Source organism: Sinohyriopsis cumingii, chromosome 5 (assembly GCF_028554795.1).
Source record: "Sinohyriopsis cumingii isolate HCF-2022 chromosome 5, ASM2855479v2, whole genome shotgun sequence".
In the NCBI taxonomy this organism is placed as follows: Eukaryota; Metazoa; Mollusca; class Bivalvia; order Unionida; family Unionidae; genus Sinohyriopsis; species Sinohyriopsis cumingii.
In genome coordinates, this window is record NC_142965.1 from 47,393,027 (window position 1) to 47,537,205 (window position 144,179).

General features: G+C 36.6%; 2 protein-coding genes across 4 annotated transcripts; both read right to left on the bottom strand.

The window, feature by feature from the left end:
- Window positions 1-8,482: 8,482 nt before the first annotated feature.
- LOC149799099 (rab-3A-interacting protein-like) lies at window positions 8,483-110,791 on the bottom strand. 3 transcript variants are annotated; one of them, XM_089958085.1, is made up of 11 exons: window positions 110,728-110,791; window positions 95,613-95,868; window positions 39,633-39,801; window positions 36,979-37,074; window positions 32,232-32,309; window positions 30,598-30,855; window positions 29,561-29,689; window positions 27,888-27,967; window positions 25,478-25,577; window positions 24,642-24,708; window positions 8,483-15,778 (listed from the first exon to the last, which is right to left on the bottom strand). In XM_089958085.1, the coding sequence occupies exons 2-11, from the start codon at window positions 95,822-95,824 to the stop codon at window positions 15,708-15,710; spliced, it is 1,260 nt and encodes a 419-aa protein (XP_089814211.1). In that variant the 5' UTR covers window positions 95,825-95,868; window positions 110,728-110,791; the 3' UTR covers window positions 8,483-15,707. The 3 variants fall into 3 exon arrangements, with proteins under 3 accessions (XP_089814211.1, XP_089814212.1, XP_089814213.1); XM_089958086.1 differs by lacking the exons at window positions 95,613-95,868; window positions 110,728-110,791 and adding an exon at window positions 60,057-60,424; XM_089958087.1 differs by lacking the exons at window positions 95,613-95,868; window positions 110,728-110,791 and adding an exon at window positions 48,732-48,833.
- Window positions 110,792-135,775: 24,984 nt separating this feature from the next.
- LOC149799100 (uncharacterized) lies at window positions 135,776-136,351 on the bottom strand. Its single transcript, XM_089958133.1, has one exon. The coding sequence runs from the start codon at window positions 136,349-136,351 to the stop codon at window positions 135,776-135,778; it is 576 nt and encodes a 191-aa protein (XP_089814259.1).
- Between the last annotated feature and the right edge of the window lie 7,828 nt (window positions 136,352-144,179).

The window sequence follows — 144,179 nt, forward strand, 5'->3', positions numbered from 1 at the left end:
TCTAGAAAAGAATTAACAATTGATTTGCCAGTGTGTGTATGTAGAGTAGTGTGAATATAAACACTGACTCTTTTTTATAGTGTAAGCGTATGTGTTTATGTATATGATTGTGTGTTTGTAAGTGCTCACGTAAGTTTGTGTGGATAGTAGATTATGATCATGTTTTTTTTTTGCTGTTTGACGTGTGGGGAGAGTAGATTTGGGGTTTGATTGCTTTGCGTATGTGGATAGTATATTGAATTGATTAATGAAAATTTTTAAATTAGTAATGGGTAGTATAAAAAAGTGAGTGAGTGTTTCTTTTAGGTCCGCGCGTTGTTTGGTCATGATCTAGGTAATATCAATTTTGTTTTAGGGGGATGTTTTCCTTCACGTCCGCGCTTTTAGTATAAATTGAAAATCGCTGGGCAGTCTAGCTACCCTGTTCATTCGTTAACAAGACAATGAATACCAGAATTGTAAAGCTTCTAGAACTCCAGATGCACATGGAATATGCCAGGCGCATACTAAATGAACTGGCCGCGGAGGCCATTGTCGAAGAAGGAAGGATGAAAGAGGAGGAGGAAAGAAGAAAAAAGAAGAGGATGAAAAGGAGAGAGGAAATTTCAGAATCCCAGGGACAGAAAATTGGGATTCTGAAGCCACTTATCCCGCCTCTGCTCTCCCCCCAGAAAAGAGTGAAAAGAGACTGAGGAAGAAGATGTGTGTGTGGTGCCAGGCCTGGAAGGTGTCATCATTAACCAGGTGCCATGGAGTTCAAAAACAAACAGCCCTTTTCAGGGCTACCCAAACCTTTAGAAAAGAAATAGTAATCGATTTGCCAATGTGTGTGTATGTAGAGTAGTGTGAATATAAACACTGACTCTTTTTTATGTGTGTGTGTGTGTGTGTGTTTGGTTGTAAGCGATCACGTACGTTTGTGTGGATAGTAGATTATTGGGTTATGTAAGAGCTTAAGTTGGTTTGTGTGATAGTAGATTAGGATTTCATTTTAATGCTTTGCGTGTGTGGATAGTAGATTTGGGGTTAGTTTATTGCTGCTTCACGTATGTGGATAGTAGATCATTTGAAATGAGAAAAGTAGGGGATGTTTTCCTTCACGTCCGCGCGTTTTAAGTAATGATCTAGGTAATATCAATTTTATGTCTTAGGGTGATGTTTTCCTTCACGTCGGCACTTTAACTATAAGAACCCACAAAGTTTGATGTTCCAACCATTCTAAGGAATAATCAAAACGAAGATGGAGGTGACAAAATTATTCAACAATTTGAGAGATAGCTACTTTTGGATCATGGATTGGACTTATGTATTAGAAAGATTGAATAAGGAAGGAAGATTTGAAGGTAGCCTGAACAATGTGAAGAGTCTTGGTGTAGCAAAAGATCAAATAGGGGGAATGATTGAGGAAGAAGTAGGAAGAATCAGAGGATTCATTGACCCACCTTACGTGAGAGTAGGTACTTTAACGGAAGCCTTGGATCATGTCATAGAAGTTAGGAGCTTCCTAGAAAATAGCTTTCATTGGACTGACTGGTGGTACGTAAAGTGGGGTTCTAACCAGTTGATAAAAGCAGAAGGACTAATTAGAGATGTAATGAAAGTAGAAGTGATGAAGATAAAAGAAAAATGGAGCAAAGAGAGAAAGGAAGAAGAGAATAAGAAGAAGAAATTAGAGTTTGAAAGATTGAATAACAACTGGATGAAGATCCAACAGAAATTCAGAGAGATGGGCCATCCTGACTGGATAACAGAGGAGGAGAAGAAGAAGAAGAAAGGAATAATGGAAAAAGTGAGGACTTGGTGGAAGAAGTGGAGGAGTTAGAAGAAGAAGAAACCCAAAGGCCCTTTTCAGGGCCACCCACATCTCTCGAAAAGAGACAGACTTTCAATTGCCTACCCCTTTTTTTATTTTTATTTTATTTTATTTATTTATTTTTATTTTTTTTAAAACAAAAAATAGAGACCCTCCCTGTTTCAATTTTACATAGACCTATACAGTCCCAGGGGTTTTTGTCCATGTTAAATTTACATAGACCCTGTACAGGCCCAGGGGGTGTTAATGTTAAATTTACATAGACCCTATAGTGCCGGTCCTGTATTCCCCATGTTAAATTACATAGACCCTATAGTGCCGGGCTAGTTTTCCCCATGTTAAATTTACATAGACCCTATAGTGCCGGGACCCTGTTTTTAATGGTAAGTCCCATAGACCCTGAATCGCCCCCATTCACTACTTACATCATCATTCTATGTTTGTGGGTTTTGTTGCATAACGAACAGTATGTACTACTGGAGATAATCCCCGAATAGAGTTGTCACAATCTTTCGTTCTGATTTTTGCAGACGACGACAGTTGATTTTATCTGCGGTCATTGGTCTAATGTAGCTTTTTTGCCCAAGTATCCAGACAGGGTGCAAAGGTGCAAAATGTTTTTAAATTCACTAAACAAGGACTCCTTTTTTATCTAATGTCCTGTGATACGTATTGATACTATGGAAGCACTTCTCCCCTAGTCGTAGATGCATGGTGCAGGAAATTTTCTCACGGCTTTTCCACGTATTTAAAAAAGTCCAAGCCTTGAAAGTTTCTACCCATGCATATGCATCCTCGGGGTAGTCCAGATATTATTTCCAGCACAGCTGTTGTTACGATTCTATAGTCATAAACTAATTAACCGAAAGAAGCAAATTACAAACGTTTTGTGAAGCTTAACAAAGAATTTAATATAACAAACAAAAAATTTAAGAGTAACTTGCAGTATTATGAATTGAATCCAAAATCATTATCCTAAAAAGTTATATTAAATTCCAAAAAAATCGAATGTTCCGAATGAGTTTTCAATATTCGAATGTACAGGTTTGCCAAAGGTCCTGATGTATCAAAATGGCATTGTCCACAACTCTATTGAATAATTCATAATTGTCCCAGAATAGTATTTTAGTCCAATGAACACTTTGTAATTCCAATAAATATTCCAAACAAATGTTTTCTCTCAAATAATATCTAAACACAACATTAAACACTAATTCAGACTGAGATTACAACAAGAATATCAGAAATATGACTGATGAAAATTGTCCAGCTCCACGAACTTACACACAAGCTTCAGGGGTGAAAAGGTATTTTGCTACTACTAGCTACGTGGCATTTTACAAATATCCCACCTCGTTAAAGAACCCACCTGAACTAACCCATCCAATGGGAAATAACTTAATTCTTCTAAGAACCGACTTGACCCATCAACCAATGAGAAATTACCCCAAAGTATACAACAGGTTTTCTTACTATTATTATTAATGACTGTAAACACCTACGTCAACTACTATTTATGGATCCTACACAACCTACACTTTTAATATCTTAATTATAATATCTTAAAATAGAACTGTATACCCGTGTACAAAAATTAACTAATATCTTGATAATAGATGATCATTTTAATTTACAGTCTTGAACAGAAATTATACATAATATAGATACAATCATGTACCAAGAGTTCCCAAAAATTATAGATATACATACAACTTGGTACCATGATTTTTTTACTGCAGTATTTTTTTTACACACCGCGATACGTACCACAATATATTATTAAGGCCCAACGATTTAATTCTCCTGTGTATGTTATTATTTTGTTTTGCATATCTCGCTCTGATCTAGATGGAAAGAATATCTTTGCTCTATTTGAAAGCAAGAAAACGCCATATTATATCCATTTCATTATTTGAAGAAATTATCTCGAGATAAAAGAAAATAAACATTCTCGAAATTTGCCCCTAATATCTTTCACAACTTCACATTGGGCATCCACATCGGCGTATTTGATACGTGTCAAACATTATTAAAGGTTCATAAATATAATTATATTTCTAATATTCTAAATTAAGTTGTGACAAATACAATTGTTTTGTGAAGAAATAAGGAACAATGTTTTTAATTACTTTATCAAGAAAAATGAAAACATGCTTTTATTATCATTCAATTTGCAACAAGATTACTTGGGAAATTCCCTCCATTCCTTACTAACGGAAACTGTACCGGTTGTGAAAAAGTACCATAATATGTACCATCCGAAATAATGACCGTGGTAAACCGTACTACTGTGCACCTTTTTCCAGAGATATTCTTGACGTAGTTTCGGATTCGATGTTAGAAATTTCCAACTAAAGGGCAGGTAGAACAGCACTACGGGTGTTTCCTAACTGAATGTGTTGCCTCACATCCCAAATAATTGTTCCAATTTAATAAGTTTTTAATTGAAACTCTCTTCATTCAGTTGTTGTGCCAAGGCTAAAGGCATGGAGATGACGGCGGCTGCTCAGTAATAACGCTTTTGTCCCTCAACTCTTTTGTGTCCGATAAAGAAATTATTAAACCATGCTGAAACTCGAGTTGTCCACCACGTATTACGTAATCATTGATCCATCGCAGGATACGTACTCCTTGCTAGGATTTTACGTAAGCGTTGGGTTGGCAATTAGTCAAGAACAGATAAACTCAGTTTTAGTGGTTAATCAAGGTAATTGCTGATGCACAAATTGTGCTTCTAATAGTGGCTGAGATAGCTTCTTTCTGTAATGATCAATATTTATTTGCCATATTCATATGTGTATGAATAAAACCATGGCACATGTCTTAAAAATGTAGAAGTAATGGTTGTATTTATGAATGTCTATGGTTTATATTCAAGGGAGAATGCACCAGTTCCATACTTCACGCTTCAATGACATTTATTACATGTTACAGTTTTAAGTTATTTTTTCTTAGGCTCGCTTCGTGATAGAATCAGCAAACTATTTTTAGTTATTTCTGTTACACACCCTTACCAACAAGGATGGTTACTATCACCTATAGTTCATATTTCACTGACTTTGGTTAACTGTATGTTTGAAGTTTATTTCTCAAGCTCTGTTTATGCTATAATCATCAACCTACATGATATTATACATCTCTAAAACCATACACATACCACAAAAGAACGGCACTATCAATGTGGCCTACATAACACATTTTATTTACAAAGATTAAGGATCTGGGTCTTCAGCTCAAACCTAATTAAGCCCCACCCACCCACCCACTCAGCATAAAATTTGGTGAGAGAACGTGTCCTTACAAGCACTACGCCCTCATCACAAAATTACGTCACTGTGACCCATATTTCATTCTTCACTGCTTTGGTTGTGGTCTCATGTACTATTTATGCCCGAATTATTAAATTATGTGATTACATGCATTCATATTAACATCACTCTTACAACAAAAGGTCACTGTTACCTACATTTTACTGGCTTGTATTTTTATATTTAGCTCCTGACCACATTGGTGTTTTGTCTATTGCGTAATACCCCTATACCTGAAATCATGAAACCTGACAAGAGTGTACATCTTGATAAGTACTGCAGCCTCATTCAAAAGTGGATTCATTTGATGCATATTTCACATATCAGTGACTTGGTTCAATCTGGCAGTTGGCTGTTATTACTGTGCTACTTAAACTAGGTAATTTAATGTGTTTCTCATAGTACCAAGCCCATAACAGAAAAGGCAACTGTGACCTATATTTCACATTTTAATGGCTTATGTCAAGTTACTGCATTTAGCTTATGATTATACATACTGTAGGCATGTTCTCTACATACTGTCCTATGTACAATCATAAAACTTGGATATGCATCTTTATTAACCTAAATCCCCAATTTCAGCAATAAGTCAATACTGACCATCTTTTATACTTCACCGACTTCGGTTGTAATTTGTTTTGATGTTCATTTGCAGATACGTGGAGTGTTCTGAAACTGGTCTGATGCCAGTTTTCATATACAAGAATATTTTGGAACTGGTACCAATACAGACATTGAGCGTTTTGAAACTAGTTTAAAACAGTCTCAAGTGTTCTGAACGTATTTGTAACACAATTTACTTCCTATTAAACTGTATTTATATGCATATCAGAATGTATAGACATGTACATATGCAGGTGTGTTGTAAATGATGTGTTACCTTTTATCTGCATCTAGTATAATACCTTAGAGAGGGCGAGTTAAGTGTGAGTGTGTGCTGAAATGTGGTTTGTGTTTTTACCTAAGTGTACATTCTTAGTGACATGCATTTATGTTCACCCTTTTTCTTCCATGAGACATATGGAGGATTAGATTCAGCTAAAGATGTAACCCTCCTTAAAGTTAATGTAATAATAATATTATTAATAATAATAATAATAATAATAGGGGTAACAACAACTATTATTATTATTATCATTATTAACGGTGGCAAAATACAAGTTACATCCTGTCCTGCAAACAAAAAGCTGCCAAGATTGGGACAGGTCAGTGTGTGTGTCTTGGGCATGTTCCTGGATAAGGCAATATACTCCAATTCAAAAACTGTCTCAGCACTATATAACCTATCATGTGTTGATGTACTATTAGAATCAATCAATTTACCTCACCTCCTGTCATAGTGATGTCTAGCACTGGGGCATCATGCCACAGACATGTAGTATGATGTCCCACCCAGTTACATTATTCTGACACCAAGCCAATCAGTCCTAACACTAACCTCTTAATGCTGAGCACCAAGCGAGGCAGCTGTTAGTACCATTTTTGTAACTCTTTGGTATGACTTGGTCGGGGATCGAACCCATGACCTCCCGGGGAAGATTGGTAGACACAAAACTGTTCACATTGATGCAAATGATTTGAGAGCATTTTCTAATTACAATCAATTTTATTAATATTCACTGCTTTTTCTGATAATAAAACTCACTGAATATGTTCATGATTTATGTCTATTTCCAAATTTACTCAAAAACAGAATACAAATACAAACCAAGAGGGGGGTAACAAGTTGAGGCAATTAGATAAAAGATCACACCATTAATGTGTGGATCTCATTCATTGTTAAGCTCATGCTTGAACTTAATCATATAAGCCATATTTCAGGTTTGATCATAACTGGAGCAAAATATCGCCCCTAGTGTGGTAAGAAGCTCAGTCAAACAGATGCAATTTCATCTCATTAATATCATCCAAGAGATTCATGATACAAGCCCATATTCCAAGTCTGCTAAAAATTGGATAAAGAAAATATTGCTTCAAGAAAGGTCACTAGCTCAGCCAATCAGATGAAAAATCAGCTCATTAACAGGGGTTTATCTCACACATTAATGAACCTGTCCAAAATCTTGGCGAGCATATATACCCCAGGTTTCATCAAAATCATATCAGAATTTGGCCTCTAGAGTGGTAAACAGCTTGGAAAGCAAATCAGGAGTGGTAACAAGCTCTGACAGCCAATCAGAAGTGGCATTAAGCTCTGACAGCCAATCAGAAGCCAGATCACCTCCTTAGTATGAGAAGATTTTCTTCATATTCAAGCTCTTTTCAGATATTAATGATATATGCCTGTATTTCAAGTTTGATCAAAGTCAGGTAAAACAAAATGGCCTCCCAAATGGTGACAAGCAAATATTTACAGTCCCAGGTCTGTGCAGTTTGCTAGGGGTAATCAGCAGGAGAAACAACACATACTGATTTGCAGGTGCATTATGCTACAGCAGATAGGATCTTTGTTGAGTGCAGTTTGACTTTACTTTTGAGTATATTAAGTCATTCATGCATCTTTTTATTCATTCATCGTTCTTCTTCTTCCATATTAATGAAACACCCCCTTATCTCAATTCCATCTTTACAGTTTCTATCACATCCACTGCAGTTCAAATTCCAGCTGTGACCTATTTTCCTCTTCCATTCAACCAATTATTTTCGCAATTAATATGTTCATACCTTTTAGTTTAGATGATGTAAATCTAATATTCTAATGATGGTTTTCAGTATCACGCAGCTGCAGAATATATTTTGAAAATTATTTTACAATGACATACTTTTTAGCCTAGAATGAAAATTTCATGAAGATTATATTAAATATAAAGTTCAAACTTTAAAGCATAAGTGCTTTGGAAGTTTGCCATCAGTTAAAAATATGTGTCAGCAGTGCATGTCAAGCTACCTGCCTCACATATAACCTTGTGCAAAATCTAGCAAATAACCAGCTCTGTGGTCTTTTAACAAAATGCACAATAAAGAACTCTTGAGTAACAGTGTCTGGAGTTGGGGATACTGTTATGTTCTTTAAAATGTTGCAGATTAACATGGGATTATATGTCAAAATCAAAGATGGTAAAGTGAATGAGACCCCCCCCCCTTGTAATACATACTCACCTATAACAATTTTCCAACTGTGAACTGGACAGATCCAGATCTGCCATCACATAAAGCACTTGCAGATCTGGTTCTGTGCAGTTTGTTAGGAGTAATCAGAAGAGCAAACAACACAGACCCTAATCTGTGGGTACATTATGATATAGCAGATCAGGATCTTTCCAATTTGACTAGACTTGTGAGTACATACAATACCTGCAATGTTGAAAACTACCAAATAAAGGTAATATAAGTATGCAAAGAGTAGTGAAAATGAAGTATATACAACTGTATTAATTTATTCAAAACTGCATAAGTACTGGGCTTGGCATATATAAACAGATGCCCAATAGTTCATATCTGTACATTAACTTGTTTCTGTAAAATAGTAAGAACCAGTTTCCAACAGAAAGATTCTATGAAGACCATTTCAGAAAGCTAAGTGCAGAAATAGCAAATGATCGAAGTTTAGTTACAATTCATGAAAAATATATATCTTCCAGTTTGAGTATTTTATTAGATATAAACTTTTAAAATACAAACTACAGGGAACTATAACACTGATATTTTATCATAATATACAAACACTAGTCAAACAAATTCTTTTTGATCAGTGCATATATTCATATTGTGCCATCAATGATATCAGGTCCAAGAGGTTTACTTTTGATTCTCTTCACTAACATTAATTTGATTTATACTCCCCAAAAGACCCAAAACCAAGGAAATACACACAGAACCAATTAAGGGTGGTTCTAAACCTAATGTCTGCTTTATCTGAATTAAATTCATTGTTCACATGAATAATAGGATCATAAAGATCTGAAAAGTTCAATTTTTTTCTGGAGAATGTGGGATAAGTTTGCGAAAAATATACATACATTATTATATAATGAATCACCAAACTGAACCATTCACTATAAATAAATAAAGGAATGGGAAAAATCTGCCATTTTACAAATGCACACGCATACATGTTAGCATGGTGCAAAGTTTAGGGTGGTCGAGTGGTCAAAGCATCTGCCTTTACAGATAACTTGCATCTCGCCTCTGTCTATGTGGGATCGAGTCTCTGCTCTGCCAAAGTGGTATGTGAGAAAACTTGCCAGTAGCTTCCAGTGGGTCAGTAGTTCTTCCTGGATTCTTCCTCCACTAAACATAATGGTGCCATGTATAGTCTATCATGTGACTGAAAAAGTGGTGTTAAACACATGCCACCCCACCCTTAAAAATGACGTGTGACTAAGATGAATAAGTGTATGAGAAATAATAACTGTATTTAGCATGTGATTAGCATTTACTTCACTAACTCATATGTCAAACCAACCAGAACCAGAAAGATCAGGTAAGAAAAAATATTCTTGCAAAATCCAGCCTATTCAAGATAGTTTAGGCACACATGATTGACTAAGTAAAGGGAAATAATCCATCGTAAGAGGGAAAAGCTGAATTTCAAAGTCAATGCAACTTCTAGTCATACCCTAAAAACAGGATAAAAAAATTATATTCAATTCATGGAATGTGCATACATAATGACAGTCATAATATATCCTCACAACTGAATCAATTCATTAAATAACACATGAACAATGCTCTATTAAATTCATAACAACCGATATTCTAATAGTTGAATAACTATAAATGTTTAAAAGAATACAAATGCCTTATAACAGTGCTTGAAAACTGACCATAAACACCAAACTAAACTGGATGGATGGATAGGTGGATAGAGAAGGTTAACATGAAATGCTCCTACTGCAGCCATTAAAAATTGTCAAAGAATTGTGCTTTACGTAATACAGGGAGCATGAAAGAATGTCTTGTAGCAGACTTATGCTGTATGGTTACAGTGCAACAAAACACTGTATCTCTTAAAACTAGTTTAAATGAAGCTAAAGGTAATTTTATTGCCAATGTTTTGAATTCCAAAACATCACCATAAATACTTACTTTTAAGTTAAGTCTGACTGCAAACTGCACAGACCCTGATATGCTGTCGCCTATTACACTATCAGGTCAGAGTCTATGCAATTTGTTATAAGTATTCAGTGGAACAAAAAACTGATCTGCTGGTGCATTATGTGACAGCAGATCTGGGTTGATGTTTGTAGCTGGACAAAACTTATAACTGAGAACATGTGGTAAACTTTGGTCAATACCTGGCCTGGTGGTCATAATACTCCAATGTCAAGTTGGAGGTTGCCAGTATCGTGTCGCCTAATAGTAATGGACTTGTCAACCACAAAAAAAAGGGTATAAAATCTAAAACTGAAAACTGAAGCTTTAAAATCAGATTATATCTCAGCTTGTACTATAAACCTGTATGATGTAAGACAAGAAATACATCCTTAACGCACTATTTTAATAAAATCACTGATTTCTGGACACACAGTACTCTAACTGTGATGACACAAAAAATTATTTAATTTCACTTAAAATTTACAATGTATCAACAAAACATCTCTCTCTTTTAACAACCACATCAACAGAAGAATACATTCAGAAGTATATATTTAAACTTCATCTTTTTGTTCATATTCACAATAAAATGAAAATAAAGAAATTTACATGTGTTAAGTCCTTTTGGTGTTAATTGGACTGGAGTAGTAAAAAGGAAACACTTTTTAAATAATGTTTACAAAGTGGCTCAAAGTACCAATGAAGAATTACTGATTGCAAAATACAATTAAAAACCAAACAAATTGGAATTATATTGTAGAATAAAAAAGTATGCAAAAGTTAGCCCAATTCCAATGAATCACAACTCTGATTTGCCTCTGAACTTTCATCAAGAATCCCAATCAAGCCTGATATTGCTCACCTGTCTTGCACAGATTGTTGACCAAATCAGTAAGCGGTCTTGTGCTGTACTGTAAGAACATGATCAATGAAAACTATATCGCATACTTCAGATCATATGAGTTTTACTCTAGGCTGCTGAACATTTTTTCCAAAGACAGTAACATAATTAATAATGCACTCTTTTGCTCTTAATCCAAGAACCTGATGACATAAACCTATTCACCAAGTTTTATCAAATAAGAAAAAAAGCTTCTGGATCATCTCATTAATATGCACTGATCTCTTTTTCAATATAGAACCTGTCCAAGTCAATGGCAATTTAAACTCTTTTTACGAAGCTGGAGATATATCCAAATGAAATTTTGTCTTTCGAGTGGTAATTTGTTCAGCCAATCAGAAAAAGATTTTACCATAAATATCATCTTGCTCATAATCAAGCTTGTAAAAATTCCTGATGATACAAGACCAGTGTTGCATCCAGGGCTTTACAAAAGATGGAGACCTTGCCTTTACTCTCTCTAAATTTGGGGTGGGTGGGGGAGCTGTAAACATTTAAGATCATGTACAATTGCTTATTTTTCCTCCGAATGTATAACACTGTCTACTTGACTTTAGTGCTGATTCAATGATACACAATGACACAGTATGGCTCATAGCTTCTCATATCAACTACATGAAGACTGCAACTCAAGAACCCATCTAGGTAAAGCTACAGCATGCATACACAGAACTGCTATAGCATTCCTTATCTTTTCACAAAACAAAAATACTCTTAACTGAAATAACCAATTATTTTACTTTCACATTTTAAAAAATGTGTGCAGACAATTAAAATGTGTGGAAGCATACTTATTTCGGCACTATTTCTTACACCAATTTACAAAAATGCATAAATCATGAAGTTCTGTCAATCAGATGCAACCCAGTAAGACTATTTAACAAATCTGATCAAAATCTGATAACAAATATAATTACTAGCCTACTGGCAAGCCTAGCCATTCAAATACAAGGTCACTATTACAAGAAGATCTTGATCATAATCATACTCAACCAAGATCTTGATGATTTATCCTTTTTAACAAGTTTGATAAAATCTTAGCAAAAATAAAATCTTTTCTGTGATAAAAAATGCCCAATCTGATGCAAGATCACTTTATAAATATGCCTACCCAACATATTGATAATGGTCAATTTACTTAACCTGATTAAATACAATCTCTTGAGTGATAAGCTTAGCCAATCAGATGCAAGATACATCCGTTAATATGTGCTGATTTCATTCATTATACAAGTCACTAGATACCAGGAAAATTATCATAAAAAAGCTATTAGAGAGTTTTTAAGCTCTGCCAATCTAATATAAGATCACATCATTAATATGCATGGATCTTACTCATAACTGACCATAGCAGAGATAAGCCAACTTGTTAGCATACCACAACATACACAATCAAATTTGTTTCCTCTGGCAATTGGATAAATATGAAGTACAATAAACACCATGCAAATGACAAAATTATTCCCATTCAGAATTTGGATATGTTATATACCGGTAGTACCAGTCTGCTAAGTGAAACATATTACACCAGCATCTCCCTCAAGTTCACCATTGTACCTGTGCTAACGGACTATCAAATTTTAAGTGATAGTACTGGTAAGCAGCCAACAGCTATCGACAGATGTTTGACTTGCATTTGGTGATTAGTTAATTGGACTTGTCGTGTCTCTTGATGATATAAGACTATTACTAAACTTAATGAAAACTGGATAAAAAATGACGTCTCAAAAGTGATAACAATCTCAGCCAATCTGATGCAAGATCACTGATCTACCTGATTATCCATCTTCGGTAGCCAAAGTTTCAATATGATAACCCATCTAGCCACCACAAAGTTTCAATATGATAACCCATCTAGCCACCGCAAAGTTTCAATATGATAACCCATCTAGCCACCGCAAAGTTTCAATATGATAACCCATCTAGCCACCGCAAAGTTTCAATATGATAACCCATCTAGCCACTGCAAAGTTTCAATATGATAACCCAATCTACACCTTGGTGTATCCAGCAGATATTTCTGTGCTTTTGGTCTGCGACTTTCATTGGATGCAGTGGCAAGCCACCGCATCCAATCAAAATTGTTAAAATTTGAACACTGCTCCTACATGATCCAGACAAGGGGAGCACACGTCTTGAATGGATGGATAAATAAGCAATTTTCCACTGCCGGTCATGTTTGTACAAATACCTTTCAATCAAATACACATGTAATGGCTTCCCTCTAATATGTAGTCATACTTTAAAAGATGTTAATCTTTGAAGAATGGTAACAAGCAGAGCCAATCCGATGCAAGATAACCTCATTACTATTATGAATGCGTTTTACTACTGAAAATGTCTGAGATCTTGATGACATATGCACATAATCCCAAGTTTTATCAAAATCTTTTTTTGAATATGGTCTCTGGAATGATAACAAGCTCAGCTGATCAGATAAGAGATCATCTTATTAACAAAACTTAATTAAGATCATAATGATGAAAGAACGTGTTCCAATTCTGATCAAAATAGGTTCACAAACGTATCTACCAGACTGGTCACAAGATTAGGACTGTTCCAGTAAAATGTACCTGGGACCCAGGGAAGGCACTTTTAATGAGGGGTACTCACCATTAGATGCAATTTTGAATTTTCTTATCATTTTAATATGAACTCTGTGAAATTAAAGTACCCTGGCATGTATTTTAATGTATCTGCCTTCCCTGCATACCATGTACGTTTAAATGGAACAGCCCTTAGCCAACCAGATGCTAAGTGACCTCATTATTATCCATGGCGCTTGCTCATTATCAAACTCATTTGAGAGACCTTGATATCGACCCAAATTCCAAGTCTGATCTCGACCAGAAATATGGATTCCAAAGCAATAACAAACATCTGTTGACAAAAAGATGTTAGAGGATGCATGAGGGATGCTGGGTTATACTTTAATCTCACTGTGCCTTATCAGCAGGTTAGATTTAAAAAATGTCTGAAATAGATTCAATCTAAGTGCCAAAAGTTTCAATGCAGACCAATCATAAATCTCAGTATATTCTTTGTTGATGTTTATAACTATCCTTAACAGTGCAAGCAACAAATTCAGTGATTCTTTGTGAATATCCATAAGGTTCAATGATCATTTGGCTTCCTCTGTTGTGAAATTTTAAGATATGCCATGGATTGAGCTTACAGGACAAGTTAGGCACTGACAACTTTAGACCAAATGCTTTTAATTAAATAGTTCTGCATAATTTGAAATTTCTTGATGCAGTTTATCAATTTCTTTATGCAGTTTATTAATTTCATTATTAATTTGAAATTTCTTTATGTATAATCAACCTCTTTTTGTAAAATATGCAAATATGATGCTTAACTAGAACTCTGATATACAATATAGGACAACACTTTTAGAGGCCTTGCATTAAAAAAAATATATATATATAATAAAGCAAACAATGAACATAACTATCTTCCACAATCTAAATTTCATTACACAATCTTGTACAAAATCATTGTCTTGATACATGTAATGAAAATGTATCACAGAATAAAACCTACGTAGGAATGCCCTGGGTTCAGTTTACATCTTGTCTTGAATTTAACACAAATTGTATTTCTTACCAATTACACAGACTGACAAATTATAACAAATGTCTCAACAGGTACCACATGATATACTAAAAAAAATTTTGGTCATAAATGTATTTGTTCTCTTTAATAATTATTTCTTTGAAACAATGGATCATATAAAGTTAAAGTTTTCATGACGTTTATTTCTTGACAAGTAAATATTCTGATGCTTAATTCTGCGGTGAAAAACATTATTAAACTTCACTGTAGTGGTTTGGGCTATATCCAACACAATTCACTTGTACTAATTCATCCACTGCTTTCTATTTCATTTACAATTCCTCTTTAAAATCAATTACACATTGCAAAGTGGGTGCTGAATAACGAGTCAGTCAATGTGATAATTGTGTTTAAAATTCGATAACTTCATTTTTAATTAAGTAAACTGAATGTCATTAAAAAAGGTTTACAGATCCACTTCATATGGCAGCAAATATAGCCTGAATATTAAGGAGCCGGAGGTCCTCAAAGCACAGCTACAAACTGTACCCATATCTACACTTTGCAGATCAATGCACTATTTCTGACATCTACTGAATTCAAGGCATGACAAAGCATCCAAAGCCACAATTCACTGGTAAATGGCAGAGTCCATTGCTGTTTTCTTTGCCATGAGAAACACTGGTGTGATTTTGAAAGGCTGCTGCATCCAATAAAATTGACTAATGCCACGGCCCAAATAGCTCATTGATCTTCCATGGTGAAAATATGGGAGTAAATCAGAGCCTTGTCAGCCAAAGATAAAGAAGAGGAAGTTTTTATCGATACGATATAGGACAGTGGGGACTGTTTTCTTGGAAGTTGTTCTCAGCAGGATGAAGGGGACAAACTCATGAATATAAAATGAACTGAAGGCAACAACAAATTCTCCCATCAAGAAGAATCTGCAAACTCTCACCTGCTACATGGTAGCAGAAGACAAGAGTCTCAAGAGCCACAGCCCAGCTGAAGTCCAGGCAAAAACTGGATCACAACCGCCCATGTGCACATAATTTGTATTTTTCACAATCTTCACAGCATTGTTCAGGTATGTTCAGATATAACCTAATCTAGCCAGGGACATCTGTTTCCTTAACCTGCTGATCTCATAAAACACCTCCTTATCTGAAATGATAATAAGCAATAATACATTTTAACTACGGGTTTAGAGAATATGTACTTTCTTTTTCTATTCATTATACTTTAGGAAAACATGTACAGTATATCAGGATTCAAACATGAAATAACTGATTGGTCAATTTATTTCTGTGCACGAAGTATGCACTACTACAAAAGGAAATAAATATTTATGTAAAAACCCTGTACAGCAACAAAAAGTTAGTTTGACTAAAAATGCATATCATCTACCTCATCAACAAGCATTATAATGTGATGACAACATATATGCCTCTGAAAATAACTTATTTTAAACAATACCATTGATAGAGACGGCATGCCATGTAACAAGGTTTCTATGGAACACTGTTTCTCACCTATGAACAGAATTTCAGGATCTATTTTAAGATAGCAGATGATTCAGGATTCAAGTTAATTTTGAAAACATCATGTTGAAGAATCAACTGAATGTGTGAAATTCATTATTTTTGCAAACCCTACTCTGTTTACCCTTCTAAATCACCCACATACTTAGAAGAGTTCCACCACTTTCTTCAAGTTCACTCATGATGGGAGATTCCCTCTTTAAAATTTTAACTCTATCATTGGCCCTGAGTTTTTATGACCTAGTTTTCTGTTTACACTGCTGAGACAAGAATTTGAGCACAGACATCACGCAAACAGTAATATTATAACAATATTACTTTAGTAAATTAGTGTTTTCATAATGGGCTTGATATAGGTCCATGGTTACCATGTATACTCACTTAAGTCAACACTGCTTCTACTCAAAATTCAATTTATGCAGAGTAGGGGTCATCATATAAGTGCAACATGCAAATATTTTTGACAAATCTAGGTGAACTCTATTTGCAGTACACAAAAATACTGTAAATTCAAATATTGTTACATTTTCATGCTACTATTCTCATTAATCCTTTACTGCATGATGACGCCTCATGATGTCAACCCCTTTATTGCATGATGATGCCTTATGATGCCAATCCCTTTACTGCATGATGATACCTTATGATGTCAAACGCTTTACTGCATAATGATGCCTTATGATGTCAACCCCTTTACTGCATGATGACGCCTTATGATGTCAATCCTTTTATTGCATGATGGCGCCTAATGATGTCAACCCATTTACTGCATGATGATTCCTTATGATGCCAAACCCTTTACTGCATGATGATACCTTATGATGTCAAACGCTTTACTGCATAATGATGCCTTATGATGTCAACCCCTTTACTGCATGATGACGCCTTATGATGTCAACCCCTTTACTGCATGATGATGCCTAATGATGTCAACCCATTTACTGCATGATGATTCCTTATGATGCCAAACCCTTTACTGCATGATGATGCCTTAAGATGCCAACCCCTTTACTGCATGATGAAACCTTTTTAAGCCTTTCATGACAAATTCTGTTAAGATACCCAATACTATCAAAATGAAGCTTATATACACATAATTATCACTTATACCATGTTGATAATGAAACTAGAAAATAATTATGAACCAAATCATTAGTTTCTTCACAAGATTAAAGCAGTTGCACAGTTAAATCTACACTCAACAGTTGTATGCAACAGCGTGTCCACCATTTGTAAATATTTACTCTGCATTCCGTATGTTGTGATGTGATGGTGTTTGAAATTTTGATTAGTACAGTTTCTCTCTCTCTCTCTGGGGCCCCAAGTGGCCGAGTGGTCTAAAGCGCTCACCGTTATGGATCACTGCCATCTCATCTCTGTCTGCGTGGGTTCGAGTCTCGGATTCAGCCAATGTGGATATGTGAGAAAGCTTGCCAGTAGCTTCTCGAGGGTCGGTGGTTCTTTCCGGGGATTTCCCGGTTTCTTCCTCCACCATTAATACTGGCTGCCATGTATAGCCTATTGCGTGCTGAAAAATGGCGTTAAACCCTACAACAACAACAACAACAACTCTCTCTCTCTCTCACACACACACACACACACACACACAGAGAGACACACACAGAGGGTATACTGAAGCTAATATCAACTTTGAAATGCATATATTTATTAAAGCAACTGAAGCATGTCAAGTTCTCTTTCTTTCTTTCGACAACTGTCTCTTTTGGGGGGCTTATTTTTATCCAAAAGTCAAAAAGAGTACCCATTTTTTAATTATGATCATCGAAACACGAATATAAAAAAGCACTGCTTCCAAACAAACTACAGATTATATTTCCTATGATATTCTATGCACCAGACAGAATTATTAATACCTAATTCACAGCTGAGTCTCATTCCAAAAGTACTGTATTTTTGGCCCCGAGTGGCTGAGTGGTCTAAAGCATTCTCCGTTACGGACGACTGCCATCTCACCTCTGTCTTTGCTGGTTCGAGTCTCGGATTCAGCCAAAATAGGTATGTGAGAAAGCATGCCAGTAGCTTCTCGTGGGTTGCTGGTTCTTTCTGGGGTTTTCCCGGGTTCTTCCTCCACCATTAATACTGGCTGCCATATATAGCATATTGTGTGCTGAAAAATGGCGTTAAACTCCATAACAACAACAACAACAACTGTATTTTTGACAAGTTAGTTTATACTCAAAACATTCTTTTTATTCTGATCTTTGAATTCACATTACTTTAAATCTGCCAGTTTATACACCTCTGTGCTCTGTTAATCACTAGTACTGATGATATGATTGTAAAACTTGGTTTGAACTGCTTTCTGACATCTTGAGTACATATGCATTTACATGGTTTATACATAACAAATTTTGTTACTATACAGCAGCTTCTTAAATACTGTATACAAAACAGAAAGATCTAATGGAATGGCATACTTAAAGTTGTTGTTGTTGTTGTTGTTGTGGGGTTTAACGCCATTTTTTAGCACACGATAGGCTATACATGGCGGCCAGTATTAATGGTGGAGGAAGAACCCGGGAAAACCCCGGAAAGAACCAGCAACCCACAAGAAGCTACTGGCAAGCTTTCTCACATACGTTTGCTGAATCCAAGACTTGAACCCACGCAGACAGAGGTGAGATGGCAGTGATCCATAACGGAGAGCACTTTAGACCACTTGGACACTTGGGGCCCCTGCATACTTAAAGAGTGCTGGGTTAAGAAGCAATATTAGTTGTAAGAGTTTTTATGAATAAACAACAGATTTAAAAGCCTAGCACAGTTGGATTTTGAGGATTGTCCAATAAATTTAAGTTTGTTTATTTTTAAGTAAACTTAAGGCTTTCATCATAAATTGTGCTAGTTTCCATGATGCAAAGTAAATGCATGATATACAAAGTAATTCCCACTTATCTAAGAGGATAATCTTAACACATCTGAAAGCTGATCTTCTCTATTTTTCTTAACAAAATTCTTAGAGTGCAAGAGCTTGGTTCATCATCAGTGGTCATGATGGTATATTCCATGTGTTTGGATCAAAATAATGCAGTACCCAAGTACATAATATGTATGTCAATAAATATGCATACAAATTATCATATTACTTTTACCTTCATGCTTTATGAATCATTTGTCATTCTTCAGTTTTCATTCAAGCATTCTGAACTTGAACATAGGCATTGCTGTTTGGGAGATTTGGTTTGAAATCTCTAATAATGTATTATTATCACTGCATTTTTTGTTTTGTACCATAGTAACCAAGTTTTTTGGTATAAATTCAACAAATTAAATGTTAGACCAAAATACTTTTCAATATTTGAAATGTTTACGAAGACCATGCGAGTGCATCCAAGAAAAATATAAGCACTAAATATACTGTATAAACTTTATTGATTTTAAGTTTTCAATCTTAACACTTCACTGAAAACAAAACACCTATTGTTGCTATATTTGATAGAACTTGGACAATCCAGGTAAGTCATTAGAAAATGTCATTTTTCTCAATCATAACTTAAAAAAATTCAAAGTATGGCTGATTGAGCAAGAAAGAAGAAAGCTTAATATGATTAATACTAAATATATGTACTTTTGTCATGATTTCACACATTCTATACTGGATTTGGTTGCCATGGCAACCAATCATAACATCCCCTGCATGCTGAAATAAAGTACACCCAATACCCATCCAGTGGCCACAACAAATGTTCCACTATAAAGAAAATTATTATTGCAAAAGAAGTAAACTCAAAAGGGATGACAAATTGCTGAATTAATGGATAAATCCTGCACAAATCAGAATGTTAAACCTCCAGACTGATGTGCCGGAAAGGGTTAAGAAATGCATATATGGTAAGCATTGTGTTTATCGGTTTCATGATGTATTCCTTACACAATACTTTTATCTACAGTTATTTGGATTTTAAAAATGTGACAATATTATGGGTAAATTAATTATTATCCACTGCAACGTGAAGTGCCTGTCAATGTTGTTCACCATGGGTGTTTGCTAGCAAGTATACTGATTCCATTTTTGTGCAAGTCCAAATAACCTGTATTTGTATTAATATTTGCTTTAAAACACTGTGTTTGATGAAATAATAATTTTGATTTAAATTGCATTTTCCATTTCCATAAGTTAGATTTAATTCCCAAGTGATATTTCCCAAGTTTTCTGCCAGTGCACTTGGCCCAATAAGCCCTTGGTTTGTAAAGGCAACACTCACTTTGTTTTCATGTTGATAATCCTTTTGTTCGAGTAGTGAATTTAATACATGTATTTGTTCAGTGCCAAGTAAAGTTCTACAACGTCATGTGCATGGTTGACCTGAATCCCTTAGCTTATAAAAGCAGTACCCTGATTGTTTTCCCATGTGACAACCTTGTTCAGTACCAATTAACAGGGGGGTGGTTATCTGAAATCCCTGTGATCATGCTGCACAAGTGGCATGTGTTCAAGCCTTTAATAGATTTCACAGACTGTATAATCAAGGTGTTACTTACAAAGCCCTATTTTTGTAATAGTATGTTACCTTAAATTGAATTAATCATATAAATCAATTTAAAATGTCCAGCATTATGGATTTTATTAGACTTAATTAAGACAAATTTTAAGTTTTCAATTTATTTCTGACATATTCAACTCAATAATGTAATTTGTATTTTACATTTTTTTAATAAATTTTCCTCTCTTATTAAGTTTGGCTTGTTTACTTTTCCAAAGTGCAGCTCTGAATTAGATGGATATGATTCGCAAAATACACATCGATTTATAGCACGGTGAAAGAGAAATTAGCTTTTTGTAGTCCTAAAGAAAGAAAAAAAAAAAGGGGGGGTAGACTTATATTCCAGTAAATATAATAGTCATCTTGGTTCAGGATGGGTTTTGAGAAGCCCTGGGTGGCCGAGTCATCTAAGGCACTTTTCAGATCAATGACATCTCACCTCTGTCTGTGTGGGTTTGAGTTCTAGGCTCAGCCAATGTGCATACTGAGAAAGCTTGCCAGTAGTTTCCCCATTGGTCAATGGTTCTTCCAGGGGTCTTCTCTAAACAGCTGTACTGACTGCCACTGGTTTCACTGGGCCCATTCCATGCTGAGGATCTATGCAACCAGATGTTAACCAAAACATCTGACCAAGGTCATATTACAGTATAACCTGTCTTGAAAGACCACCCCTTCTGCCAAAAAATAATGGTGTCTCAAAATAGATGGTCTCTCATAACAAGTCACAACATTATATAATCAATAAGTGCATGGTAATCCAGGTCTCTCAACACAGTTGGTCTCTCAAGACAGGTTTTACTGTACAAAGTAAAAGAAAAAAATACCCATTTAATTACATTTTGATTCAGAGTAATATTACATCCTTATTTCATGTAATTATAAATACACAAAGCCTTATAAAGAATCCGTATAACTCTATCTACTTTCTTTTAAGATACATCTATTCTGGCCCTCTTTGCCAAGGCACAGTAAAGGCTATTTCAGTGTATTACACTGAACTGATTAATACTATACCGACCATGACATGGATAATTTTACCAGTGAAATGAAAATGGAATGCAGAATGAACACAAACAAAAAGCAAAATGAATGTAAATGAAATACAGAATGACTGCAAACAAATTCAAATGGAGAATAAATTTGAATGAAAGAAAGATTCACTGCAATGCAATGAATGATAAATGAAACACAAGTTTATTTCATGAACGGATATAAAAACTGAAAGCCATTTCGCATAATAATCCAGATCTAATTCTTCATAATGACATATTATTTACCATTTACAAGATGTGTTACATTGTTCTTGTTGTGACAAGCATAAACAAAAGCCCATTAAAGGGACTGATGCTCCGCTGGCTAAAAAGAATTTCTAAGAAATCAATATTAGACTATCTCTCCTTTCAACTCCTCAGTGTTTAAACAGAGCTGCCAACCTTCCAGACTCGCAATTAGTGAAAAGAGGGATACAAATTAGTGAATTTTGAAGACAATTAGTGAAAAATTATACCCTGACACTAGCTCCATCCACTTTGATGGTCAATACTGAATTATTTGAAAATCCAAAAATAAGACTAAAACATATTATTTTATGATTACAAGTACAAATTTATTTGCAGCCAAATTTACTGATATACATAAACTCTATTTGTCATGATATGATGCTGTGGCAGCCTTGAACTTCAATCAGATAATGGTAAATTTGTTTCAAAACAGTTCAGGCTTCTTGCCTTCTTTTTAATCTTGGTGACTAAAATTGTTACAAATTTTCAGCACCTAAGGAGGCACTAAAGTTTGTTTTATTTTTCCTTACAAAGGGAAATACTGTTTCACTGTCACTGTTGCTGATCTCCAACTGAGAAAGGTAGGTTATGTTCAACAAGAAAACTCATAATGCTTCAGCATTGGTAGCTTGCAGATCTTGAGTACGTGGCTTAAAGTACTTCAGTGATGAAATCTGCTGGGTGTTATTCAGTTTGCAAATATCTATGTGCTTTTTGCAAGCTGTGTGCTTTTCACATTGTTCTGCCACATGCCCACGGGGGTTCGTATTGTTACTTAAAATTGAACTGTCATACATGTACTATATAACAATATTATTATATAGTAAGTATATGTATGACTAGTAAATTGTAAGCAACAATATGAACCTCAGTGCACATTCCCAATTTGACAATTCATGGCATACTACTTTACAAAAAGCATAATGTACATTGATATTTGATGGCTGAATGTAAGGTCAATTTTGGTGTGCTCCAATCTATATTTCACCTTTTGTGGAATACATATCTTTTTCCATGGAGGTGAAAACATGTTAACTGTTGTGTAGCTTAACTATGAAATGGTATTAATCCGCAAGATGAAACATCAAACAATTAACGATTAGTGGTGTTGGTGCATGCACAGAAAAATATGAACTCAAGCAAATTACAATACATGCTAATATTTCAATATCTGAAAAAATCCTACACTCGAAAAAGCTGTCTTTATTTGGTGTTTGCTTTAAAAAAAAATTAGTTCCTACAAGTATATAAATGTCATAAAAAAAATCAGTTGGGCCCCAGTCTTCTTCACGAGTATTTGTAAAATTTCTGTTCTAAATATAGATTATATACTTTACAAAGCTTGCTACATGGCAAACTGAAACAACAGAATCTAGTTTTACTAACACTGCAACTAGCAGTACAGGACCGTTATGGGTATGAGTGACCACTGCTGCTATTTTGACTTGCACTTAATGAATATAACTTATTTTTATTAATGATTTAAGCCAATTGTGAATTTAGGAATTCATGATTTTTGTGTGTGTGGCATGAATTCATGAATCGCTATATTGAGTTGTGAAATTCATGCGAAAATCGTGAGGGTTGGCAGGTCTGTTTAAACCACATCTGATATTCTTCAGCTATAATAATGTCAAATTTGCCACTGCTGCAGCCATACTGGATGTAAGATCTGCACCCTTTTCATTTAGGATTAACAAGTACTAAGAACAAAAGTTTCAAAATAGCTGCTGTATTGGATATCAGATCAGCACCATTTTCATTTAGAGTGAAGTAGACATCACAAGAAGTCTTTAGTGAAAACCAATGTTATTATGACCATCCTTTCAGGAGAAGAGATAACAAGAGTTTCAAGATGGCCATGGTGGTGGTCAGAACCATTTTAATTCAGGACCAACTAGACCTTGCAATGAATGTAAAGTTTCATGGCAGACCTTACAGTAGTTTTGGAGTAGCAGGAACAATCTCATGCTAATGGGTATATGGACAGCATCCCATAAATTCTGCAGGTCTATAAGCAGTAGAACTAAAATTAATCACCGTTGATCATTTTATCAATACCATTCATCATATCTGTACAATCTTTATTTTAAGAAACAAGCTAAGAAATAATATTTGCTGTCAAATACTCTAAAATTTAACATACACACTTAGTGCAGTTTAATTTTAATTTATTGCAAATTCAATGCTCTCGTTGCAGTTTATACATTTACTTTTAAATTAAAGTACACTTGCAATAAAACAAAATAAAAAAGCTGTTCTTTCACTTTACAGTAACAATCTCACTGACAGAACATCTAACTTATTAAATGTATTCCCATTTTATTTTAAATGAGGGAAAATGAAAGGAAATAAGAGATGAAAGTAATAAATGCAAAAATATCTGAGGCCTTAAACAAAAAATGATGAGATTACAAGTGAAATGAAAACAGAATGAAAATGCAATATAAATGAAATGCAGATTTGGTAAAATTACCCATTTAGAGCCTGTAATAGAAAATCCATTTCCTTTAAAGTAATAAACTGTGTGTAGAATTCCCACTGAAAAAAAAGCCATGATGTATAATCTGGTCAGATCAATCTGATGATGATATTGTAATGAATGGCTGTGAACAATGACAGAGATAATGTCAAGCACTGTCATTTAATATTGATTTCTGGAGTATCTTAAAATGAAATAAAACTTTAGAAATTAACTTACCCTCTGCTTTGACCAATCCCTGGTGTATGTATCGTATGTAAGTGTAAAAATCACATACTGCTGCAATCTGAAATGAGTTACTTGGTAAAATTATTCTGCTTATAACACACTTTAAAAAGACGATATCTTATTACGATATCTTATTACACAGCATGAAGCTAAGACTACAAATCATTTACATGCTAAAGAAGCAAAGATGATCTTACATTCACCATTGCTGATCACATATAAAAATATTAAACAGGTTATTTTACACCATAAATTCTATGTAGCCTCCCAGTTTAATCTGAACAAAATCACACCATACGTACAAGATTTGTAGTTACAAAAATGCTGTGCTTGCAGTATTTTAATGTTCTGATTACAACCTGCTCTAATTATCACCCTAGTTCTTTCATACTGAGGTTTGCTCACCCAATTCTACAGTGCTTGATGTACTTACCCTTTTTCTACACTCCTGTGATACACTTACTATATTTCTACAGTGCTATAATATACTTGCTCTATGCCTGCAATACTGAGATATATACCTACCCTATTACTAAAGTGCTGTGATACAGTTACCCTGTTTCTTCAGTGCCATGATATACAAACCCAATTTTTCTACAGTACTGTGATATACTTACCCTAATTCTTCAGTGCTGTTATACACCTACCCTATTTCTACAGTGCTGTGATACACATACCCTATTTCTACAGTGCTGTGATACACATACCCTATTTCTACAGTGCTGTGATACACCTACCCTATTTCTACATTACCATTATACAAATACCTTGTTTCATTAGCGCTCTGATACACCTACCCTATTTCTACAGTGCTGTAATATACTTACCCTATTTCTACAGTGTTGTGATATAGAATACCATTCAGAGTCATCTCCCAGTCGGATTTTGTAATTGCACAGATGATGTGTTTCTGTTAAACTACATTTCCTACAAATAGAATTAAGACACATTTAAACATGTCAATTTTTATACTACTAAAACCATTCTCAAAATAGAGCTATGTAGTGTCAATAAATTAACTTTAAGACTTCCTTGGCACAATAGGTTCTTTCTAGAATTTCAGGGTTGAAAATGTACTAAGATGCCAATTCAGACATTTTTTAAAAACTTTGTTCTTACATGATAAGGCCAGATTACTTGAATTTGACATGTGCAATATTTCAATATCAGCCAAACTCAGACATCAAACTGCATGTGTTTGGTTATGTGATTAGTCTTTGGTGATGTAATTGGTCACTGATCATATAAAAACAATGATCATATGTGATTTGCTCAGTGTAAATATATGCAGAAGCACTTGGGAAAGGCTTTAAACCCCTTGGACTCAAATGTAACATCTGATCCAACAAATTTTTACACAGAGTATGATCCCTAAATGCTTCTGATCCAGCAAATATTTACACACTTTGTATGATCCTAATAAACTATAATGTTCCAATTACCAGACAAAACAGGAAGACAGAACAATTTCACTTTTTTTTCTCACTACAGAACATTGTTTCAAGTGATAATTTCAGGAGGCCTCTGTAGCCGTGGTGGCCAAGTGGTTATGGAAATGGGCTCTAGACAAGAAGGGTGTGAGATCAATTCTCACAATTTGATCATCTCATATTGGCTTCTGTGGTGTGTCTGCAGGAAAGGCACTTTACTTGCCACAGTTCAATAGAACAATCAAGTAATGATGTGCCATAAAGCTCTAACCCAACCCAATCCTTACCCTGTAATATAAAATAACAATGATAATGGGAATTAACTCCTGACAGTTTTTCCATTGTAACTCTAATGCAAGAAACAGCCATCTAAATCACGAATTCCTGTTTGCTATCCTCCCAACCCAACCCCCATTCCATATTCAGACTAGGTCCAAGATACAAATATCAATATACTCTGCCTCTAAGGTATAGCTAAACGTTAAGCTTATGTATTAAAATAGACAATGAACATACATATGAAAAGACAATGAGTAAACATATGTATCAAACTAGACACTGAGCATACCTATGGAAACAGACATTGCATGTACTTAATGGTACACCAGTTTTAAATTGAAACATATAATATCCTTGAGGAAAGACCCTCTAAAGCATTTAGTGAACAACAGTTATGTTAATTACTCTACTGACCAATGTATAATATGCACATGACTGTAAAAAGTGAAGACCCATACCCATCATCAATCTGCTGACAGATATGGGTCAATTATGTGAGTGTGTGGAGTGTTTGTACACAAATCCAGTATACTGATCCCACTATGGCTTCCTGATTGGTGAAAAAGTAATACCCATATCTGACTGTTATCTCCCCGTGCAGGTCTGGGAATGAAGAGTAGTCCCAATATGCCCTACTCCATGTCATAAGTTGCTGCTGTTGTTGTAGGGTTTGACACCATTTTTCAGCACAAGATAGGCTATACATAGGGGCCAGTATAAATGGTGGAGGAAGAACCTGGAAAAACCCGGGAGAGAACCACCGACCTGCGAGAAGCTATTGGCAAGGTTTCTCACATACCTACATTGGCCAAACCCGAGACTCAAAAACCCAGACAGAGAAAGGTGAGATGGCAATGATCCATAACGGTGAGCGCTTCAGACCACTAAGCCACTTGGGGTCCCCCCCCCCACCATGTCATAAGAGGCAACCAACGGAGGTAACGTGTTTGCTGTAAGATTTGTCCTTTGATGGTGTTTTTGGAATTTTTAAAGGACTGCAGTTTAATGAGAAATACTGATCTCAAGTTAAAAGATTTTTCCCTTTCTTTGCCAGAACAATTTTTTTCATACCTTTTCTGGAGGTTTTTGCAATATGACTGCCTTGTATATTTTGTCCCATGATTGATATTTACTTTTGGTTGGTGGGGTTTGTCTTCCTGGGAATTTTTGCAATGTATTTCATGTACCATTTTTGTCAATTGGTTTCTGCTCAGAACAATATAGCTAGGAATGTGCTGACATGCCATTAAACCCTATACATACTGACTGCTCTCACAGCAACTATGCGAATTATAGCCAATGGTGCATAAAAAGTAGGTCAGAGTGATCTTTAATACATACTGAAAGATAAACTATGTCACAGAATGTATATATCTATTGAAAGTCTTTCAACAAGTGCAAAAAATACTGGCCTACATGGAAAAACTTGACAATTTTAATGACGATGACAACACAATGATGATAACACCAAGTTATGGTATAAGACCACCAGTATGTTTGTGAGTGCAAACTAAAAACTAAAACAAACCTTGGATATGAGTTGTCTCCTGGTATAGGCTCAATAGCTATATTATTGTCTTCAACACAACACTGTACACGTTCTGCCAACTGAAATAAATCAAGTATGTTTATTTAGTCATAACTATTTTACCCAAACAGAGATTTCATCTAACATCAGTTGCTTCTGATGGAAATGATTCTTCAATTGAATCTGACCACTAATGCAAATCTGACACCACTAGTTAACACCAGTGACAATAAAGGCTTGAATGTTCCACTTATAATACTATTAAGAAAATGGCTTTATTGTACTTAAATTTAGCTGACTAATGACATTAGTTATTAAATCATTTTATAAATTCTACTAAGGACCAAGGCTTCTGTGGCATATTGAGCTTTAGATGTCACACTATAAATTTCATTCCAGACCAAGGCTTTTTGTGGCACAATATTCATTAAATGTCACACCATAAATTTCATTTAGGACCAAGGTTTCTGTGGCACAATGAGCATTAGATGCCTCATTGTATAAATTCAAACTCAGGACCAAGGTTTCTGTCGCATAATGTGAACGGATGTTATATTGTATAAATTTCACTCAGTAACAAGGTTTTTGTGGCACAATGAACATTAGATCTCACTGTATAAATTTCACTCTGGACCAAGGTTTCTGTGGCACAATGTACATTAAATATCATACTGTATACATTTCACTCAGGATGAAGGTTTCTGTGGCATAGATGTCACACTGCATACATTCCATTTCAGACCAAGGTTTCTGTGGTTTTATTTAATGATGGTAATTCAGGCTTCTATACATGGTGCAGTGTAATGCCAGGTGTTAACTTATGTTAGTTTCTTCAGTGAGAATGGAGATGATGTTCTACTTGTTGAGAAAACTACACAGCATTTAAAGTCATCATTCTTAGGATTGAAATTATTTATTGACACTTTTATTGTTGTGGTTTACTTTTCATTTTTAGTGTTTCTGTAGAGATAAAAAAAGAAATGAATATACAAGTATAATGTTTATACTTAACATTCTATTTAATGAAAAATAGTTTTTTTTAGTGTGACTGCTAACAATTCAATTCTGATATTATTAAAATAATGAGCATGTACTTTTTATTTTCGTCTATGTTCTTTTGAAATTGAGATTATACAAGGAACTCTCAGAAATAGGCTGGGGAGCCCCAAGTTCCATGAGTGACAAGTCCAGGACACTTCATCCTGAAATTCTCTTGACATTCCTGGTATTTACTGCAGACCAAAAAGTACCAATAGTTAGAAAATGTACAAAAATATAAAAATTTGCTACAGTGGTATGAAACATACAAAATACTTTAATTTGTCAGCAAATATGGGTCTAAACAGTTTGTTAGAAGTAATCAATAGAACAAACAACATAAACCCTGATCTGCTGGTGCATTATGTTATGGCATATCAAGTGAAATACTGTTTGCAGTTGGACTTAATTTATGAGTGAGTAAATATACCATGTAAATATGCTATCCAACTTTCATTTGTCTATATAAGAAAGATTATCAGCAATCTACCGACATGCTTCATCGAATGTATGGATGTACATACAGACATATGGAAGGACAAAGGACAAAGGTATGGAAATATAGATAGAACTAAATCAAGACTATGAATTATACCATTCCATACCAAACATGAAACATTCCCTGCATGACTTACCTTTGAGTTAGAGAAATTCAAACAAGGCCAAATATCCTCTACAATTATTCTGGACAAGAAATGTGAGCTTCTTCCTAAGTCAGACTGTAGTCTCCAACATTTGAATTCTTCCATACATACTGGGTCAATCTGAAAGTGAAGCAATACAAGTTCATGACAAACTTCCTATGCAATGCATAAAGCTGTCAGAAAGAATGTTAAACAGTCAAATAGTCATTAAAAATGATAAATTATAAAAAATTAAGTGCATCCTTAGTATTTATAAATGACAGCTGAAACAACATCAAACAAAGTATTACTGGAGAACACAGCAGTAATGAAACTCAATGCATTTTCCTTCTCAAATATTTCTTAGGCTTCTCGACCTGTTTCTAACCAGAAATGGTGGGTCTGCTGTACGTGAGATCTTCTAATTCAGAGAAAAAATCCATGGTTACCTAAAAGACTAAGCCTTGATTCATATCAATGTTTAGTCAGAGGATGAGAATCTACTTGAAACTTGAAGATAAAATCTCCCAGAAGTTATTAACGATACCTGCATGAAATTTAAAGTGTTGACCCATTTTATCCCCTTAATAAAATAATATTGCAACATATCAAAGTTCTCATTTGAAAGGCACTATCATTTTTAACGTTCCAGTTTTCTGAAAACAAAAACAACTTGCTTTCTCTTGTGATCCTTACACAATCTTGAATTTTTCCCTTATTTGATCTCAATGACACGTAATGATTTTTTGTAAACTTAACAATCAAAGCTGGATGGTAATCCAACTATGCACAAGCATTAGATTTAGCTATTAGACAAAAAATGTCAGGTCAGTGAAAACCCTATGACATATAGATAAAGATTTGTGACTATGCAACTATCATTTCATGTCCTATGTGAGAGGCTGCTCAAAAATAAAACAAGGATTCTGGGAAAAACCATGTCTTATATGAAAGTACAACCTTCAAAACTAAACATATAATAATGACAATGTAACATTTTCTTGCTTTTATTATGGCAGGCAAGACAAACATGTAGAGGGTTGACTTACCTCTTTGCATCTGTCATTCTTTGCCTCCTGTTGGGCCTCTGCCTCTTGCCGAGCCTCTTTTGTGAACTCGTGGTGGCTTGTGGAGCGGCGGTGAGTTTTCCAGAATGGTTTACCTCCCTTTTCCTTATCTTTATCCTTTTTCTTCTCTGTGCTGTTATTGATGCAGATCTGAGGGTGGAGGTGCTTGTTGGGGGAGCTGGGGGTTGAAGTCAGAACCAGCTGCTTCAGAGCTAATACTTCAGCCTCAAGAATCTCAACCTGAATGCAAAGGCAAAGAAGAAACTACCTATAATGGTCCAATGATCACTGCATGCAAAAAGTGTATGAAATGACAGTCACAAAACCTTTAACACAAGAATTCTGCAGAATGTCAGGTTCCACTTGCTTCATTAAGAAATATTCCAAACTCCAGCAATGTCACTTGAACATGAAAACTAGGTCACCAAGACCTCCCTTTACCAATGATGAACAGCACACTCCAAAATGACTACATCCATCAAGTTTCACAACTGACCAGGCAACATGATCAGAAAAGTAAGACAAAATGCAAACACTTAACACTGATGCCAATACCAACCATAACATCATAAAAGTGACACCTAAATCTCCAATACTTCACATACGAGACAAAACTCCTAACAATATTGGTGATGATTCAACTGTCTCTACTACTATCATTTCTATCCCTCTACACATCCCCTTGCATACTTAATGATGTTGGGACTTTAGACTACAGTCCCAACATACACTCAGTTGCAAGGCATTTGAAGAGCTAAAGATACCTCAGATAACAGCTTCCACTGTCACTACAAACTGATAACGTTGATCTATCAGCTCATGCAGGTGAAAACAAAACAAAACGAGACCCTTGAATGGACTGAGACCCTTCAATGGACTGATGCTATACTGGGTGAAAAGAATTTCCAGGAATTTGAGACAAGACCAGTTTCATTTAGGACCAACTAGAACCCATAAAAACTCTTTTAGTGAAAACCTTGTGTTGATATGACCATCCATAAAGAGGAGTGCTGATAACAAGAACAAGATTTTCAAGAGACTGATGTGGTAGACATATCAGATCTCCGATCCGTACTTTCTTCATTGAGGACCAACTACTCACCATAAGAAATCTTTCAGTGAAAGCCTCATGCTGATACAACCATCCATTATTCCTAAGAAGTAATAACAAGATTTTCAAAGAACCCCTTATGTGGCAGCCATAGTATATGCCAGATCACCATTATTTTCATTTAGGACCAACTGGACATAACAAGTCTTTTGGTGAAAAACCTAGTCTTTCTGTTCAAACAAGATTTTTTAATTGGCTGCCAATGAACTGTGGTAATCCTAAAAGTAGTTTAGAAGGGGTAATGATAACAAACTTGTGCTAACAGACAAATGTTGGACAAAGGTACATCCCATAAGCTCTTTTATGACCAGTGGTGCCAACAAAAAACAATCTGCACACATAATTCATTTAACAAATACACACACATGTAAAAAAAAAAGCAACAAAATATTATAATAAATTGATTCAAAGAATTTTCAATGCTAGCAAAATTAAAGAAAAATTAAAACTTTAGTTAAATTATAAATGATCTGAAAATATAAATTTCAACAGCTGACAGACACACCTTCTGATTTGCTTCCTGCAGATGTTTCTCAGTATTTATCCTCTTTATATTGGCTTCCTGAACCATGTTGTTGGCCTCCTATATGCAAACAAAATATAGCAAAGTTATCAGACAAGTTGATAAACATTTTATACTAGAAAGTCAAATTTAATAAAGTAATGACAGGAACAATATACTATACATCTGAACAATTGCAACACATGGAGACAATCATGAACACAGAGTATGAAATTTGGCATGTAAGGTAAGTCGAAAATTTACTTTCTTTTATTGACAGCATAAGCATTTCAACACATAAAATGACAAAATACAATGTCTCACTAACAAAATCATCCTAGATGTCAATAATATATATGTGAGTGTGTGATTTGGAATTTTAACATGGCTTTAACAATTTTTCAGTCAAATCGCTATGATTTCTGTAGTGTGGCAGTCTACAGTAGTCCCCCTCTTGAACGGCCCCCCTGACCAGCGGCCACCCGCTCCTTACGGCCAGAATCCGTTGGCACCGACGAGTTTGTGTTCAAAAGTACCCCTCGCGAAAGGCCACCCACCTAACGCGACCAGCGGCCAGCATATTAGTGCAAAATCATAAAATTTACCCCTCACAAGCGGCCGCATTTTATTTGAATATGTATCCAGAACCAGTATTGTATTCATAACGTGTGTTAAGTAATCCGATTTCTGTTTCCCGATGTCAGGTTTTCGTTACTGAAAGAAGTGTTGAGTGAAGTACATTTACCACTAAGGTTAATATTATATCATTTACGCCTCACGAGAAGCCAAATTTATTCCATAAAAACCGAGAAAGACTCAAATTTTAATGCATGGTACATGTAATCCAATTAGCCTTACTGCTGTGTTATCATAAGATGTCCAGTTTAGTCACTCTGATAATTGTTAAGAATACAATTATCGAACAGTAGTAACAGCTGAGAAGTGGCATTATCGATGTACAATACCCAAGTCAGTAGGAAAATGGTTTAATAGCCTTTATGGCTTCCCTTAATAAGATGTTGAGCTTGTTCACTTTGGTAATCAGTGGCTATTACTACTGACAATAATTGTCAAAATTACGAATCCTAGCGGCCGCGAGGTCAAATCTGCGTGATGTTAATGGTACATAACGAAGCCGTTTTGGCTTCTCTCACCTAGTTTCAAGAAATGTATAAAAACAATAGGATACCAGACTGCGACTAACGAATCATGTGACAAGATCACTTCCTTTAAAAACACGGCAATTTGTTTAGATGCATACAAAATTGTTTTATCAGTATTGTAGTTGGCAACATGAATAACTTACTGCAAAAAGATCAACATGTCATCGAGGAAAATAAAAATTCTCAGTTTAGAGGAGAACGTGAAAGTAATTCAACTGGGGGGGGGGAGGGGGGTCGTCGAGGATCCTTGCAGAAAACTAACGTCGGGAAGACTCAGATAAACAATATCATGAAAGATAATGAAACAATTCAGCAGAAGTGGAAAGGTGAAATGGACGGAGAAAGGAAGATTGTTTGAGCCAGGAGACGTTTGTGTCCTGATCTGAAAGACAAGAAAAAGCAAAAATTGTCAGTTGAACTGGGATATGACGACTTTATCGCAAGTAACGGATGGTTGCACAGATTTCAAGTGCGACACAATATCAAGTGCTCTGTCATTAGCGGCGAATCAGCTGATGTTAATAATGAAGTTGTCGAAGATTGGAACAAAAGACTAAACAATATATGCAGGGGATATGACAGCAAGGATATTTTTAATGTGATGAGACTGTTTTTTTTTGTTTTAGACTGTTACCAACAAAGTGACGTGATGTGAACTGTAACATAATTATAAAGACAGTTTTAAAACTGTATCAATGGTTATTCATATCATTCTTTTGCAAATGATGACAAAGTTTGTTTTACATTTATTTCACATCATGCATGTGATAATTTAATTAAAATATTAAATATTTAAAATTAAATGTACTTGTGACTTTTTTCATATGTATTTACTATTCGCATTTGTCATCCCCCTCTAGAAAGGCCACCCGCATTATAAGGCCACTTCCCTGCTGCATTAGGGGTGGCCTTATAAGAGGGGGACTACTGTATAGTGATGTCTAGCACTGGGGCATCATGCCGCATTTTCCTGACACCAGGCTGACCAGTCCTAACATTAACCTCTTAATGCTGAGCATCTAGCGAGGCAGATGTTAGTACCATTTATATGAGTCTTTGGTATGACTTGGCTGGGGGTTCAAACCAACGACCTCCCGCATCCTAGGCAGACCATTTAGCCAGTAGGCCACCAAAGTGGTCCATAATCTATATGCATATTTAGGCAGACCATCTAGCCACTAGGCCACCAGAGTGGTCCATAATCTATATGCATATTCCACCTGGATCAAAGCCAGATCAAAAATATGGCCTCCAGAGTGGTAACAAGTTCAGTCAATCAGATACAAGATCATTTCATTTATAATCTTGAATCTCACTTATTATCAAACCTGTCTGGTATATGGATGCTACAAATTCAAATTGCAAAAAAGTTTTATCATAATCAGATCAGAAAAAAAAAGGTCTCCAGAGTGGTAACAAGCTCAGTCAATCAGATGCTGTATCATATCAATTAATTAATCAATCTTGTTCATTATCGAATCTGTCAAGAGATTTTGATGATGCAGGACATCGTTATTCTTATATTGCAAGGTTGCTAACTATCAATCAGAAATGTTGTCTCAAGAGTGGTAACAAGCAATTGTTGATGCACAGACTATGATAGATGCAGAGCTATACTTAGCCTTAAAAATTACATACAGGAAGTAAACAGGAGTATCATGGACAGCACATTCACTCTCATGTATTTAACACTCAATAAAGATAAATTATTTGTGCAGAAACCATTTCTCTCCGTTTGACCCTCTCCATAAAGAGATTTTTTTTACTGCAAGTGCAGACCATTCACAAAATATGGTTCAGGTCTGTTGTGTAGAACTAATATTACTGTGTGGAAATCATTTCTATTTCTTTCAGTTACAGCAACCTTGACCTTTGACCTCCAGATTAAAAGGCTTCTTCTTTGCCCCAATTACAAGCTGGGTTTGATCCATACAGTTCTATGATGCAGCACTGATGTTATTTGTTTGGACACCATTTTTGTTCTTTCAGTAAAAGATACTTAAAATTTGACTTTTTAAACCCACAATTAGCTCACCATTATCATACTGTAATATAAAGAAAATAAACATGAATGAAACAGACATCCATCATGTAAAAAACTCAGAGAGATTCACAAGTTTGGAGAAAAATATACATGTGATGCTGTATATATAAGACAACTGGTTTTTGAAATATTTACTTGATTCAGAATAGAACATACAAAAAATTGTTTGGCAAATATCAGGAGGGCAGTGTATTTGCTTCAGTGATAAATTACCATGCTTACAGCTTGGAAAGCTGGAAATATAAAAGTGCTTTTGAAGATGAGAGAGAACATAGTTGTACACCTAGCAAGAGAACTTGCAGAAATAAAATTTGCTTGTTTTTCATATTATAAAAACTACCAGAATTTACATACTTTGTACCAAAAAGGCACATTTTAATGTATACACGCCGACGTTAAATGGCTTAATTACAAATATCTGACAGACTGGCCAACACTTCTTGAACACAATTTAGTCCAAAAAGCTGGACAATTCTCATGTTTTCCAAAAAAGTTTCATATTACTAATTTTTTTATATACTTCAAAACAGGCAAAACTCAAATGGACAGTGTATTATAAACAATTCCAATATTTTGACAGAATTTATTTGCCTAATATTATATAAGTAAACAGTTTTAAAAAAATGACATGCAGCAAAAGATTACTGTCAAATTGTACAAGTCTGCCTCTCATTACACACAGTTTTTTAAAACTGTAACATTTATGTTTAATTAATTAACACTTAAAGGCCGATTGTATTCTCTCTGCTCTTGACATTTTTGTCCAAGTGCATATATTTTAAGAGAATGAATGTAAAATATCATCCCATTCTACACTCCATATTTGAGCTGTTCTCTTCTGTTTATGATTACCTTTGTGTTCCAAGTTGCCAGATGTAAGGTTTGGAACAAGAAAACTTTGAATAACTGTATAGCCTGATTGCAAAACATGTTAATATTTCTGTGTGATATAAGAACAACTTGGTACTCCAGTACTATCACTTCTGGACATCAATAACAACAACAATAATAATAATAATGTCAGCAAAAATGACTTTCAATCTTAAAATAAGTTGCAGCACTTAGTAACTTGGATAATATAGCCTACCATTCCCTATGTGAAGCCACTTTATCAGGCATCAGAGGTACCATGTAAGCCACTTTGTCAGGCATCAGAGGTACCATGTTGTCAACCCCCCCCCACGAAGTTATCCTTCTTACAAGGTCACCATTTCATAGCAGATATGGACTACCGAATACAGCATTATATCTGGCAAGATAATGTCATATGACTGTTTCATATTGTGGAGGCTGACTCTCAGCTTGTTCTACTAATCAACAACCCCCAACCCCATCCCTTTCCAGAGTAGAATGCATGCTAAATACATTGTAAGGCCAGGTGTAACAGTATACACATAAAGAGACTAGTTAGCTTCTTAACACCTCTGGTAAAGAAGATTAGTTCCATCTGCAATAACTACATAGCAATGGGTATGCTAGCATCAGGACCATAATGAAAAAACTAGATATCATGTGACCAACATACCTCAAGCCTCAAAATTACCTGAAAGAGACTGGCTGTTAGCTCTTCTAACTCCTCTCCCATCTGGTCTCTCACCTTCAGCAACTTCTCACATTCCTCATCCTTCAGTTTCATTTCCTGAAAACAAAGAGATCATTTAATTCAAGAATAAAATAAAAACACATTGCCAGGGTGAATTATATCTGATCAAATTTTTCTTTTGCTGACAGGGAGGATGGTGCTTTATTTGGCAAAATTAAATAAATTATAATGCACAGCCTAATTCATCATATACAAAATTACAGAGTTCCTCCCCATTTGCAGTACTGTCCTTTTGAAAAGTTTAAGATTTAGTTTTTGCCTCTATTTTTAAGAGTCTGCAGCATGTACACATTAAATTAAAATGAGGTATTTATACTGCACAGATCCAGTGCTGCACCATGGCTGAGCTGTCAGGGGAACATTTTATATACCTCTGTCCTCCAGTAATGATTGAGATATGAAGATTTGTTAACTGTAAGGGGCTAACTGTCTGTCATCATATATTATCTGTAATTTGTATATTGTTTTTTGTCAGTATACCTTAATGAAAATTTCAAATTTAGTTAAGAACCAGCTCTACACTAGGAAACTTAAGGTCATCACTGAAACTGAAATTCTCTGCTGGTGACCCTAATGAAAATATATTACAGGGATGACCTAGTCTGTCTCTTATTCATCATCTATTTTATTTGTACCTGCATCTGTTACACAAAAGACCAGTATATATATATTCCTCAAGGAGATGCAAGTTATGTCCCTTTGCAATGGGTCAATGGTCAAAAAATCTCGAAAGTCATTTTGATAAAAATATACTAAAACAAACAGAATTTTAGACATCTTTTGCAAAAGTTTCTCTTGAAACTATAAAATGAGAGCTAATCCCTGCATATTCTGCATATTTCAAATTTTTCTGATACAAAACGAGCAAGCACCCCATTAACCGATTTGGCCCCGATCCCATCTGTAGGCATGATGAGGCTGTACCCTACTTCCGAGCTCTGCAGCATCAAGGTCATTTAAGATACACCAACGTGGGTGGTATTAAAGAAAGCAGACAGATATAGCTCTAAAATGATACCAAATAATGTGGAAGTTCTTGCTGCACTACAAAATACAGAGGGAAAAACCTCATTTTCTGGACCCGTTTTTTTTCCACCCAAAATTCGCTCGAGGTTGGAATGTGATTTTGTGTCTGGATTTTAGACCTTTTGGCCTCAGATCTAAGACATAACGGTCTTAACTGCACACAGACAGGTGATTCTTTGCAAAAACTAAGATAAGGTGGGCATTTGGAATAAATTGCGGTCTCCATACGAAAATGATTGGTCCATTAAGCAAATAAAAAAAAAAGAACTCCAACTTTTACCCTTCTGCTCATGCGCAAGCAAAATAACCAATGGAAAATGATGTTTCTAATACAACTAGGCATTAGTCTCATGGAAAATCTGTTGAAAGCCAATGTATTATGATGTATTCAGAAATAGCCCTCCAAATCTCTTTCCAATGCACATTTCAGGCAAAAACGACAAAAAAATCTCTGGGGCCGAATGAGTTAAAAGTAGCAGTTTTGAACAATGAAGACTAAACTATTGTAAAGGGATATAACTCTTACCAGCATACTGACTCGGGGTATAACTTCTAGAGAGTTCATGGTTTCTATATCCAGCCTTCCACTGTTGGTCTAATAGACAGTTTGTTTCATTTTTAAACATAGCATAGGTAGCACAGTCATACTGCACCTGTTTTGCACCTCTATGTTTGCAGGCTATGTGGATGGCAATCCAAGATTATGGTTTCTCTTGGTATTCTACACTCCAAATACCACTTCTTGCCAACAGGGCTCAGGGCTGTGAAATAGGTTTGATGCACTCCCATGCATATCATAAGAGGTGACTAATGGAGGCAGGAACCATGGTAGCTCAATCATTAGTTTACCGGATTCATGAATGAAAGGGTGCAGATTCACATTCTGCCAAAAGATCAACCCAGGTTGGCAACTATGCTATGTCCTTGGACATGACACTTTAACTCTGATTGCCTCAGCAATAAAAAACTCTACTTAAATTGCAGTGCTGTTAAGCATCAAATCAAACAAAATTAAGATTTTACATTATGTTGCCTACGAAATTTAAAACAATGTCAAGCATTTTGTCAGAGATAGAAGTACCATTAATGGGAAGACTTAAAAATAGTTTCAAAACTGTAAACCTTATCCTAGATATCTTAATTGTACACCTTGAGTTGATTTCAATAATTTGAGGATATCCTCAAGTTTCACTTAAAAATAAAACAAGTTACTGTCAGATGAATTAAAGAAGTTGCGATTTTATTTATAATCTCTGATGACTACTTATCATTCAGCGGGAAAAAAATTGTTGCCAATCAAGCAGGATATAGTGAAAATCTCAGATACAGGAATACAATCTGAGATTTATTGCTGAATCTGGAGGCCATCCAAGCATGTGCTATAAACTGAAAGATCTTATTTTACATTGTCATGTAAAAACATAACTATCTGACAGAAAGTAGCTATGAAAACAAATCTATCATTTATGTCCATGAATACAATTCAAAAGCTTTGTCCTAGTACAAAATGACAGATTTTTATTCCTTAGCCTATAAGACCATGTGTTTTGATAAATTCTTTACCAAACCTTTTGTGCCTTGTCCAGCTCTCTCTGGAGACAAGCAACCGCATGCTCCTTGGCTTCAGTCATGGTCTGACTACGACGACGGGGATTTTCTGGTAAAACATCAGAGTATGCATGCCTCAGCTCCTTCTTGGGATGCTTCCGTAGATTTACCGGTACGTAGTCATCATCACTGAAAACAAACAGCAATATGAAAAGTACCATTAAAGATTTATATATTGGACAGGGAAAGTTTTATCATATTAGTATCACTACAACTTTGTTTCACCCTTGAAGGAAAAGTTCTCATCTATAAAAAAAAAATGTACGTTAGAGAAACAACTGTTTAATTACAGATTCTCATATCCATATACTAGGAGATTTATCTTTGGGAAGAACATATCATCGATAACGTAAACAAACATACAATAGACTTAAGTGGGCCTGACATCATACACATACATGACATCTACCTGCAAATAAACTGACAGTTGGCCATGCAATGTATTTTAGTATAATGCTTTCTGACATATAAAGGTTTTTGTATTTTTCAATAATGGCAGCCATATTAGAAAACAGATCAGCATTATTATTGTAAACTTGAAAGTCTTATGCCAGGTTGCTTTCTATGAAATTTAGCCGACTCTGCTGAGTGGTGTATGAGAACAAGTCATTTAAAGGTTCTTTTTTTTTCAATAACATTGGCCATAATGAACAGTGGCTCAGCATTATTTCTGTAAACTGAAACACCTTCTTGCCAGAATGCTTGCTGTCAAATTTGGTTAAATTCTGTTGAGCAGTTATGGGCAGTTTTGTAATTTGTAGCAATGTGGCTAAATTTGATGGCAGATTGGCATCGCTTGTATCAACAAGGCCTTCAGGATGCTTTTGCCTAAAGTTGGTAAAATTCAGTTCATAACATTTTAAGAAGCTGATAAAAGGTTTGTCTAATTGTTAGTAGTCTAAAGCATTTGCCTTTACCAATCACCTCTGTTCATGTGGGTTTGAGTATCAGGCTCAGACTATGTGGGTATGTGAGAAAGCTCTGCAGTTCTTCCCGGAGTTTTTCCCCATTTCTTCCTACACAAGTTATACTGGCCATCACGTAATTTGTGCTAAAAAACTGTGTTAATCCCACAATAACAAGAAAAAGTCATTCCCTGACAATTTCTAAGATATTTCTGAACAACCAATTAACCCATTATCCCAGTGTACCATGTTTATCCATCAAGAGGCAGTTCCAAGCTCTGCAGCATCAACATCATTCATGGCACACCAAAGCAGGTGGTATTAAAGAAAAAGGGAAAGATGTAATTCAACAATGAAAACAAATAAAATAGACTTTCTACTTGAAGGGACTGACTCTCTACTGGCTGAAAGAGATTCCAGGAATTCAAGATAAATCCATTTCATTTTTTTAATTGTGGAGTGTTTAAATCATCTTTGATACTCTTCAGCAATAATAAGATTTTAAAATTAGCTATATACTGTATGTCAACTTGGCATGATTTTCTTTTAGGCCTATCTAGTCAACACAAGATGCCTTCTGGTGAAAACGCAAGGTCAATATGACTTTCTGTTTAGGAGTACGGTAGTAGAGTGTGTGTGTGATTAGGATTTTTAACATAGCCTTGAAAAAAAATCAGTCATATCGCTATGATGTCTGCAGTGTGGCAGTTTATAGTGATGTCTAGCACTGGGGCATCATGCCGCAGACATGTAGCATGATGTCCCAACAAGTCACATTATCCTGACGCCAGGCCGAAAAGTCCTAACACTAATCTCTTAATGCTGAGCACCTAGTGAGGCAGCTGTTAGTACCATTTTTGTAAGTCTTTGGTATGACTCGGCCGGGGCGGATGCTCTAACCACTAGGCCACTGGAACGGTAGAAATAAGCTTTACAAGATGTTGATATAGCAGGCATATAGAATGTCTGCATAGTACCATTAGGACCAATTAGACATGATATGAAGTTATTTTGAGAAGCCATATGTTTGCTACAACCATCTATAATAGTGGCAATATTGGCCACTGTAAAGGGGCGTATTTGCCATACTGTCACCATTTTCATTTTGGACCAACTATATATTATAATAAATCTGCTGGTGAAGACCTTGTGGCAATGTTTCTTTCCATTTAGAAGGTGCAGCAACAAGATTTTCAAGATAGCCATTGTGGTCAACCAAGCATATCCATTGTCATTTAGGACCAACTAGATCATGGGATGATCATGTGTAAAGTATTACTGCAGTCCTCCAAGTAGTTTAAGAAGAGTGGTGATAACAAACTTGAGCTAATGGATGGATGGATGACAGACAAGAGATCATCCCACAAGATCTTCTGGTTTATGACTAATAGTGCTAATAATGATAATGTCATTAAGACTACTTTGATGATATGGTGTGGCAGGTTTTCCTGCACTTTTGTGCAGGTAAATTCAAAACCCGGGGCTAAAATAACTCAAGATAATAATTTCACAGACATGTAATTTGAAGGAAAACAAATGCCTGTTATATGAATTGTAAATGATGCCCCAAAGGAAGTTAAATATTTATTCTGTATAATACATGCTATCTATCAAACACTGCATACTAAATCGAAATGTCAATAACCGAGGGTAAACCAATGCTTGAGGGAATCTGCAGCATCAAAAAATCATGTACTGTAAAAATGACAATGATGGAGATAAAAAGATATGTAAATACAGTGTTTACTGGCATATCTGGTTATACATATGGCAGCCACTTTCAAGCCGGCCTAGCAAAATTTAATGACTTTTCATCGAGATATACCTGCATGAAATCGATAAGAATATGATTTATTTTCTAAAAGATCATGAGCATAGCATTTATTTTATCTTTAATCTGCTGACATTCAAGACAAAACTACAGCATTGCTGAAATTTGACCTGGATCTCACCATTTGCATTCCTAGTCACGTGACTACACAAATCTCGCAACCTACATGTCAAAGGCATCAGGTCATATAGTCACATGATATCAACAATAAACCATTGCTAGTGTTGCTATAGGAAAACAAATTGAACATATCAATGAAAGTCACATAATCATTATAGAAAACTTAAACACAAACTTCTCAAAATATTTATTCTGAAAACAACTGTAAATCTGTAAATGTTGCACCAACTTGAAGAAAACTAGACTCACGAAGCAGAGAGTGCATGTCAATGAGGTAGTCACGTGATACCAACAAAAACATCGCTTTCACATGCTCAGCAATGGTTAAAAATGGTTTTCTCCACCCTCCTGCGGTACCGACAGGTTTCTGGTAATTGTTCTCAGAATAAATATATTGAGAATTAAGTATGCATTATATTTATTTACAAACATTACGTGACTTCTATGTAATATTTAAAAAATCTATCTACAACAAATTTGGAAATTTGTTTATTGTCAATATTACGTGACTCTTTGACCTCTGATGTCAATGACATTTAGGTTGCAAGATTTGTATAGTCATGTGACTCAGAATGCAAATAGCGAGATCCAGGTCAAATTTCAGCAATGATGTACTTTCATCTCATCTGTCAGTGGATTAACGACACGACAAATGATATGTTCAAAATTGTTTAGAAAAAAAATCATATTCCTATCGATTTCATGCAGGTAAATCTTGATGAAGTCGTTCAAGTTTGCTAGGCCGGATAGTAAGCGGCTTCCTATGCCAACACGAAATGGTGTCGGCAAATTCCAACTTTTCAATAGCCAATGGACTCTGACCCTACACTCCAACATAAATGTCCAAATATCAAAAAAGGGGTGGCAAGGGTCAGAGGAAACTCTGACTAATGCAAGACTTACTGGATATCATAATAAGTCTCTTTATAAAAACCCACTGTAAAATATGACCACACATCCAGTAGTGATAGGATTTTAAAGTTATACTGGATGTCAGATCAGTACCATCTTCATTTAGAACCAAACAGATATTGTAAGAAATCTTATGGAGAAAACTCCATGCTGATATGACCTTTCATTCATTAAAAGTAGCATAAAAAGATCTATTGGACGTTGAATGGGCACCATTTTCATTTAGAAGCAAGTAGATATTATACAAAGTCTTTAGGTGAAAACCCCATGCTGATATGACCATCCACTTGGGAGGAGGAGGAGGACTGGTATAAGTAGGGGAGGGTGTAAAGGTTTAATGGCATGTCAGTACAATAATGAATATATGGTGACAATTAACATTTAAACACAAACAATTGTGAGGAAACATTAGGATGATAAACTTCCAAATAAACATAATGATGACATACTAAACAAAAGTTGATGGGAAAAGATATTAAGATTTGGTAAAGCGTTTATAAAATAAAAGGAGCAATAACAAGGTTTTCAAGATAATTACCACTGTGACCATAGTGTATGTCAGACAACATGACTTTTATCCACAACTAATTAAATTAGGTTTAATGTGGAGGAATGTGTCGTGTAGAGTTTCATGGTAATCCTCCAAGTAGTTACACAGAAGTAACAATAACAAACTTTTACTGATGAATGAATAACAAATGGACAGACATGGAAATAAAACAGACAAAATAACAGTGTAGAAACATTTCAGGTCTATGACCAGCAGAGTTACAAAAAAATATTTAAAAAGTATTAGCACCGATTTTTAAAAAAACATAAACCACATTCATTTCAAAGGTCTAAGATTTTTTCTAGGTAGGCTCATTAGCAACAAGAATCTAAATTTATTGTGAGATACAGGAATGGCACACCACTGCCTCATTGTGATACTGGAATGACACACTGCCACCTCATTGGGATACAGGAATGGCACACTACCACCTCACTGGGATACTGGAATGGCACACTACCACCTCATTATGATACTGGAATGACACACTGCCACCTCACTGGGATACTGGAATGACACACAACCACCTCATTGTGATACTGGAATGACACACAACCACCTCATTGGGATACTGGAATGACACACTGTCGCCTCATTGGGATACTGGAATGACACACTGCCGCCTCATTGGGATACTGGAATGACACACAACCACCTCACTGGGATACAGGAATGGTGAACTACCACCTCACTGGGATACTGGAATGGCACACTACCATCTCATTGGGATACATGAATGGTGAACTACCACCTCACTGGGATACTGGAATGGCACACTACCACCTCATTGTGATACTGGAATGGCACACTACCACCTCATTATGATACTGGAATGGCACACTACCACCTCATTGTGATACTGGAATGGCACACTACCACCTCACTGGGATACTGGAATGGCACACAACCACCTCACTGGGATACTGGAATGGCACACTACCACCTCATTGTGATACTGGAATGGCACACTACCAATGTATTAAGTTGGTATATGGATTTACCATTTCAAAAATGGGTGACTGCCGCGTAACATTAACTGCTTTATCTGCCCCTAATACCAATATGACTAGTTAGTCAACTGTACTGAATTTTTTTCCAGATTTAACATGCAAATTATATTTCTGTAAAATTTGCAGCCTTAAGAGGATGTCAAATTTAAAATTATTTAAGGCTTTCAGCATACAAAAGGAATCTGAAAAGTTGATGAAACTTAATTTTTTAAGTTTTAATTCTAAGATCTGTGTATGGCTGTAATTGATGTTTTAAAATGGATGCTTAATCCAGTAACCTACTTCAAATAGTGCTAAAGGGTGTTACATGTGCAGCTGTAACTTCGTCTCCATCCATTCAACCATCTGTACACATAAACAACATATGGACAATTTACTGAGAAAACGGAGAGAACTGATTTCAATTTTTTGTTACTGCAAAGATCAAATATTATCTGGGAGGTTTTAATAACCAGGATGGTAATTTTGGGAATGGAGAATTCTGACCAATATTGGCAAAACTGTAGTATCTTCTAGAGGTGAGCTAATTCATATGCTGAAAGGTAGAATTACTACAAAGGCTTGATCTTCTGGTGCACATTTCCGTATTCTTCATTGTTGTTATTTTCCACTACATAATTAATACCCTGGCTTTCCTTTAGCACTGGATTAACCATGACAATGGAAGTGATTTTGTATACAGGGCACTGATGAATCTATAACTGTAAGCAACTGACCCAGTTTATTTCACCCTCAAGTGCTATCATCTACCAAGCATGTTCTAATGATGATAGTGGTGATGAATTTGATGAGAGAATCAGTCACACCCAGTAATATACAAATGTGTGACATGGTGGGCAATGCTCTAACATTATCTTGTGAATTTAGGAGTGTTATATGCTCCCACTCACAGCCTGACACCTTATGTCACCAACTGCACCTAAATCATTATCTTTCTAATCTTCACTGGCATAATAAAAATTTTGTTGGGATTAAATTTCATGTTTAATTAACATGGATGAATCTTGTCAATGTGAAGGACTGCCCATTGTGAATGTTTGAGAATATAAATTTATGGTCAACAAAACCTTTAAAAAAAAAATCTCTCCTGATCTGAACTGTAGATAAAAAAGACCTTATTCTATCCATTATTATACATTAAAAAAGAATCATCTTGTTATAAAAGAAATAAAATATCCCACTTGAAATGAAAACGCTAACCTCCCACCCACCCCTTTAATAATGGATGTCTCAAAATCACTTAAGATCTTAAACAGGTCCCTTGGTGCTTTAATGAATGCATGTTTACAGAGCCTGCTTCCTACTTGACCTCCTGTACTGTACTTAATGTTCATTAATTTGTACTGTATATGACTCAACTCAATGAATTTTGTGCTACAAGTAAAAATAGGCATTTGTTGTATGATTTAAGCAACACAACCTTGTTTTAAATAAACCATTTTTGCATCTTGGTCTTACTGGTATGGCACAAGGAACTATCACAAAATAGTTATAGAAAAGCACAAACTTTGTATATTTTTGACAAAAAATGTGATCCTGAAGATCAACATAAAATAAAGCTCATCTGCAAAAATCTATGCAGACAAAAGGTCTTTTTTGTAGTTGTCTTTGATGGTCAATGAATAATATTCATATTACATTAATTTAAAACACTACATTTATTTCATACAAATATTTCTCTTTACTATTAAATTTTCTCACATTTTTATTCAAGATAAGAATGTCTAAAGGCATGAATTCAAATTTACTTTGTGCCTACACCTAGCTTCATGAATCATTACTTTCAAACTGCACCAAAGTTGAAAATAAAAGAAAATCTTGATTTTTATTTCAGAGCCCACCATTTTTTGTTCATTAAAAGGCTATTGGCAGTAGTTTTGCATTCATTTCTTACACTGTGTGGCCAAACTATAACACTCCTGGTACTGATATCAGCTGCTGACAAAATGCCCCACTTTCATCATCATTAACTTCAATTGTTTAGTACAGCTCAGCTAGGAAAACATACAGTAATAATGTTTATATCAGACCTATCCATCATCCGTCACCATGATTGTTTTCATTATTACAAAATCTGATTTTAATTCCTTACTATTTGCTTGCTCAAAGGTCTGGAGAAAAAAAAAGTCTTGATCACTTAAAATCTTGTCGGATTGTTATAATTAAACCTGTTGATTCCTTTAAGGACTTGCTGGGGTGGGTCATAGGTACTTGTTTCTGTCAGTAAAATGGGAAACTATTTACAACACCAACCCCCCTTTTACCAACTGTGGGTGAGGGAAGCGGGATAGGTGTTACAAAATTGATTCTTCTGTCACATATACCAGCAACAACAGTAATGGCAGTGGCGTATTGTCAGGCTGTATTCAACTAACACTCTGAGATCATGTTACCATAAATCTTAAGTTTCATACCCAGATATGCTTGGAATTCCTTACTCACCTGCATAGGCAAAATCTGCATTCCATTCAATGTAGCAGTGTTATATTTTTTACCATGGAATGGGGCTGTAAAGCCCACCTAGGTCAAGCTTATTAGGCACCACTGCACTTTCAGTTGGTTCTGCCTTTCATTTCATTATTTATTAATAACTTGCTTATCACATCATGAAAATAATGAACAGTTATCATCTGATTATTTACGTTATTAAATGTGACTTCAAAACTTGCTTATCTTGCCCATGCCATGGAGAAAGTTGCACATGCCTGATTTATATGAGGTTCATTAAAATTACTGCAGTAAATTCATACTGGCATGGTTTCGTTGATGCTAAGTTAGTGTTCACTTATTATTACATATTCTAACAAAAATACAATACTGTATGTACTTGCTTGTAAGTTGAGTTCAACTGCAAACTGCACAGACCATATCTACCATTGCATAATGCTCCAGTAGATTTGTAGAACAAATAAAATGCACCCTGGTCTGCAGATGCACTAGGCTATGGCATAGCAGGATGATTATTATAAGCAAGTATTATTGATGATGATGATGATATAATAATAATAATAATAATAATAATAACAATAACTCTGTCGTATGTGTTTTCTTTAAATAACTACTTTGTGATCAAACTGAAATCTTAAAATATTTTTCATTCTGGTCATTTTAAAGTCCTCTGTATTCCAGATAAGAGGCAGAAATTTTCTAGCACATTTGTTATGCTTAATTTAACTTAACAACCACTCCGAATACTAATATTAGATCCTGAGGAAAACTCCAAATGGTCACAATCATTAACTTCAGTTCATTGTACTTTCATTTATATCATCAGTCATTATCACCGTCAATAGCTTTGCATTCAGCATTAAAAAGAGACTTAAACCTCAATCAAAGTATCATGTAATTTTGACTAATGAGAATCTTGTTGCATTACCAAAGTGATAAAATTATGTGTATTGATGACTTAGTGGACTTACATGTGTATTTTAACTGTGAAATTAGCACAGATGGCAGATTGGCATAAATAGTCACAGGCTAGACACTGCATGTATTCATTAATTAAGTCACATGCTTCGCACTCATTGTACAGAACACTTGTATGTATTCATTAATTATATATTAATTATTAAATCTATTAATAAATATTAATGAGTAAAATAATAACCACCAAGTAAATCATCGATAATGAAAAGGTTATTTCAAGCAGCCTGTTATTATTGTTGGAATGCCTGAAAGATAAAAGATCAATTTTCTGATTTTGTTGCAAGTAACTGTCTGATAAAAGATACCTGACAGAGGTGATTCCACTAGAAACTGTTAGCCATCTAAACCACTGTTGTAATTATAAACAACCACTTCCACTATTATCTCATGCAGTGTTGATCTTTAATCAACATGGTTCTGAATAAGCATATAAATTATAATTCACATACACCATTTATACTTGTCTATAAAGAGTCCAACTGCAAACAACATATACCCCAATCTGTGGTCACATAATGTGCTCGCAGATTAGGGTTTATGCTGTCTGTTCTAATGATTACTCCTGACAAACTGTATAAACCCAGATCTGCTAGCAGATTATGCAACAGCAGATCTGAGTCAGCAGAGTTTGCACTTTGACTTGACTTATAAATGAGTATGTATGGTGGTATATGAGCTACTGATTGTCATAACTAGGATGCTCTGTACAAACATACAATATTGATATTTATTATATTATCTTCAATATTAACCAGATAACCTACATTCAACTGTCACACACCAACTGGAATACTTGTAATTCCACAACATGTAACCTCATGTACCATAATTTACTACCTTGACACTGACTGCATAATGAACAATTTCAATGGAAATACTGTGTGACCACTTCTACCTTTTTCATATCTTTATTTATGATGGGAATATATTTTCTTCACAGAACATGCCTGTCTTCATTGTAGATTTATTAATGTCTACTTTCAGGTATCAGTCAGAAAGTATAATTGAGCTGTCAATATAAAACTTAGCCAGATTTCATTGTCTACTATTTTGTGAATTATCAAATGACAAAATAACATGTATATACAAAGATAGTATATTTTTTATCATCTATGATCTTTGAAGGTCTCTTTCTTTCCCAGAACAAAAATGAATTTCTTTAGAGAGCACCTTTCTGCTTGTATAAAAGGTCATTTCTTGCCATAAACAATCTATCAGTCAAAAACAGTAGCTTCTGACTGTACTAATCCATAAATAGTTTACCATTGTTTACTCTTACCAATCTGATCCTGACCCATATATACTTTATGACTGTTCAACAAGAATCTCAACTCGTGTATGTACATACCACAATAAATCTATGTCTTGGGAGACAAAAAATAAATTTTTTTTTTCTCCAAAGACTTGCATGCACTTTAAAATATAATCTCCCCAACACCTGAAACATTAAAATAACAAACAAACAAAACAAAAACAAGTTCACGACACATTGTACCACAGTGACCAGCTCTTATTTAATTACCATGTCAATAAACTCTTACACACTACCATGATTACTGTATGTGCATATATTCATTTGTCCAATATGAATTTAAATAAAGGTCATTAAAGACTTCATGGGCAACTTGCTATGTAACGTGAGACCTCGACAGACCTATAGAGTTTCAGTCAGAACTCAGAGCATTTCATGCTTAATATCACTTATATCCTTGTTTAATTCAGAAAAATATCAGCACGATTTATTGGGAAATCTGGTATTTTGCTACAGAAACTAAAGCGTGGATAATAAATTGATGAAAATATTATAACTAAAAAATTGTGAACAACACAGGGACATTTGCAAATTCACAATCCCATAATGTTTTTTAGATCAATTATAAATCATTTCTGACATGTAGCTATTTTGTTGTTGTTGCTGGTTTTGTTTCTTAGATCAATGATAAATCATTTCTGACATGTACTGTTATATTGTTGTTGTTGTTTGTTTGAACAGTACTTTTAACACATTACTAACCATTCTAGGCTGCAGAAATGAGAGTAAAGTGCCAAGGAAACACTAAGGCCCAGCCTGGGTGGGTATCAAACCCACAACCCTTGGATTACAAGTTCACTGCTTTACCAATTGGCTGTTGATCAAAGGTATCAACCAATTTGGAAATTTTATACAATAATCTGTTAACTGTGACAATTTTGAGGATTAGGGAACACAAAGTAACATTTTTAAGTACATGTATGCAAAATAACATTTCCGTTGAAAAATATAAATATCCCCACCTGTAAAAAAAGCTCATCCCCTTATAGTGCAGTTTATTAACAAAATTCATATACATTTGCACTTGAACGTTTTGACACTGTGCTGTAATGTCTAGCCATGCAGTATGTGGCAATACAATGAGTAACAAAATTGTTTTCCTGTTATGTTGGAGACTGAATCAAAACTTGTCATTATTCAGATGTGTGTGTGTGCATGTGCACGTATGTGTGCATGTGTGTACAATATGCAAGGTTAAACAATGCACAGATATCCCCAAAAGATGCACAGAATAAAAGTCAAACAAGAAGAACACATTGAAGGGGCTTATGTTCTACTGTCCATAAATACTTTCCAGAATTCAAGATAAGACCAATTTTCTTTAAATTGCTGAGTGCTGAAATTGATATTATTGAGTTAGAGGATTTTAAAAGCGTTCATTGTGACAGCTATACTGAATGTAAGATCATCACAATTTTTCTTTTAAGGCAAACAAAAACTTTGGTGAAATCCAATTTTGAAACAAAGATCCATTCTAGTTTGGTTTGGTTTTGTGGTTTTCAGTACAAGATAGGCTAGAAATTGTAGCCATTATACTGTGCTTGGTGCAGGAAAACCCATGTTAGCCTAGCCAAGCCAAGGCTCAACCGACAGAAGTGAGACGTGATTGATCTGTAACGGCGAACACCTCAGAACGTTCAGCCACCCAGACCACCATCCATTCTGGAGAAATAGTCACAGATTTTTTAAATGCTTATTGTACCAGCCATATGAGGTTAGATCGGCATAATTTTCAGTCAGGAAAACTTGATATCATATCAGTCTTTTGACGAAAACTGAATGTCAATCTGACTTTCCATTTCAGAGTAGCAAGATAAAAAATTTCAAGACAGCAGCCAAGATGTCCAGAATGACACTTTCACCATTTTCATTTATTACCAACTAGACATCATAAGCAGTCTTCAGCTGATAAACCAATGATAATATAATATGTCATCTAGAAAAAGATTTTCAATACTGGACATCAAATCAGCACAAATGATTCAAAGACCAACTAGACACCATAAACAGTCTTAAGGTGAACCCTTGATGATAAAACTTTCCTTTCAGGAGGAGTGGCAATACTAAGACTTTCATGATGGCTGCTGTAGTGTCCACATTGGGCATCAGATAAGCACCATTTGAGGATAAACTAGAGATCAGAAATTGTTCAGTGAAACCCCAGTGAAACCCCACTGTCGATACAACCATCCACTGAGGCAGAAAAGCAAAAACAAGATTTGAAGATGGTCACTGTTGTGGCTATACTACATTGCCAGGCAGAATCATTTTCTTAAGGGCCAACTAGACATCACACAAAATCTTACAGTGAAAAAACTATCACAACATAACCATCATTCAATAGTGATAACAAGATTTTCAAGATGGCCATTCTGAAGCCATATTTGATGTCTAAGCATTACCATTTTTCAATTAGCACCAACCAGACATCATAAGAAAAAACATTTATCAGAAACCTGATGTTGTCACCATTCATTGGAAAGAAACAACCAGAGATCATATGAAGTCTTCTGGTGAAAACTATGTTGCTGTGACTTTCTGTTTAGGGCTCAGGTGAGTAGTGATAAAATGATTTTCAAGATGGCTGTCATATCAGATGTTAGACTGCACCATTTTCATTCAGGACCTGCTAGACACATTTATAAGCCTTAAAATGAAAACCAGTTTGATATGACAATCCATCCAGGAGGAGTACCGGTAGTCATAAAAACTATTTCTACATGGCTGCTGTTGCATCCATAAAACATTTTCATTTAGGACCAACAAGACTTTGGGGTGAATGTGCGTGTAATGTTTTATCGCATTTCTCCAGGTAGTTTAGGAGAAGTAGCAATAATGAACTTGTGCTAATGGATGGATGGACATCAAATGATGACAGGCCATCCAATAAGCTCTCTGGTCTATGACTAGTTGAGCTAAAGAACGAAAAATTCCAAGAAATATATTGATTTATATCAACTGCACTCTTTCAAAAACTCGACCTCAGCTGGAACATCTTTTCGGGACACTTCACAAGGCAGAATGGTTGATTTTATTAGTTTTACACTGCGAAGGAGAGTACATGAAGCTTCTAAATTAATGAATTAATGAATTTGCAGGGGGAAGATAATATTGGTACTGCCACCATGGTGATATAGTAAAACAACTTTCTTGTCCATTTAGGAAATACATCTGCCCATGTATATCAAATATTTCATTTTTAGGCTGAATTCATTTTTCTTCTATTTTGCCTCTCTCCATGTCGATGAACGTATCTTAAAATATGTCACCATGCACTTACAAGCCTGGCATTCTGCAAAATTTGAAGTAGCAGGTAAAATTTTTAAAATAACAGGTTTTGTGGGTGCTGTAACAGTGGCTGCAGTAAAAAAATTTTTATTAAACTAGGGAAAAATGACCTGACTACCAACACTTATGGAAAATGCCCTGTAAGAATGAAAAGGTGTCCAAACCCCCCACTAAAAAACAAATTTATTATTTAAAATAATTTCTAAACAAGTACATGGAAGTATTAACTTATTTCAAATAGGTTTTTCCAAATAAATAGTTAAAATTAAAAATTTTAACTCTTCAAACTCACAATCATGTATGACAATGAAGAAAACTAGGATGGGTTTGGGTTAATTGCAAAGCAAATTATGGAATTTTGGTGCACTTGCTGATCCAGCCTGATCTGGGCAGGATTTAAACTGCCATACTTATTGTGGCAAATTCCAGCCTGCTAACAGAGCCATCACTTATCTACTAACAGTTAGGCACATATCTGATACGAAAAAAGTCATGTTTACTTCTATCAATCCCTGGTTGAAAAAATTTGAATGACTGAAGTTTAATCCCGCTTATTCTTTGGCTGGTAACAACGAACCTCTAAAGTAGATAATACCCACCCTGTGAAAGGTCTGAATCAGTTCTATAATGAGCATACATGCCCACATCCAAGTTCACAGACAAGGAAGGGCAGAAAGGCAACTCTATAGTTAAGTACAACTCTATAATTAAGCAATACATCATGTTTCCACAAGGCAAGTAGTATATTGAGAGCAAATTCACTTCCTTCACTACACTCTAGTGGTGCCATCCTGGTGATACTTCCTGAATAACAATTAGTGGGGAGAATATTTTTAGGGAACCAAAAAATGCTAAGGCAACAATGTAAATGGGTCCAAATCCCAAAATACCATTAAAAAACTTTTGTCACTTCTAACTTACAAACTATTCTTCAACATTCCTAGGTGTCATGACAACTATTACCCTTTGTAAAGTACTTTTGCAGGCATTTTTGTAAACATGATACACCTGTCTCAACAAAGCCTGAGGGTGGACTGACTGGGGGTTATCTGTGGATGGGGGTGGGTGGATGTGGGTGTGCACGCATGTGTGCATATGTGTGTGTGTGTGAGCAACACTTTTAAAAGTAACAAAATCTTGTATGAATAAGCAAAAATAAATATATAAATAAGGTTTCATGAAAGTTTTGTAACTAAAAATGTTTTGTACAAATAAATATTATCCTTGAATGAAACTTTCCCCATGATGATTATACAAGAGGCCAAAGTTTCATTACAGACCAGACAAGGATAGAAGTCACAGAGTTTATTTCCTTTTAAGTGACCCTTACCTATACATGTAAATGACTCTGACCTTGAGACAGAGGGCATGCCTGTGACATGAGACACCACATCTGTTGTTATGATATACAAAATGACTAAAATTATTTTCAGTGTTTCAAAGTTCATATCCTGAATAAGGAAGCAAGTCAGTGATTTACATTCCCTTGCTGTGACCCTGTCCAAGGGGCAAGAAGCATGACTGGTATGCAAGACACAATCTAGTCAGTATATACATCTAAAATTTTACTGAAATAGATGGACAGCACAATAATGTACAACCTACGATGGGCTTATACTAATAATTTAGTTGCCCACTGGGCTACCTGACTTTAGTACACTGTAGCTCCAAACCAAGGATTCAGGTAGTCTCTGGGTTTCAAGGTACAGAATTTGTTGGACCATGTCCTCACAGAAGCCACCCCTCTTTAACAAGTATTGTGGAACATGATGTCCCAACTGTGAAAAAGTGTAATGAGACATCACTACTGTCAGACTTGCACTGACTTGATAGCAGTTGACACAAACTTATTTCCTATGCCCTTAAAATTCAACAACATAATTCCACTGTCTAAGATAGGTATTGTAAACTCTTGATTGATACCAACAAGAGAGAGAGACAGAGGAAGCCAGAGAGACAGAGAGTGTGTGTGCACGTGTGTGTGTGTCTACAGCTATGTACATTAATGGCATTCAATATAATAAACATGTGGACTTGGAAGTTTCCAATAGCTAGAAAAGAGAAGGTTTTGCTGAACCACTTTTAGCTGACCATGTTATTTCACACAGTTTGCACTGAACACTATTTCATCCACTTGCCTGACTGCTCCAGTGACCTAAGTGTTTAGTGTCTGCCCCGGATGTGGGAGGTCATGTGTTCAAACCGTGGCAGACTCATACCAAAGACTTACAAACATGGTACTAGCAACTGCCTCATTTGAGACTCAGAATTATGAGGTCAGAGCTAGGACTGGTCGGCCTGGTGTCAGGATAATGTGACTGGGTGGGACATGATGCTACATGTCTGCAGCATGATGCACCAGTGCTAGACATCAATATAAACTGCCACACTGCAGAAATTGTGGCAATATAACTGCAAAATTGTTAAAACTACGTTAAAATTCCAAATCACATCCACTCATTCAATTGCTTAGTGTGCATCTAAACTTTGCACATTTTAACCATTTGTAAAAAAAATTTAAAGTAATTATTTTTTAATTGCTGCACTATCCTTTACTACCCTGCTTTAAGACTTGAGTGAAAACTTTTTGGCATGTCAATACTGTGTCGTTTGTGCATGCACGGTAACCAACAGTCACAAGACACAAGCCTTGAACTGTACTTATTATTCTGTGCCTCACTTGCTCATGATATCATCAGATATGACCAGTGGTCTTAACTTGAAACCTTTTTTTACATTAACTAAATGGGTACCCAATGGCTCATTTTATAACATGGGTTATTATCAACGGGTGGGTTAGCCATTATCTAACAAATTCATCTGTGGAAATGATAACATTTATTTTTGTGTGATGAAGATCATTTGCAATGTCAAATGTACGCAATACATGTATTAAAAATACACAGTAAGAAAAACCCTAGCAAGTGCTGTACATAACAAAACTATGCAATATGTAATGTGAGAGAAAAAGAAACAACATAACAGTATTAGAACAGTCTTAGAGAGACAATTTAAAAACTCATCAGGACTTTTTCTCATAACCATCAATTAAATATTGACAAGCTAACAAAACCTTTTCCTTCATGAAGTCCAAATGCCAATAATCCCAACAATACTAAGCAGACGTTCAATTCTACACTATATGAAAGATGTACCATCCCCATACAAGTCGGGTACAACTCAAACAACACTGACCCTGGTCTGCTGTCGCAACATGTGCTAGCAGATCATGGTTGATTTTGTTTATTCTACTGTCTAATCCTACCGAACTGCATAGACTGACATCTGCCTGCACATTATGCAATGACTGATCTATGTTCTGAGCAGCAGGATATGTTTTATATGAAGTTACACAGACTGCATGCAGAAATTCATTATAAACCTTCATGGGGCATACATGTAATATATAAATCTGTGTATCAACACCATTTCTGTATTGTCTTTAGAAAGAAAAAAAATTATAATCTCTTGGTACCAAAAATTGAAAAAGTTTTCAAAAGAATATCTTCGCTTAACCAAAACGTATATGCAAAATTAAAGTATATGAAAAATTAATGTGGCCACAAAAGGGAGACCCACCCAACAGGCTTATTTGATTGTAGTTACATGATACCCAGTATAATTTAGTGGAGGAAGAACCCAGGAAAAACTCAGAAGAACCACCAACCAACATAAAGCTACTAGCAAGCTATCTCGCGTTACTTACATTGGCTGAATCCAACACTTGAACCATCCCCAAGAGAAGTGAGATCGTAGTGATTATTAAAAGTGGTGCCTTTTACTGTTCAGCCACCTGGGACCCCAGGCTCATTTGAGCAATGGAGTTAGAATGTTCACAGAAAAATCTATTATAAATAATGTGTAATTATGTTTTGTAGGTTGCCATATGTCATGTAAAAGCAAACTACAATGTATCAAGTCTGGATCATTGTAATTTGTTGGGAGTTGTCAGCAAAACAAATAAAAAAACACAGACCCTGATCTGTTTGCACATTATCTGGTGGCAGATCTTGGTATGTTTAGTTTGCAGCTGGATCAAACTTAAGCACAAGTACAGACAGTATGAATCTGAATGGACTCTCGTGCTTGCTACAAAATTCTAAAAGTCTTGACAAACACTAGGACTACTTCAATCAGTATCAATGAAAATCTTTTTTTTGAAAACTCAAATAATGTTTATACTTCCTTATAAGCCTGATTTAATTGCAAACACAGACCCTGATCTGATGTTGCATAATGCAATGGCAGATCTGGGTCTCTGCAGTCTGCAGTTGGTTTCAACTTATAAAGATGATAAATAAAAATGAAAAAAATCTATATTTTGCAAAGACAGAAAAAAAAATGAATGGCTGCAGTAGGGGTTTGTGGGGTTTATTGTCATTTTCCAGCACATGACAGGCTGGATACACGTTGCACCCAGTATAGTTTGGTTGTGGGAGAACCCAGAAAAACCTTTGGAAGAACCACCAACACAAAGAAGACATGCAAGCTTTATTACCTACATTAGCCAAGCTGAGACCAAAATCCACATGGACAGAAGTGAGATGTTAGTGATCATTAAAAGGGGAGTGCCTTAGACCACTTGGCCATTCTTTACTGCAGTGGATAAATTACTTACATAATGCACTGGCACATAAATGGGTCCGTGTTGTTTGTTCTATAGATTATGGGTCTGTGTTGTTTTTTCTACAGATTACTCCCAACAGGCTGCACCGACCCATATCTGCTGGTACATTACAAGATATAAAATCTAGGTCTATGAAGTCTACAGTTGGATCTGCTTTATAAGTGAGCACACAGCAGTTAAATCTTAAATTATGATCAAGGAGATTTGGGTAGCTTGTGACAGATAGTATCTGCAATAAAATCTTTAAGACTCTGAAGTTATTATCATTCATCTAAATTCAACCCTTTGTATACGACACCAAATCCTGACCAACTCGTGACACCCTGAACCAAAGTTAACTGACCGGTCAAGACAGATCACTCACCTTACTGGGTAACTAAACAGAACATTCAATTAGACTCGTGCATAACCATAGATGGATTCTATACCCAAGGCATTTTTACCCATGTCCCTGCATACAGCTAGTTTTCACTATTTTTTAAAATCCTACCGAACCCATGATATCTTGATTCCAGACAACTGACCGGTTAAAACAAATAATTTGCCAGGTAAATGAACTGAATATCTAATCAGACCTGTAAATAATCACTGCTGGATTATCTGCTTGATAGATTCAACACATGTCTTTGCAGACTGCTTCTTTTCAGTTTTGGAAAACAAATCATCTGTATGCCTATTCCGGCGCCATTAGGTAAGTGACAATAAATACATAACGTCAATGAGAATGAGTAACTTTATTAGTACACATGTCAAAAGATTAGACAATTTCTTCAAAGCAAGACCTTCCTAGTGTATACGTTATCATAAACCTAAATGACACTGAAAAACTTGAGTCTCTCAATCCATTATGGATGCAAAAAGGATATTTAAAAAAATATAGCAATGGTTCAAGTCACACACTTCATTCCTTCCTGTATTTTTAAATTACCAAATTTTCATGAAATAGAACTACAAGTGACATGAAAATATGCAATATCAGAATGTCATACAAGTTCCTACCTTATGCTTAGGGAGTCATGGTAGCTCAGTTTGTAAGGTTTGAAACTCATAGTACATGGGTCACATGTCTGATACCTGACCAGGTCAGCCTTGGTCGACTGCCTTGTTAATATTGTCCTTAGGAAAGACACTTAGGTCTCATTTCACAATATTGTCCATAAGATGCTAAAAGTGCCACAAAAACCAACAAAACAAACAACCAATACCACCTTATGTCTATATCACCTACTGATCAGAGTAATAGAATTTAAGTTTTACAACTGATAGTGGCCAGCGTGTCCCTTAGGGGAGAGAGTAAAAAAATCCCCTTCAAGTCAGAACTGGGGGTCAGATTGAGTAAAACACATACCTTGTTATTAAAAGTGGGGATCAAATGAAACATCTGGGGGTCTATGATGCACAGATGAGGGTAAAGGGAAAGAGTGATGGTAACAACAAAAATATGTATTATTTAAGAAATACTCAACAAAGGTGCCAGATTAGATCTGTCAATAAACAAGTGCTTACAGAATACCTTCCACCGAGTGCCTGACAATAAATAATCTGACTTAAACTTATGTCATTAAACAACACCAAAGTTTCATAAGGATATCTCAAACAGTTTGTAAAACAGTAATGATCAAGAATATGATGGCAACACATGGACAGCAATTTGTTCAAAACAACCTGGGATAACTCTTAAAATGCAGATCAGACAAGGTCAGTTCTAGTCATGATATCAGAGGATACCAAGTTTCATTATGAAAATACCTCAAACAGTTAAAGAAAGATGACCTGAAACAACAATTTTCAGATGGAGCCCAAGAGTGGCCGAGTGGTCTAAAGTGCTCACCTTTCCCAATCACTACCATATCACCTCAGTGTTTGTTTGCGTGGGTTCAGGTCTCATGCCATGCCAATGAGGGTATGTGAGAAAGCTTGCCAGAAGCTTCCCGTAGGTCAGTTGTTCTTATCACGGTTTCCCTGGGTTCTTCCTCCACCAGTTATATTGGCTGTCACATATAGGTCTTGTGCTGAGAAATGGCATTAAACCCCAAAACAAGCATTTTCAAATATGGTGAGGTAAGTCTATAAATACTAAAGACAAATCTTACAAGGGACACAAATGACTGTCATGACAAAAATGCATGTAAAATTTCATGAAGAATTTAAGAAGATAAAATTTAACCAAGGAAGAATTTGACAGGTGGACATAAACACTCTTAGAACTATTAAAATGCTTATCGGACAGGCACCAATTTTTACTGGACACATCACATTCTGGTCGTGATACAAGAGCATATGAGGTTTCTTAAATGTATCTGAATGGACTATTGAGATATTAAATTTAAATTACCAAAACCTGACTCATGGGGGGGGGGTCTAAAATAAAATGAGTATGAATGTTAGTTGTCACTGACTTACCCATTACTGCCTACATAGCTGCCACAGTTTTCCTTATGTTCCTCCACTATGACAAACAGAGTTGTGTTGATCATGGTCAATCAATCTCCTAACCACTGCCTCTTTTTTCCAATGGTACAAACGACTCAAATGTGTGTCAAGTAGTCTTATTACATTTATGCATTACAGCAGTATATACTCCCTCTTCCACCTTCTTGCATAGTACATGGGTAATGACTAATGATAATATATCCCAAAACAGGAAGACCTGTAACTTGATCCCAAGCAGAAATTGTTTAATGTTTAAGAGGTTACAAAATCCTAATTTTTCGTTCCTGCATGAGACCTGTCGTGAAATCCTGTCAACAAATAATGTCCAAGCAGTTGAGACGTATGATGCAGTCTGGCAATGTTAATATATCTATACCAGGATATAGAGCATACCTGAGTACCACAGGTACAAATAGATCTATTATTACCTTTATGGTTCAGGGCAGGGCAGGTATTGTAAACATCCAAATGTAGTCTGTTAACTATTCCACCAACAATGTAATTTTGACAAGGTCAGTGATCTAATGGACTGTGCTGCTCTTAGTATCCCAAGGGCAGGGGGGAATTGCATCCCCCATGTGGTGGAAAATAATGTGATACTTTTGTTTGCTTTGACTGTTTTGCCACCTACACTGTGTCATTATCAATGCACTATATTCTTTTCCTTGGGCATCATTATCAAAAGCAATTTATCAGTTTTTCAAGATGCCCACAGAAACATTTACTGTTCTATATGACATTCTCATTTAGTTTTAGTTAAAATATTTCAAATTTTTCTTGCCATACAAACTGGGTATAATTTGCAAGATCTTTAAACACAACCCACCAAAAAAATAATACCATCTGTCGTCATTAATTCAACCTAAAAATTATTGTTAAACTTACGAGAGCCCATGAGTGACACTGCATTCCAAACCAGCCGACTACAACAAATATGCCAAAAATCTTGTTTTAAAATGGGAATTAACAGCCATCTTAAAGTTTGATCACTCTTTGTGACTTTGGTCACTGATAGAACCAACTTAAGATACTCAGATATGAACAAATGTGTACTAAAAATACAACTAACTAGCAGATTTTTTGTTTACATAGTTATGATTTGGGGAACATGGATACACAACAGAGTCCCTCTCTCTCTCTCTCTCTCTCTCTCTCTCTCTCTCTCTATATATATATATATATATATATATATATATATATATATATATATATATATATATATATATAGCAAGAGAGAGAGAGCGAGCACTCCAGTGGCCTAGTGGTTAAAGCATCTGTCTCAGATGCGGGAGATCATGGGTTCGATCCTTGGCCAAGTCATATGAAAGACTTATAACAATGGTACTAACAGCTGCCTCGCCTGGTGCTCAACATTAAGAGGTTAGTGTTAGGACTGGTCGGCCTGGTGTCAAGATAATGTGACTGGATGGGACATTATGTTAGGAAATCATGTTACATGTCTGAGGCATGATGCCCCAGTGCTAGACATCACTATAAACTGCCACACTGCAGACATCATAGCAATATGATTGAAAAATTGTTAAAGTTATGTTAAAAATCCAAATCACACATATATATATATATATATATATATATATATATATATATATATAGAGAGAGAGAGAGAGAGAGAGAGAGAGAGAGAGAGACAGACAGACAGACAGACAGACAGACAGACAGAGACACTAACATGCATTATAATGAAGAATGGTTACACAATTGGAACCTGCTAAACTCCCACCAGAATTTTCTTGCTTCTGCTTTTATCATTTTCTCTGATCCTTATTAATATTAAAGTCATCATCATCACCATCATATTTATTACTATTATTATTAGTAGCAGTAGTAGTATTGTATGATCGTAATTTAAAATTGTAGATACTGTCATGCAAGTGGTACCATATGATAGATTATAGACAACAGATCATCTGGGAAGCACTCAGGGTCTATGACCTGTTGAGATAAAAATCACAGGTGATAAGCAATTCCTCGATATTCACATCTTAATAGGACGATCATAACATTTACCAAGTTTCCACTGAAATTTGTGAAACAAGTTGCATTCCCAAAATTTTGTCATATGCTGAATTCAGCTGCAACATGCCACAAAGTCTGTTAAAAATTGTTGGATCAAATTTATTTGACAACATGTGCATCTTCCGATGATGTCCAATCCATATAAAACTCTTTGACTAGTTGCACAAATGAGATTTTGTCATAGACTGCATCACACTAGAGAATAAACTGGCAATAATGGCAACAAAAATGGTGGATGCAAAATGATTTGTTAATATGCTCAGCATCAGGGGTTGACCATAATATTCATCAAGTTTCACAGCAATCACTCAAAATCTGAGGGATTTGATGTGCTTAAAAGATTGTCATACACTGCTACAGACAAAAACTGGCAACAAAGTGAGTTTTTGATAAGTGCATCTTTAGGTAATGATCATAACATTGACCAAATTTCATGGTAACATCAGAATACTATGAGACTAGTTACACTAATGCTAATGTATCCTAAACAAATGGACAGACTCGAGGATTATTCTATACCTATATTGATATTGAGGACTGACTATAAAAAAATAAAAAAAAAATAAAAGAGTAAGAAGCATAATAATAAAGATAACAAGGATCGCCAATGTGAAAGAAATAAGTACAGTGAAAAGTTTCTGCATATTTTCTGACTCTTTGTGACAAAACACTTATGTTGATCCACAACGAAAAAAAAAAAGTTTAAATGTGTCAATCCAATGTCTGACCTGTAGGATAAGCTAATACTTGATTTCCTTGCCTAACTGGAAATGCAGAGTAAGCAACCACTGGTAATACAGAATAATGGTGTTATCAGTGAGAGGTGTCAAATTAAGTGATTGTCAATCTTTTTGCAAAAACCCCCCCACCCATTTCTTCAGAGCCTCACAACCACATTTTGATGAATTTTGATACCCTAAAAACAAATTCTGGTAACCCTCTATGACCCTAATTTGGTTGCGACCTTGGGGTTAGGAACCACTAGTATAGTGGGTTAGGAATGAGATAACACAACTGTTATATTTTATCTGCATTGTTTGTTTGTTAGGTTTTCTTTAATTTCTTTTTAATTTAGTTACATATTGTGGGTAACCAACATTGTATCCAGTTGCTGACCTTATCCAAAACCGGCCACAAATTTGTAAACAACTTTTTATTCTAAGGGCAGCGATCAATCTTAAGCAGACTTAAGGATATTGTATTTTTTTAAATAGTTAAATTGGACTACATATCTGATTTTCATCATGTGCTTTATAGTAACAATCTTTCTAGAACAATGAACTTGATCCTCGTCTGGGATTTTGTTTTGAATCTTAGTTTGTTATATAACATGCTTTCTGAAAAATCAGTTATTTGTGCTTTAAGATCTTGGCAGAATCAAACATATTGTTTTGTATACAATAATTCTTTTTGGGCTGGAATTTATTTCTTCAAATTATTTAATTCATATGATATTTCTATGGATACAGAGTGCTCAGGAAAAAAATAATATTCTTGGACAGAGACATTCACTCAGATTTATAGTGAATTCAACCCTGGAATTATATTACTGTGATTCAACAAAAGACTCTTGGTACAACAACATGATACAGGCCACCACAGGCACATCAACACTCTGGCACTGAATTTTTTTTAAATACCACTGAGAATTATTCAGAACTTTTATTTATTAGGACTTGTCTAAAATTCTAGGCTTATTTGGGATTTAATTCACAAAAGTAAAGTTTTTTTTTTTACACTTTCACTTTGTATTCAAGAGAAATAAATTATTTGTTGAATTTTACAAAGCTTGTTTCTTCTCACTCTTTTCTATTACTTGATTTAAGACCACAGAGTCATAATACAACAAAAATGTCAACTTTTACAAGTGAGAAAATCTTGAGAAAGCAGTTTTACCAACTTATTTTGATCTTTTTTATGGCATTATCCTGCATAAAAAGTAACGAGAAAACAATTTTCAATTAATTGCTGGGTTTTATGGTAATATATTATATGTATGCATCAATATAAGCACTAGAACAAGACCCACATACGAAACAATTTAATAGTTTCTGTTGTATTATCAGTTTATTGATTTGGAAACAGTACTATATATACTTGTCTATAAGTGAGTCCAACTGCAAACAATATAAACCCTGATCTGCCATTACATAATGTGCCAGCAGACCAGGTCTATGTTGTTTGTTCTACTGATTACCCTTAACAAGATAGGCCCAGATATGCCAGCAAATTATGCAATGGCAAATCTGGGAATGTGCAGTTTGTACTTGGTTCACAACAATATGCAGGTATACATGGTATTTAACATATTTTTTTGTTTTAAGAGGAAGATGTGGTAACGTTGGCTTTATCTCTCGATCAGTGACAAGAGGAAGCAAACTCCCAAATTAGTCCAAGTGTCTTGGCTTCTAAGTACATGTAGTTAGTTACTAATTTACCACTTCCAGTCCGATAAAAATACATTCAGCATGAATTTGATTTTAAAAGAGATACAGAGAGAGGTAGAAAAAATAGAGAAACGCTAAACTGGTTAAAAAATAAATGGCAGGAAGTGTTTTACTTGCCATAATTTTCATTACATATGAAAGAAAGGCAATTAGTTTAATGCATACTGCTTTAAAAAAAAAAATCAGTATAAGAATGACAGCTAATTTGCTGTTCTTTATTTCAACTGCTGAGTACTTCCACCCAACCATCATACACAGCACTGGTTCCCAACCTGTGTGCCATGGACAACAGTGGTACTGCAGGCTTATTCTAAGGAACCATGAAGTACAACTATTAGCATCTCTACAATTTTTCTTAAATCTAGGAATCATCACACACAAATAAGTTGCGAACCACTGATATAGAGCCCAAAATTTAGTCGGTACTGGGCCTGAACCCTTGAGCTGCATCTGATAATCTGAACTGTCTGCTCTTTATTAACTCATGAACCCCTGGCACCACATTTGTGCATCAGGAGATAGTACCCTACTTCCGAGCTTTCAACTGTCAAAGTCATTTAAGACACACCAAAATGGGTGGTAATACAGACATGTAGAGAGATGTAGCTCTACGAAGATACCAAATAATCTGGACTTTGTACTCGCATTACAAAATACAGAGGGAAAAACATAATTTTTTAGACCTGATTTTTGTACACCAAAAATTCACTTGTCATTGCAATCAGATTTTGTGTCCAGCTTTAGACCTTTTGGCCTCAGTTCCAAGGCAGACTGGTCTGAACTGCATACAGACAGGTGAACCTTTGCAAGTTGAGGATTTCAAGTAAAAAGTGCCCAGGACACAAAAATGATGGGTCCAATAAGCAACAAAAATAAAAGAAGAAAAAAAAAGAGAACTTTTACCCTTCTGCACATGTGCAATCGAAATAGCCAATGAAAAACAATGTTTCTAGCACAACTAGGCACCAGGCCAAGCAGAAATCACTTGGATGCAGATTTTTGAGGATGTATTTAGAAGCGGCTCACAAAATGTGTTTCCTACTTGTATTTCGGGCAAAACTGACAAAAATCTCCAGGGGTTAATGAGTTAACTGGTTAGTTCAAGGCTACATTGGCCATACTCTAGGTCACAACTAACAAGTGGCATTTTTAAACATATGTTCCGTCAGTGATATCTGGATTGCATGTTTTTTGTTATTTGACAAGCCACAGGCTATTTTGGTCATGTTCTAGTTGACAATTAACAAAGTGGTCAATCACTATACCGGATATATAGTGCTTAAATAAAAAGCCCAATACCCCACACTTTTACATGATTATTTGAATACAAAATTAGAATTCTAATATTTGTTGTTCACCTAATGAATAGTGATGCCTACAATCAGACATGGCATTTGCTGATCATGACTGAATGCAGTGCTGTGTTTGGAACCATTTTGTAAAAGAAGTCAAAATGCAAATATTGTAACACTAAATTAGTTTACCTCAGACAACTTCAAATTCAGCTCAACTCTAACTCACAAGTTGATCATAATTCCCAAATCTTGTCAAGTCCAAACTGCTCACTAAATTTCCATTTCTATTAATTAACTGTTATGCAAGTGCTCTTGAAAAAATAACATAATACAGCAAATGTACAAAGAACATGGCATAGAACAGGGAATAAACCAAAGGCAACAATATTTCAAACAAATCACGAATGCAAGCATGATGAATCAATCTTACAATGCTGTAATTCAATCTAAATTGGATAATTTTTTTCAAGCACTGGCCTGGGATAAATCTTTTTCTGCAAATTAGGTCCATCTAACACTATGTTTTGGATGGCATGTGACACCAAACAGTGTAGAATTAGGCAGAGTAAAGCAATCTATTTTATATCATTTAGTTCATCCATCTTTATTAACGACTTTACACCCCAAATGCAACTCAAATCAAGTGTCGATTTAGTATGCAGATCTGATAAAGGTAAATATTTTTTAACAGTATCAAGCTTGTATTATATGCACCCAGCCCAGAGTAATCATACAATAATAAGCTTGTATTATATAGACCCAGCCCCAAATAATCCCTCAATAATAAGCACTCATTTAACACATTATTGGGTATATTGTGCCAAGGAAATGGGATCCAGCAGTCAAAGCTGATTCTCTACCAACTGAACTACCATGGCACCCCAACTGTCAAAGAGAAACGCAAATTACACAAACTATTCCAATATGCAAATATTACCCTTTAAAAGAGACTGTTTAATATATAATTACCAGTCAATTAATTTTTGTTGCATTAGTGGTATTCTCTGGAATGAACTGGTATGGTTTAAGTATTTTATACTTGTATATTAAGATATCATCAAATCAGGTATAAAAGTGCACTTTAACTCACTCTAGTTTGATTCTGCCTGTTTGCACACCGCATACCACATAAGACTGCAAATATTATAACATACATCAGCCTGCTTAAAGACAGGAATAAGTTGGGGACCCCTGAGTGTGTGTTCTAATGTGCTCACAGCTACGGATCACTGCCATCTCACCTGTCTTCATAGGTATGAGTCTCGGGCTTGGCCAATGTGGGTACGTGAGAAAGTATGCTAGTAGCTTCTCGTGGGTTGGTGGTTCTTTCTGGGGTTTTCCCGGGTTCTTCCTCCACAATTTATACTGGCCACCATGTATAGCCTATCTTGTGCTGAAAAATGGTGTTAAACCCTACAACAACAACAACAACAACAGGAATAAGTGAAAAACACAAGAATTTTTTTTGAGGTGAAAAAGTAATGAATGTTTATACAGTCATATTTCCACAACCTGACACAACCTCAATTGAACTTTTTGTTTTTGTTTATTCTAATGAGTACTTTTTTTTTTGCAATACATGATTAACATGAATTCTGTGGAATACTATTTCCCAAATGCTCTGCTGCTGCATTATCCAAAACCCTAGGATAATCACCAGAACAAGAACAGTAAGTCACTATGACTTTAACAACAGGTCACAGAGGTGATCCATATTACTGATATAAAAACACCAATAAGATTTCATGACTGTTTATCACCATTTAAACACACTAGTGTCTTAATAGCTGAGATAAATGCAGAAGCCTAACATAAACACTGGAGGGTGAAAAGTAGGTCAATGTGATCTACTTTTCCCAGTGAGAAGTATCGTCCAAGATGAATATATTCATTCCAGTGAGTAGTACACTCTAAGAGGACTATAGATCATTTTCAGATACTATCTGTAGCTGGCCAAACTTATCCCAGAGCCGCATCCGGTACGGTCATGCACATTTGACATAGGGCAACTCGAGTAAGTGACCTACACCTCTTACATGAATAGAATATTTGTTATTTTAGATTGCCACAGATAGTAGTAAACAATAATATGCCATCCCACAAGTATAAGAGTTGAACTGTACATTTTCATCAAGTATTTTTAACAATAAATGAGTATCTATTGCTTTATGTTACTGCATCGTGACTCTCATCTTAACTCTGCCCCCCCCCCATGACTGCATGGTAATGAATAATCCAAAAATAAACAAGTTAACTTGTCTAATTAGCAGCAAACAATGAACACCAAAGGCGGCACATCATATATTGAGCAGATTCTTCAAAGATTTGCCATTTAGTTAATAAATTAAATGGGAATGAATGTGAATCCCAAAATTGCTTATGATACATTGGATTGGCTAAGGAATTTGCTCTCTCTCTTTCTTTAGTTTGCTAACTCCTTGAACAAATATGGATAATAATAATGAGTTAACTCATCCTGCAATACATTTGCAACAGCCAGTTGCTTCAGTACTATCAGCTATGTGTAACTCATGTGGCTTCTCGGATTGGGCTTGGGATCTGATTACGTTGGCATTGATAATGCTGTGTTCACCTGTATGCATCCATCCACTATGAAATTAATTATATGCAACAAAGAGATTTGTAAGTCCTCATGTTTTCACAAGTATATAGTCTTGAAGAGTCATCTAAATACACATAGATTTGTACAATTTGAAATTCTGGTCACATCGGAAATTCGTCCGCCCACCCCTTTCCTTTCAGAAATGGATCATCCAACTTTGTAAATCCTATCCAGAACCTTGGCCTGGGTAGGACAAATTCTGAGGGACCACAACAGTCAGGGGGTCCACCGTTGTTTCAATCTGTGATTCACTGGCGCCTACTGGATAACTTTTCATAGGGCCCACAAATCCTGTTCACTGTTCTGGTCCTCTCTGATGCTTTCTGATCTCATATCTACTTTTCTGTTATAGGCAGATTACTAAACTATTCACTCAAGATTTTTAAACACTATTTCTGTGAAGGGTGTACAGATGTCAAACCTTTACAAATTTGTTTTGAAACTTTCTTCACGAACATACACTATGTTAATGACAATCGCTTAAAAGTTGCCCTAAGTTGATTGCACATGCATTAAATATTGGAGTGGAAAATCCCAAATTCGTCTTCCTGAAAATGGTCTATATCCATATAGTTTCAACAGTGCAGGACTCAAACTAGCTTACAAAAATGCAACAGTTTTCCTTTTGGGGGCAAAAGTCAGTTTTAAGTAGTATAATTATGCATTTTGTCTTCTAATTTGGTGATGACCACATAAGAGAAATGGCGTGCCCTTTATACCATATATTCCCTACCTTATGTCCCTTTCATCCATTCAAACTGCATATCTATGTAGAGACCCAGGAGTGAATGCCTCCTAGAGTGGGATACAACATTTTATGCCTATGGCAAATTGTGACAAAGAACACATTGCCAGTAATTGGTCCCACTGTCCAGCTGGACAAGGTGCCAACTAAACTAATTGCATAATCATCTACTGCATGGATTGTTTTAAATGGCAATGTGGTTTGACAGATCAAATAGATTATTATGGTCCATGGTTTGTGTGCCCAACTGGTCATAAAAGGATACATTTTGGTCATTGCTTCAAATGAGCACATCTGTATCATATCATGATTAATTACCACCCAAAAAATGGTATTAACAAATAATTTAGTTTCTTTTTAGTTTCCAATAAATCATCAAAAATTGAAAAAGACCAAAAAATTACTACTACTACTACTACAACAAATAATAATATTACTAATAATAATATCTGCTAATCTCACACAAGGCTCTTAGGTGCATACAATATTCCATGTACACAATATTTATAAAAAAAAAAGAAAAAGAACTGTATTTGTTGTCTGCTATCAAATAAATATTTCACTGAAAATGTGTAAAGTACATACATCTGTACCTGTACATCACTGCAAAATGTAACTGATTTGATTCAAGAATGCACATATAACAACAAAACATGAAACTGCAGCAATATTCAGTGACAGAAATATTGCATATATGTTTAGACAGTTGAAACATCCTGCTTTAAACATGGCAAGACTGCCAGCTTGCTTAAGTTTAAGTGATAACCGATTCCAGTTAGTAGATCTGTAAATATAAATGACTCATTCAATGCAGTATTACTTGGTTTTGTAAATTTCAAACACTGATGGCTGATCATACTGGATGTCAAATGGCACCGTTTTGATTCAGTACAACCCTGACAACATAAGATGGTGAAACGTTGATGGTGATATGACTTGAGTGGTCATATCTGATATCAGATCAGTCCAGTTTTCATTCGAAACCAACTATACAATACAATAAGTCTTCTGGTGAAACCCTGATGTTGATATGACTATTTGTCATATCTGATATCAGATCAGTCCAGTTTTCTTTCCAAACCAACTATACAATACAAGAAGTCTTCTGGTGAAACCTTGATGTTGATATGACTATTGGTCATATCTGATATCAGTCAGCCCAGTTTTCTTTCCAAACCAACTATACTCAATAAGATGTCTTCAGGTGAAACCTTGATGTTGATATGACTAGTGGCCATATCTGATATCAGACTATGGGATAAAAGTGTATGAAAAATTTGATGGCAATCCTTGATGTAGCTTAAAAGAAGTAATGGTAACAAACTTGTGCTAATCATGGATGACAGATGGACAATCAGCCCATAAGCTCTTCTGGTCTGTGACTTCCGAGCTAAACCATGGACATATGATGCAAGCCTGATATGAGAAGGGTTTAAAACTGCTGTCTTCACCCTAAATGCAACTCTAAATGCAATATTGTCATAATAATAACAATTTTCATAATATCTGTGAACACATTTTAGAAAGAAGTCTGTGTAGAAGCAGAGTGGGCTTCCTTTGCTATGTATTCTAGACAATTTCTTTCTATTAACTGTCAAGTTTTGTCTGTGTGAGTGTGTGTGATTTGGATTTTTAACAACACTGTAAAAAAATTCAGTCATATCGCTGTCTGCAGTGTGGCAGTTTATTGCAATGTCTAGCACTGGGGCATCATGCTGCAGACATGTAGCATGATGTCCCACCCAGTCACATTATCCTGACACCAGGCCGACCAGTCCTAACACTAACCTCTTAATGCTGAGTGCCAAGTGAGGCAGCTGTTAGTACCATTTTTGTTTGTCTTTGGTATGACTCAGCCGGGCATCAAACCCACAATCTCCTGCATCCAAGAAGGATGCTCTAACCACTAGGTCCCTGGAGTGGTTAATGTCAAGTTTTGAAGCCATCTCTAATATTCTTCAGTGATAACAAGATTTTCAAATTAGCTGCTGTGGTACAAATACTGAATGTCAGCTTGGCACCATTTTCATTTACGGCAAAGTGGACATCATTATAAGTCCTTTGGTGAAAACTTCATGTCATAATGATCATCCCATTCAGGGCATGTAGGGTCAAGATGATTTTAAAGACTGGAATCGTGCAGACTTACTGGATATATGACCATTTCATTTTCAACCAAGTATCAGTCATAAGAAGTCTACTGGTGAAAAATACACATCAATATGACTTTCTGATCAAGTTCAGTTGCATAAAAAAGAAGGATTTCCAAGATGATTGTCAAGGCGATTATATTGGATGTCATTTTATATTATTCAGAACCATCCAGATATCTTTAGAGTAAGTCTTTTGGTAAAGAAGGCTCTTGGTGAAAACCCCATGAGTCCATCCATTCAGGTGTAGCAATAACAAGATTTTCAAGATGGTCACTGTTCTGGCCATACTGGATGTCAGGTCAGCACCAGTTTCAGTTAAGACCAATTAGATTTCACAAAAAAGTATAATTAGGACCAGCAGCAAAATGATCCATACTGCAACTGTATCTCAAATGAGTCAACAGGTCTGCAAATTCCAAAATTGGCAGGAACCAATAAATTTAAGTGACCATAACTTCAATTACAATTACAAGCTTTTTACATCATGAAGTGGTGGCTAAAAATTACCCCCTTTTCCTTGATTCTGATTAACATTTGTTTCTTCAGTAGGGAACAAACCTATTCTATTTTACAACTTTTTTCCAATTTCAGGGTAGCATAGGAAATTTGCCTTGCAGCAATATAATGGCATCAAGTTGGACCCATTTTTATTTCAGAACAGGTATCATATGAAGTCTTCTGGTAAGAAACCCCATGTCAATATGGCTGCTGCACGCTTAGTTCATTCATTTTTTAGTTTTTAGTTTATAAAAACATTCAAAAAACGTTATTTTATTCTAGTTTGAAATTTCAATATTGTAATGTTTTGCTTACTTACTTAAGTGTAAACCTCCTTTAAGTTCTCAACCAGAAGTTGACTTTAACCGCCATTCGCCTTGAGTAATAAATAACAAAACATGTTGTGGAAGTTTATTAATAAGTAAAACGACATTGTAATATTAATTCATTAATTATAAACAAATCAAACAAAATATTATAGCACAATTTATAATAGATAATTTGAAGTACAACATGAAACCAAATTATCTCCGTCGACAGACTATCAGCCGTCTCCCACTGGGTGTGGGTAAAGTGTGAATGTGAAAATGTAAAAGTGCGAATCGGTAAAATGTGAAAAAGAGAATGCGAAATAGTGGATAAAGTGTGGTAAACAATGTGCAAAGTGATGTAAATAGTCCATTCGTTTCGTCACCCTACAACAATCCAGGTTTGTGAAAATTTGACAGTGGGGTAACTAGGGCTGTACATGTATTTCATGTTCTAACGGGTACCTGGTTACCCATTAAATGGCACAATGGGTACCCGGGCAAAGTTTTACATGGTTTTTGACAGCCCAAGTGAGTAGTGACAACAAGATTTTCAAGATGGCAGTTACTATTCCAGCAAAATTTTCATTCAAGACCAATTAGACATTATATAAAGTCTTATGGTGAAAACCCCATGTCAATACGCCTATCTGTCTAGGAGGAGTAGTGACAACATTTTCAACATGGCCTCCATGATGTTCGTCTTTGAGGTAAGATTGGCACCATTTTTATCTAGGACCAACTAAGAATTAAAATCAGTCTTATTGTGAGACCCCATGTCAGCATGTCTTTCCATTTTGGTGTAGCGATAACAAGATTTTCAATATGGCTGCCACATCAGTCATAGTGGATGTCAGATTGGCACAATTTACATAACAGGACATAATAAGAAGTCTTTGAGCAAAAACGTCTTCTTGATATGACTTATCTGTGCGGGGCAGTAGAAATAACATTTACAAAATGACCACTCTTTCTACCATATTTGATATCCAATCAGCACTATTTTCATGTAGAACCAGCTAGACCTTAGGTTACATGTGTGTATAAGCTTCATGGAAATCCAAGTAGCTTAGGAGAAGCAGTAATAACAAACTACTGGACAAATGGATGATGGTGATGGCAGACAATGAAGAATGGACAACTGGCCATCCCATAAGGTCCCTGGTTTATGATCTGAAGAGCTAAAAGGGCATGGTGGAGATCCTTTGCAACTACTAGTATAGTTTTATCATGTAAAGTTTTGAGAACTATTCAAAGAACATGTACATGTATTACTACTGCCTGCTGTGTAACTGTATATCATAATATTTACAGCAGAGCTAAAATCACAAGTGATGATTACAAATAACTTGCCTTAGGGGACAAAGTGAAGGAAATGAAATATACCTGACACACATTAAAATGCCCATCTCTTGCATAATTATGATGATCTTCCATGCTGTCATTTTACCATTACGGGGAAACTGGCCCAGCTTTCACAATTTAATTATGGCCTTTGTTTTTCAATTTGTTATCCATGCTTTTTTCTGAAGTGTCAGGAATACTGGTTCAGCTGCCTGTTTGTCCATCATATCTCCAACAGTGCTAAATAACCATTCACTAAGCCTGGTGCAACAGTAGCCCCATAATGAAAAGTGGTGTACAGCATATTTTGTTTCCAGCTCCAACTTCCCCTGGGCTCTGAGGAGTCAAAACGTGCAGTTACTGCCAACAAAGTATATTTTTCAATGAAATTTTTTATATGCTCCTGAGAATCATGGGCAGTTTTTAGAGAAGATGATTTCAGACATGCATCCAACACTAGTCTCCATGGTGTCTTTATTATGAATTAACCCCTTGATCCAACACTAGTACCCATGGTGTCTTTATTATCAAGGACTTAACCCCTTCATCATCTAGCTTCCCTTTCAGTACTGAGAATCCATATTTTGAAGTAATTTCAACTGTTTCCATATTTATTTCTGTCAAAGCAGATTGGTGGTTGAAAGTTGGGTATCCCTATACCATCTGTATCAATCAACCTATCTAACCATTTTTTGTTGACTGAAATAATATCAAAATAGGTCAGTCAAAAGATCTATCTTTTAATAGTGGCTTTAGGTTTTTATACACTGTTGAAAGAATGGACAAAAATACATAATACTTTTTTTTATACTTATGACTGCATGTAAGAGTTACTCATTTTCCATTAATATGCCTAAACAAAATTCATATCATCAGAAGTGACCATGTCTGGAATAGATACTCTAATTGGATCATTCAACATCATCAGAAGTGACCATGTCTGGAATAGATACTCTGACTGGATCATTCAACAGCATCAGAAGTTATGCTGGTTTAACTTTCAAAGAAAACTTTACTTGAGCTTATAACGCAACTCACAAGAAGGTTTATAAATATTAAATAGAAATGAATAAGTCATTATTGCTGGCAGCAACAAATGCAAAAGTAGCATAGCAGAATTTTGAACATGGATTGCAACACTGATATTTAAATGACAAGGTGAGACACTTTTATGAACAGGTATCTATCTGTGGCCTCGGATTGATTTTAGTATCATTTGCTAGTATTAGCAGCATTTGTAGGAAAGGTTTAATGCTTTTATAAATCCATTTATAAACTAATATTACAATAGATTTATATAGGTTTATTACGATAAATGCAATCCATCCACAAAGTCTGGTCAAGTAACCGACTCCAGAAGAGATGTTATTATGCTAAGTCCATTATTCTTTGAGCTACAATGACACTGTCCTTTGATCCCAATATAAAAAATTGGCCTCTTCCATACTTTATGTACAAGACCATTGTCAAGATATATCTTTTAGAACTTAGGTTATTATGTTAAATGCTTTTTTTCTTTCAGCCACAAAGACATGTACGTTTCACATTTTGACTCCCAAACTAAATGAATTCTTTCTTACTCAATGTGTAAGTCATCCGCAAACTTCAGTGAATGTGTATGGTCGAAAAGCAATTTTTTGGGGATATTTAAGACACCATTTTCAGTTTCAAGCCACAATGACTCTGATGTTTGATCTTCTGTCCCCAATAGGCTTCAGCCTTACCTCAAGCACAAGTCAGCCAAGTTTAGTCCAGGTCTGTGATGCAGAACTAATGTTATTATTTGGAAATCATGTTTCTCCTTTCAGTCAATGACCTTGACCTTTGACCTCAATATCATCTGACTTCTGAGTTTGGTAATGGTAGATTGTAGAAAATGTGTGTTAATGTGCAGACACAAAATAAGGAATAGATGGATTTATGGCTGGTCATTAAAAAAAATCATACATCATACACTATATCCTACGGCAGGCATATAAAACATAGGAAAAGTACCAGCACATCCTGTTGTACTTTATATAAAAGGATCAAAATCCTTTTCCTCAAGGTTACAATTGACGCAACAAAATTAATATGGATCTTTTCCCAGAAAAGTATGACAAGATATGACAGAATACAGATAGACGGATGTTTTTATACCTGTATGTGATAAGTAAAAAATATAGATGCAGGAGATTTGAAATTCCAGTGCAATGTTTTTTACTTATGTACAGGCAGTTAACAAATATACTTATGTACACTTAAATTTTATATCAGTTCAGTGTTTTATTTCAGTATTCAGAAGAAGAGGATGAAGAAGTAAAAAAGGGAAATATACAAATCTCTGACGATGTCATTCAGTGTCTTTGGGAAAATGATGAATGACATTATGTTGTGAAATCAATCAGACATCCTTCACTAATTTGTCTTGCCTGGTCAGATACAACTAAATAAATCAATATAATTAAAACGTAACTGTGCCCTAACCAAAACGCTGAACCTGCATTCAAGTTAAAGGGGTGATATTTTATACAACAGAACAATACAAATGTACAATTAAGAAAGAAAAAAAAAATCCACAGGTGCACAATTCATTCAAATATTTCATTTCCAAATTATTTCCTTTAAACACTTTTCACAATTATATTTTAATTTAAAAAGCAGCATTTCTGTGGGTGTGTAAGACAAGTGACTCGTTGAATCAGCTCAGTGCATTTAAATGATTCTTGTTGTATTAGCCTGAAGCAGCTGTGGGTGTCACTCAGACAAACCTGAATAACTGTGCCCCCATCTTCCCACAACATTTGGAGAATATTAAAATAACAAATATGCAGCATGATCTCCTTGGGTAATTTAATTATTACACCAAAACAATTATAGGCTTAGAAATGGTTTTGGTTTTTCATTTAATTATCCACCAATCTACATGCCCTGCAAACTTAGGTTTAGTTTAATGGTAAGATTACGAATGACCATCATCACCTATGAAACATGTGCAGTCCTAAGCCTTAGATAAATTCAGCATTTGTCATTGTGTCATTCTCTATGGAATTTTCTTCAATAACATTTTATTTAAAAGAAAAAGTTGCCAGGTATCAGATTCCACTGTTTGCAGAAAGTCTATATTGTTTTTATACTTCAAACTGAATTATGATCTTACTGGTAAAAAAGCATGAATAATTACAATTTAAGCTGATGGTTCTAACATTAATAATTAATAACAGATTGGTTTCAGGTAAAGAAATATGTGTAAATTTGTTCTTTGTGAATTGTAATGTTATAGTACATCATGGCACGCACTCTTGATATTCTTGGTATCAGGCAATGAAAGACAATTTTTTAACTTGAGGTATTAATAACTTCGATACCATTACAATAAATAGAACACATATGGCCTGTGCTGATCATATCAACACAGTTATGTAGGTTGCTATGCAAAGTGAGACTCAATACAGCAAACAACTTTAGTTTGGCTGTAAATAGTGCTGCATCAGAAACAGATCTAGCTGTACAGGGTACTATGATTGCAGCCTACTGGATACTGAAAGAAAGTCTTACTGAATCCCTGAATTACAGAGAATTAATGTGACAATGTACCCAACAGTTACAAGTCTTTCTTGATCATTCAACTAGCCAATGCCATGTGGATTTACTTAACCATTCATGTTGAATTTTTGTACTGCATGATTCTGACTGACCTTTATGTTAGCAGATTCAACACTGATTGACCTGTTATCTATGTCAGGAGTCTCTTCTGTTTTAATACCATTTTCATATTAAAGTAAATTGTTTCCTAACCTTGCAGACTCTGTGACAATAAAATCAGCTAGTTCTATGCAAGTTTGCCATTTTGTGATTTAGGATTACTAATCTTGCATGTATAATAGGTTTACTTGGCATGTAAAGAGTGTGTCAAAAATGCAATATCCAATGCAGAACCAGACTGGTTGTTAGGCACCTTGACCTTGCCATAATGACATGTTTCAATCCATTTGTCTCACAGATGCATATGCTTTAACAATTTTTAGCTGTAACACTGTGATAAGCATTAAGTGGTGGTGCATTCAAGTACCTGGGGTGCATCACTTTCAGTTTCAATGTACCGCCCTGACACAGCAGGTTTTTTCTGGAAGGCCAGTCAATCACTAACACAGTCTTTGACCTTGAACCTGATAACGCTAATAGAAGATAACTGAACTTGGCTCAGATGCTGTCGAGATACATATTTGTAATTAAAAAAATAACAGCAAAATAACCTAAGTTATTGAACTGGTATCATTCAAGGTATTCTTGGGGTATTATCCACAAAACTGTGCTTGATAAAATTCAATTTGTACTTGCTTGTATTACTTTGCTCACAAACCCATTGTAAATAATAACAAAGAGATCCAAGTGGGTCTGATATCACTCACCTCGTATAAGACTTAACAGTTGACTATTTCACTAAGCAAGTTTGTGTAGATTTCTCAGAACATAATTAAACAATCTCCAAAATGTTACATCATGTTGATTTTATCTATTTTACTATACCCTGGAACAAAATTATTTTCAAAGATAAATGCATAATTAACATGCAAAGTCTCTTGAATCTCCATGCTGTATTCATTCTAAGATATCCAGAACTTGGGATCAATAAAGGAGGTATCAATATGTAAAGTCATTGAACTTCTTGCAGTCAGGATTTTTCTCTTGCTTTTACCTTTTAAAATGTTTGAAACACTGTAAGCCCAATTTGTCAATGTAAATTTTGGTTGCTACTTAAAAAAAGTCTCTGAAAGGGGCTTTTGTTCTAATGGCCAAAAAAGAATTTCCAAGAATCCATGGTAAGACTATTTCTTCTTTTTAACTGGTGAGTACTTAAACAGCCTCTCATACTGTTGAGTGATAACAAGAGTTTCAACATTTTTGATATCAGCATCATTTTGAGCTACAATGACACTGTCCTTTGATCCCAATATAAAAAATTGGCCTCTTCCATACTTTATGTACAAGACCATTGTCAAGATATATCTTTTAGAACTTAGGTTATTATGTTAAATGCTTTTTTTCTTTCAGCCACAAAGACATGTACGTTTCACATTTTGACTCCCAAACTAAATGAATTCTTTCTTACTCAATGTGTAAGTCATCCGCAAACTTCAGTGAATGTGTATGGTCGAAAAGCAATTTTTTGGGGATATTTAAGACACCATTTTCAGTTTCAAGCCACAATGACTCTGATGTTTGATCTTCTGTCCCCAATAGGCTTCAGCCTTACCTCAAGCACAAGTCAGCCAAGTTTAGTCCAGGTCTGTGATGCAGAACTAATGTTATTATTTGGAAATCATGTTTCTCCTTTCAGTCAATGACCTTGACCTTTGACCTCAATATCATCTGACTTCTGAGTTTGGTAATGGTAGATTGTAGAAAATGTGTGTTAATGTGCAGACACAAAATAAGGAATAGATGGATTTATGGCTGGTCATTAAAAAAAATCATACATCATACACTATATCCTACGGCAGGCATATAAAACATAGGAAAAGTACCAGCACATCCTGTTGTACTTTATATAAAAGGATCAAAATCCTTTTCCTCAAGGTTACAATTGACGCAACAAAATTAATATGGATCTTTTCCCAGAAAAGTATGACAAGATATGACAGAATACAGATAGACGGATGTTTTTATACCTGTATGTGATAAGTAAAAAATATAGATGCAGGAGATTTGAAATTCCAGTGCAATGTTTTTTACTTATGTACAGGCAGTTAACAAATATACTTATGTACACTTAAATTTTATATCAGTTCAGTGTTTTATTTCAGTATTCAGAAGAAGAGGATGAAGAAGTAAAAAAGGGAAATATACAAATCTCTGACGATGTCATTCAGTGTCTTTGGGAAAAATGATGAATGACATTATGTTGTGAAATCAATCAGACATCCTTCACTAATTTGTCTTGCCTGGTCAGATACAACTAAATAAATCAATATAATTAAAACGTAACTGTGCCCTAACCAAAACGCTGAACCTGCATTCAAGTTAAAGGGGTGATATTTTATACAACAGAACAATACAAATGTACAATTAAGAAAGAAAAAAAAAATCCACAGGTGCACAATTCATTCAAATATTTCATTTCCAAATTATTTCCTTTAAACACTTTTCACAATTATATTTTAATTTAAAAAGCAGCATTTCTGTGGGTGTGTAAGACAAGTGACTCGTTGAATCAGCTCAGTGCATTTAAATGATTCTTGTTGTATTAGCCTGAAGCAGCTGTGGGTGTCACTCAGACAAACCTGAATAACTGTGCCCCCATCTTCCCACAACATTTGGAGAATATTAAAATAACAAATATGCAGCATGATCTCCTTGGGTAATTTAATTATTACACCAAAACAATTATAGGCTTAGAAATGGTTTTGGTTTTTCATTTAATTATCCACCAATCTACATGCCCTGCAAACTTAGGTTTAGTTTAATGGTAAGATTACGAATGACCATCATCACCTATGAAACATGTGCAGTCCTAAGCCTTAGATAAATTCAGCATTTGTCATTGTGTCATTCTCTATGGAATTTTCTTCAATAACATTTTATTTAAAAGAAAAAGTTGCCAGGTATCAGATTCCACTGTTTGCAGAAAGTCTATATTGTTTTTATACTTCAAACTGAATTATGATCTTACTGGTAAAAAAGCATGAATAATTACAATTTAAGCTGATGGTTCTAACATTAATAATTAATAACAGATTGGTTTCAGGTAAAGAAATATGTGTAAATTTGTTCTTTGTGAATTGTAATGTTATAGTACATCATGGCACGCACTCTTGATATTCTTGGTATCAGGCAATGAAAGACAATTTTTTAACTTGAGGTATTAATAACTTCGATACCATTACAATAAATAGAACACATATGGCCTGTGCTGATCATATCAACACAGTTATGTAGGTTGCTATGCAAAGTGAGACTCAATACAGCAAACAACTTTAGTTTGGCTGTAAATAGTGCTGCATCAGAAACAGATCTAGCTGTACAGGGTACTATGATTGCAGCCTACTGGATACTGAAAGAAAGTCTTACTGAATCCCTGAATTACAGAGAATTAATGTGACAATGTACCCAACAGTTACAAGTCTTTCTTGATCATTCAACTAGCCAATGCCATGTGGATTTACTTAACCATTCATGTTGAATTTTTGTACTGCATGATTCTGACTGACCTTTATGTTAGCAGATTCAACACTGATTGACCTGTTATCTATGTCAGGAGTCTCTTCTGTTTTAATACCATTTTCATATTAAAGTAAATTGTTTCCTAACCTTGCAGACTCTGTGACAATAAAATCAGCTAGTTCTATGCAAGTTTGCCATTTTGTGATTTAGGATTACTAATCTTGCATGTATAATAGGTTTACTTGGCATGTAAAGAGTGTGTCAAAAATGCAATATCCAATGCAGAACCAGACTGGTTGTTAGGCACCTTGACCTTGCCATAATGACATGTTTCAATCCATTTGTCTCACAGATGCATATGCTTTAACAATTTTTAGCTGTAACACTGTGATAAGCATTAAGTGGTGGTGCATTCAAGTACCTGGGGTGCATCACTTTCAGTTTCAATGTACCGCCCTGACACAGCAGGTTTTTTCTGGAAGGCCAGTCAATCACTAACACAGTCTTTGACCTTGAACCTGATAACGCTAATAGAAGATAACTGAACTTGGCTCAGATGCTGTCGAGATACATATTTGTAATTAAAAAAATAACAGCAAAATAACCTAAGTTATTGAACTGGTATCATTCAAGGTATTCTTGGGGTATTATCCACAAAACTGTGCTTGATAAAATTCAATTTGTACTTGCTTGTATTACTTTGCTCACAAACCCATTGTAAATAATAACAAAGAGATCCAAGTGGGTCTGATATCACTCACCTCGTATAAGACTTAACAGTTGACTATTTCACTAAGCAAGTTTGTGTAGATTTCTCAGAACATAATTAAACAATCTCCAAAATGTTACATCATGTTGATTTTATCTATTTTACTATACCCTGGAACAAAATTATTTTCAAAGATAAATGCATAATTAACATGCAAAGTCTCTTGAATCTCCATGCTGTATTCATTCTAAGATATCCAGAACTTGGGATCAATAAAGGAGGTATCAATATGTAAAGTCATTGAACTTCTTGCAGTCAGGATTTTTCTCTTGCTTTTACCTTTTAAAATGTTTGAAACACTGTAAGCCCAATTTGTCAATGTAAATTTTGGTTGCTACTTAAAAAAAGTCTCTGAAAGGGGCTTTTGTTCTAATGGCCAAAAAAGAATTTCCAAGAATCCATGGTAAGACTATTTCTTCTTTTTAACTGGTGAGTACTTAAACAGCCTCTCATACTGTTGAGTGATAACAAGAGTTTCAACATTTTTGATATCAGCATCATTTTGAGCTACAATGACACTGTCCTTTGATCCCAATATAAAAAATTGGCCTCTTCCATACTTTATGTACAAGACCATTGTCAAGATATATCTTTTAGAACTTAGGTTATTATGTTAAATGCTTTTTTTCTTTCAGCCACAAAGACATGTACGTTTCACATTTTGACTCCCAAACTAAATGAATTCTTTCTTACTCAATGTGTAAGTCATCCGCAAACTTCAGTGAATGTGTATGGTCGAAAAGCAATTTTTTGGGGATATTTAAGACACCATTTTCAGTTTCAAGCCACAATGACTCTGATGTTTGATCTTCTGTCCCCAATAGGCTTCAGCCTTACCTCAAGCACAAGTCAGCCAAGTTTAGTCCAGGTCTGTGATGCAGAACTAATGTTATTATTTGGAAATCATGTTTCTCCTTTCAGTCAATGACCTTGACCTTTGACCTCAATATCATCTGACTTCTGAGTTTGGTAATGGTAGATTGTAGAAAATGTGTGTTAATGTGCAGACACAAAATAAGGAATAGATGGATTTATGGCTGGTCATTAAAAAAAATCATACATCATACACTATATCCTACGGCAGGCATATAAAACATAGGAAAAGTACCAGCACATCCTGTTGTACTTTATATAAAAGGATCAAAATCCTTTTCCTCAAGGTTACAATTGACGCAACAAAATTAATATGGATCTTTTCCCAGAAAAGTATGACAAGATATGACAGAATACAGATAGACGGATGTTTTTATACCTGTATGTGATAAGTAAAAAATATAGATGCAGGAGATTTGAAATTCCAGTGCAATGTTTTTTACTTATGTACAGGCAGTTAACAAATATACTTATGTACACTTAAATTTTATATCAGTTCAGTGTTTTATTTCAGTATTCAGAAGAAGAGGATGAAGAAGTAAAAAAGGGAAATATACAAATCTCTGACGATGTCATTCAGTGTCTTTGGGAAAATGATGAATGACATTATGTTGTGAAATCAATCAGACATCCTTCACTAATTTGTCTTGCCTGGTCAGATACAACTAAATAAATCAATATAATTAAAACGTAACTGTGCCCTAACCAAAACGCTGAACCTGCATTCAAGTTAAAGGGGTGATATTTTATACAACAGAACAATACAAATGTACAATTAAGAAAGAAAAAAAAAATCCACAGGTGCACAATTCATTCAAATATTTCATTTCCAAATTATTTCCTTTAAACACTTTTCACAATTATATTTTAATTTAAAAAGCAGCATTTCTGTGGGTGTGTAAGACAAGTGACTCGTTGAATCAGCTCAGTGCATTTAAATGATTCTTGTTGTATTAGCCTGAAGCAGCTGTGGGTGTCACTCAGACAAACCTGAATAACTGTGCCCCCATCTTCCCACAACATTTGGAGAATATTAAAATAACAAATATGCAGCATGATCTCCTTGGGTAATTTAATTATTACACCAAAACAATTATAGGCTTAGAAATGGTTTTGGTTTTTCATTTAATTATCCACCAATCTACATGCCCTGCAAACTTAGGTTTAGTTTAATGGTAAGATTACGAATGACCATCATCACCTATGAAACATGTGCAGTCCTAAGCCTTAGATAAATTCAGCATTTGTCATTGTGTCATTCTCTATGGAATTTTCTTCAATAACATTTTATTTAAAAGAAAAAGTTGCCAGGTATCAGATTCCACTGTTTGCAGAAAGTCTATATTGTTTTTATACTTCAAACTGAATTATGATCTTACTGGTAAAAAAGCATGAATAATTACAATTTAAGCTGATGGTTCTAACATTAATAATTAATAACAGATTGGTTTCAGGTAAAGAAATATGTGTAAATTTGTTCTTTGTGAATTGTAATGTTATAGTACATCATGGCACGCACTCTTGATATTCTTGGTATCAGGCAATGAAAGACAATTTTTTAACTTGAGGTATTAATAACTTCGATACCATTACAATAAATAGAACACATATGGCCTGTGCTGATCATATCAACACAGTTATGTAGGTTGCTATGCAAAGTGAGACTCAATACAGCAAACAACTTTAGTTTGGCTGTAAATAGTGCTGCATCAGAAACAGATCTAGCTGTACAGGGTACTATGATTGCAGCCTACTGGATACTGAAAGAAAGTCTTACTGAATCCCTGAATTACAGAGAATTAATGTGACAATGTACCCAACAGTTACAAGTCTTTCTTGATCATTCAACTAGCCAATGCCATGTGGATTTACTTAACCATTCATGTTGAATTTTTGTACTGCATGATTCTGACTGACCTTTATGTTAGCAGATTCAACACTGATTGACCTGTTATCTATGTCAGGAGTCTCTTCTGTTTTAATACCATTTTCATATTAAAGTAAATTGTTTCCTAACCTTGCAGACTCTGTGACAATAAAATCAGCTAGTTCTATGCAAGTTTGCCATTTTGTGATTTAGGATTACTAATCTTGCATGTATAATAGGTTTACTTGGCATGTAAAGAGTGTGTCAAAAATGCAATATCCAATGCAGAACCAGACTGGTTGTTAGGCACCTTGACCTTGCCATAATGACATGTTTCAATCCATTTGTCTCACAGATGCATATGCTTTAACAATTTTTAGCTGTAACACTGTGATAAGCATTAAGTGGTGGTGCATTCAAGTACCTGGGGTGCATCACTTTCAGTTTCAATGTACCGCCCTGACACAGCAGGTTTTTTCTGGAAGGCCAGTCAATCACTAACACAGTCTTTGACCTTGAACCTGATAACGCTAATAGAAGATAACTGAACTTGGCTCAGATGCTGTCGAGATACATATTTGTAATTAAAAAAATAACAGCAAAATAACCTAAGTTATTGAACTGGTATCATTCAAGGTATTCTTGGGGTATTATCCACAAAACTGTGCTTGATAAAATTCAATTTGTACTTGCTTGTATTACTTTGCTCACAAACCCATTGTAAATAATAACAAAGAGATCCAAGTGGGTCTGATATCACTCACCTCGTATAAGACTTAACAGTTGACTATTTCACTAAGCAAGTTTGTGTAGATTTCTCAGAACATAATTAAACAATCTCCAAAATGTTACATCATGTTGATTTTATCTATTTTACTATACCCTGGAACAAAATTATTTTCAAAGATAAATGCATAATTAACATGCAAAGTCTCTTGAATCTCCATGCTGTATTCATGCTGAGCAGACTTTGACAATTTCACAACAATGCTGCATCCCAGCATGTACTATTAATATGCTGAATATACATGTTGCAATCATGCTATATTAGGCAGGATATGATGTGGAAAAATGAAGCAAGACTGCATCTGTGCTATTTTAACTCAAATTTAAAAAGAAGAAGGTGCAGTCATGCTGTAAAATCTTAATCAGTTCAGCATGAAAGAAACAATTTGCAGCATACTGCAATTGTTTCACCTCTGATGTAAAATTTGAAAGATGTTGCCATGGAAAAATATGGAATACGGTAGACTTTATCTGTTAATTTCTTTATAACTGGTTAAAACAGTTTAACATAAATTGCGAGCTTTTTCAAAAATTAGATCTGTTTTTGGCAACAACCTTGGTCTCATTCGGTACTAATAAATTTTAAGTCCCACAAGTGCTGAAATAAATCTTTAAGCACCGCATGAACAAGGATATCTCACAACTATCTTGTGACATATTATGTTGCGAAATCAATCAGACATCCTTCATTAATTTAAAATAGTTTGCAGCTTCCTGACTTTAACATAATTCTAAGATATCCAGAACTTGGGATCAATAAAGGAGGTATCAATATGTAAAGTCATTGAACTTCTTGCAGTCAGGATTTTTCTCTTGCTTTTACCTTTTAAAATGTTTAAAACACTGTAAGCCCAATCTGTCAATGTAAATTTTGGTTGCTACTTAAAAAAAGTCTCTGAAAGGGGCTTTTGCTCTAATGGCCAAAAAAGAATTTCCAAGAATCCATGGTAAGACTATTTCTTCTTTTTAACTGGTGAGTACTTAAACAGCCTCTCATACTGTTGAGTGATAACAAGAGTTTCAACATTTTTGATATCAGCATCATTTTGATTCAGAACCAGCAATACCCCAAGAGTAGCAGTAGGGTCTAACACCACATCAGCACACCAATGGGTGAATGGTGCTGATAAGTGTAAAGTTCTAAAAAGGTACACATATAGACTTGCACTAGAAAAAAAAGTTAAAAGCTATAAGTTAAGAGATAACTTAAAGAAATATCAGATAAAGGGAAAAATGTAAAACCTTTAAAACATTTAGTCAAAATTTGATATTTAATCTGCATCCCCTCAAGAAGTTCAAGACTGTCTCAGGTGATATCACAATATAGTTTATAGCTTGGTGGAAGTCAATACACAGTAAGAATGTATTCCATTGTTGTTGGAGAAAGGCAAGGCTTGCACTCTGGTCAAGGTTTGCCTTTCCTGAAGTATGCACAAGTCATATATGCATGTCTGATATGCAATCAGCACAACACCACCTCATTTCTGTAATTTGTTCAGAGGGATGACAATCTCCAATTTTGGCTTGGATGTTTCAAAGTTAGTTTGTCGAGTTTTCATTCCACATATTTGTTCATGCATGAAGGCCATGCTAATTTATAAATATTTTAAATCAGTCTATATAATCTTCCATTCAAAATGGGGACTAGAGAGCAGCTTTGGCTACTTTATTTGCCCAGTGCTTGAATCTTCCCAATAATAATAATAATAATAATAATGCTTTATTTATAGAGGGTGACTCATTAGTCAAGGACTATTCTCAATAAAAATGTGATTAGGGGTCCAACATTACACTAATACGTTTTTTTCCAGACTGTATGAGCATTTGTAAAAGTTAGGATATGTTTCTGCAGAAGTTAGGATATTAATAGGTTTTAAAATTTCAGGTTTTGGAAGGTCTTCATGATGGAAAGGAAATATGAACCACTGACACAATTTCATTTTGTGGAGGTTTTCTGTTAGTATAGCTGTTATTTCTGCAGTAAAATGGCAACTTTCTCCAGTAACTGGCTTGAGATGGTGCCACAGGGGATTGCAATGGCAGTTCCAACCTTATCTCCGTCTTTCAAACCATATGTATATGGTACAGCTATCACAGCAAGCTCTGATTCACTGAATTTAGTGTTAAAAGCAAACGATCACTGAGGATTTTTAACTTGCAAAGATCAAATAGTATTTTGGAAGGTATCAACAACCACAATGGCGATTTGGAAAAACAGTCTTTTGCAGTATTTGCAGGGCTAATTTTTTCTGCTTCTAGGGGAGGACAAATCTGCATGCCAAAAGTGAAATGAAATTTGGTTACTCAGTGCACAAGGTTTGGTATTGGGCAAAATGACAACATCATATATGCAAAATTAAGTGAATCAGAGGAGAGTTTGGTAGAATACTGAACAGCCACTTTTGTTCATCTAAAATAAAGTGATGGTTCATTTGCCTTCATCAAGGAGACTTTCTGAACTGGAGCAGAGAACTCACTAGGATTTTAAAACAAGGAGAACAGGACTCCCAGTTTGGTAAAAATAGGAGTCCCACCATTAAAAGTTGCAGTCCCTTCTTTCCTACAGAATCAACACAGACGTGAGTGCATCTATTTTTAGATGGAGAGGTTTCCGTAATGTAATCACTCACTTTAATATAGCTTCATTACAACAGTCCATTGACAGGATTGCAAATTTATGATTTATTTGTCTACGTCCTTGTAGTAATTTTAGGCAATGGTTAAATAGTATCTGATTTGCTGTTTTTCTCCCGTATTTTCGCAAATACGTGTCAAGTCAGAAAACAGCTTAGACCTTAAAGCACATCTCGCGAATTCCACAACATAGCATTGTCCTCTACATTTCTGACCTACACAATTTGCAATTTAAAGTTAAATCTTTAATAAAGTATTACCTTGGTTTTGCTTTCAATGATTTGTGTATTTTTCTGAAAATATTTGCCAGACGATGTATGAAAACAGACAATATAATAAACTGATACATCCCAGACTTAGCGAAGTCTGCCATTATTTCCAGTTAGGCCTACTGGTTCACTTACAGTTTCAAACAAATTTTATGACAAAATAGTGTACAAGAGGCAGTTAATATATATCCAGATCACTGAAGCAAGACTGGCAAGTCTTTGAATTTTGCCGCAAACCTATTACATGCGTACAGAGAACTCCCGCCTCAGTGATTTTCTGCGTCCCAAATCAAAAACTGGCGTCCAAATACAAGTAATTAAGCGTTTCCGAGATCTCTATCAGTCTATGGGAGGTTATACTGGTAAATGAGCTCAAAGTCAAAGCCTATGACTGTGGATTGGTTAAAAGATTTAAGTGTAATATTTTCAAGCTGACCTGTGTGCATTTGAATCCTAGTCAAGTTTTGATCTTATTTAATGCCATGTAAATAGCATAAGAAATTTTCTGGTGAAAAGACTGAAATTTCACTTATATGAAGGAGTGATACCTGTATCATTAGTTCAATATGGGTATCATGGTAGCCATATTGGATTTGAGATCTGCACCATTTCTTTTAGGACCATCTAGACATGATAACAATTCTGGGAAGAAAAAAGAGATCAGCACGACCATCAATCTAGGAGTGGCTATAATTATATTTCCAAGATGGACACACTGGCAGTGATAATGATTTGTAACCTTTAATTCATTCAATGACCATATTAATATTTTCTGCTCTTTAGGAGTATTACTTTACACAGACAAAGAATATACACAAGAAACAATTCACAAAATGTGTATGACATCAGGCAATATATTTTACAATATAACTTAAATACCTTCTACATTTTTTCAAAACATCTGCAAACTTTATTAATATATCTATTAATTTTCTAAGATATAAAATTTATAAGATATCTGAATTAATTCTTTTTGTAAATTATTAAATAACGTTTAAAAGATATTCAATGAAGTTTATAAGTATTTAGTACATGGATTAATAGTAACCTGATTTGCCATAGTACTTTTTCAGTGACAAAAGTAAACTTTCAAAAGTGCAATGAAAAGATAGCCATTGTGTGTGTGTGTGTGACCCAACACATCATAGGTGGCAGGGTTCAGTTTCGTAAATTGGCCCCTGGCAAATTCATGACTTATGGCTATGGTGTGACTTTTTAAGCTATTATTGTTTACTATTTAAAGATATAGATATATTTGTGAATTGGATGCTTCGGGCTTCTGTTCTTGAAATTGATATCAGGCATGTACACCTTCCATAGTTACTCTGCAGTATGTTGATAGTGAAATACCAATAGTCGGCTAGGAAGAAGAGCTAGCCTCCCATAGCAGTAAACACATGGGTTTGGGGCAAGTAGAATATCTCAAAAACAGCTTGGAAGACAACTATTTTCAATCACATCAGCCCATTTAGTACACACTATTTTTGCAGAAATGTCACCTAGGAAAAGGGCTTGTGTATGCACTGTGAGCATCACATGGTGTCAAAAATGACCTTTGGACATGATAATTCAAGGTAGAAAATTGGGGTTGGGGTGCATAAACTTCTTCTGCTATGAACTGCCATTGATTTCTTTGGTCAAGTGGATAATATTCTTATGCTTTGTTTTAATATAGGTATCCAAAAATAATGGACCTTTTTTACCTCACTTGTATATTTGATTGTTTATGATTTTTTATACTTGGTCGTTGACTGCAGCATTAAATTTGTACAAAAAACTGGTCCCTGCCCCCTTAGCATACTGGATGGGAGAAAAGGTTTTCTACGCTGAGCTAAATTTCTAACATGATTTCCTTCTTTAATTCTTATTTTGAATTCTTATGTTAACACCCAGTAAATTATGATGAACTTTATATGGGGAATGTCAATTTTGCCAGTCTTATCTACAAGTGATGCTACACTGTCTATACTCAATTAACCTGTATCAAGTGTACTTTTGCCATGTGGTATGTATATACATGCTTTAGCAACAGATGTAATTATTGTGTATTATTCATCAGCAATAATGACAGAACCTTATTTTCAGGTTGAATTTCTTGCTAGAGAAAGCCAACTTTCTTTACAGTCTATTAGGAAAATTAAGACCATGCTGAAGTGGATTAGTTAGAGACAGTCACCTCCATTAAGGTCTATTAGGAAGCTTAAGACAAGTTTAAATGAATCTGGTAGAGAAAGAAATCTTCATTTTGGACAATCAGGAAAACTAAGACCATGTTTTAAGTGGCTTTCTAAATTACTATCTATCAGGAAAATAAAGACCACAATTAGATGGACTTGTTTCATTTCTTACAAGATGTGTAAACATTCAGCATTTATTTTGGCAATGTGACAACAATGGTCAAGTCCTCTAATCTTGAAAAATTAATAACAGTGCCCACTATTTGTTTACTAAAAAATTAGGTACAGTTTGTTCAAAATTCATTTGTTTATGCACAGTTCAGTGTGTTCATAAAGTTCAATGAAGTTTAAAAAAAGGAATCAATGACCTACGACTCAACTCCATGGGCAGGCCGGCAGACCACTTACCCTAACAATTATTTATCAGTAGTTGGTCAAAGTCCTAAGCATGATTTTAGCCACCAATTCGAAGTTTATCTTAGCAAATCTCAGTTCAATAAACCTTATGAAGCATGCATGTGACTGTTCCTAGTCTACCTGATCCTGAGGCACCCACTACCACCACCATTAGACCAATTACTGTTTGCTTGAATACATGTATCCTGCTGCAAGTTCACAACCACTCATGTGTATCTTGATTTCTAAGAGTAACTCCTACACATGTTACAAAGAGTGATACTAAATCCCATTCTTTTATTTTTATTGTCAACAATTCATTCACAGAATCAAACTTAAAGGCCTGATCTCACTCACAATTCTACTGATTCTTCAATGAAATCAAGCAGTCTCAAGCATTTAAGTGATTAAGATCAACAGCCTAATTAATGCCTGTAAGTCTGGAAATCTTTGTGGAAAATACTTTGCCCATAAACATATGAATTAAACTGCTGCCTATATTTACCCTATCAACTGCAGTAAAATTACTGTAAACAGTTCTAAGTTATCTGGTTTTCAAACTTGTTTACAACAGCAAGGGCATGTTGGTGGACAAATCTGCTCCATTTTTATTCAAGAAAGGAAGGTATTTTGTAAAAATAAAACAACTTTTTCAAAGTCAACATTATTACAGAACAGTAATAAGATTTTTTCAGACTTCCATCTGAAAAGGCATATGCACAGCTAGCTTCAACAAGTTGAGAAACTCTTTTTTTTATGTTTTTTTTAATATAACGAATTTGACTAGGCATACTGTACGACTTGATGTCCTAAATTTAAGAAGCCTATTTCTGATGCAAAAGGGTTATTTTTCACATAATTTCTGTAAATATTATACAACATACCTCCCATTATGGTCTTGTGTCATAACCATGTGTTATGCAACTGTCAGGATTTCTACAGCTGGCTTAAAAATGTGTTTTCTTTTTGTTTATTTTTTGTTTTGATTTTAATCTAACTCAGCATGTGAGTTTTAGAATTACTGTCCTTTTGCAAGAAACTCTTATTTCATCCTTTACTTTCTTCATTCTGCCACTCACTCTGCAAATTGACAACAGCACTTAATTCAAGTTGAAAAGAATCCAATCTCAAAGTGGAAATGGACTGAAGCATACACATGCATAAATATGAGCAAACAGCATCAATTGCAGACCCCCTTTAGTGTACATGTTGTTTTTATGTTTTAATTTATTAGTGGAATTTTCAAGCATTATTTTGTATTAACCTACATCTGCATACTTTGGAATGTACAGAAGTGTTTTGAAAAAAATATCCTATATGATTTTTAGATTCTTATTTGTTCAGTTTATTTTTAGATTCTTATTTGTTCAGTTTATTTTTAGATACTTACTTGTTCAGTTTACTTTTAGATACTTATTTGTTCAGTTTATTTTTAGATACTTATTTGTTCAGTTTATTTTTAGATTCTTATTTGTTCAGTTTATTTTTAGATACTTATTTGTTCAGTTTATTTTTAGATTCTTATTTGTTCAGTTTATTTTTAGATACTTATTTGTTCAGTTTACTTTTAGATACTTATTTGTTCAGTTTACTTTTAGATTCTTATTTGTTCAGTTTATTTTTAGATACTTATTTGTTCAGTTTATTTTTAGATTCTTATTTGTTCAGTTTACTTTTAGATACTTATTTGTTCAGTTTACTTTTAGATTCTTATTTGTTCAGTTTACTTTTAGATTCTTATTTGTTCAGTTTACTTTTAGATACTTATTTGTTCAGTTTACTTTTAGATTCTTATTTGTTCAGTTTATTTTTAGATACTTATTTGTTCAGTTTATTTTTAGATTCTTATTTGTTCAGTTTATTTTTAGATTCTTATTTGTTCAGTTTATCTTCACAGTTGAGTAACAAATTTATAATGTGCAGAATGCATTATGACTTTAATTTGCAGTACAGTATTAAAGTAGCCATACAAAGACTGTCAAGATGGTCATTAAGGCAACCATTTTGGAGGTCAGACAGACCTCACATAAATACAGGACCAACTACCGTATATACTGCAAGAAGTATTTGGTGAAAACCCCATGTGAACACAACCATCAATTCAAAAGTAGTTACAGTGACGTTTTCAAGTTGGCTGCCATGGCAGCCACATTGGAGCTACATTTAGGACCAAGTAAAATACCGTAAAAAGTGATTTAGTAAGAACCCTGTGTCTACACAATTATCTATTCTGGAGAAGTGGCAATAATCACATTTTCAAGACGGTAATCATGTTTGCCTTGCTTTTGGTCTGCACCATTTTCAATAAGGTCCAAATAAGATATTTTTTAAGTAAATTTCCCATAAGGAGTCTCCGTAACAAGATTTCATGATGGCTGCCATTGTGGCTATACTGAGTTCAGACAGGCAACATTTGTATTTAGGATCAACTACATCATAAGAAGTCATTAAGTGAAAACCCCACAGAGATATGGCCATAGATACTAGAGGAAGAGCTACAGCATAACAAGTTTTTCCAGATGACTGATATGTGGCCATGTTGGGTTGTCAGATCTAAACCATATTCAGTGAAAGTGAAAATGGCATACTGATTTTACCATCCATCGAGGAGTGATAGCAAAAAGACTTCTAAAATGGATGCCAGGGTGGCTATAATGATGCCCAATGAGCACCAATTTTTTTTCATTCAGGACCAACTAGACCTATGATGAATGTGTGTGTGTAAAGTTTCATGGCAATCCTCCCTGTACTTTACATGGAGTAACTGTGACAAATCTGAGCTAAGGTGTGGTTAAATTGATGGTTGGATGGATTGGAATAATAAAAGGTTTTATTGCAAAGGCTCTTCTGTCGTTCCTGTCTATGAAGTCAATTTGAAGCATTAAGATTTAGCTCAAACAGCTCAAAGAAATACACAAACGCATGTGTTCATGTAATACAATACAGACTGCCTGTTTAGCCCCTAACCCCCATCAAATCACTGCTGTAAAACATGTGACAATGACCTTGAAACTGAAAGGTCAAACAATGTGACAATGAATCAGACATTTCATAATGATTCATCCAAGCACGAAAAATGAATTTTTTTAAGGTAATACACTGTACAAGCAAATTTAAAAAACTTTTAACCAAAATGGTGAAATACATTTTGTGACTGTAACATTCACCCAAGGTCAAAGCAGCAAGCAAGCATATCAAAGAAACTCTTCTAGCTTCAATCCCATGTATAAAGAAATGTTTAGGAATATAACTAAATGAAGAAAAAAAATTAAACATAAAGCTCTGATACTGCTGTTACATGCAAAAAGTCACGTATGTCAAACCACCCGAACACTGCTGTAACTTGAAAGATATTGGTCCTAAAAATTATTGGGTACATTTAAAACAAGATAATATCAACGAGTCATCACATTATGATCCATTTCATTTCTCCCTCAAACTGAGAAACACTGCCAATTTTCACATGTGTACAAATTAATGCAATGTTGATCAGTGACATTCATGGGACAACCGATTTCAGCCAAAAATTGGAATGCAAGAATTGATAACATCACCAAAGTAAATAAAAGAGGCCAACACAACGCTATGTTGGATATGGTAGGCAATCTTTATGTGATATTATTCTAGATTACTTTGTTCCAAATATAAATAAACTGTATACAAACAAAATGAAGATAAAAGGTTAAGCATAATGTTTATGATATGTGTACAATCTTTTGGAGCACTCCCGAAAAAGAACAGAATTACAAGCAACTTCAGTAACTGAAGCAACTCTTAATTCATAACTGAATACTTGAACGTCATTTAAACCTTACATCTTGAATTTTTCAAAGAACGGTTAATGTCAGATAGTTTTATTTACAGATCATTTCCTTCCCTCCAAACTTTAGCCAGACTGAAAGAATGGTGAAATTTATGAAAAACTGGGGCATTGAGGCTTTAAGTAAAACCTAAACACAAACTTCCTATAACTGTTGTTGTTGTTGTGGGGTTTAACACCATTTTTCAGCACAATATAGGCTATACATGGCAGCCAGTACTAATGGTGGAGGAAGAACCCAGATAAACCCAGGAAAGAACCACCAACCCACGAGAAGCTACTGGTAAGCTTTCTCACATACTCACATAGGCCGAACCCGAGACTCGAAACCATGCAGACAGAGGCGAGATGGCAGTGATCCATAACAGTGAGTGCTTCAGGCCACTCCTACAACTGTGACAAGACAGCAACATAACTGGGGTGAGTGAGTTTGTCATAAAATGAACTGTCTTATCTTCCTTAATGAACCTATTAAAATGTTTCTGAAACAGAAGCAAATGAAACGGGAGTGTCTGTGAATGGCATATTATACACCCTGCCCATGTTTAATTATACTTCATGCATGTGCCTACCATAATGTTAAAACCAGTGCAATAGGAAGTACATATTTTTTTCTTGGACTCACTTCAATCTTTGGTCAAAATACATAGTCTTGAACTAAAATGTGCAGAAACAATTTATTATTGTCCACATAAAGTAATGATTCTACCTTGCTCAAAGTGCAACCCATCCACACACCATAGTCCTGGTCTGAAATGCAGAACTTAAGTTATTGTGCTGAAACTATTTTTTTCTTTCAGTCACTGTAACCTCAACCTTCCACCTTTTGACCCTCAAATCAACAGGCTTCTTCTTTACCCTATGTGCACGTCATCCACAAAGTCTGGTCCAGATTCCTCTGTCATAACATTTTACCTAACACTTCAAGCAATGGTAGATGGTGGAGAACTCCATTTATTGTGCAAAGCAACACAGAGAACAGACTGACATACATGCAGACAAATGGATAGTGGAACAGACAATGTCATAAAACAGGGGGTCTCAAGCATGCGGCCCACCAAGCTGTATCCTGTGGCCCGCAAAATGATTGACATCACAAGGCGTCATGAGAGATAACAAGGTGGTGCAGCCCTTGGACCATCAAAACTGACCTCATGTGGCCCTCAGGGTGGTTTGAGTTTGAGACCCCTGTCATAACATGTTATGCCCTACCCTATGGTAGCCATATAAAAATTGAACATCTGTGCAAGTGCTGTACCCAAGGCCGCACCATGGTAGCTAATCTGCTGAAGAATGGATTGACCTTGGAAATGCATATATGTATGAAAAATATTTTACTCACTATGACTGTATATTCTCATGGCCATTTGATGGAGTCTGTTGTGCATCAGTCGGTCCAGGTGTGGAACATGAATAATTCAAATTTGCCTCACTGAGCTGCATATGTGTGTCATAACATTTTGCATCTGTAACTGTGACCTTAATGACAGGATCATGTTGTCCTTCAGGGGCTGAGGCAGTGTAGCCAGGTGGTCCAACCCAACCAGGATCCATTTCTTCTTTTTTATCACTCCAATTATCACTTCATTATGACCTGTCTGAAAATAAAATGAAATTGTTTAGCTGACATGTTCTTTTGGTATGAAATGCTGTGGATTGAAAATTAAAATATACTGTATCCTTTAATCAGTCTGTCAGCTATATAAACCACAGTAAGTTAGTTCATGGCTAGATTCAGGATTCTGAGAAGGGGTTGTTTGTTTTCAACAGAAATTAAATTTGTGAATTGGGCAAGGTGTCCTATAGTTTCCATAGAAAAATACCCTTGGTTGTAGGGTTTTTAAATTCATAGTTCATTCCAACCGCAAAATCTTCAACAACTGCTGTACCATTAAATATTATAACTCACAGTACCTAGTGGAAACCACATATCTTCATTAAGTGCATGCACCAAGTCTGCTATAAAAGGTTCAGTGCAAATAAGAGTCTACATCTATTCCCATGTTGATATCAGATTTCTTCAAGTGCCTCATTCAAGTCCTGGACCCAATATCTTCAGATTGTTTACCTCATCAAGGACCCTCAATAAAAAGTCTGGTTCCTCAGTTTCTTTATCAGGAAATCTTTGAAAAAGGAGTATCAGAAGTAGCTGTTTACCAGACCAGTCAGTAGTTAATATAGCCCTACAATATAAACACACCCAGATAGCTACAATTGGCAGGGTGTGGCACTGTTCCATAGCTGTTTTGGATGCTTTGTCATGAGAACTAGGTCAATATTCAAGAGTATTTCACATAGTTGGCACCCTTATTTACACCCTGGTATAGCTTAAAGTCTCAGCCTTTAGTTGTACTCTGACCTGTTGGGTCTTGTTTCTCTGTCCAAATGGGTCACATACTGCATCTGAACTAATAGGTCATGTCTCTCTGACTTCAGTGTGAGGGAAGACCAGTGGTATCTTACTAAAATACTAAGTCATTTTGCAAGCTAAGGTTTATATCCAAATAGCACACTCTAAAGTTCTGTCCACCTCTCTAATTTCTATTTATCATTACATTATATCTATTAGGTAATCTATCTATATCTTTAAGTCCTTTTCTGAAGTTTCTCTGTTAAGTTCCCATTTTGTATCTCAAACTTGCATCTTGTTCTCCTCTCTTCTCCTCTTTTCTCTTGTATCTATCTATATACATGTATATATATACTATATCATAATCCCACAACCCCTTTTCTTACCACTCTGTCTGCGTGGGTTCGAGTCTCGGATTCAGCCAATGTGGGTATGTGATAAAGCTTGCCAGTAGCTTCTTGTGGGTCGGTGGTTCTTTCCGGGGTTTTCCAGGGTTCTTCCTCCACCATTAATACTGGCCAACATGTATGGCCTATCGTGTGCTGAAGAGTGGCGTTAAACCCCACAACAACAACTTTTCTTACCAACAGAATATGAATTGCTAACTATTACAAAATGAAGGACAGCCCCTTCCCTCCAAATCATAACTAAATGGGGCTGAAACAGCATTAAATATGACTCATTTACGCAGATTTGTCTGGATGCTGACCTGTTCACCTAGATTTCTCAAAGTCTTCCTGACACCCAAAACTTTACCTGCTGCTGCTATCTTCTCCCACTCTCACACCCAACTTATATTAGTTTCTATGTTGCTGACATAGTTACCCTGATTTATCATTGCTTCACCCACATCCATCCCAGATATTCATATATTTCCCAAATTCTCACACCCAACATATTACTAGTAAGAGACCTGATACTGGTACTGCTATTGTTATTTCCTGCCCATTCAGACTTGTATATTTGACTTTCTCCCACACTAAAAATCCCTTTGGTCGTATGTGCCCTGCCTACATTTTTATTTTGCTCTGCAAAATTGTTATTAATGAAGCTACAGTACAGACATATTTCCAACAGTATATGTATCAGAAATTCTGAAATGTAAGATCCACTTTTTTCTAACAAAAAATATAAGCCTTCTTCCGTGGAAGTATTATATATATATATATATATATATATATATATATATATATATATATATATATATATATATATATATATATATCCTAGAGTAACTAGTTAACACTAATGCATTTTGCTACTCCATTATACAACTTCCATTTATACAAGATAATATAAAATCTCACTTTACAAACAACATGAAAATAATGACAAGATGAAGGTGGACAGGACAAATCAAATTACATTAATACAGCAATAATATCATGTTAATTGTGCTCATCTTAAATGTTGTCCATTACAAAATGTGTTCCATATTTTCTTTCTTCACTATTGAGTTGAATACCACCATTTACACATGCATGACTGTAGATTCCCATGTGCACTAACAAGGTAGACCTTACATGACAGACTATGGTCATGATTATTTCTAAAATTAACGACAATTAGAAATAACAAGGACCCTCTTAAACGATTTTGTATCATCTGGTCACACGAATACCTCATGTGTCACATCTGCTCCCATACAATACACCTTTATTGTTTTTTAAACTTCAGAATTGTCACTATATAAGTCTACTCCATCCTACCACAAACTTACTGAAACCAAACAAACTTTCCCAGAATGTGTGAACACATTTTTTCTATTACTTAACTCCTTTTATGCGGTTTTTAAATACTGCTTCACCCTCTTTCTTGTAACCTGCATCAGACATTATTCCAAAGGCCTAACTGTCAATTATTCTATAAGAGTGATAACTGAACATTACAAACCTATTCCAATCTTGTACTGGAAAAAAAACTTAAACCCTAAAGTTTCTAATAAGTGCTGTCAATTTTCACAAATCTGATGAAAAGAACTGGCCCTAGGCTTGCATTAAGTTGGTCTCACAAATATAACTGAAGACTCAGAAAGCCAAATAGACAATAGTGTGGTTCCCTTTGTTATTAAGCTTTTGTTTTATTTGTCGTTACCTTTCCTCCATGCATTATGACCAAAGGGATTTTCAGTATGGGAAAAAGTAAAATATACAAGTTTGAATGGGCAGGAAACAACAGAATAGTAGCACCAATATCAGGTTTATAGCTAGTAATATGTTGGGTGTGAGAAAAATTTGGGAAATATATGAATTTCTGGGATTGTTGTGAAGGCAAGCAATGTTAAATCTGTATAACTAGGTCATCATCATAGAAACTAAAGTAAGTTGGGTGTGAGGGGGGTAACACATCAATAGCAAGTCAAACCTTTGTAGCTAGTCAATTTTTGGGGATTTAGGAAGGCTTTGACAAATCTAGGTAACAAGGTCAGCATTATGACAAATCTGGGTCATATATAATGGTGTTTCAGCACCATTTAGTTATGGTATCATCTGGGGGGGGGGGGAGGGGCTGTCCTTCATTTAGTAATAGTTAGCCCATCATATTCTGTATGTAAGGAAAGTGGGAGTGAGATTATGATATAGTATATATGTAGATAGACACAAGAGAAGAATAGAGAGAGTTAGTGCACATAGTAGGGAGAAAACAAGAAAAGAAAAGAGAACCAGATACAAGTCTGAGATACAAATTGGGAATGTAACAGAGATAGGATACCTAGCAGGCATAATGGAGTGACAGATAGTGTAGAACTTGGAGAAGTGGACAGAACTTCAGAGTGTATGTATTAGATATAAACAGCAGCACACAAAATGACGGTGTCTTTCATTATTATACCACTGGTCTCCCCTCACCTCAGTCAATAGTAGGGGTGAAACAATACATCTGTGCCATGTATCGATATGATCCATGATACACAGCCTGTGATTCAATACATATTGATACACATATGAACTTGACGGTCTTTCCATCTTTGGAAGGTGGGTGGTTTCCTCTTATTTATGTTGGCATTCTGGTTGTATTTCCAGTATGCAGAATTACAGATAGACATATTGTTATGATATATTTATATGCAATTCTCATGAATGAGAAGATAACAAAATACTTTGAAACAGATTACCAGTTGGTTGTCAGTAAGTTTTGTGACTGCAAATGCTGTTTCAGATGAATTCTAATTTTGCAGAATAAGAAAACTAATAATAATTATTCATGACTGCTAAAGACTAAAATAACTTGCATACATATAGTTTTTGTATCGATGCTCTGTCTCTTGTATTGATATGTGTATCGTTACAGCAAAAGTAGCGATGCGTCAATATATTGATGAATCGTTTCACCATATAGCCAAAAGACCCAACAGGCCAAACTACACCTATTGGGTCAGACATGTAACAAGGTGGTATTTCATTCTTTTATTGATTATTTGGTTTGCCATTGCATTTTCTGTTTCTTTGAGAGTTTTATGTATATGAAACTCTTTATTAGATAAGGGGATCAATCCTTCTCCTGTACCCAAGTAGTTTCTTGTTTTCCTACCCATTTAACCTGGTACCACTTTATGCCTCTAACAGCACAAAATCTTGTCAACAATATTTAGCCTGAGCCTGCTGGATGTTTTTCCTAGCCATTTCTCTATACAACTCATGACCTTTAAGGATTTTAACCGAATGTCATTGAGCTGATTTGCCTGTTGTTGAAGAGGGTATTAATACTGTTTCAATGGGAATGCAACATGCTCTACTGTCGCCCAAAGGGCAAAAAATAAGGTGAAAACTGTTGACTGAGTTGAAGGAGTGTCCCTATAATTAGGCATCACACTTTGCAACAGACGTGGCCAGACTGACTGATTTTCACTACATATCTGAGGATAGTTGCCATGCTGTCACTCCTGCATTCGCAAGCTGCTTTCACCTCTGGGTGGTAGCTAGTAGTTTTAATTCTTTAAATCTGGAATATGTTGCACAACTCCTTGATTAAGCAGGATACAAAATTTTGACACCTGCCAGTAAGAAAGGACTAAATTGCCCAATACCGACAAAAGGATACTACTTTCAAATATGTACTCTTTTGCCTACAGTTAGGAGAGCCTTTTTTCTTACATTCTGGCAGGACCTTATTTTCTAAGTATTCGACCAGCCCTTTTAAACTGGGATCAGAGAGTTGCATATCCCTTAGACTATCTTAAGTTAAGGCTAACATGTCCCTAACATGATCAATAGGATCTATATTCGTCAAGTCCTCAGTGGCATGGACCATGGATAAAAATGTGTCTTTTGCCTTAGCAACCAATGCACATACCTGTACTGATGCAGGCTATTGTAGTACATTTCTACCATATTACCTTCCTGAATTTGTGTATCAATGCTAGTGTGTGTGACCACCACTTCATGCACTTGATGATCAGATATTTCTACAGACTGATTTGCGTATTCCCTACATGACAACCCATCTACAGCTTAAGTGAGCTTTCCTTGCCTGTAGCATATTTTAAAATCAAATCTCTGTAGAAGCAATGCCCACCTAAACAAGCATCCTGCCTTTTGTTTGGTTGAATGTATCATTTTAATTGCAGCATGATCAATACACACCACAAACTTCTGGGACACAAGGTATACATAGAAATAGTGTACATCTTCTATCAACATTTCAAAAGAAATTAGTTTAAAATTAGGTAAATAAGATATTTTTAAAATAATTACCATTATATTAGATTTTTAATGTATAAAGTTATATTTCTGACCCATTCTTCTGAATTACCGGTAATGGGTATGTACATGTTTAGCTATAATATGGTAAATTTAAGGCATTATAATATCTATGACAGATTGGCTGCTAAGACAAATAGTTGGAGACAAATTTGGTTGTTGTAATAAGAGTTGACTTGTATAATATGACTATCTCAATCAATCAGACTCTAAGTTATGCAACAGTGTCAACTGTGTCAAATCTTCCTGAAAATTACCATTCAAGGTTCCTCAGCAAAGAATTGAGAACAGTTTTGGGACATTGTGTAGGAGGGAAAGAAAACACTGTCCTGAACACCAGCTCATAACTATTCAGGGTTGGTGTCTCACAATGTAGGGCTGAAGTTGGTAAATACTGGTGTTGATTCTACTGACCAGAATATAATCAATTATTTGTCAGCTCACGTGACAAATCAGAGATTGTAAACACTAATTACCTTAAAGAAAATAAATTGTGACTAGAGTGATAGTCATTGCAAATGCTGGACTTTGTGACAGGTAATATGGAGATAAAAAGATAAAAATGAATGTACTTTATATGGTATCAAAGCAGAAGTACTATAATGAGTTGATAAAAAGATAAAATTTCATTTTTATTTTGCATTATGTAAATCATTATTTAAAAATCTGATCCAGAAACTACATTTTGTCCATTCCTATATTTTACTGGGTGAAAGTTACATTATTTGATTAACTCTGGAGTGACATCCAGTATGACTACTATTAGAAATCTAGCACACAGTTCACGCATCACTCATTATCTTGACTAGTCACTATTGCCACAGCCTCAGACAAAATTTATGCAGTTCACTAACTGAATTTCTATGTTTATTAACAAGTACAATACAGAATTGTCCTCTTATGAGTCACCTATCTGTATAACAATAAACGATACATATTCATTAATATGGACATTTTTCCTAATGAATAAAAATAGTTATTCCTACTTTCCAAATGTAACATAAACTATGACCAATAACATAATTTGAAACACAAAAATGCCACAAAGTCAATGAAATATGAAACATAGGTAACAGACACCTATTTTACATAAATAATTTAGGATGTATAATATCCCCTCACATAATTTCTCTTGTCTAGGCTGATAGTGGGTCTACAGCATGCCAAGCACTCACTAGGTCAAGAGCTAAATGTAAGTTTTTTTTAAATAAAAAGCCAGTAAAAGATAAAATATAAGTCATGGTGAGCTTCTTTTGCTGTAAAGGTATCATACTGTACTAGCAGAAATGCATATAAGCATCAATTCCATCATTATAGCTTAAGGATCTGCCAAAAAAAATGAACAGCAAACAAAATTTTGCCTAAAACAGTGAAACTTGTATAAAATATATTAAAATTTTTACAGACATTTTATTTTTTCGCAATCATTTTAACTTGGACGGCAGTGAAGGATCAAATTAATTATATCTGCAGCTTTACCAGTCATCATGTAAATCAATATGAATTTAAAAAAGGATTCTACAAACAACAAAACAAACAGATGATGAAGGAGCAAGAGTAAAATGAATGAATGAATGAACGAATGAATGAATAGACAAACAGAAGAATTACAAAATATATGAAGGCACAAAGGAATGAGAGTAAACAAGTAAAATACAGTGGTTATGTGTAAATTATAAGAAAACTGGATGTTATTTTTCAAAATTGGTTTAGTATTTTCATTAAACAATAAAGCAACTATATTAGCAAGTAACCCACATGTGCACACAATAAACTTTGAAAATAGCTGCAAGCCACAATCTCCCCTAATCTGAAGCCTTGAAAACATAATGTCTTTGTTTTATTCAATTTGCAACATTGGGTGTTTGATTTACTGGGCCACATATGGTGTTTATTTTATCCTTGTGTTTTTCTGCACACTGTAATTAGTGAAAAGACATACTAATTTAAATTGAATTATGTTACTGATAGTACTGAAATGGCAAGGATAAATTACTATAACTGGGACAAGCTGTTGCATAGTACATCTACTACTCTCCCAATATGTATACAAAAGTCAATTCACCAGAAAAAATGCTGATAAGGACCATCCATTTGTTGCATAAATGTTTCAGATTAACTTGTGTATTATGTAAATTAATGTAAAACTGTAGTCTTCTGTTTACAATTAATGTTATGAGAGTGAACTGACATTAGGAGACATTACTACCCATTGAGATAAGCAGTGATAACCAATAACTGATGAATAAATGAACCGATAACCTTTACTGAATCTCAACTGCATGTTTTCCTTGTGGGCTTGGCAGATGCTGCTCAAAATTTAACTGCTATTCTATATGTATTAAACCAATTAACCAATCAGATATCTTTAGTAAGATAATAATAATGGTAATTTGTTAGCAAACTTTACTTTGAAATACTTGCCCAATCTTGATCCTTAATCACTTTGTTGATACTCACTAACAATGGTGAAAGATTGTGAATGAGCAACTTCTCTGACATCACACATGGGTTCTGTTCCGATCACTTATAGAAACTGCTGGAATTATGCATTATTCTAATGTTTTTTTTGTGGTTTCAATAATGTGAAGTTCAGTAACAACTCTACAGGTATATGGCATAAAATGGCTAGGAAACATATGTAAATAATTTAAGTCTTCATAATTGAATTTTTTCAAAAATTATGCAAATCTTTAAATTGCCATGACCCATCTATACAAGAGACCATTTATAGGACCAGCAACAAATTTCAACCCAAATACAAATGAATTTAAAAATTTATGCAACATTATTTCTTTGTGTGTTGATGACTGTTTCATTTTGTAGAAATATATGATGTATTTCGTTATGTTACGTGTTTAGGCTTGAATAAACAGTAACACAAGAAAGAGTGAAAACAACAAGCTTTAAAAAAAATTAATAATTTATTTTCCTAGAAAAATTATGTAAAAATGAAAACATATGAACACACAGTTTTAAGAATCAAATCCAAAAATAATCCAAGAATACATTTTTTAAAGTCCTAATAACAAAATGTTCTAATGATTTTAAGTTCAAGTCAAGACGAGGAATCCAAGATGGAAGACAATGACTTACACTGTAACCTGAAGTGTTGAAGTCTACAGTTCCTTGTAGAAACAAGAATTATCACTCCGATTCTGGAAATCTGAATAAATTTTTATAAAAACTGTCCTTGTTCAGGAATTTCACATGAGCACACATATCTTCCAGGAAAAAAGAATTCATCCTTCTGAATCCAAGTAATCTGAAATAACTCCAACCAGCCTAACATACAACTTCCAGTGTAAAGAAAAAGCCCAGCTTTTACTGAGAATCTCTCTCCAAAACAAAGGTTATATCATATTCTAAAACACAGAAAGGGTCACATGATCATGTTCCAGAACCTCATAGAAATTATGTACTAGTTAAACATCACATACACCCACCCAGTGTGGCCCTGATGAAAACCAATCATTTTACTCTAAGAAATAAAAATTAAAAAATTGTTTACATCTTAAACACGTAGTCCCATCATGACCTCGACAACAACCAATCATTTTAAAATATAAACAGAATTTATTTACATGGTTGCTACTAATTTTGAATCAAGGTCAGGATCTAGATCAAAACCTGGTTGTTTACAAAACGAACAGTCATGGTCAAATTATTTTCTGGAAAAAGTATCATCTCTAGTGAATAAATTTACATTACAATAGCATGTAATAAAAAAAAATTAAAACTGACCAAACAATTAAATTGAAATAAATATATGGATTAATGGAGTATTTATGATGAGGAAGCAAATCATTTTTTTATCATTCTTCATGAGCATATTATTTCTGCATTGATTTTCTTTACTGTTGCATAAAATATATTATGTTGACTATTTTAGTGAGAATAACTCTGCCAAATCAGAGCACCAAAAAAATCATAGCCCAATGCCTCTCAAAATCTAGCTCAGACTCTTCCCATATTATATTTGAGTTGCCCGTCAATAATCTAATTGGTCTGAAAGTAGAACCTTGAGTGCTCTGATGAAATTTGGCCTTTTCATTTTGAAGTTCATTAATTACACTGGTAAACTGCTAATATTCATCCCACTTTTGTGTACAAAGTGAAGCATGTGATCTAAGAATGGAAGAACAGAACAATTTCTGTTCTCTTTGTTTCACTGGTTACCTGTAATTACTTGTCCTGAATGAATATTAATATGGTAAAACATCACTGGTTAAACATATCGAGCAGTACCTATATGATTATTGTTAAAATTAGGCTGAGCTCCGATTTTTAGACTTATTAAAGTCTCTAGGACAATGTTTTTTTTACACTAAAAGAATTCAGATAATTACATTGTATTTTAACCATTTAATTCAAAGAGTTGGTAGCCCGTGCATCTATTGATAGAGTGACTATTTTTTTCGTATTTTGTGGCACAATGTCACATTAAACTTGATTCAGCTGTTTAATGCGCAATAAAAAAAACTCCAATGCCTCTCCAAACTTGATTTCTGCTTTCAATATGGATTGCTCCGTTCAGAAAAGAAACTACTCCATGAACTTCCGAATAATGAAAGCAAAGTGAAAGGCACACATACAGATCACAAGTGCTGAAGTATAGGCCACAATTATACAGAATTCCACATGCAACAATTAGTCACATTAGTCAGTTCCTGGTGATACAGGTTTAGCTATACTGTTATGAGTTACTGTTACTGCTCTTGCCTTGGGGTGATGATGCTTTCCATGCAAACCAAGAATTCAAATTTGAGGTCAATGGCAACTGAATACACAGGTGTTCTGTTCTGACAGGGATTAATACTAAAAAGTTAGTGTTCTAAAGGATTTAATGCAGTGGATCAATAGAAGAGGCTTATAATTACCATCAGTTTGAAAAGGTAAGTGAAATAAATTTACTAATTAGTAGCAAACAGACCAATAATTAGATTCAATTACAAAGAAGACACTCCAGCAAGAACAGTTTCTTCTCACCGCTGTTATATGACACCATTCATGCCTGCCCCCACCCCCACCCCACAAATTTTATTTTTATTATTAAAAGTCATACAGGTTATGTATGTGTTCAAGACCACTTATTTCAGTAATAGGTGGCATTTTTTAAAAATTTTATTCTAAATACCTTTAAATGGAAGTTATTCACTTTATTTGGATCATCATACACACCTATTCCTTTGGAAGATAATTATTTACCTGAATCATGAAGTACATATGGCAAAATCGATGTTAAAGTACATGGAGATTTTTGGGTGAAGGCAATGTGTACAGTCTTCAGTCAGATGTTAGTGTTTGTTCAAAAGAAGCTGTGCAAATCATTTCATACTTTAATTGCTTATATATATTACTTATTATATATGTTCATGTGCTACTGTGAAAACAAATACAGTTTTGACATAATTTTTAACTTCCTGTCATTTCTGAAAACTTAACATTCCACACAGATCAAATTGGGACATTATTCATCCACATTAAAAATTAAAATAAAAATAAAATAAATAAGTGCATAAAACTATGAATGTTTGGTACAAACTTGTTATTCTGGTTTCTAACCCATAAAATGTGTCTTGCTGCTAGGAAAAATAAGGTTAAAAATATTAATATTTATCACCCCAATGTAACATGTGAAGCATCTGTCCAACTGGTAATGTGATGTACAACGATTAATATGTGCATTGTGTTGTGTCTGAATAAAGAACACTTAAATACTTGTATATATTCAACATCTGATAAATTTACGAATTTAAAGACAAACCCTCCTCTTTCACCATTAAGTGAGTAAAATTTTAGGTTCTATTTTAACCAAAAATCCAAACAGTTGCACACAGCATTCTTTTTGCACACAGCACACTTGATATACTGTTGGCAAAAACCATCATGTAACCAATCAGAGGTTGTGTACAGTTGATCAGGATGCTTGCTGAGGATGTCTGTAAGGATGTCAGATTACTGTTATGTGAACTGGTATGTTATGTGATAAATGACAAAATAAGAGAATTCTTTAAACAGGTGGCAAATAGACTTAACATAAATTGTTTATTTCATTACAAATACAAGATGACCATTAAAATGAAAGAATTTGGCATGGTAACACCAGTATTTTCTCTGCACTTTCGAGATGGTTGTTTATGACTTACACTGAAACCAGTCTCATGTAATATTTACGGACTGGAAGTGTTCATCCATGTTATGTTGTTGTACATAAACATCTGTAATGTTAATAAACATAAATGAAAATCTATACCAATTTATTCTATTAACATGCCTGAAAGTAGCATTAATACTGACATTTGGTCTTTTTGCAGTAATATCAACATTTATATTTTTTACCAACACTGAAACATAAATTGTAGTCATAAAACTTGATTACTCTTTAGTGTTTCTTGTGTATTGTTATTTTATGAGGACAGCACTCATATGCACCTAATAAAACTGAAATAAATATTGTATTTCCAATTATTGTGTATAATTTTAATATTTCTAATTAACATATGTGCACCTCATGTAACATGTATGGAACAGAATTTGCTTTTATAGTAACATGATTCTTGTACATTGTCAGGGAAAGTTGTATAATATAACATTGTTTTGCTTAAAATCCGATTTTGAAAGTATTTACACAGAGTACTGTCAAGAGATTTAATAGCAACAGCAGCATCAGTTCAACAATGAGGATCAAAAGTTTCCTTTGACATCAAGTGCTAAGTTAATAAGTCACTCTAAGCATGTTGGCATGCTACAGAGCATATATCAAAACCAAGATGTACAATAATAATCAATATTATATACTGAAAATGATAATAATGCAACTAAATATAAATATTGGACTATATCAGTATCTGAAAGTACATACATATACTAATACAAGACAGACCCAACATAATAAATAATTAATACATTGTACATAAATATTTCTGTTTTCAGATAACATAAAGATTACCTCTGGCAGCCAAATTCTTCAAGAAAGCTGGCAAATTAAGGGGCAATGAAGAAGCTGAATACAAAATATCAACAGATGTCGTGTAGCTACTTCTAACACCAAATCTGTCAATTACTGGCTCCCAAATATTTTATACATTTTAAATAGAGAAATAGAATTCTGTTTGTCCATCCCGTTACACAAGTTACATTTTCTACCCTAATAAGGTTTTAATACCAATTTAATGGAACATTAAACAATGATGTATCTTTTGTTGTTTTGTGCTAATTGCAACTGTCACTAACAGCTTCAAAAAAATAATAAGAAAATGTTTCACATGAGAATATTTGTAAATTCCTAATGTAATGTTTGAAATTTTTACTTGATGGATTACAAGTATATAATATGAACATATTTTAAATTCAATGCTGTCAGGCATTTCTGCGCACCTAAGGTTTCTGCCAACAATATTGAAGCAAAACACATACCATATTCGACTGATTGACGAAAATAAAATTCTGCAATGCTTACCATTTGAAAAGAGGCAATTGCCACCAGAATATTATGTTCAAAATAATATTAATTTTGGACACACAGGATACCTCCCATGTGTTTACATGACTCACAATATGTCAGCCTATTCTGCGCATAGTTTTGAAAAGATGCAATATTTATCTACTGGGCTAAGGAAATGAAATACATTACTTTGGACTGTTTCTGTCAGCATTTCAGTCGAGTAATTAGGTTAGGTTTATAGCTGGTTTTACAAAATTCAACATAACAATGCCAATAAATGGCTGGAGATATTAAGCAAACTAAACTGATTGTGTAAAAAAATTAGTCAAGTTCAGCATTTTATAAAAAAATAAGCTATCATGTAGAAGAGAACCAACAATGAATAGGATGTAATGTGTTTTCAACTTCTTGCTTATGGAAAAAAAACTACTAAAGAACTCTGAAACAGACTAATCCAAGGAATTTCTTGAGAATCCCATTCTAATGTTAAGCTGACATGTTGCATAGCCGACGATATTGTATGTGTGGTACAACTTCTTGCAAAAGTGGAAACTTGGATTAAAATGCAGTCTTAGTTGTAAGGTATACATTCCATCTTTTATATAATGTATTTATTTTATGATTCTAAAGGATACATAGTAAACTGGATTTTCTGGGTTACAATTTCAAGACAGTCATGGATTGTATCTTCATGCTGACATTTAGAACTCACATTTTCGTATGCAATTAGGGGAGAAATGTGGGGTATTTTTTGTACACTTCCTTAATAAAAGGACGACTGTTCTTTTTTTATACAAATTGGATATTCGACCAAGAACAACAAGGATCAATGTTTACAGGAATGTCATGTCATTGCGCAGAATTACTCAATGCGCAGAATTGGCAAACATGGTGGTACATCTTAACTATACTGATGCTGCTTGTGATGCTGCTTTTATTCATTATATAGTTGTAATAGATTCATATTAATTATTATCCAGATAATAAAAGAAATCATCAGTTAAATATCAATTTGTCCATCCTGTTATGTGAGTTGCAAGTAAATAAAATATTTAAAATCTGAGGAATTTGCCCCATAGGATTGGCTGAGCAAGTTTTATGCCCAATATGTGATGTACAGTCCGGATTGAATTTCATTTACTGTAATGTGGCAATGAAAGCTATGCATGTCCAAAAATGTGACATTTGGACTCGATATGATCTTTTCTTGACCCATTTTATCAACTAGCCACCAATGAAAAAGACCAGAGTGGTCGATAATTTTCGTTTGTATGTTTCTTGATGACAGTTAAGGTGCAGAGCATGCAATTATTAGGATTTAATATACTTTGGTTAGGCAAAATTAGTATTAAATTTTATAACAACATTTTATATTTAATTTAAGATGTGTAAATGTGAATACATGATCTGTATAACTTTTACTATAGTACTCTACAGGACTCTGAAAAGAATCAGAAATAACAAAACACACCATCAGGTTCTTAAGTCCACCCCACACTGGCATACTGAATATAACTGATTGGATTTGAACCTATTGTTGGGCCTTAAAAGGAAACTGACATGTTGTAAGAATGTGCAAGTCTTCTGGTTTGCAATATTTTAGAAGGAAAACTGTGGCAGGTCAATGAAATATTGCACTTGAGGGGTTACGCTGGATTTGATCCTTTTGTGTCAACATAAGAAAAACTGGCACGTTGTCTAGTATTTAAGAGCGAAAACTGTTTGAATGTCAATGAAATATTACACTCGAGATGTTACACTGTAACACTGGCCAAGGCGACTTTCAATGACTTTGCTCAGACCAAAACAAATAAAACAAAAAAAAAAAACCCAATTCCACGTCCGTGTGCAAGGAAAATCTCGCATATTTAAATCGTATTTAATGGACACAAAAATAAAATATGGTGCATAATTATTCTCTGCTTATTTTGCAACAGTGGGTAACAAAACGTATACACACTCTCCGAACTGCAGATGTCGAGTCTTGAGCTGTTTCAGCTGACAGCCATTCCTTTGCTATGCGCATGTGCATACAATACGCACCCTGTTCGACATGCTGCAAACTATTGCAATTCAATATAAAAAGAAAATTTTACATCCACATGAAAATTGTATTCGACACCTATTCCATTTGATCTGACCACATGTCTACAGTGTTTATTTATAAAACTGTTTATTTTGATGAAAGGAATTTATACGACATGGGACCGGTAATTATCAACAAAAAAAAATATAGGGGCGCTCACCAGTTATTATTTACTTTTGTTAGAGTAACGTATGTAAGGTGAAGTTGTTTTCATTTAAAACATGCACAGTGGAGAGAACGTTGGCATATTTCTCTGATACTCTGATGTAATGTGGCTGACATTTCTTTGGATATTGAACTTATGGAAATTGTACATGATCTAAGAACACTGCTATATCAAATGAATGTTCCCTTATGCTAAAAAAAAATATAAAAAATCAGCCTGAATTAGTCTAAAGTACACTACCTTTAGCACCTATTAAAATAGAGAAAATGAATTTTGCCCAGTTAGGCAATACCAGCTTCTGAAAGTGCAATGGATGAATTACCAAATATATAAAATATAAAAAAAAGTTATCAGCTCTTTTCTTTTACAATTTACCTCTGAAGTCCAGGAAGTGAAAATGACTAAGTGGATCTAGCAGTTTTTTGAAAGGTGAACATTTTGGAATAAGGCCAAGCTGTATACTCTATAACCCATATTACACCCATCAATCACACCAAAATAAAGTGAATCAAAGGATCTTTGAGCAATACCTAAGATATACAAGGTATTTTTAAATAGCCACTATAATGAGTGAGGAAACCCGAGGAAATTCTTTTTCTTTAAAATTCTCTATACAAAATACGAAAATATAGAGCGCCATCATAGGGAGCGCTCTACAGAGATTGTAAACTTCTGAGAGTGAAGTATGTAAGGTGAAGTTGTTTGCATTTAAAAGCTTGCACAACAGAGATAATTTTGGCATACTACTTTCATGTACTGTGGCTGCAATTTCTTTGGATATTGTACCTGTGGAAATTGTACACAGTAGCGTACTAACCTGGGGGGGGGGCGGTTGCCCCGGGTGCCAAAGGTATTGGGGCGCCAAAACTGCTGATACACATTCAACTGCAGGAAAATCATTGGCGGGGCCATCATCATCGCTCCGGGTGCCATTTACCCTTAGTACGACACTAATTGTACATGATCTAAGCACACAGCTAACCAAAATGGCTGTCCCATGTGCTCTAAAAAGCCTAATTTAGTGTAAAGTACACCCATCAATCATACACCAAAGTAAAGGAAATTAAAGGTTCATTTAACAATACCTAAAATATACATGCACAAAGGAATATACAAGGCCCTTTTTACATAACCAATATAACCTGGGAAAACCTTTTTCTTTAAAAATTTTACCCTATTAAAATACGAAACTGTAGAGCGCCACCTTAAACAAAAATTAAAATGTTTGCAATTATTTTACTTATTTTCATATCATCATGTTCTCAACGAAACACTACATTAATATTAATGTTATACATGAAAATAAGTTAATTATGTTTATATTGCTATTGTTTACATAATGCGCTTTGTGTCAGTATTGTGTGAGTCATGACCTTAATTATATGGAAAATAGAAGTCTTAGAACACATGAGTGAAGTAAACTTAAAGACTGTTTCATTAAGTTAATGTAATATACTGGGAAAATGTTTATTTTCATTTATTAGTAATTAAATTAAGAAATAACTTATGACAAAGCACATTCGCTTTCTTCCGTATTCTAGTCTTAGAAGAATAAACAAGCATTTTAACCTTTGGCCTTTGATTTCCGTAAACTTGTTCTGCTCCATCCATTTTCAAACTGTAAAATGTATTAGTGACATCACAGGAATAATTATGGCAAATTTCATGTTCTTGTATTTCATTATAACATTGGCTACTATGTCGAGAAAACGCAATTTGCATTTTTAAAATAGATCACATTTCATCATAAGGAGTGGGATCTTGGGACTTTGCTACTAAAGAGTACTGCTCTGTGGGGGAAAATATAAGAATTATTACATATATGTTTATGCTTTATAACCAAAATTAAATCATACAGTAATAATGCCTCTATATTCTTTATGGAGGCGTTCTACAGATATCATTAGAGTCACAAGTGTAAGGTGAAGTTGTTTGCATTTGCAACATGCACAGTGGAGAGAATGTTGACATACCTCTATGTTACTTTCATGTACTTTGGCTTATAGAAATTGTACATGATCTAAGCATACAGGTAACCAAAATGACTGCCCCATGTACTCAACAACACAGCCTGAATTAGTACAAAGTATATCTTTTTTAGCGGTTACTGAAATATGGAAAAGGAATTTTCCATGACTCTATAGTTACAGTTTCTGAAAGTGCAAAGAACGAATTACCAAATATATTAAATGTATTAATAAAAAGTTAGTTATCGTTTTTTTTAAATACAATTTACCTCTGAAGTCCAGGAAGTGGAAACGTGCAAGCGGAGTTAGAAGACTTTTTTGGGGGGTGGGGGGGGTATATATGGATGCACATCTGAAGTTAGACCAAGCTTTATACTCCCTAACCCAAATTACACCCATCAGTCATGCACCTCAAAAATGGGATTTAAAAGTTCTTTTAATAATACCAAGATATACAAAGCAGTAGTTAAGTGGGATACCTTAGCGACAATGGGAATTAGCATTACAGAACCCCCTGGGACTGTTTAGCGACTATGTAAATTTAACATGGAGAAAAACCCTGGGACTGTTTAGCGACAAGGGAAATTAACATGGAGAAAAACCCTGGGACTGTTGAGCGACTATGTAAATTTAACATGGAGAAAAACCCTGGGACTGTTGAGCGACTATGTAAAGTTAACATGGGAAGAACTCGTGGGACTGTATAGCGTCAAGGGAATTTAAACAGAGTGGGACTGTATAGCGTCAAGGGAAATTTAACATGGGATTTTTTTTTATAAAAAAATAAAAAAATAAAAATAAAAAAGGGTAGGCAATTGAAAGTCGATCTATTTTCGAGAGATGTGGGTGGCCCTGAAAAGGGCCTTTGGTTTTCTTCTTCTAATTTCTTCTATTTCTCCACCAGCTTCTTATTTTCTGTCCTACACTCTTTCTCTTCTTTTCTTTCTTTTCTTCCTTCTTTTTCTCTTCTTTCTGCTTCTCCTCCTCTGCTTTCTTCCTCTTCTCATTTTCTTCTTCCTTTTCAATTTTCTCGTTCCATACTCTCATCCTTATCCTTTCCTCTTCATCCTCCTTCTCCTCCTTTATTTCTTTCATCAGAGCACTGATCATTTTCTTTTACTTTTCTTAAATTGTTGATCTCCATCTTCACTCGATGGGGACTATAAAAATAGTGATCCTCGTTTATGTTAACCAACATTTGCTCCATCATACCCAAATTGTCCAGGACGTCTTGCAATGTTTTCATTTTATCAAGTTGGTTTGAAGCCATCTTCTTTTTTATTCTTTGTAGAATGGTTTGAATGACGAATACTGTGGGTTCTTATAGTGAAAGCGCGGACGTGATGGAAAACATCCCCCAAAACATAAAATTGATATTACCTAGATCATAACCAAACAACGCGCGGACGTGAAGGAAAACATCCCCCTACTTTTCTCATTTCATATGATCTACTATCCACATACGTGAAGCAGCAATAAACAAACCCCAAAATCTAATATTCACACACGCAAAGCATTAAAATGAAACCCCTAATCTACTATCCACACAAACGTACGTCAGTGCTTACAAACAATCACACACACACACACAAGCACACACACACACACACACACAAGAAAAAAGAGTCAGTGTTTATATTCACACTACTCTACATACACACACAGGCAAATCGATTACTATTTCTTTTCTAGAGATTGGGGTAGCCCTGAAAAGGGCTGTTTGTTTTGAACTTCAGAGGCACATGGTTAATGGCGACACCTTCCGGGTCTGGCACCACAGACACAATGTCTACTCCAATCATTTGTCCAATTGATTGGAGTGGTTGGAAGAGCTGACGGGGGTTGAGTGGCTTCACTATCCCACTCCTCCGTTTGCGGAATAGTGAACACTTCTTGTTCCCTCTGTCTTCTATTCCACAGTCGAGGATGGACAACTGGTCTCCTTGCCTCCTGTGGGTCCTGTACTGGTTCTTGTTGTAGCTGTGATGCATCCATTGCCTGTGGAGGTTCCATCACCCAGGGCTTCACATCACAACTCGGTCTCATGAACAGATGACACCTGATCTCTCTCTTTCTTTCCTCCTCTTCTTTCATTTTTCTCTCTTCCTCCTCCTGTATTATCCTGGCTTCTTCCACAAGGGCCTCCGCAGCCAGCTCGTTCAGGAGGCATCTGGCATACTCCAGATGCATCTGAAGTTCCATTAATTTATTCAGTCTGCTGCTCATTCTACTCATTTTTACTGTTGATCAATCAACAAGGTAGCTAGACTGCCTAGCGATTTTTAATTTATAGTGAAAGCGCGGACGTGATGGAAAACATCCCCCTAAAACAAAATTGATCTTACTTAGATCATAACCAAGCAACGCGCGGACCTAAAAGAAACACTCACTCACTTTTTATACTACCCATTACTATTCTAAAAAAATTTCATTAATCACTTCAATATACTATCCACATACGCAGAGCAATCAAACCCCATATCTACTCTCCCCACACCTCAAACAGCAAAAAAAATCATGATCTACTATCCACACAAACACATACACTCACACCACAAAAGAGTCAGTGTTTATATTCACACTACTCTACATACACACATTTTCAAATGGATTGTTATTTCTTTTCTAGAGTATTGGGTAGCCCTTAAAAGGGCTGGGTTTTTTTTGTTTGCTATGGCAATCTTTTAGTTTCTAAGAATGCGACGTCCTCTGAGGATAGACTTTCTGATGATAGGTCTGCTTCTTCGGAAAGCGAAGAAGAACTCTTTGGTGTCGATACGACAATCGACAAAGCCTCTGTCAGGTCCAGGTTGCTGCTGCTGCTTCTGCTGCTGCTGCTGCTGCCGTTGTTGCTGTTGCTGCTATCTCTGAAGTCTGTACTTCTATGCCCATTCTTCTTTCTCCCTGTTCACTTCTTCTCTGAAGAGCTCTTCTATCAGGTCTTCAGTGACTTTTAACATTCTCACATTCTCTATCTCTTCTGGCTTCGGTATCAGACTGTGTCTGACCCTATGCAAATTCACGTAGGCTTCGTTTAACTTAGCTAGTTTGGAGCACATCTTCGTAGGAGGATGAGTCGACAATGGATGGTTAGACTGGAAACTTCCCCGGTTCTTAAAGTCAAAGCGCGGACGTGAAGGAAAACATCCCGCTACGGTTTTCGAGCCGCAACGTTCAATGAGTGTCATGAGAGGGATAGTAAGAAGTCAAAGAGCATGAATCAACAATCTTATAGCCTAACAAAAGACAAAGGCATTTTTTTCAAAACACAACATTTTTTATTCAAAATCACTTAACACTAACTAACAACTCTAAGATTTTTAACAATATAACATCAAACTTTTTTTCTAATGACAAACATTTTTTTCAATTTACACATTATTTTGGACAGGGTTGACAACGTTGTGAATGAAATTGTGATTTCCACTGATGGAAGTCATTAGGCCATTGATGGACACTACGTTTCCTAGCTTGAGACAAAAGATAAGCATAATGGTCACAAAACCATTGATTTACTTTCACATCGTTTCTAGAAGAAGAACGAGGATCAAAATGAGTCACTAAATGTTCTAAAGAATAACCCAGGCTGCGATGATGCAGAAAATACACACAGTACTGTCCGCACACCAAGGAATCTGTGCCTTGTAATTTCACATTATTGAATCGGGTGGTCTGAGCATTTCTTCTCATAAAGTCGATGATATCGTCTTCCAAAGGGGGCAATCCATACGAATCGAAATATTCCACACATCCTTCTTGAGGAAAGTAAACGGCTACCCAGTGGGTTCCTGGGAGATGACTGTCGTCCGTGTTGATCACATAAGCTAGATGGTCTTGAGGTTTGCGATGAGGGAGTTCATCTTTAGCACAGACGACAGGATTCCAAGAAGCCGTGTACGAACTGTGGTTCAAAAGGTAATAAAGTTCCCAGGTATCCATTGATTTGTGTGTTTTTTTCTTCTTCTTCACAGGTAATAATAAGTGATCAATTCGATCCTGACTTTCTGCTTGAAAATGTCTGACAAGTAAAAGGCGTTTAGCTTCGTCTCCCCACTCTGATTCAGGACAGCTTCGATACGATGAATCTCTTGAGTAGTTAATGGTGGACAAGAATGTTCACGCAAGTCTTTATACCACTGATGCAACACGACTTCGTCCGAGATGAGACTCCAAGCTTCGTCCAGATACTCGTCCAATTTTTCTTCTTGACTCAGCATCAGGCATTTTTCGTGTTGAATTTGACTGGGATGATCGTTTTGGCATCCATAGCACCCTTTTTTGATCAATTCCGTCATTTTTTCGACCAAGTGTTTGGCAAAACAGGAGACTAAATGGGCTTCTTGTTCTGGCCATCTCGACTTCATCATGATAACTTCTTCCACGGTCTCCTTACATTCCATGTCCAAAGTTTCTCCACTAGGTAAAGAAGGATAACAGTCTTCCATGGCTTCTAATAGTCTAGAATGACTTCTCTCAAACTGTTGATTTCTATGGTATTGTCAAATTCTGCATACAGGATGACGTTCACCGTCTCAGTTAGAGCTTCTGCAAACTGAAGTTCCACACGAATCTGACCAGATTTTATAGGGTGGAAATGTCCCTCGTCGCAGCCTTGGTCTGGAGTGAAATCAAAAGCCCACAAAGCATAGCCTCCTGCATAATCCTCGTACGCAATACCGTGACTGGTGTTGGTTCCTAACTGTCCCGTGGCTTCGTACAGGGACAAGTACGACCTCAAGTAATTCTTCTTCTCAAAGTCAGGTTCGAAAGGTCGGGTACACAAAGTTTTGCCATCGCGACTGACTTCAATCTTGGACACTTTGTAATGTTTAAACTCAAAAGGATTTTGATCGTGGACTCCGTTGAAGGCTCTATTCTCGACCATACCAAGGATTAAACGTTTAGGTAACTGCCCTTGGAACAGATGATCTTCGATCATGGATCACTGTCCAGCAGGAATGGTGAAGGTTTTCACTTCCACGCGACGTATGGGATACTTGGCGGTCGTTCTGCTCAACGTCTGACTAATGTCGTTTCCCACTTTAGGTAACACTTCCACACGTCGTATGTAGAGTCTGGCTTCTTGGATGATGGTTTTGTAATTGTCACTAGCAGCCACTAAATGAAAAGCGACGCTGCTACGATTCAGGCGAACATTCACCCCATTCAGCAAATACTTTTCTTGTAACCACATGTCCAAATGCAAACGATCCATCAGTTCTAAACTCTGTCCATTTATGATTTTGTCTCTTCGTTCTACAAAGCCCTCATTGTGGTCTTTTTTTGCATCAATTTCGGTTTGGTCAAACTTATCTGCATCGTCAGCTTCCCATACCACACAAGCATTGAGATGAGTGTTCTTGGCGTCTATTCCGTACGTCAAGAGACTTTCCAGGTACGCTCGATAAGGGTAAGTATCCATGCTGCTACTGACCAGTTTGTTATTCAAGTACAAATCCACTCCGCTAAACAAGGAATGCATGAAATTGTTGACGGGAGCTACTGGCTCGTCATCTATAACACCTCCTGTTTTATCAAGAACTTTGACTTTCAGGTACAAGTAACTGCTATTCAAATCGATGTAATCTTCGGGCTGTCCTTTGATTTCAAACTCGATGGGAGCGGAATCCGTCAAAGAGGAGACAGGGTGAAATTCCACCCATTGGGATTCTTGCATGGTCATCATAGTGGGTGGCATGGCAAACAGATCCAGTTCCGACTTGGAACAGGCGCAAGACTCTCGGTGCATCATTTTTTTTTTGTGTCTCAATAATCGAAAACGTCTAAGTCTCAAACGGTTTTTCTTTTCTTTGCCTTTCTAGCTTTAGACGTGTGAAGTCTGGTGAAAGGGTGTTTTCTTCGTCGTCTCTTTCGGCCTTGTCCTTGCTGAATGCCTGACTCGGTAGCGTGCAGGGCATTTATAGGTGTTTCTCGTCGGCTCAAAAGGTCTTTGCCGGTTTGCAACAAGACATTTTTGCCTGCCCTCAAGAAGGCTTCTTTGGGGTTTTGTTTGTCGATGATGACATTTTGGAGAAATTCTTTGCCGTGTGTCAATGCCGCATCTTTCAAGGCGTGCAATCCGCGTGTCACCATCGGTTTCAAGACTGGGTCCACCGAACGAAAGGCTGATTTTAACATATCTCCTAAACCGTGTCCTCGCTGTCGAGCAACGCCTCGGTACACTGGATACATGACTTACGAGTCGTGAGAGAATCGTTTTCGAAAATGGAGTTTCACTGTGACTTTCCCTTTGGTGAATGGAATATTTTGTCCCAGATCTCCTTTTATAGCAATGTTGACCGTGTCCAAATAAGATTTGCTGACGGACAAATAGTGAGGATGTACAAATTCGCGGTGAACGTGCTAAGTGTTTCCACCTTCCTCGTCAGCGAGCGTGGCAGAATCCACTTTGAAAGGAATGACACGCAGTAACGGCACGGAGGTGTGTCCCACCACGTTGTACTCCACCACATCGGAGTACACTAACATCAAATTCAGTCCTTGGTTCAGTTCTACTGGGGTACGAAAGAACTTGCTAAAAGAATCGTTGTCGGAAATGACTGGCAATTCGTTTTTCTTCATCATGGCCATCCTCATGTCCATGTCCCCGCCCAACATGTCAAACAATTCAGGACAAAATAAGAAAGACAACATTTTGTGCCCCTCAGGAAATTTCATCAGGAAGCGACGAGCTACTTTGTGGTACTCCAGGATGACACTTTTTCTGACACTCTCCAAAGCTTTCAGAAACACGACATTAAACCTAGAGCTTATGGTGCTGACCAAATGTTGACCACTAAAATAATAGCCTGGGGGAATGATCAAGCGATAGGTCGTCTTTTGAGTTTCTGGGTTATATATTTTGTGATCATATTTGACGTGGGTATTCAAGTACTGTTGCATTTGCTCGTCATGAACTTCCATTGAAAAAAAATTTTGATTGGGAAGGACATTGAGGACTTGAGTCGGGTGAATGATTTCTACCAAAGCCACTTCCCAATGGGCTTCGTGATCTAATGGGATGGCCTGAGGTAATTTGGCCGTGTAACAGCACAACGTGTTATTGGGAAACACCTCCATGGAACTGTCACTGGGTAAGGTTAAGTAAAACTGGTTAGTGTGACTCATAATTCCAGAGTTCTGTGGCTGTCCGAGGGGTTACTGGACGTCAGAGGCGTGTCTCCGCCCAAAATGGGGTTGTTGTTGTTGTTGGAGTGGTGACTGGCACTGGCACTGGACACAAGGTTCCCGTGGTTCCCGTTGGAAGAGAATTTCAGGGAGGGATTAGGAAGCAGGTAACCGATGCAACTGCTCAATAAAATGGTCCACAATTGTTTGTCTCCTTGTTGCAAACTCAAATTGGCAATGGCTGCCCCGATGACACAATACACCACGAAGATTTGGCAGAAAAAGACGATTTGCGTTTTAGGCACACGTTCTCCACACCACACCCACAAGGGTTGTTTTTGTAAATCTTGCAGAGAAGAACTAGGTGAAGGAGTGGTCGACGTAGCTGTGTCTGTGTGAAAGGGCATGATGGTCACTTCTTTTTATAGTCGATGACTTGCGAAGCGTCGATCCAAGAATCAAAACTGGGTGGATATCCTTTCCAACGTACTTTGACTTCTTTGACACGTCGTTTGCCCACTTTACGGGTTCTGCGTTCGAGAATGCTTTCGATGTCGTACACGTCGTCTTCTTTTTTGGTGACACGTTGTAACTCGGGCAAATAAAACGTTCCTTTGAGTACTTCTCCGTTCATGTCTTCTAATTTATAGACGGCAGGATCACGACCATGCACTCGTCCAGTGACGCGAAACAATTCGGTCGTCCAGTTCGGTAAGTAACCTTTGTCGAAAGTGCGTTTGGTTTTGCCAATGCGCACCCAGTCTCCTACGGCCAACTCTCCACTTTTCTTGGGGACAGCCCTCGTCGGGGACGTACCAAACAGGCGCTCAAACACCAACACTTCGTTCTCGGGAGTCACCTCTTGCGGGGCACGTCCAATGCTTCGATGGTAAGATTGGTTGTACGCTTGCACCAGGTGTGGTAAGATGTCGATGTACTTCAGAGTGTGGTGATGCGTAAAATATTTCCACATGCCTTCTTTCAAAGTGCGTTGAAAACGTTCTACGATGCTGGCTTTGGTTTCGGGATTCTCGGTGGTAAAAAAAATGAATGTCACGTTTCTTTAATTCTTTTTGGAAAGCTTGGTTCAGAAATTCGGTGCCTTTGTCCGTTTGCCATCGAAGAGGGTGACGACCGCTTTGTTTCAACACTCGTTGCAGGGCTTGCACTAACTTGCTGCTCGATTTGGAAGTCAAGGGCACGATCCAGGCAAATTTGGAAAAGACGTCGACGACACAAAACAAATATTTGTAGCCGCGATTGTAACTGGCCAAATGAGAGACATCGGCTAAATCGGCTTGCCATTGATGATCGATGCCTTCCACTCGGGTGCGACTTCTGGCAAACTTGCGTCGAATGGGTTTATGTAAAGTGTAGGTAACTTGTTCTTGTAACCATCGTTGCACTTGAGGTAAAAGGAGACTTTTCAGTCGTGTTTTGGCAGCACGAAACAACTTTTGAACTCCTGCGTAACCTGCAGGATGGGAGGGATCGTAGTAAATGCTGGCTAACACTGTTTCCATTTTTTTTGGTTTGTGTGTTAATAAGGCACCCACTCTTGGAAGATGCTACTCTTTTTCTCTTGGGGTATTTTCTTGGATTGTAATGCTTTGCGTGTGCGACCGGCAATAGGTGTCGAGGAGGAGGAGAATGCCTGAACAGGGGATATTTTTTCTTGTTTCACTTCTGTCTTCACCTTCTTTTTCTTTTCTGATGATGAAGGGGTGGTCATCATCTTTTTAATCCATCCAGTTCTGGAGGTAGATGGTGTTGTTAACTTGCGTACTTTTTCTGGTGGAGTTTGAAACCCTTCCTCTTCTTCTTCTCTTTTTCTGTCTTGGTCACTGTTAGTAGTAGTGGTAGTGGTGTGGTAGTAATGGTGCTGGACTTTCCATCAAGGTCTTAAAATCTTTCAGAGTGGGAAGAGCTGTTTCGTCTAAAGCTTTTTGGTGAAAGAGTTGCAGTCGTTGCAAGAGTTGACCGTACTTTTGCGATTTTTCTGTTTCGGACAAATCTTGACGATCCATCAAGGTTTGCAATTCGTGTTGTAACTGGGACATTTCGCTCAAATGGGGATTGGGAGGTAAATGCGGGGTGCGTTGTTCTTGCCAACGATGGTATTCCATCCATCGTTTGTAAGGCACTAAAGCTAGTTTTCGTCCTTCCATGGGATGTCAAGGGTCGATTCTGAGATCTTGGGACTCCAGAGGGCGTTTTTATCTTGCTCCCATCAGTCCTCCCAACATGGTTCCCAAGACTCCTTTCAGTAAGGGGCCTAGCAAGAGGGGTAAAATTCCTCCACGTTGGACCAACATCTTCTTCTTTTGTCGGAGGGGGATTTTCTTTTGAACCATTTGACGCACAAAGTGACGATGTTTGCCTAAGCATTGTTTCTGGTGTTTGGACAAAGGAATCGTGCCTTTCAAGACGTTCAAACAACATTCGCACACGGTATAGATGACCTCTTTGGAGGCTGATTGAATGAGTTTTTTTCGTAGGGGTGGAGAAGCTTTGGACAGGACAGATAACATGTCCCCATGTTTGACTAAACGAGGAGGCAGTCCTTTCCTTTTCTTTCCTTGGGGTTGTTTAGAAGAGGGATGTTTTCTAGAGGTTGACATCTTTGAGTCTTCAACACCAAAAACACTGATACCCGACTTGGTCACACACCTTTTTTATACTGGAACGCGTCGCCACTGATTGTCTTTACGTCGTATAAACTTCAGGACAGGGATGACACGTCGTGCAGGGGTACGTAACGGACTAAATCGAGTCAGTTCTTGCTTGGACAAATCCAGTAAACTTTGTAACATGCCCAATCTTTCTTGAACTTTGATTTTGGGAGAAGGTACTTTGTGAGCAGCAGCCACTGCCACTAAATTGGAGGGTCCTGCCACTGGGGAAGTTCTTCTTGGGGTCATCAACGGAGAAGTTCTTGGTGTGATCAACGTCTCCAAGTACTCTTCAGTTCTTGGTGACATCAACGGAGAAGTGAATGAACCTGAGGCTGCCGGAGACGCGGTCACCACCTTTGCAGGTCGTGGTTTGCGAGTGTAAGGTTGCGTCCTGGCCGAAGTGCCTCTCTTGCGACTAGTTTTCTTCTGTGGACTTTTCTTTTTCTGGGGACTTTTTCTCTGTTTTTTTTTTCTGGGGGCTTCTTTTCTTTTTCCGGGGTGGTGTCTAGTAAGAGGAGGGTCCCGCCACTGGAGAAGTTCTTGGAGACACGGGTCTCCTTGGGGACCTGGTCTTTTTCTTCTTCTTGGAGCTTCGTTTGACTTTTTTCTTGGGGAGAACTTTGGGGGCATTAGGATCCCATCTTAAGAGAGAGCGAATGATGACCCCTCCTAGAGTACCGCTCCCTCCAGGTTTCAAAATGATTTGTTTTTTGGTTTGAGTGTCGATGCGGGGATCGGCCAGTTGGGTCAAAGCGACTTTGTTTCGATCGAAAAAGCGTTTGGTTTGATGAGGAATCTGAATGATTCCTTGGAGTAATTGACGTGCTGTCACCGTGAACCATCGTAAGACTTCTTTGAGACTAGGTTCTAAGACACGAGCTCGTATTTGTGGATTTTTTTCTTGACTGATGCCATACAAGGCACGAGTCAATTTGACGGGGAGATGTGATTGAAGGGACGTCATGTTCACACTGTGTGAGACAGACGAAAAGGGTCTGAGGTTTTTATAGATTTTTTGGTGCGGTTAAGTCGAGGACGGAGACGTGTACAGGACAGGCCCTCCGTCTTGGCCCCAGTGGTGAAACAAGTGGGTACGAAATCGCAAATCATCGGGGGTCGTAGGTTTCAAATCGACGAGTAAATAGGCGTGTGGAGTTTGAGTGGCATCGTCGTACGCCTGAGTCAACCAAGGCGTTCCTAACTGTTTGGCTAAGACTTGCACTTGCGATTTATCTCGAGGGCTTTTAAAAGACCACGTAATGCGCATTGAGACTGATGGTGCGATGGGCTTTACTTTGTTGAAACAAATTTTGAGTGATGTAAACGACACTGGCATTACGGTGATGCCCTTTGCGCGTGAACCACAGTTTAATTTCTTCTTCGTCTTCTCCTAACATGTCGTCGAAAATGACCAAATGGGTTTGACGGGAGTCAGAGACGATGCCATCGTCTTCTTTAGGAATGCCTTCCACAAACACGATATAATCGCCTTGACTTTCTCGCAAGAGGCTGTACGCCGATTGCCACACTTTGTAACACCACACGATCCGCTGAGGTGGTCGATCGATCAAATGATGTTTATGTTCGATCAAACATTTGACGAATTCGGTTTTGCCTGAACCGCTAGGTCCGGCAATGAGCATGTTAAAGGGATGACGAAGATACAAAGCCTCCCAACTGGCACGATCTAAGTGTTCGTCGATGACTTTGACAGTGGAGGAAGAGGGAGCAGAGACAGCAGAAGTAGCCATAGTGTCAGGAATGTCACTTGTGACACGAAAACAAACAAGACGAGAGTTTATATACTTTTTTTCAGAACACGTTTATTGAATGTTTTAAACATGAATACGAAAGACAAAAATACATAAAAGCCAAAGGCTTAAGTACAACGATAAAAGGCACATGATAACCATCAACATGGAATAGAAACAAGTGTCTGTACAACATGTTTTAGGTAAAGTTCTGACCAGTTCTATAAGGGGTAAGGTCACACAAGTGTCCTCCCGAAAGGGTCTTTCAGGCCTGTCCACGACAGTCCTGTCCTGGGTGACGGGTTCTTCTGGCACCGTCACTAACACAGGTTGAAAAGTAACTTTTTTCTTTGGACGTTGAAAGGAAGGATCACAACTCTCGAGCATACTGGGCCACTTCTTGGGTCCAAGCCTCAAAATCCCATTCATTCCAGGCACGGACATCTGTCCAATGGGGGTGTAAGTCACAAGCTACACACACATCGTCATACACGTCTTGGGTAGCTAAAAGTTGACGAATCTTTTTTTCCCGTAGAGGTCGAGAAGTATCCAGATGAAAACGTAAGGCTTTGAGCAAAAGGAGTCTCTCGTGAACATTTAAAGGCACCACTTTCATGTTGAATGGGGTGGTAAATACTGTTCGTAAAGAGTCCACAAGGAATCGGCTGGTAAACGAAATCCCAGAAAACAAGTCACTAAGACACACACCACTTGTCGACCCAAATTGAATGGATACAGTTCTTGTAATAATCGATGGTAATGATCTTCGGTTTGAATATGGTCATTGAGTTCCTTCCACGGAATCTGTTGGATTACATGTGATAAAAGTCGTGGCATGGCAGCCTGTTTTTATAGTCTCTTTGTTTCGGAAACAATACACGTACTTTCTAGCCAGAGATCTTCGTTTTCCAGTGGGAAATTTAAATGTTGCATGCTGTAACCGAAACGTCAGACTTCGTTTAGAAGTTTCCTCTTCCGCTAAGTAGATTCCACGTAAAATATGTCGGTAATCCTTTACCTTGTCTTCCTCAATGCGTTGCACTAGGTGAATCTCGAAGTAACCAAAATGATCAACACGTCGATCATCGGGGGCCTGGAGGTATTGAACAAGGTCTGGCCACTAAAACAATTTCTGACGAATCAGTTCTCTTATACCATTCAGGTACCAGTGGTTAAAAATCTGGTGACGTAACGGATGCAACTGTTCTTTACGTTTGACTTGTATTTTGACCAGCTCTCGGTAAATGCGTTCTCTCAACTCCACAGGCAAAGCACGAATGTTCTCTTGTAAAGTATCCATGAATAGGTCATACTAAATCCTCTTTTGTCTGACACAAGAAATGTACCGTTTGCACAGACATGGTTTTACTTCAGTGTCGAATTTAAATCGTTTAGTTACTAATTTACACGTTACAATTCGTTCAGAAGTTTCCTCTTTAACTAAGTTGACATTGTGTATAAGATGTTGGTAATTCGTTAACTCTTCCTCTGGAATTCGATGCAGTAAGTTTACAATGTAGTAGATAGAATCATCAATAGCAAACCAATCCTTTTTAAAACTAGGGGATCGTTGATCAATGTCTGTCCAATGGAACACTTTCAAGTGAATCAGTCCTTTTATAGCATTCAGGTACCAGTGATTAAACATCTGGTGACGTAACGGATGCAATTGTTCTTTACGTTTCACTTGTATTTTGACCAGCTCTCGGTAAATGCGTTCTCTCAACTCCACAGGCAAAGCACGAATGTTCTCTTGTAAAGTATCCATAAGTTACTTCAATGTCTCGGTCCCACTAAGGGTAAGTAATGACAATTCGGTGACCATCGAGCATGTTCTACGTAGGCCGAATCTTGCGGTTCCCAGTGGTGAAGTGACACACCGCAACTGAAGCACTTGACTTTATCTCCTTCGCCCAAGTAGAACAATCCGGCTCTGGCTAATTCTTCGCGGGTCGGTCCTCCCAGACACTTAGGCCATTTTCCTTTGAACGATTGAAGACGATTTTCAAAGTCGCAGTATTCCGACAAACACACAGGGAACGAATATTCGTCTTCCACAGGTTCGTTTCGATGAGGGTTGGGTGGCATGGACAGGAGTTTGCTCAGGGCTGTATGACATACGTAGGGTGGGAGACGTGAATGTTGACATCCACAATCACCATGAAACGCAGTAAAGAGTCCACGAGGACAAGCGGCATCACTTTCGCATCCATCAGGTTTGACACGCACAGCATCACTTTCCATGATGGGGTAATGAGAACAAAGTTCCCATGATGCTTTACAGCATCGCTAAGGTCACAGCGTACAGCATCGTACCCATCGCAAGGCTCACAATCGCACTCGTCTGCAAATTCCGTTACACAGTTACAATGGTAACCACATGGACAATCGCAGTTTCCTTCCGGACATTTTCCGTCGCAATGCCTGGGTCTTATCCATCCAATATTAGTCACACTAGAGGAAGAAACAACTTTTTTACAATCCCCAAACTGGAACGATGTCTCTTTCAAAGTATTCATCTTGTTCGCTTGGTCTTAGTAGTCACAATGAACTATCGATCTTGCCTAGAGTTCCTTTTTATATACAGACCAATACCGACGTGTCCATACGGTAAGGTAAAATGATTGGGAAGTCGCACTCGCTTCTGGTACACGATTTGATAGACTTTTTCCAAGGGTCGACTGACGATGTGGTGAGTGGGTAAACGTACAATCTTGTTGGGCTGATAGGTGGTCACTTTAAAGTGTTCATCCTCTCCCGATTGCAAGGCTTCTTTCAATACCCCAAAGTTCACCACACAACTGGTACGATAATTCAGAGTCAATCCTTTCACTTTACACGTCGTGTGCACTTCTCCTTGTGGGTCCCGGTATTCGTAGCCGTAATTTTTTGGACCGCCACTGACGAAACTTAGAATCTTGTCGTCTGGATGCTCGTCTGTCCAGGCTCCTAAACGGTCTCCTTCGATGTCAGGGTGCTGTTGACTCGGATGATGGATGTAAATGCAACTGTCCGTGTCAAAGTACAGGACACGTTCCCCTAACAGTTCTAAAGCTTCGTACAATTTTAAGCGAGCATGAGCTGTAACGTAAGCCGCAATGATGACATTTCCAAAGGGGTCGTCTTCTACAAAGTCCAGATCTCCTTCGTAATTGACCAAGATCAAATCCTCGCGAACGACGTCCACGTGTTTCATGAATTTGGTTTTGTCGTGAATCATCTGGAAGTAGCGGAAGGTTTGGTCAAATATTCCGTCTTGGGTAAACACGGGCGTTGTGCCATTTTACCCCACAAACAATTTAACATCACTTTGGCAAACGATCGCCTGCCTTCGTTTTTCTCGATGTGATCTAAAGGGATACCTTCTTGTGCCCAGTACTTCTCTTTGAATGTCTTTTGGTCTTCGGGAGTGTGACACCAGGACGGATAGCCGCTGGCTTCTTGTTTCAGTTTCAAAAAGGCATCCACGTAGTCGGCACAAATGCCTTTCTGCGTGGGGTCACCCTTGTGGTATTGTTGTGTCTTGGGAAAGTGGCAAATTTCGTACACTTCTAACAGTTGATATCCCATGTCCAGAGCTTTGAACAATTCTACGCTGACCCACGTCCCCGTCAAGACCCGTTCTTCCTGGGTGTGCTGACAAGGCTGGTCTTGGTTGCACGTTTCGACACAAGCACGGCACAAAGGAAACATCAGTTTGCCTTGGCAATGGTGAGGTAAGACGGGGTGGTACAAGTCCTTGGGAGGCAAAACTTTGCACTTGATCAAGCCTTCGTATTGTCGAATGTTTTTCGTCAGCAATTGCGGGTGCCCTGCAGGAAAGTGACAATATTTGCACACGTAGGGATACAGCGAACACACGTCCAAGTATTTGATTTCTTCTCCTTTCTCTTCGTCGACTTGGTACAGCAAACAGGTGGCATTGGTCCGTCCTCCGTACAAACTATCCCTCGGGTTCAGGGGGTCCATGAACTGGTAACTTTCCACGAGGCGTTTAAATTCGGGATCGGTTTTCAAACGGTGATCGTATTCGTGTTCCCATATTTCCACCACTTGGTATCCTTGCTGTTCTAACTTTAGGCGTCGCTGACAAGTGGCCTGGTACAGGTCTTCCATGGTTCGTTGTAAAAACTGATTTTTAGTGTCACGATCAGGGTAACAGACGTGACTTCCGTGAAATAAGCAACCGTTAAACTCGTACACAATCTTGGGGTTTTCTAAGTCCCAGCCATCGACCGAATACGTTCCGATGGTCTTTTCGCCCCCTCCGTTGTGGGCATGCTGAATCCACTTGTCTTCCTTGTCGCACAAGTAATGTAACCAGCGTAGGGCTTTGACCGAGTATTGACGTTTGACATAGTTGGTCGTTTGAGGACTGATGACAGCTACGGTGTTTTCAGGCATGAATCGTTGCCGGTACACTAAGGAACACGCTTTGGCAATGGTGCAAGCTTCTTTCAAAGGATCGACCCCTCCGTGTTCCATGAACAGTTCTCGAAATTTTGCACAGCAACGTCGTAAAATGTCCACGTCGGAACGACAATACTTTAGCATTTCGTCCTGAAAGTCGAAAGGGTCCGAGGCGTGAGCCTGGTACCAAGCGTAGAAAGCTTCTCGTTGTTCGGTACGCATGTTGTCGGGGTCGTAATAGTGAGCCTCAGGTAAATGGGGTAGAACGGCGTGTTGACTGGCTTCCGTATTGAAAAAGTGTGGAAAGTACCCTTTAGCCATTTCTGTCATTCCAAACGTTTTAGGCATTCGGCTCAAAGGCATGGCCGAGTAACTCATCGAATCTTTAAACTGTACTTGTCCCATTTGCATGAAAATGATTTTGGCTCCGTTCAAAGTGACTTTAGGACGCTCGGTGCCTTGTTCGGTATAGTATCTCAAAAGAAACTGTCCATCGTATCCGGAGAAATTGTGAGCCATCACCGTGGCATGTCGATGACAATCTCCGTAACGTTCGATGTCCTCTTGGCTCCACGTCTTGTCGATGGGGTCTAAGACCCATTGGGCAAAATCGGCTAACGTGTTCGGTCCTCGAAAGATTTTTTCACGCCCTCCGGGAATCTTACTGCAGTGAGGGCAATGACTGAAAATAGGTTCTTGAATGCACTTCTCGCACGCTCGATGAGCCACGCAGAAATTAGGAATGTGAATACCGGTCTCTTGCATGCATTCGAAATCGAAAAAGATGAAATTGCCTTTCTTCTTGTGACCGTCCTCTTTCTCTGGTGGGGGCTGGTATTTTTGCACGTAGCATTGGTGTTCCAAGTCCACGATGTGGTGACAAATGTGACATTTTTTCTTTCCTGAACATACGTGTGCCTTGGCATTATTGGTACGTATGCCTTGTCCACACGTAGGGCACAATCTCAGCAGTTGACAAGCACATTTCTGCTGTGAACCTTGCGTCTTCAAATGTTGTTGGTAACAGGTAGGGCTGACAAACGTGCGCAGACAAGTTGAACAATGCACTGGTCCTTCGCTCAGACAGGGTGAAGAGGCCAAACATCCTGAGCATTTCATTCCGCAATGCTTGTGTTGCTCTCGATTATTATAACCATGGTCACATTTCTCACAGTAATAACCGTATCCCAGGAATGCAGTGATACCGGTAATGGTATCGAAATGGTCATCGTGATAATAGACATGAATGTATTTTCCGTCCTTAAAGTCTTGGCCTCGAAACAACAGAGGCCCACGCACTTCTTGAGGGTGTACTTTCAAGGTGTAGCGTGGAGCTAGGACATCTTGCAATTTTTGCATTTCAGGAATCCACAGGGTGTGTCTTTGGATAGGTCAGCTTGTTGCAACAGGAGTTCTGCTTCGTTTCGTTGTTTGGCTCGGTCCGATCGTTGAATAGTTTTCCAGGTTCTTTTCCATTCTACCATGTCGTTCCTGTTGGCATAGGTTCGTCCCACCACGATGGCTCGGGCTAAACACATCTGGTCTTGAGAATTATGAATTTGGACGAGACTCTTTTTGGTGCTGCGAAGGTCGTTCACCAGTAACACCTTATTGCCTCCAGTCCCTTGAGGAGGAGAGACGTGGGTCATGTCGAGTGTGGCTTTTCCATCGGTGATGTCAAACTGGTCATTGGATTGTTGCACGTGTTGAATCTTGTCCATGACTTTGGAAGCGGTCAATTCTGCAGGGGTGCTAAACTATTTCCAAACAGGGGATTTCAAACCGTCGTGTTGTATGGAGAGTCTCAAGCGATCGTCTTCTTTGGGTTGACATTGTCGCTTGAGTGTGGTGAGCAAAGAATCCCACACCCCGGTGATGAACACTTCTGCTTTCTCTAACGGTACTTCGGACTTGAAATCTTTAAACTTCACCGTGTATTTGTAAGCCGTGGTTCTAAATTTTCTAGAGGAGCGCTTTTCCGTCTCTCGAATGGAATAGTATTTTTCAGGGTTGACTAAGGGTGGTGAACTTTGTTTAGAGGGTTCTGATTCTGGTTCACTCATGTCCTCTTCAAAATCACTGGCATGAATTTGTGCCAAGACTTCAGCCCTGGTACGAGGCGATAGATCACGTTTCTGCCTCTTACTTTCTTCGTCTTTCTTCTTGAGTGAATAGGATCGTTTCATCTTGAGTGAAAAATGTCAAATGACTAAAATTTAAACACCATGGACTAATTTATAGTCCTAGCAGACCAGCGTATATAAAAGGGTGTGTGTCTTGTCCTTTCACTATTCATTTCACTCTCAAACCGAGCACAACGATGGAAGAGACTACCCAGATGGAACGTTTCATCAGAGCTTTGCGAGGGGTCATTAGAAAATTTTCTTCAGACCAGCCGACGGACTACTCTCCTTCCTTTCGAGAAAAAAGTGAAGATACTTGCTATATCTGTCAGAAGAAAGGGCATTGGTCTTCAGAGTGTCCAGACCGTCAAAAAAGAAAAACAGGGGTTAAAAGAGACAAAAGTCAAGATACCTGTTATTATTGTCAAGAAGAAGGACATTGGTCTCCAGATTGCCCAAAAAAGAAACAAGAGGAGTCAGAAGAAGAGAGGGATTCTTCAGAGGAAGAAGAGAAAGAAGATAGCAGACAGGTGAAGAAAAAGAAAGAATAGAAGAAAAGAAGAAGGGAAGAAAGTGAGGAGGAAGAGGAGGAGGAAAATACTGTGACGGTGAAGAAATTCAAAAAACCGAGAGAGTGAAAAAAAAAGAAACAGAAGAAGTGAATGTACTTTTTAAAGTGCTCTGTTGTGAATTGTGAATTGGATTGTAACTATTGATAAAAGAATAAATTAGGTATAAAAAAGGTAAGTGTCTTTGGGTTTTGATTTTAAAATAAGAACGTACACTCATGCACTCATACACAAACACGTACTATAGGGGTAAAATGGTTTGGTTTTTTTTTGAGTTATAGGCAATTGAAAAGTGTATCTCTTTTCGAGAGACGTGGGTGGCCCTGGAAAGGGCCTTTTTTGGTGTAGGGGTGAGTTTAAGCAATCAACTTTAACTGTCTTAAGCCTTTGCCACGGCCGAGGCCTACTTCTGATGATTATGATTTGGTTGAAATCACTAAGGGTGGTACGGTAGGCTTGGTCACAGGGTTGGTGTGTTTAGCTCGGGAAGGTCGTATTCTCTTCGGTCGTGATAAAGAAGTCTGATACATTTGTTTCAGACTTCTTAACTCCGCTAAAATGTCCAACAGTACCGTGACGGTTTGACTTTCACCCTCTTGTTTCTTTGCTGCTACTTCTTGTTGTTGTTGTTTTTTTCTTACCTCTTCTTCTTGCTGCTGTTCTGTAGGAGAAAAACTTGTTCCACTTCCTTTTGTCGTTGTATAAATTTCTCCAATTCTTCTTTCTGTCTGTCTAAAATTCTCCACTTGCGGTAATGAACAAGGAGACGAAGGTTCTGGAGCAAATTCTTGCGAGGTAAGAAAATCCACAAAATCCCAATTCACCTCTTCTGAAAGTAAGTCCGGGTTCCCTTGGGCGGTTTCCACTGCTGGTCCACCCCAATGGATCGTTTTCTGAGTTTCCGTCATGTTGAATCACTGTCTCGCATCGATTGACTGCACACAGGCGCTAGCGAATCTATATAGACTACGTGACGTCACAGACTGTTCTCTTCGGATTGGATGCGGACTGACTGAATTTTGTAACGCGTGTTTGGATTGGTCAATGAACTCAATCCATTTAAATCCTTCCTGCCCCTATAAATAAGCGCAGTTCACTGCATTGATTCACCTGTTCTCGGCGCCTCAAGATGTGGACCACAGTCGAATCATCCACCCTTGTTTCTTCAATGATGTTTAGGACGGACATGCTAATGTATGTCCGATCCAAGTGGACAGTTGTCCACAAGTCAGACACCAGTCTATGGATACGAAGAGTGTACGTGGAGAGACAAGGTTGCCTCAAGAGGACACTGATTTATGGCCCTCGAGTAAGACGCAGCTTGAGGACAAGAAGATGCCGCAGATGCCCTTTATGTTAAGGGCATATTAACATAAATCCAAAGGCCCTTTTCAGGGCCACCCACATCTCTCGAAAAGAGATCGACTTTCAATTGCCTACCCTTTTTTATTTTTATTTTTTTATTATTTTTTTTAAAAAAATCCCATGTTAAATTTCCCTTGACGCTATACAGTCCCACTGTTTAAATTCCCTTGACGCTATACAGTCCCACGAGTTCTTCCCATGTTAAATTTACATAGTCGCTCAACAGTCCCAGGGTTTTTCTCCATGTTAAATTTACATAGTCGCTCAACAGTCCCAGGGTTTTTCTCCATGTTAATTTCCTTTGTCGCTAAACAGTCCCAGGGTTTTTCTCCATGTTAAATTTACATAGTCGCTAAACAGTCCCAGGGGGTTCTGTAATGCTACTTCCCATTGTCGCTAAGGTATCCCACTGAACTACTCAAAGCCTTTCTAAAATAGCCAATACAACCAGTGACTGGTGAAACTCTTTTAATTTGCAACTCTAATGCAAAATGTGCAACTGTAAAGCGCCGCATACTATTGTAGCGCCCTGAAAGAATCAAGGGAGGGGGAGGGGCTAGTTTTAAAACAAATTAAGAATATCGATAAATGATAAGTGGGTAGGGTAAAACATGCAGCAATATAGCTTTAGCAATATTTCCAATCCTGCCAGCTTGTCCTATTTTAATTTCCTATTGCTAGTATTAAGTTACGTCAGCTGTGGTGACAATGGTGGTGTATACACGTTTGATATTTTTAACCACAATAATGCTGAGAAATTGTAAACATAGTTAATTTAACCTTGCGTATCCAGTGAGAACGAATTAGTTTGAGAAAGTAATTCCATTTGATTATTTGCGACTTTGCAAATGTATGACGCCATCAAGCACGTCGATTTCTAACCTTTATTTTGTCTGTAAAAGCAATAGTGAAAACTTGAAAACTGCACGAAATAGCTCTAAGATTTGTCACTGGTGAATCTCAAAATGAATCTCAGAGCTTTGAATCACTAAAGGTATATTCTAGTTTTATAAAGTTCTGCGTATCCCTTATGTATACAAAGACCCATACAATTCTTAAAATGCAGTCATCCCTGTGCTTAATAACCCGCTGCTGGGGGATCTAATCTAGATTCCTTGCCTACATGTTAGCCTCCGTGCCCAAACGATATTTCCCGATCCACCACTGGTACTAACTAAAATTATCCTGCTTTCTTTCTTCCAATTTTATATTAAGTAAGTGCATCATTATTTTTAACATAAATATTATTTGTAGTATGATGATGATGTTCGTCCATCGGTGTCGATGAGGACCATTTAAAGTCATCGATTCACTGGGGGTGGGTCCGGAGATGGCTGATCAGTCTGATCCGGGCCCGTAAGAGTCTGCTGCAGTGGGGACATGGGTGTGCAGGTTGCTGACCGGGAGTTGCGGAACTGCTGTTCCTGGATTTGCGCAGATCTCGTTTATCAGCTGCGTCCACCAGGCTTTTCTGCTCAAAGGCTTCCGCACCAGCGTTGACTTGACTGCGCAAAGCAGATCGGTAAGCAGCAACAGTCTCCCAGCTGTCAGGATCAAGGCCTAGGTTCTTCAGCGAAGCCTTGAGGGTGTCCTTGTACCTCTTTTTTGTGACCACCGTGAGATCTTTTATCTTGTTGTAGCTCTCCATAGAAGACCTTCTTATGTAGGTGTTCTACAGGCATGCGGACAACATGGCCAGCCAATCGGAGTTGTGTCCTGCACAGCATGGTGCGGATGCTTGTCATGCCGACCTTAGTGAGCACCTCTGTGTTTGGTACCTTGTCCTGCCATCTGATTTTTAGTAGTTTCCTCAGGAAGCTCATATGGAAGTGGTTCAGTTTTTTAACATGGCTGCCATACACAGTCCATGTCTCGCAAGGATGAGGGTGGGGAGAACAACCGCTGCATAGACTTTGAGTTTGGTGGCAAGCTTGATGCCTCTCCTATCCCAGACATTTGAGCGGAGTCTGCCAAATGCTATGCTGGCTTTGGCAATCCTAGTGTTGACCTCATCGTCTATGTGGACTGCTTGAGAGAGGGTGTTGCCGAGGTATGTGAACCTGTCTACAGTTTTAAGCTTATGGCCATTGACAGTGATGGATGGTTCCATGTAATCTTCTCCAGGAGCTGGCTGATGCAGCATCTCGGTCTTGCTGGTAGAGATGGTGAGTCCGAAGTTGGAGCACGCTGTGGAAAAAGGTACATGCTCTGTTGCATGCCTGCCTCCGTGCTGGAGTTGAGGGCACAGTCATCTGCAAACATCAGGTCGCGAATGTTCTCAACTTGGACTTTGGTTTTGGCTTGGAGCCTCCTCAGGTTGAACAACTTCCCATCCAGACGGTATCGGAGACCTACTCCAACATCGCTGTCCTTGAAAGCATCCATCAACATTGCGGAGAACATGAGGCTAAAGAGAGTGGGGGCTAAGACGCATCCTTGTTTCACACCATTCTTAGCTGCAAAGGGTTTGGAATAGTTACCCTGGTCCTGCACTCTGGCAAGCATGCCATCATGAAACTGTCTCATCATTTCAATGAAGACATCTGGACATCCACATTTGGCCATGATCTTCCAAAGGCCTTCCCGGCTGACAGTGTCGAATGCCTTAGTCAGGTCCACGAAGGTGGTGTATAGCTGAACATTTTGTTCAAGACATTTTTCTTGCAACTGCCTGTCAGAAAAAATGATGTGGATGGTGCCTCTCTCCTTTCTGAAGCTACTCTGGCTTTCTGGCAGTAGGCCATGATCAAGGTATTATGTGAGTCTGTTCAGCAGTAGCCTGGCGAGGACCTTGTCAGCGATGCAAAGTAGAGAGATTCCTCTATGGTTGTCGCAGGATTGGCGATTGCCTTTGCTTTGTAAAGGTGGATGATGGATGAATCTTTGAATTCTGTGGGTATGCGTTTCATCTTCCACATGGAACATAACATCTCTGTTAGTCTTCCCACTAACTTAAGCCCACCAGACTTGTAGATCTCAGCTGGGATGGAGTCTGCTTCTGGAGCTTTCCCACTAGACATGAGCTCAATGGCCTTATGAGTTTCCAGCACTGTTGGAGGGTCAGCCAACCTATCGTTCATCTCCACCTGGGGTAGACGGTTGATCGCTTCATCGTTAATGGAAGAGGGTCTGTTGAGGATACCGTGAAAGTGTTCCGCCCAGCGATCCAGTATCTTCTCCTTCTCGGTTATGAGAGTGCTGCCATCGGAGCTCAAGAATGGGGCTGTGCCTGATGTTACTGGGCCATAAAAGTCACAAAGATCACTATAGAGAGTATTCATGTCTTGTCTGTCGGCAAAGGACTGGATATCATCAGCCTTTCGGCTCAGCCATGTGTCGTGCATCTCACGTAATTTCTTTTGTACAGCTTGGCGGACTCTGCTGAAGGCATCTTTATTTGCAACGGACTTGGGGTCGATGTTGTATGCACGATGGAGACGATGCTTATCCTCTAGCAGGGACTGTATTTCTTCACAGTTCTCATCAAACCAGTCTTGGTGCTTTCGCGCCGTGACAGCAAGGGTTTCAGATGCAGTAGAGTGCACCAGATGTTTGAAGGCCATCCAGCATTTCTCTACGTCGTTATTATTAGAGTCTGTGATTTCTAGCTGGCTTGTCAGAGCTTCAGACAGAGCTTGCTCATTGTTTCAGCCTGGAGACGTTAAGTCGTTTTGGGACTTTAATTCCCTGTGAGCGTCTGGGAGGTTGAATTTTAAGATTCATCTTGGAAATCAGTAACCTGTTGTCTGTCCAGCAATCAGCGCCACACATGGCCTTGGTCACACGGACATCCTAAGATGTAGTCGATCTGATGCCAATGCTTAGACCGTGGGTGCATCCAAGTTGCTTTATTACGGTTAGGCAGATTGAAAATGGTGTTCATGATCAGGAGATCATATGTTGCGTACATTCTCAAGAGCAGATGTCCATTACTGTTGTAGTTGCCAATTCCATGTCAATGATCAGCTTGTCTGACTTTGGTACCGAAGCAATCAGAGTTACCAGATCCTGGTGGAACTTGTCTTTGGCTTCCTCCGAGTAGGTCATGGTTGGTGCATAAGCACTAATGAGTGTGGCTTCCTTTTTTCCGTGTAAGGGTAGCTTCAGCATTATAAGCCGGTCATTAATTCCTTTTGGTAAGATGGAGAGCTTATTCACCAAACTCGACTTGACAGCGAATCCAACTCCAGACTCACGACGTTCATCGGTGCCACGTCCACTCGAGAAAAAGGTGTAACCAGTCAACTTCAGTCAGTTGGCCCTCGTCAGCCAAGCGAGTTTCACTTTGGGCTGCTATATCTATCTTGTAGCGAGCAAGTTCTCTTGCAATCAGGGCAGTTCTTCTCTCTGGTCTGTCAGCCTCTGCACGATCCAATAGGGTGTGTATTTTCCACGCACCAAGAGTGACTGTAACCTTTTAGGTTTTCTTTGTGTTTCGACCGCAAGAATGGGATTTCCTCTAGCCGCTGACAAGCTGGTCGGGGTAGATGAAGCAGGCTTTTTATAGGGCACCTTTTCTAGCCCCATCCGCAGGCTATGAAGGTAAACAGCGCTATCCTAAAGAGGTATTTTTAGTCGCTCAGACGGCTGCCGACATCCATTTTTGCTTCAGATCAATGGAATACGACCATATGGCCTGAGCCGCCTGCGTGCAGGTCTGCCACTACGGCTGCCAGTGCATCCACACTGCCGTGTCACAGCTCGCACATCGTCGCAGGACTTGGGCACGGGTGATGACATAAATGACTTGCGCTTGAGTTGGATTTAAGTGAGGAAGAGTTGCGTTGTGTCAGCCTCACTCTCTCGTCCAGGCTCCATTTTGTCCAGTTGCAAGACGTACTCAAGACGGCTGGAATGGAGACTGGATACAGTGGATGACCAATGCGTCATACGTGTCTTGCCGTGCTCTTAGCGCTCCACATCCCTTTGCTGGGTCCGGCTTCCTGCCCGTTGACCAGCTGCTGGTTCCTCCGCGCAGTCCGTCGGTACCAATCTTCACATGCAATAGGTGACAATCCCTTTATCCTTAAATCGGATTTCCCACTATAATAATAAGAATAATAATAATAATAATAATAATAATAATAATAATAATAATAATAATAATGAGGACTTTGTATAGCGAATAATCGTTAGAAGCTCTGAGCGCTTTACAACATTAGACAACAATAAGATAAAAAAACCATATGATGATATGATTACAAACACAAACACCATGAAATTAGAAAACATAGAAAAAACATGCTGAGAATATTTAAGGTAAGAAACATTATTAGGTCTTTAAGTTTGTTCTTGCAGTCGAAATAAGTGAGTTTTCAGAGCACTCTTGCATGTGATCACTCTGTCTTTGTGTCTAAGTTCAGTGGGCAATTCATTCCACTTTGCTGGGCCCTGGTATGCAAAAGAAGGCTGTCCATAGGACTTTGTTTTCATAATGGGAATAATGAGTATATGATTGTCAGAAGAGGAGCATAAGTATCTTGCTGGTGTGTACACATGGGTGAGGTCGGATAGGTATGTTGGACTAGAGTTCGTCAGTAAAACGTAGCACAGAGAACAATTTTTGTGTTTGATTTTGGATCGAATGGATAGCCAGTGTAGGGTACAGAGCAGCGGGGAGGTGTGCTCTGATCGTGGTACTCTAAGTATGATCCGAGTACCTGTGTTTTGAACTTTTTAAGTTTTTGGAGTAGATATTGAGATGAACCAGACTGATCTGAGTTACAATAGTCCAGTCTTGAAAGTACTAATTAACACACGAGTGTTTTAATGGCATCAACTGAAAGATATTTGCGACTGGAGCTGATGCGTCTCAGCTCAAGATATGCAGGATTGCATATGTTCATGACATGTTGGTGCAATGTGAGAGTACTGTCCAGAGTAACACCCAGGTTTCGTACTGATTGTGTGAATTTAATGTTGGTGTTGCTGATATTTATTGTTTGAGGTAAAGGATGTGAATGAGAAAGTCTTTTTGTTTTAATCAGAATGGCCTCAGTTTTATCATCATTCATTTGCAGCTTGTTACACGTCATCCATGATTTCACATCAGATATGCACATCTCTACACCTTGGATGGTCGTATCAACTTCAGTTGGGTGGCTTGATTTGTATATTTGGGTGTCATCAGCGTACAATTGGTGAGACACTGAATGATGATCTATGACACTTGAGAGCGGCTGAGTGTATAGAATGAAGAGAACAGGTCCAAGAACAGACCCCTGTGGAACACCACAACATATATCAACTGGGCTGGGGTGTATTCCATTTGCAGATACAAGTTGTGTCCTGTTGACCAAGTAAGACTTGAACCACATTAAAAATGTATCATGAATGCCAAATACATGCTGGAGACGGTGAAGTAATATATCATGGTCTATTGTGTCAAATGCTGAAGACAAATCAAGGAGGGTGAGGATTGTAATCTTTCCGCTATCCAATGCAGATAGAATGTCATTAACTACTTTTAGAAGAGTAGTTTCACTACTGTGGCAAGGGCGATATGCAGATTGTACATTGCTAAAAAGACTATTTGAATTTAGATGAGATACAAGCTGGGATAGAACAACCTTTTCTAAGATTTTTGATATGAATGGGAGATTAGAAACTGGACGGTAGTTCTTTAAATCGTTATGGTCTAGTGTTGGTTTCTTCAGCAGAGGCTTTACAATGGCAGTTTTGAAAAATTATGGGAATTCCCCTGATGAGAGAGAGGTATTAATAACATCAGTTAGTGAAGGCAACACTGGATCTAAACACTCAAGCAGCAGTGATGTTGGAACTGGATCAAGTTCACATGATTTTGGTGCACTCTTCATCAGGATTGTACGTACGAAATCCATAGAGACAGGTTCAAATGCTGATAATGGTTGCCGCTCAAAATTCTGTATCCCAACTGTATGGTGACGATGAGTCAATTGAAATTGTGGTGTCAGGCTTACCTCTAATGGGTTATACTTTGTCACGGAAGAAATTTGCAAACATGTCCGGAAGGTCGACAGGAGAGAAGGTAGTTGGAAGTGGTGTAGATTTGTTCCTTGGCTTTAGCTTGTTAGTAATCTCGAAGAGCTCTTTGCAGCTATAACTTTCCATGATCTTAGTAGTGTAGTGGGCTGATTTCGCTGCATGGACTATATTTGTGACATTCTTAGCGGCTTCATAGATGTACTTATGAATAGTGAGTCTGGTGGAAAGCCAAAGCCTTTCAGCTTTACGGACCATGGAGAACATTTTTGAATTGATACTCAGCACTTGGTAGCTGGGGAATGTTTGTCGAGCAATGAATGCCGGCAGTTATCGAGTTTTTCTGCTGTAGGAGGTAAGCAAGTTGTTAGGTTAGCTTGGATGTCATGCATTATTTGGTTCTATTTATCATACAGAGGTTTCTCTTAGTAGCAGATACAGGCGGAGGGTTAGGGACTGATACGTCAAGATGGCATATAATGCGGAGGTGATATGATGCAAGTTCATGGGATACCAGGGAGGACCGTAGAATGTTATCATCAGGTCTATGAAGAATCCAGTCTAAAATGTGACCATGTTTATGGGTGGGTTGGTTAAATGACTGTTTGAGGTTGAAAATATTAATGGAATCTATGAGTTTTTATGTGTTTGGGTTTTCGGGACAGTCAAAGTGAGAGTTGAACTCTCCAAGAATAATCAGGTTGCCACCTATCGAATTTCCATACTCCAGGAGATTCGGAAACTGATCCAAAAAGAGAGATTCAATCAGCTTGTTTTTTCTACTAGGAGGAGGGCGGTATAGGCAGAAAAAATGGACTGACCTTTGCTCGATTGTGAGTGTGGTTTGGACTAGTTCAAACGATGTGTGGACGAAATTGAATGTTGTGGTGTGGTTAAGACGTTTGATCATGGAGTTCTTTGTGATGACAGCAATTCCACCTCCGCGAGAGTTACGGGGCAACGTCTTGATGGAGTAACCAGTGGTTGTTAGATCCGCACACTTGGGCTCATCGCCTGGTGCTTTTAGCCATGTTTCTGTCAGGAAAAAGACGTCAATATTCTGGTCGTTGATAAAATTAACTATTTATGTGCGCTTTTCCGGTGGTCCTACTGATTGGGCATTGGATAATGCAATACGCAGAGGTACCTCTTGGATAGTTGACACAAGGGTTGACGAATTAATAGGGATTTGAATTAGGTTATCTAAATTAACGGTGGAATTTTTACATTGTCGAGCCGGAAAGGGCATAAGGGAGATAACTATAATTCTTCTTCCTGTTCTACGCCGGCCAGCTTTGAAACAACGTTTCTTTTCTCGCTTCTGTTTACATTTAGGTAATGATGAATGTAGTCCCAGTTCGTTTAGTCTAGAGCACAATGTAGTGTCGAGAGCCAAAGAGTGGTCATTTAAAGCAATTGATGAGGGTCCATCACAGCATTAACGGGTTGACTGGCGAGTATCACGTGATGACGGTTTGTTGAAATGAAAGTTGTAGCAGTGGAGCAAGACAGCTGAAAAAACGTATAATTGTTCTCGTTTCCAAAACAAGGAGATGAAAAATAAACACATACGAACTGAACAGCCAATACATAATGAACACATAAGCGTAGACGAAGACAGGCAACAATCACAAATATCATGAAAACGGCATAAAAAAAACGGAACAGCTGCATCAAGCCGGTTAAGCGATATCGGCCATCTTCTTCATCAATTATATATATATATATATATATATATATATATATATATATATATATATATATATATATATATATATATATATATATATATATATATAAAGAATACAGATCATATGGCGACTAAAAATCTGTTCAAGTGCACTAGATCCAGCAAGGGGTCACGTGTGTCAGGGATTGATTAAGATATATGTAATAAACTTACTACGAACAGTGCAAAACTAGTATCTAATTAGCCTGAGCACTTTCGACTCTGTAATGAGTCTTGTTCAGAGGCAAATACAAAACATAGACAAGACAAACAAATAAAATTAAAAAAAGGGTTATGTTTGCTAAAGTTTACATGGCTGTTTCAAAAGGAATTAAACCTTTTAACTTTTTAACTTTATTATGTTTCAACTAGTTTATTTCAGCTTGTTGCTGATGCTGGAAAATATTTGTATTGACCGAGAAATTGATGAGCCATATCGACATCTGTTATTTTTCCAGTATCAGCAACAAGCTGAAATAAACTAATTTTTGCGATAACTATTCGCGATACACGGGAGATCTAGCACCACTTCAAACATTTTCCACTAGAAAATTTAAAATCTTGTACCCCTATGTGAGAACTTTTTGGGACCAGTAAAAGTTATTGGGAAAGCTAAGACACTCCCTTCCCCGGGTCCTTAGCCATTGTGCAATTTTAAAGTGCGACAACATATATTTTTTGTATTTTAAAAACAACAATATTTACGAATATATAAGAATGATTTATTTTTACATTGAGCGGGATGTAAATAATAAAGAGGGATTAGTATATCGCTTAATTTTTAAAAGCTCTAGAGATTTACAGTAAAGGTCAACACACACACACACACACACACACACACACACACACATATATATATATATATATATATATATATATATATATATATATATATATATATATATAGAGAGAGAGAGAGAGAGAGAGAGAGAGAGAGAGAGAGAGAAACAGAGAGAGAGAAACACCGTGAAATTACAAATAAGGGCATGTTCAAAATAATTAATGGTAAGGAAACATCGTAAAGTCTTAAGTCTATTCTTGCATTAAAACATGTGAGTTTTTATGTCACTCTTGAATGAGATCACATTATCGTTGTGTCGAAGTTCAACTGGCAATTCGTTGGAAACAACGCACACAGGACTTGGTTTTAATGTTTTGAATGGTGAAAACACGAGTTTCAAAAGAGGAGCGTTATTACGGTATAACTGTACCAGTTGAACCTTTCTAATTAAAATAATATCGTCATTTCACCTTGGACAGTGAAGGTCTGATTTTAATCAGTGGGATATGGAGAGGCGGCGCGTAATAAGTAGTTACTGTCGAATCTGAGTTAAACAAATTAAACTAGCTACGATTAGTGCATTATGTGAGAGTTGTAGTTTCTGTCAGGCTTTAAAAAAAAATGTAGTATCTTGGCAACATGAGAGATTATGTTATTTCATATCGAGCCCATGTTTTGTATTTGTATGATTTTAAACAGATCACTGAAAATTGTATCGGTTGTGACCGGATAACTCTTACCAATTACTTTTATCAGAGTTATCTCTCGTAAATACAGTGGAGTACCTGGTTCTGAGTATCATGGTACCAAATGTTTTTCCATATACCTCAATGCTAATGTTTTGTGAAATAAATATACTTTCTGTCCTACTTGGGCATGCATGTCACACACTATCATATAGAACAATGCTAGATTGTCAATTTGACAATGACACAACCAGGTACTCCATTGCATTTAAGAGAGATAACTCTACTGGAACTAGACAGGGGTAAGAGTTATCTAGTCACAACAAGCACATTTTCAGCCATGTGTACCATATTTTAAAAAAATCATAAAAAATACAAAATATGATCTAGATAGAAATTAACACAAACTCACATGTTGCCAAGAGGCTCAACTTTTTTTTAAGCCAAACAGAAAGTACAACTCTTACATAATGCACCAACCACAGCTAGTGTTGTTCTTTAATTCTGAAAAGAATGTTCCCTACACATTAAGCTCCGCCCATCTGGACTTGCGCAATTGGTACCGTTATACCTCTGACCTTCTCGAATTGACAATCATATATATTGTTCTCTATGACTGCGTGACGCGCATGTTGAAGTAGGATAGAAAGTATATTTATTTCACCGAACGTTAGCATCGAGGTCTATGGAAACAAATCAAGACATTTTGTACCGTGATACCAGAAAGTTGTACACATGGGTTAGGTCAGATTTTTTTTTTTTTTGACTGGAAAAGTCAACGAAAATTAGATAAGAAATATAGATTGTATTATTTGATTCTGGCGCGAACGGGCAGCCAGCGGATGGTATAGAACAGGGTTGATGGAGCTTGGTTCTTGGTACTCTAAGGTTGGTCAGGGCAACTGTGTTTTTAACTTTTTGAAGTTTCTGATGGAGGTTATAATACGAACAGAGAGAATTACAATAGTCAAATATATAAGTACTAAGGAACACACGCACGTGTTTGAGTGGCA

Coding starts and splice junctions, on each gene's coding strand:
- LOC149799099 (XM_089958085.1), bottom strand. CDS start 95,824: ATGGATCCTGGTTGGGTTGGACCACCTGGCTACACTGCCTCAGCCCCT. Junction 32,310..36,978: donor TAACAGCCAGTCTCTTTCAG/GTAATTTTGAGG, acceptor GTTTGCATATAG/GAGGCCAACAACATGGTTCA. Junction 27,968..29,560: donor TGAATTTCTCTAACTCAAAG/GTAAGTCATGCA, acceptor GATTTATTTCAG/TTGGCAGAACGTGTACAGTG.
- LOC149799100 (XM_089958133.1), bottom strand. CDS start 136,351: ATGCACGACACATGGCTGAGCCGAAAGGCTGATGATATCCAGTCCTTT.